Source organism: Myodes glareolus, chromosome 12 (assembly GCF_982192425.1).
Source record: "Myodes glareolus chromosome 12, mMyoGla1.1, whole genome shotgun sequence".
Taxonomy (NCBI): Eukaryota; Metazoa; Chordata; class Mammalia; order Rodentia; family Cricetidae; genus Myodes; species Myodes glareolus.
Genome location: NC_142037.1, coordinates 35911132 through 36022712, shown reverse-complemented (window position 1 = coordinate 36022712; position 111581 = coordinate 35911132). Strand labels below are relative to the sequence as shown.

Below are 111581 nucleotides of genomic sequence, written 5' to 3'. Positions count from 1 at the left end.
CTCTCCTATGGTGCGCTGGCTTTTAATCTTGTCAAGGGGGAGGTTATTGTGTCTGGGACCCTCCTCTCCTTTCTCCTTTCTGCTCCTGGAATCTTCAGCCTCAGTTTCCCCCTTTAAGAAAATGTTGTGGGGAGGAGTAATTATGAAGAGAAATGGAAAAGATTGAAAGCTAACCTTCTTCCCACTTCTCCCAAGAAATTACTTCAAAAAGTCCCGAACAGAAGTTGTAGGGCCGGGGCCTGGTTTAGTCTGAACCGGAGGTGGGCTGCCGCAGACAGAACCAACTTAGAGCTGGAACAGGGCCTGACCCCCCAACCCCGGGCCATTTAGAAGGTGGAGCCGACAAGAGCCAAGAGGGAGGTCCCGCAGGCCTAGGATTGACATTCTCCTTCCAGTTCGTCATAATTGCTTTTCACCAGGTTGCTTTTTTTCTGTCCCCCTATCACAAAGAGCCTTAATCCCAGTGAAGACCGCCGGACGCGCTGGGGGTAGTTTTCTGGGGTGTGTGTAGGGCGGGTGGTCTGGGGCTGCAGCTGATAACTGGCGAGTTCAATGGGACTTTAAAACTGAGGCAACACCCAGCAATTACTTGAGGACAAAGAGTTGGGGCCCCCAAGGTGTGGAGTATTGGGACTTTGGGGGGCTGGGAGGACTTTGAGAAGGAGGGGGGCTCTGATCTCTCTGATTATCGCAGGAATCTGAGACATTCTTAAGACTCTAGACTGCCTCTCCAGCCGGGCCTTGGCCCACCCCTCACCCTCCCTCTTGGGTTAGAGGCAGCTTCAAAGGTGGACTGGGCCCTTTGTCTGGCCTCGGCTTTCTTCTCAGGCCTTTCTCGGCCCCTCCCTCCCTCTTTGACCTCCCCAGCACAGACAAGCCTCTCGGGGCCAGCTCCAGAAAGCCCTCTCTGTTTCCTTTCTTGCTTTTTGAGGTGAGGCCTGGCAGGCAGGGACAGAGTATGCCAAAGAGAAAGGACAGCTTTGGAGGGCAGGGCTGAACCGGAAGCCAAGGGGCATCTCAGAGAGCCTTCAATCCAGCCGATCTCTGGCTGGGCTCAAAACCCACTCCTCAACACAACTGTTAGTGGGTCTGTCCAGCCGGCAGGCTCCTTACCCTAGGTAGTGTTTCATAAACCAGAGCCTTCTGGACAAGGGTAGCATGGAATCGCTACAATGCCGCAGCCAGAGCCAAGCACGCTGACATGCCCCTGTAATCCTAGCCCTCCCGAAGCTAAGGCAAGAAGATTGAGTTCTTGCCTGGACTACATGAGACCCTGTCGAAAACAAATAAGTAAATAAAACACGTGGGTCAAAAGGAATTGATCTCCGGTGATGACTTGTTGGAGGGGCATAAAGGGTTTGTGATAGGAAAGGGACTCCTCAACAATTTCAGATCCACATAGAGACTTTAACAGCCCTGGCTGCTTCTGACGATTCCTAAGCAGATTCTTGACAATAGCCTCTTGCTAGAGAGGGCAAGATGAACCCATCCAGGGAGAGAAGGTGGAGAGAAGCCACAGGGAGTGGCCTCCAATCCTGTGTGATGTAGTATTATCATACTCTGAGAATATCCTCCACATCAATCTCTTTTGCTCCGTCTTGCCCCTTCCACTAAACTCCAAAGGAGCTGGTGCAAGGAAGTCAGGAATGATGTCCATTCAGTTCAGATACCACATGGCTGCTTCTATTTTAAGTTCCATCGTCCAGCAATGCCCCTTGGATACCAGTGGCCAGTTACCAAGCCAGAATCTTTCTCCAGTCCTCAGCCTTGGCCTATAGTAGGCTAATCTCCCTAGCTTCACTGCCCTGTTCCCATAGAAACCTCTCTAAGGGGGCCTGGAGAGATGGCTCAGCAGTTAAGAACACTGACTGCTCTTCCAGAGGACCCAGGTTCAATTCCCAGGACCTATATGGCAGCTAACAACTGTCTGTAACTCCAAGATCTGACACCCTTACACGGACATACATACAGGCAAAACAACAGTGTACATAAAATAAAAATAATAATAATAAACCTCTCTAAGTCCCTCCATGGGTTTCCCTCCTGAGTATTGTCCTTGGAAGCCATGGGCAGGCACCCATGGTCAGCTAGTGGCTAGCTCTGCCCTCTGACACAAAGCAAGCTTTACTGTCAGAATGCAATCAAAACATCATACAACACTTGCCCCCTCCACACTAATCACACCCCCTCTGTTTTGCTTAGTTTATTGTTGGTGTGTGTACATGGCATATGTGTGACACACTTGCCACGGCATCCATGTAGAGGACAGAGGACAATTGGAGTTGGTTCTCTTCTTCCACCTCTATGTGGGGTCCAGCTACCAAGCTCAGGTCATCAGACTTGGACAGCAAGTGCCTTTGCCTGCCAAACTGTCTCACTGGCCCTGTTGGGGTTTTTTATTTGTTTGGTTTTTTTAATAAAATTTTGTTTTTATTTTATGTGCATGGGTGTTTTGTCTGCATGTATGTCTGTGTACCACATATGTGCCTAGTGACTTCAGAGAATAGAATTGGGGGATAGATACTGTGAAGCTGGAGTCATGGGCAGCTGTGGATCACTCGAGATGGGGGGTGCTGAGAAGTGAACTTGGGTCCTCCAAAAGAACAGCAAGTGCTCCTAGATACTGAGTCATCTGCTCAGCCATCTTTCCAGTCCCTGGTCTGTGTGTGTGTGTGTGTATGTGTGTGTGTGTGATATGTGTGTGGTGAGTATGTATAAGAGACCAGAGGTTGACATTGGTCTATTGTCTTCTGTCACTCTCCATACCCACATACATGCATGCATGCATACATACATACATACATGCATACATACATACATACATACATACATAGTCTCATGAGACTCGGTTTGACCCTACAGTCGGTGCACACTGGTCGAGAACTCATTATGTAGCCCAGGCTGACTTCAAACTTGGAGCAGCCATCTGTACTAACTCAGCCTCCCAGGAGCTGGGATTCCAGGTGTGAGCCACCACCACCATCCTGTTCCCACCTCGCAGCTCTGAAAGCTGTGCCACTGGTGTGCTCTCTTCTGGCTCCTCCCCAGCACTGTGTTGCCTGGCCCTCATGATGCAGGCAGGATGGGAAGCCAGAGCCCTCAGGTGTCCTCAGGGAAGAAGGGGTCCTGAGCAGTCACTTTGAATTAAGCATTCATTTCCTCCCTTCGGTACTGAAGCACCATACCGATCCTCCAGTTAATTAAAATGTTGGAGAAGATGGAGCTTTGGGGCACTTGAATTTTAATTGGAGGGATTAACCCATAAAAGCATGGCTCTTTCATTGAGATTTTTTTTTTTTTGAAATTCTCTCTCCTTCTTAAAATGAAGATAAGAAGGCATCCAGGTGTGGTGGCTCAGGCCTGTAATCCTATCACTTGGGAACCAGGGAATTGAGGCAGGAAGATTTCAAGTTCTAGGCCATCCTGGGCTACTTATATAATGAAAGTCTTTTTTTTTTTTAATTTTTTTAAAGAGGAAAAAAAGATATCCCAAAAGAGTAGATAAGAAGTTTTGAAAATAAAGCTGGGACAATCCTCATGTCTGTAACACCAGCACTTAGGAAGCTTAAGAAGGGCTGCTGTAGCCTTTGAAGCTGGGCAACGAAGTCTCAGAAGGATAAAAGTTTTGGAAATCAGGAACTGAAATGTACTAAGCCCTAGAGATATGCCTGGCGATGTGCAGGTAGACTGAAAATCATCCTCACTTGTCACCCCGCTGAGTCCTGCAGCCTGGATCCCTGCTTTCTGCAGGGCCTCAGTACAAGGTCCCTTCCTTGCCCAGGTCCAGTGTGATTGGAGCTGCGAGCATACATGGAGAATTAGCGAGAATGTTCGGTCAAAGTATGGAAACTGGTTTTGGTGCTATGGTGAGGAAGAGACCACAACGGGCTTTGAGAAGGGAGTGACAGGTCCGGGAGACTGGTGGCTGAGGCTCTGAGGTCGTAGAGGTTAAGAGTCTGGTTTCTAGTAGGAAGGGGTAGTGGCTTCTAGTCTCTGCTGAAAAAGAGCGACCGCGGCGGGTGGGAGACAGAAAGATAGATATGCCATGCAAAGAGAACTGGGGTATAGAGTTGTTGTTGCTTTTGAAACAGGGTTTCTCTGTGTAGCGCTAGCTGTCCTGGAACTCACTCTCTAGACCAGGCTGGCCTTGAAGTCACAGAGATCTGCCTGCCTCTGCCTTTGGCATGCTGGGGTTAAAGGCACTACCCAGCAACAGTCACTTTATAATATTTGTTTCTGTCATTCATATATATATATATATATATATATATATATATATATATATACATATATATATATATATTTAATAATGCTGTGTAGCCTGGGCTGGCCTCAAATTCACAGCAGTTCCATCTCAGCCTCCAAGATAGCAAACTCATCCTAAAATAGCTACTTTTGGCTTTCATACTCTGGACTGGGTCTTTGTCCTCTCTCCTTCCTCTCCATGTGTCCAGGTGCCCTGGCTCAACATTTCTAGGAGTTAATATTTAGACAGCATAGGGCACCCTATGTGTTACCCGCCCCCCAACAGGTCAGTGCACGGGGTGGGGCCTGGGCACTGGAGTGAGACATGAGCAGAGAAGCCTGCTGCTTCGGCCACAGTCCTCTCAGGAAGTCTGGCACCAGTGACCTTTCTGGAGAAAGTAGCCCAGAAGTAGCTCTTTGGGCCTGGAACCTTCTTTCTAAGAGAGGCAAGGGCCTCCACCCTCTACTGGGATTGTGGATGCCCTACTCGCAAGGCCTGAGAGCTTCAGGAGGTACGTTGGCCCTGTCTGAGGGAGGCCTCCTCGCCTGTTGGATTGGTTGAGGGTATGGGAGAAGCCCACCTAGGACCAGAGTCAACTGGCACATGGGGTCAGCGCTGCCCGCTCACAGGGAAGAGAATTTACATGTTACGGAGGGAAGAGGGTGGAGGAGGAACCTGGGATCAACTGGGCCTTCCCAGGCCCAGGCTGGAGGGAATACTGTTCTCCACAGATGGGGCAGGACAGAGATAAACAGAGTGGAGATAGAGACTGGCAAGGGAGAGGAGGTCTCTTGGCCTGGCTAACCCCCACCACCAGCATGCACTCATCCCCCCACCACACTAACACACACACACACACACACACACACACACACACACACACACACACACACCAAGATCCCTCCTAGCAAGAGGTGACCTTGACAACCTCAGGTCGACAGAGGGAGCCCTAACTCTGTGGACCCTTTGGCTCCAGGGCTGATTGGACCCTAGACTATTTCTGCCTAAGGTGTCTGGTGGATGGGGGGGGACGTTCCCAAGAACCATGTGACTGATGTGTTGTGGGAGTGGATTTGGGCCTTGAGGGACTAGAAGAGGCTGTCTGGGATTCTGACTTTTGTCTAGGTCATGGGGAGAGAGGGAGGGTTTGAGACTTGAAAGAGGTACCCAGGTAAACGGAAGAGACAGAGCCCATGGCCACAGGACCAGTCCAACCAGTGACCTTCTTGGTGTGATCGATCCCTCAGCACCAAGGCTGTTGAATCCCTTGTCCTTGTTACCTTTCCCCACCTACTCCATTGGCTGCCTGGAACAGGGCCGTCATCCTTCCAACCAGCCTGTTGTCTGGCCCTGAATTATGGTTCCCTCCAGACCAATTCTGGAACCAATCCTGGCTTACAGAGGGTGGAGGGGGGATGAGGGGAGAGCACACTTGCTAGGGTACGGCTGGGGGCACAGCCCCAGCATTATAGGCTCTGCAGGCCCCCTCCCTCTCTCCCTGAGGAAGAAGCAATAGGAGTCAGTATTTCTCCTCCCCCTCCCAACGCTGCTGAGCTGGGCCTGGGCTGCCAGGAGGTTGTCTTGGCAACGGGAGGCGGAGAGGAGATGCGCTAAGGGATGGAGGTGTATGTCACCGCAGAGGCTGCCGTGTTCCTGCCCCACGCCCCAGGCCCTTGAAGGTACTGAGAACCCTCCCCTCATGTTCCCCTCCTCCTGGCCTTTTCCCTGGACTCTTCCCCCATTTTTCCCTACCTCATAGGCTGGCTTCCATCAGAAAGGGACTCCTCTTTTTCTGGATCTTTGACTCCTACCCAGGGCTCCTAGCCTACCTCATTCTAGGCTCCTGTTTACACCTCTCCTTTCTGACAACGTACCTCTGGAGACCCTTGTACTGGAAGATGTGTCTCCTGGGGTGGGGTCTGGAAGGGGCTGGTAATCGAGGGAGAAGGAAGCTAGGCAGGAGCAGAGTCAGGAGTCTAAAGGGCCGAGTGTCAGAGTCCTGGGCACCTGGTCTCCTAGAGGGATGGAGAATGCTTAGGAGGAGGGCCTCCCCTCCCTCCCACTCTTTCAGACCTAGACTCTGGGCTACAAGGGTGGGGTTGAAGGGACAAACCATGAGAGGCGAGGCGGAGGCCCGGACTATCTATGAAAAAGCCTGGTAGCTCCTCCTCCAAGGCTGTGCCCCCCTTCCTGCACATTAAAGGTATACCCCATGCAGCTCTCCTGGCCTCCCTCCCTGCTTCTGTGGATTGGATGTCCCTCCCGACCCCAGGGTTTGTTGGGTTTTATTTGTTTGTTTGGTTGACTAGTTTTGGTTTTCCTCTACCTTCCACAGGACCCACCCTGACTGCACCCAGGCAGCTAAGCCAGGGTTCCCTGCCCTCCTTTCCCCTTTCTCAGCCACACAGCTACTTGCCTCCATCATTTCTCCTTCCGTCCGAGCCACCCTCGGGTTACAGTCCTCTTGTCTTCTGCTAATCCAATACACCCCTCCCTTTCTGTCCCCTCCAGTCCTCGTCTCTTTGAGAAAAGGATGCTGGGGCCATATTCTTACCTGTCTCCTTCACGCCCCTCCCCCTGAGATTTTTCCATTCAGAAACCCCAGAGTCCCCTCTCCAGATCCTAGCTTTGCCCCGGTAGCTGCTGATACCATCAGCTGACCGGCTGTGGGCAGCAGTTACCAGGGCAACGCAAGGCTGCCTAGGTAGGCAAGTCTGCTGCCGACATGGAGGTGGGGGATGAGGCCCGTCAATGCTAGTAGGGGTCAGTGTCGAGGTTTCCGATGTACCCCAAAGCCTGGAGTGGCTGACGTTTTGCCAGTGAGGGAAGGCATACCTCTGTGCTGGAATGGGTACCATCTGTTAGGAAGCTTCCTCTTCAAAAACATAGTCCCTGGGGAGAAGCCAGGTCCTTCATTCTATCCACTGGTCCCTACTGCAATTCTCAGGAGATAAAGGTTACTGAAAATCCAATCTCAATCTTATGTATTCATAACCTGGTTCCTTACATCCTTCCATTCATCCCCCCTCAGGAGAGGGTTAATCATTGGATGATCAATTCTGGTACCCCTGTTGTTTCCCCATCCCAGAGGTGGGGACCCTCACAGAGCCTCAGCTGCTTCTGGAAGGTGGTGTGGAGCACTACGAATGGGGTTTGAGGTGCAGATGCCTGGAGAGCTCCCCTCAGTTGTCAGTAGCGGCCTCTAACCCCCAGCAACATAAACTCTGTTGGAGCGGCTGTGGGGTGTGGATATGGCAGAGCCCGGGTGTGGGAAAGGTGGAAAAGGCAGCGCAGCCAATTCTGCTTCGTCATGATGCCGGCTAGTGCGCCCCTTGTTTCAAATGGATCGGCTGCAGAAGCAGCTGAGGAGGACTGGACCAGCAACACACCCAAACACACACACACACACCCTGGGGCTGGTCACTATCAGTTGTTGGTGGGGAAGGGCCCGCCCGCCCAGCGACCGCCCGTCCTGCCCGCCCACTAGACACCAGACGCCGGCTCCCCAGCGTTGGGAACCCAAGCTGGTGGCTTGCGAGAGGGTGAAGCGGGCGGGGGTTCAGAAGGGAGATCAGACCACTGAGCTGAGACCAGCTCCCCTCCTTCGCCAACTCCCACCCCACCCACCCTAAGCCGGCTTTCTTCCTGTTATTTGTGCTTCACTAAAGCGCGGCTGGGTTCCTGAAAGAGCCGCCTCCTACCTAGATTCCGGAGAAAAACGCGGCAACCCGTGGACCAGGGCCTAGGCCTTTTGCCTCTTGGGGCTTCTGGAGAGCCTGGGCCCCACTGTCTGGGAGGAGGTAGGTGGCAGGGTCCCCTGCCTCTCTTTCTTTCTGGCTTTGGGTAGTAGCAAGGATGCTAGCAGAGGGTCAGCTTTGGACTCTTGATCAGTGGGAGAATGGGTCTCAGTGGCTAGACAGCTTGGCTGTGTTTGACCTGATCAAACCCCATCCTTTATTTGGGGAGAAGGATTTAAGGTATTGCCAGGCAAGAGTGCTTGCGACCCCCCAATATCTGTTTCCTGAGTCCCCCCCACCCTTTCTACCTAGCTTATCTGGCCAGAATTTCAAGGGGTGAGGTCGTGGGGGCACAGTCAATGGAGGGCGCTATTATTTATCTCTTTGCTCATGATGCAAGGAATTCTTGCCAGCCTCCCTCCCACCGGGTCAGGTGCCCTCCCGAGTGCCAAGCGAACAGTGAGGGGCCCAACGCTGCCGGTTTACAGCCTGGAGCCCCTCCTACCTGAGGCTGGCCAGGTTGGGGTGGGGACTCGCTGAAGAATGAGACTGTGAGGCGGGGTGTGACTGCGGTCCTCACCTGGCTCTCCTCCTGCTATCAGCTAGTGTACTGGGGGTAGGGGTGGACGGAGACTGGGTGCTGAACAGACCCAGCGGGCGTTCGGGTCCTAAGGGCTTTTCCTTTCCCGGCACCAGACACACCAAACTCCTTTGCCGGGCAGGCGCACCTGTGTGTCTCCTCCCAGGGGACTGGTTGCCAGGTTGTTGCGGGCCCAAGAGAAGAAAGGCAGTGGTGGTGCCCTGGGAGTGGAAGATGTGGGGAAGCCCCCAGGGGGTGGGTCAGGTGAGGGCATTGTGAGTCTTGGGGTGCACGCGCTCAGCACAGCGATGGGCTCCGCAAACCACGCCAGGGGGCTGCGAACACAGATTACTGGTGCCAAGTGGAGGATCAGTGGGCGGGTGCAGGTAGGTGTCTTCAGCACCATGTGTCATTGTGCGGGGTGGGGGGGGGTCCTGGCAGGGAGAGTGGGCGAGTGCTCTGGCAAGGAGGGCTGCAGAGTCCCTGTGTGCACCCATGTGCAGGAGCTCTCTCGACAACCGCGTGTTGGGCGCGGAGCTCTTCTGTCTGTGTGCTGCTGTGGGTCTGTCTGTATGCTCCTGTGGGTCTTGTCTCAGCACAGCTGACCTTTCTGAGGTTGGGACCACATGGGTCCGCCGGTGAGCAATGTCTACGGGAGTCTTTCAGCACTCATGTGTCGGGAGAGTGGAACAGGGACCTCTCCTGAATTCTGAAAGCTGGATTTAGGGTGGGTGTCTCTCCCCCCACCCAGATCTGTTGAATCAGCCGTACCCCAGGTACTCAGGTCTGGAAGGCCAGAGCAGAAACATGTTGGAACCATACCTGAGCGCCTGAGGGACCTAGGACGGAGGAACTTACCTCTTCTGAAGGAAGTGTACAGAAATGGCCTGCCGACCCAGGCAAGAGAGAACCTAAGGAAAGTCGAGGGAATCCAGACATAGTTGTGGGGTCAAAGGGAGAGCGGGCACTGCAACCCAGGGCAGTTGTTACTGAGAGTGGGTGGGGCAGGCCCTGGAACCAATAGACTTTGTAATCTACTCCTTGTGGCTGACTGATCTTGTTCAGTGTGACATGTGTCACACAGTGCGGGTAATAGGAGCAGCCCGTCCAAAGCCATAGGAAACGGTTAAGAAAAAATTGCATGAGAGAAGAGGAAGTAACAACAGAGCTTTGCCCGCTTGAGAAAAGGTCAGGGGTAAGCTCGGCCTAAGGCCGGCCTTTGGTGAGCCACTGGCCTAAGCAGGCCCCAACCCTGCTGTCCTGTATCTCCACCCCGCCCTACAATACACACATTCATTGTAGTGCGCCTGGTGCCTGCCCTGCTGGCTACACCGCCCTTCTCCCACCCTAGGATGCTGTTTTGGGAACTGGTGACCTAGCTGGAGCCTGTCTTTATTTCTGGCATTGAGTTGTTACCACAGCAACTGTGGAGGTGGGGCTGCGAAGGGGGAGAGGGAGAGGGTGAGAAGCAAAGAGAGAGAAGGAGAAAAGATGAAGAAGGAAAAGGAAAGACAGGAAGAGAGACAGAGACACTGACTGAAACAGAGGCCTCCCACCCGCCTGACCTAGCCCACGTGGCTGACTTGGTTTACTTGTTCCTTCCTGTCTGTGGTCTTTGCCAACACGGCTCAAGGATGCCAAATGCTCCAGGGCCAGATCCTATAATCTCATCCAATCCTTGATTCCCAGCTCCTGCTCTACAGGTGAGGTGAGAGGCAGAGAGGCCCAAGTTCATATCAAAACAGGATTTTTGGGGATGCATTGGAAAGAACAGGAACTTCCCTTTGGCTTAAATACAGCCCTGGTGGAATTCCAGCTTCCTTTGGGTGGCCTTGGGGGAGTTCATCTCTCAGCTCTTTTTGTCCTTATCTCAAAGTGAGCAGAATACCGATGTGTCAAGTCCAGCAGGGCTATATGAATACCCCCAGCATAGGCATCCACACAGAGAAAGTAGTAACTGGATTAGGATGAAAGCAAAGGCTGGACCTGAGCCCACCTTTGATGGTGGACCTGTCTGCCTGTGAACCTTCATTTCTACAAGTCCGGGGGTCTTAATCTTGACTCCTCCCTGCCTGAGACAAAAGCCCTGGGATAGATGAGTGAAAATTTGGGCAAGTCTTATCACCCACATCCTGGGGAGCTGCAAAGCTCTGGTTGCCGTGGAGATGAGAGGGTGGGTGGTTTAAGGTGGAGCCTGGCTGGTGGCTCAGATAAGGCTGGGGCGCCAGGCTGAAGGTGGGTGGGGCTGAGATGGGAGGATGGGGAGCCTGCTGGCTATTGACCTGAGCCTGGGAGGTTGCAGGGTGTCTTCCTGACACCTGGACTAGCTTCCTCCGGTGCTCTACCTCCCTTCCCTTCCCTCCTCCCTCCTTTCCTGCTGCAGCCTGCCCTTTCTGTCTGTGCCCACGGAGGTTACAGGAATGTACTGAAGAGAACAGGACTGTGCCTAAGGATGGGAAAGGGATCAGGCCCAGAGGAGGCAAAGTGAGGCATTAGCTTGGGTGAGGGGACTCCACGTGGGTTCTGTAGGCAGATGCCTGTGCAGTGCGACTTGGCAGAAGCTGAAAAATCAGTCACCACCCTCCACTCACACACCTCCTCCCCTCCCACTCCTATTTTCTTTATTTTCTCATCTTCCACTTAAAACGTTTTCCCCCTGCTGGCCTTCTGACAGCCTAAAATGTCCCCAGTAAGAACCTTATAGTCTGGGATTGGATGGCGCTTAGCAGAGTGCCTAGCATGCATGATGACTCTGGATTGATCTCCAGAATCCTGTTGAGCCAGGCCGTGCAGTGCCCCTGGTTCCATCGTCTTGAGGCGGAGAAGTTCAAGGTCATCCCTGAGATAGTTATACAGCCAGGAGCTCTTGCCTAAAAAAAAAAAAAAAAAAAAAAAGCCTATGAAACACCCACCACCAAAACCTTCATTCAAATGCAAATGTCCCCACAGAGGTAAAGCTCTGCCATTAGCATGTCCCCAAAAGTTGCTGGTCTTGGTGCTCTGGCACCAAGGGATGCAGGACCCTGATGGAACAGGGAAGGCACCCGGGAGGGGGAAGGGACAGAGGAGCTCAGAAACCCAAGCTGAAGTTTTGCAGGCAGTGGTCTTGAGTGGGTTTAAGTGTGTCCTTAATCCAGTGCTTGTTGAGCTCTGTTTCTTCTTCCATGAACCTGAGGTCATAGTCAGTTCACAGGGCTAGGATGTCAGGGTGAGGATGAAATGCAGGGCCCAGAGCCACACATAACACAGTCTGTAAACACCCACTAGTATGACTCTGTCCATCAGCGTTCAAAGTCATGCTCCTGAGTATCGGGCGGTGTGTGTGTGGGGGGGGTTATGGTGTTTGTACACACGTGACTGTGGGTCTCCTGTCTGCCCACATCCCCTGGGACCCCTTGCTTTCCAACTCTCAGCACTCTGATGGGCAGCCCACACGTGGTGTTGGGGGCGCTAGGATGTCATTCTTCCCATCTGTGCTTAGTCGTGTGTGTTCTCCAGAGGGTCCCCTCCTGGCGCCCCTGCAGGTGACTCCCCTTACTTCCCTGGTAAAATAGGAGCCTCTGACTGACTCCCTCCAAATGCCCTGGTCTCTTATTACCCAACTTCTTGCCCTTTTCCCTTCATTCTGAGAAGCGTGTGCTTTCTCCAGAGCCTGTCCTCTGCCCGCCACTCTCCCATCCTCCCACTCAGACCCCCCCCCACTTCTCTATCGCAGCCACAAGCCCCTTCCCTAGAGCCCTGCACAGACTCCACCCCTGTGCATACAGCCTTCTGCCACTTCCCTGGGAGCCTCCTGCTTCCTCCCCAGTGATGGCTTCAGACTTCCCTAGCATTCCCACTCTTTGCTCTCCTTCCCCACCCTTAAACTTCCTGTGGAGTGTGAGACCCTCTGCTTTCACAGAGGGCCAGGGCCCTCTCCAGGGGCCAGATCCTATAATCTCATCCAATCCTTGATTCCCAGCTCCTGCTCTACAGGTGAGGTGAGAGGCAGAGAGGCCCAAGTTCATATCAAAACAGAGTGGGCCCTGGGATGCTGTTTTGACTTTTTCCCTACTTTTTCATGTTCAGACACCTACCTCTAAGCTGGTGGTTCTCAACCTGTGGGTCACGACCCCCTTGTGGTTGAACGACCCTTTCATGGGGGTCACCTACAACCATCAGAAAGCACATTACGACTCATAACAGTAGTAAAATCAGTTATGAAGTAGCAGTAGTGGGGAGGGGGTCACCACAACAGGAGGAACTGTATTAAAGGGTCACAGCATTAGGAAGACTGAGAACCACTGCTCTAAGCTAACAGTCCCCTGGCCACTCTTTCCAGCCTGGGACCTCCAGAGGCTCCTTCGCTCTGCACATGCTCGCCCGTCCACCAGTACCTGATCTGCCTGGAGGACCCTGTCCTGCACCCGCTGCTTTGAGCATTTGTCCCCATTGCTTGCTCCTGTTCTGGGCCCCATGTCTAAGTCCGGCCCTCGCCCATCTCATGTCTGTAGCCTCCTCTGTCTGTAGCCTGATTCATTTGTCCCAAGCACTGTGGCGATCGTGTCACGTCTTGGCTTCAAAGTTCTTAACCCTCTGTGATAAGGTTGTCAGTCACAGAGAATCAGACTCCCGTCTCCAATGGCCCTCATCCCTGAGTGCTATAATCCAGTCCTATTTACTGACCCAGTGTGTCCCCATAGCCCCACCTTTGCTCATGCCTTTTTTTAAAAGATTTATTATGGATACAATATTCTGCCTGCATGTATGCCCATACGCCAGAAGAGGGCGCCAGAGCTCATTACAGATAGTTGTGAACCACCATATGGTTGCTGGGAATTGAACTCAGGACCTCTAGAAGAGCAGCCAGTGCTCTTAACCACTGAGTCATCTCTCCAGCCCCCTGCTCATGCCTTTTTATCTTAAGAATCCTCTTTTTCGCCGAGGTGGTGGTACCCACCTTTAATCCTAGTGCTCAGGAGACAAAGGCAGGCAGATTCTTTGTCTCACAACAAAACACCTTTATTTTTAAAGCTGGGATTGGTGGCAGTGGCCCACTCTTGTAATCTCGGCATTTGGGAGACTAAAGCAGGAAGGTTTACAGAGTTAGAGGCCATCCTAGACCACATCCTGGACTCTGAGGTCCAGGCCAACCTGGGCTACAGGGTGAAACCCTGTCTGTAAACAACCATCAAACAAACAAACTCCTCTTTCTAATTTTTGTATGACCTCAAAGTGACCGCCTTTAAGGCGGAAGTTCCAACCTGTGTGGGTTGTGAGTCCTTTGGGGGGTCAAACGACCCTTTCACAGGGGCTGCCTAAGACCATCCTACATATCAGGTATTTGCATTACAATTCGTAACAGTAGCAAATTACAGTTACTAAGTAGCAATGAAAGTAACTTCATGGCTGAGGGTCATCACAACGTGAGGGACTGTATTAAGGGGTTATGGCATTGCGAAGATTGAGAAGCATTTCTCTCAGGGCTCCAAGAGGACCTCTTCTGGGAAAGTTCTCCATTCTCCCACAGACATCTCTCTTTTGACTTCCTGCAGCCCACTGCCTTATCTGAGGTGTGTGACTCTCCACTTCGTGTAGAAATTATCTGTGGACATGTCCTCTCCCTGGAGGAGCCTACATCAGGTCCTTTTCATCTTCCTGTTCTCCATGAGGCTCAGCACAGAGCTTGGGACCGTGTTCAGTGGGGAAGATAAGATGCCCCAAAGTGGGTGGGTAGGTGGATTAGTCAGTAGCAGACCTACCACTAGGTGTAGATGGGCGGGTGGATGGACAATCACTCACCTCTAGGGCTGAGCCAGGTACAGACCTTAAGACAATAGCTACTGACAAAGTAAAAACCAGAGCCAAGCGAGAGAGAGTTGATATCTCTGTTTTGTTTGTTTTTCCAGATAGGGTTTCTCTGTGGACTGTCCTGGGACTTGTTTTGTAGACCAGGCTGACCTCAAACTCATAGAGATCTGCCTGTCTTTGCCTCCCAAGTATTGGGATTACAGGCATGTGCTACCATTGCCCGGCTTGAGCAGACAGTCCTTAAGTGTGTACCAGAATGCATTTTGCTCATCAGAGACCAGGTTTAAGCATCCCAAAGTCAACACTGAGAAGGCCGGAAGAGGGTGACGCTCTAGAACAAGAATCCAGTCACCACAAACACCAGATTCCTCCTAAGTGCCTGATGGAGATGCCCAGATTCTAGAATTCTTTTTGGTTTGGTTTGGTTTTCAAGACAGGGTTTTTCTGTGTAACCCTGGCTGCCTTGGAACTCATTTTGTTAAGTAGGCTGGTCTCAGGCGCAGAGATCTGCCTGTCTCTGCGTCTTGAGTGCTGAGATTTAAGGCGTGGGTCACCACAACAGCCTCTGGTTCTAGAATTTTTTTTCGTTTTTTGAGACAGGGTTTTTTTTGTGTGTGTGTAAAAGTCCTGGCTGTCCTGGAACTTACACTGTAGACCAGGCTGGCCTCGAACTCACAGAGATTCACCTGCTGAGTGCTGGGATTAAAGGTGCCACCACCACCTGGCATGGTTCTAGAATTCTAAAAAGACTTGCATGAGCTGGGTGGTGGTGTCACACACCTTTAATCTCAGCACTAGGGAGGCAGAAGCAGAAGGATCTCTGTGATTTAGAGGTCAGCCTGGTCTCAGTGAGTTCCAGGACGTCAGGATTGTTACACAGAGAAACCCCACCGTTTCTCTGTCTCCATCGTCCCCTCCCCCCGGCAAAAAAAGACATATCACTGGGTGAGCTTCCTAAATCATGCCATCATGTCCTTAACCTTCCCAAGCCTTGGTTTCCTAGTCTGTGAAATGGATCTACCCTGCAAGGCTGTTGTAAGGTGAATTAGAATAAGCTCTGTGTTACCTGTATCTAGTATATGGTACCCAGCACCGCTACTTGAAAGCTGAAGCAGGAAAAGGCCTTCCTGGATTACAGAGCAGTTCAAAACTAGCCCGAGTAACTGCTTGAGGCCCCGTCTCAAAACAAAGAGTGAAGCAAAGAAGGCAAAGCCTGTGGCGCATACAGTAGGAGAGCACACACAATTCAGTCTCCAGCATCTCAGGCACATGCATAGTATCCTGCAGGTGACATGCAAGCATTCCCAATGACAGCTCTGCTACTGAAGCTGCCCTGTGGCCCTTAGCAACCTGCTCACTTCAGGGAGCAAAGCACCCCACGCTAGGCAGCACGGCAGCCAGTGCTTAAATACCACCTTCCCTGTGACGTCACTGTTCAGAAAGGGGTTAGCACTAGCAGCAGGCACGGAACAGGATGGCAGGGCCTTTTATGTGCACACTCAGGAGGGAGGCAGAGAGGTGGACAGAGGTGAGTAGGTGTGGGGTAAGGGCTGCTGACTGTATTGGTGACATGTGGACAGCAGAATGTTGAGACGAAGCACGGGTGGAAAAGACTGGGACAGCCAGGCGCGATGGTCCAGGCCTCGAATCCCAGCATCTGGGAGCCTGGGCCTAATAAGAAGGACTGAGAGTTTGAGGGTAGCCAGAACTATGCAGGGAAGCCCTGTGAGGAGAGAGAGTTAAGAGGACAGAGCTTCACCCCCAAAGAGAGAGAGAACAAACTAGTGACCTCATTCTTTTATAACTGGCTACAGAAAAGCCCCCTAAATTCACTAATCCCTGGGGAGATAGAAATAATATTAATAGCTGGCCCTCTACGTGGAGCAGACCATGTTCTACACATTATGTGTGCCCTAATTTACCTACTTTTTTGGTCCTGGGGAGATGGTTCGGTGGTTAAGAGCATTGGCCGCCATTTCAGAAAAACCCATGTTTGGTTCCTAACACTCACATGGCCACTGATTTGCAAATCCAGTTCCTGAGGATCTGATACCCTCTTTTGGCCTCCATGGACACCAGGTATGCATGTGGTTCACAGACACACATGCTGGCAAAACACCCATACACACAGAAATAAACAAATCCTAGAAACTTCCCAGAGAAGTCTTCGACAAGGAACTATTACCATCCCTTGCTTTGTTGCTGTTCTAGACAGGGTCCCACACTATAATTCAAGCTGCTTGGAACTCACTGTGTAACCTAGGCACTAGGAACCTGGGCTGGCATGTAATTCAAAGCTATCCTCCTGCCTCAGCCTCCCAAGTGCTAGGATGTAAGCACGTGCAAAGTGCAAATGACTTACCCAAGACCGCACCGAGTAGTAGTTACTTCTTAAGCCAGGGCAGGCGTCCTGGCTTGAAAGGCCCTGCTTGAAGCCACCACATTATCCTCTTCCTTTCCCTCTGTGCCTTTCAGGGCCAGTGTTGGGAGAAGGGGAAAGGCGGAGAGCTGAGGGAGTGACCAAGGAGGAGAGCCCATGGGCTATCGTCACTACCTAGTACACAGACTGGCTTAAGTTCCTAGGAACAGACAGCCCGTGAAAGGGGGTCCAACTTGGCACTCATGGAACAGTGTGGTAGACCCTGAGAATGTTCTGGGCGCCTTGGAGCAGCAAAGATGTGGTCCAGGCCACTGAAGTATTTTATACAGTGTCTGCACGGGAGGGAATCTACCTGGCTGAACGGAGTAGAGAAAGGTCTAAGTGGGCCAGCTTCTGAGGTCCAGCACCAGACCAGGTTAGGCATGGCCATGGCTTCCCCACTCTACCCGATCCCCGTGCATTTTTTTCCTTGGGCCTCTGGCTCCCAATGCTTCCAATCTTAACTAAAGGGTCTGTCTCCTTGATAACCTTCGGGAGGGTGTGTGTGTGTGTGTGTGTGTGTGTGTGTGTGTGTGTGTGTGTGTGTGAAGAGGTGGCTGAGCAAACTGCAGGGAGTGGCACCAGTGGCTGGAGTGGGAGGGGCCAGCTCCGCCTGGGAGCTCGCCCAGGCAAGAGCAGGGCAGGGCAGGGGTGACAGGCTTGGGAATATAGAAGCCAGTCCACCCTGGGATGCCAGCTGACCCCTGCCGTCATTTCCTCTGGAGCCAGAGAACAATGGCTTAAAAAACAAGTGCAGTCGATCCACGTAGCTGCTGCCTGGCCACACGCACACACAATTCTAAGGTGCTGAGCCCAGCTCTACGGAACCTGGCAGCCTAACGTCCTCACGCCCCGCACCTCACTGTCCTTCCAGCCACCCGCGGTCAGCAGCCTGGAGAAGCCCAAGGGATGAGTACACCACAGTGCGCTGCGACGCCCTCACTGCAGGAGCCAGGCCGAGCCTGACGTCTGTCCTCTCCGCGTGCGCGCCGGCCTCCGAGGGAGTGGCTGGCTAGTGGCTGCCGCATGGAACGTCTGCAGAAGGTGAGCGGTCTGCACCCCGGCCCCGGGTGGGGACCGCTGCCCTCCCGAGCCTGCTCGGGAGTCGCCCGCGCCACCTGGTGGCCACCTCCGCACAGCACTCCGGGTTCCCCCACCCCCATCCTGAGGTCTAGGGCAAGACCCACGCCCACACCCTCGCACCCACGCACATGCCCACTCCGCCACCTTCTCGCTCTCTCCAGCAACCTCTTACCTCCCCGGGGAGCGTCAGCTCCTCCAGAGACTCCAGTGTGCCGGGCTCTCCCTCCAGCATCGTGGTGAGTACTTCTGTTGCCCACCTGCACCTCAGCTGGGAGGAGGGAGGGGCGGGACCCACTTAACCCCTGTTTGTTTCCCCTGACCTCCCCCTTACCCCCCCCCCCCCCCGCCGCATGGAGAGAGGTCCTGTGAACTCTTGCAGGTGGAAAGACCCCAAACAACCCTGCTGAAGCTTCCTAGTGCCCAGGAAAGGGCTGGTCTAGTTGTAAAAGGCCTCAAAGGCAAAAAAAAAACAAACAACAACAAAAAAAAAACAACAAAAACTTTTTTTTTAAAGGGATGATCTAGAGCGGAGTGTGGTGAGGCAAGCCTATTAAGCCTATTGTTCCAGAATTTGGGAAGTGAAAAACAAGAGGTTAAGAAAATTCAAGGCCAATTGCAGCTACAGAGAGCCTTGACTAGATGAGATGCTGTCTCCAAATTAAGTGCTCATCCTAGATCCCTAGAGGGAATATCATGGAGTTATTAACTCATGAGAATTGACATGGAAAACGTTTTCTTGATGACCAATGTGAGATCAGCGTCCGTCCTTAGGTGATACTTTGGGAAACTCTGTTCCATTTGGACCATTTCCCTTCAGGCCAAGATGGACAACCAGGTGTTGGGCTACAAAGACCTGGCTGCCATCCCCAAGGACAAGGCCATCCTGGACATTGAGCGACCTGACCTCATGATCTACGAGCCCCACTTTACCTATTCCCTCCTGGAACACGTGGAGCTGCCCAGAAGCCGGGAGGTAAGCAGGGGTCGTTTGAGTGGGGAATGCCCCTGGCAGACCTTGGAGACAGAAGCAGGCTATGCACAGGAATGAGCCCATGTTTTGGGCAAAGTGGGCATCAGACTCAAGACTGGGGTGTGAACCAGCAGGAACAGCCCTAGCTGAACAGTGGAAACATAAAGAGAGGTCTTGGAGGGAAAGGGTGGAGGTGGTAGAAAGAACAACCCACACAGCGGAAGCTCCAGAAATTCTAGCTGAGGGAGTAGAATTGTAGCCTCCCTCGTTTTATCTTTCTGTCATAGCAGTGATAGCTCATCCTGTGCACCCCAGAGGGTAGTGCATGGGACAATATTGGTTAGGTACTTTGCCATTTGTGTCCAAGAAAGAAGTCTCTCAGGTCATGGTGGCACACACCTTTAATCCCAGCAATCGAGAAGCAGACGGCACGTAGAGCTCTAAGAAACAGAAGTCAGCCTGGTTTACGTAGTGAGCTCCAGGCCAGCCAAAAGGCTACATAGTGAGACCCTTTCTCAAAAGGCAACAAGCCAGGCGATGGTGGTGCTGCTGCACGTCTGTAATCCCAGCAGTCTGTAATCCCAGCACTCGGGAGGCAGAGGCAGGTGGATCTCTGTGAGTTCAAGGCCAGTCTGGTCTACAGAGTGAGTTCCAGGACAGATTTCAAAGCTACAGAGAAGCCCTGTCTTGAAAAATGAAAACAAAACAAAACAAAAAACAAAAACAACAAAAAAGAAAAAGAAAGAAAGGAGGGAGGGAGGGAAAGAAGGGAGAGGGAAGGAAGGAAGGGGTCAAGAGCGGCCCAGGTGGCTCAGCAGGTAAAAGGGCTGATGGCCTGACAGTCTGAATGGGTCCCCCAAGACCAATGGTGGAGGGAAAGCCCTGACTCCTGAAAGGTGTCCTCTGACCTCTACACATGTGCTGTGGCGTGTATGTGCCCATACTTGCACAAAGTCGTAATTAAAACAGTAAAATTTGAATTTTAGGAAAAGAAAGAGGTCATATTGGTGTGGGCAGGTTGTCAGGCTGGAAAACTTCAGTACCAAGGAACCAAGGAGAACTGATTTCATCCTGGCTGCTTGTCGGTTGGATTTCACCATTCCTTGCCTGCCAGGCTCTGAAGTCAGGGTCAGACTTACCTCCTGGCTGACCCTTGGGGCATGAAGCATAGTGCTCCCAGGTCTGAGCTTCATATGAAAAGACTGGGGTCTGGGAGAACACAGGGCAGAGGAAGGATGAAGGCCAGGTCGGAGATTGGCAAGGATCAAGAGGGAAGAGAGGCTAGGGGAGCAGGTGAAATTAGGTGAGTGGGGGTGAGTGGCCCCTCTGAGGTTCTAGGGTTTAGTCCCTACCTTGACTCTGATAAATAATCCTCTCCCTTCACAGTGCTCACTGTCACCCAAATCCACATCCCCCCCACCATCCCCAGAGGTAAGTCAGCTCCAGTCCTGCTCTGCTGGGGCCCCCGGCTCCCCTCCCCCCCGACATGCCTTGTCTCAGCTCAGCAAAGTCCAGGGGATGATAGAATCAGCAAATCCTGGCTGGTTGGTCACCGGCCAGCTCATCTGTCCGCCAGTCCCAGGGCGTCATTTAACCCTTTCTTTCTGGGTAGGCACCCTGAGCAGATGGATAAAATCTTTGAATGTTCTTTTTTTTTTTTAATATTTAACTGTATTTTATGTGCATGTGGTATAAAGGTGCCAGGTTCACTGGAACTGGAATTGCAGACAGCTGTGAGCTGCCATGTGGGTGCTGGGAATTGAACCTGGGTCCTCTGGAAGAGCAGCCAGTGCTCTTAACTGCTGAGCCATTCCCTCTACCCCCCTTGAATGTTCTTCTGCTATGACATTGCCCTGGGGTTGGGGTGTGGGCTGCTGGTTGGGAGGACTTGGAAGGTGGTTGGAGGTAAAGCCACGTACATGGGAGCGAGATGAGGTATGGTGGCGGGACCTAGGAGCTGCCTACCTCTCCATAGGTATGGGCGGACAGCCGGACACTTGGACTCATCTCTCAGGCTTCAACACCAAGGACCACAGGGACCCCTAGGACCAGCCTGCCCCATTTCCACCACCCTGGTAGGATTTATTATCAGCCTAGTTGTGTTCTTTCCCCGGGAGTTCATTTTTCCTTCATGACCCCATTCCCCTTCCTCTCGGTCCCTGCTCTTTGGATTTAGACCTAGCTGGACCCTCTGGGACCAGGATGCCAGGCAGAATCAGCAGCGATAGTTGTCTTGTTATGTCTTCCTTCTCACGTACCCAGAGAAAGACAGGAAGTTCTACTTCATGAGGCATGATGACAGCTGTCTTGCTCATGGCCCCATTCTGTTTGTCTCCATTCTGTTCCTGGACCCACCACCCCCTGCCGTCATGTCCCCCTTCTCATCTGCCCCTGTTCCTCCTCTCAGAGACCACCCGCCCGGATTCTAACATCTACAAGAAGCCACCCATCTACAGGCAGAGAGGTGAGGATTCCTCTGACTTCCTGGCTGTTTCTCCTGCCACCTACTGGTAGGGTGGTACTGGGCCATGTGCTGGGAGCTGGGAAGGGATGGAGGATAACTTTACCTGCAAGGGCCCTGTGCTCTCTGCTATCTATGCTGGTCATCTGAGGTCTCATAGGTGGGAAGGGAGAGGTGACGGTGGGCCAGTTGACTGACTGCATGGTTAGATGGAGTGGTGTGTGGACTGACCCTGGGCCCATCTGCAGAATCCACGGGAGGCAGCCCTCAGAGCAAGCATCTCATCGAGGATCTCATCATTGAGTCATCCAAGTTCCCTGCGGCACAGCCCCCTGACCCCAACCAGCCAGCCAAGATAGAGACTGACTACTGGCCATGTCCCCCGTCGCTGGCCGTTGTGGGTAGGAAAGATGGGGGAAAGGGAAGAAAAAGAGGTTGGGACCCCTGTCCGCTGCTGCTTCTTGGTCCCATGAACCCTTTTCTAACCCATCGCCTGGTTATTACTTCCCAGCCTTTGCGCTTTCCTCGTTTGATGGCTCATTGCTTGTCTCACCCCTGCAATTCTTTGTGTTGCTGTGCAGGGCCTGCTTGCTAATAATTCCTTCCCTTCTTGCTCATTATTATTATTGTTATTGTTATTATTATTATTTGGGGGTTTCGAGACAGGATTTCTCTATGTAGCTTTGGAGCCTGTCCTGACATCAGCTCTGTAGACCAGGCTGGTCTCAAATTCACAGAAATCCCCCTGCCTCTGCCTCCCAATCCCAAGTGCTGGGATTAAAGGCATGCACCACCACCACCTAGCTTCTTTTTTAATTAAGTAGAAACAAATAAGAATTTAGCCAGACAGTAGTGACACACCCTTTTAATCCCACTGCTTGGGGAAGCAGAGTCAGGCAGATCTCTGAGTTCAAGGCTACAGAGCGGGATCTAGGACAACCAGGGCTACATAGAGAAACCCCACCTCTAAAAACAAAAGGTAGGGGCTGGAGAGATGGCTCAGCAGTTAAGAGCATTTACCTGCTCTTTCAAAGGTCCTGAATTCAATTCTCAGCAACCACATGGTGGCTCACAACCATCTGTAATGAGGTCTGGTGCCCTCTTCTGGCCTACACACAGACATACATACATACACACAGGCAGGCATACACACAGACAGAATATTATATACATAATAAATAAATAAATAAATAAATAAATATAAAAAATAAAAACAAAAATAAATAAAATAAAAAAGAATTTATAGTGTTCTTTTCAGCCCTGTTTCACAAACTGGAGAAGTGAGTGGCTGAGTGGCCCCATTGATTCTTGGACCTCTCTCTTCTAGAGACAGAATGGAGGAAACGGAAGGCGTCTCGAAAGGGGGCAGAGGAAGAGGAGGAGGAAGATGATGACTCTGAAGAGGAGCTCAGGGCCATCAGGGAGCGGCAGAAGGAGGAGCTCAGCAAGGTAGCATCTTGGGGCCCCCAACCCGCCCACCATGTCGTCTAGGTGACACATGTTCTGGCCCCATAGCCAGTCTAAAAGACTCTTGCCACAAAAGCATCTGCGTTTGAACAAGTGCCTCTCCTTTCCCAGGATCCCAGGTACACCTGGGCATTAGGCTGCTTTTCGAGACGTGCGGCTGGACATTCAGATCCTAAGCCCAGGAATGGGAGGGTCCACCAGGGCCAGGTTCCAGTAGGCTGACCTAGGAGAGGAGAGAGAACTAGGAATCATAGAAAAGCCATTGGTTGTGCCCTTGGCATGGTGACCTGGGACAGAGAAGCCGCTGTGGAAGGGTACCACTGAGCATCTCCGACAAACTTAATGTGGTTGCATGAACGTGGACTTCAGGTGTAGGCTAGCTACTTGGGAAAACTGTTGCTAGTCTTCTTGGATTGTATCCCAACTCTGCGCTTTTCAGAGGTGGCAAGCTGGTGTCTCAGGCTTGGTGCCATTCTCCTTCCTCCCTGAACAGGTTACCTCCAACTTGGGGAAGATGATCTTGAAAGAAGAGATGGAGAAGTCATTGCCCATTCGGAGGAAAACACGCTCTCTGCCGGACCGGACACCCTTCCATACCTGTGAGTGCTGTGTAGTGGGCTCAGGATCACCTGGCCAGAGGTGGGAGTGGAGTGGAGGGATGCATGTATAGCTCTTGAAGAGTCCTGGTGTGAAGCCCACATGTGTGCTCCCTGAGGGCAAGCATGGGAGCTGGTAGCCAGAACAGATGAAGAACAGCAGTACAAGCAGGTCGGGTTTCATTCAATGAACACCTACCGTGGGTCAGGACATGCTAAGCACTGGGGATGTCATGAGGGAGAAAAACAGTTATTTCCTCCAGCAAGGGGGAAATTGGCATGTAACTCAACCTGGCCTTTGCAGCAGTGTGACAGGTGAGGGAACAGAGTATCAGTGGGTACTTTGAGAGGCCAGTGAGAAGCCCTGGTAAGCTCCACTATGTCTAAGAGGGAGACACAGACATGACAAGAAGATCCTTAAAAACATCAAGCACAGCATGGGAGCAAAGGCAGGGAGTTTGAACCTGTGTCGCAGCTCAGAGAGCCTGGGCACAGAAGATCGAGAAGTGAGGCAGAGAAATGGGTAAAGAGGGCTTTGAATGGGTAAAGAGGGCATCTGGGCACCCCTGTGTAGCCTGGACTTCTTGAGAGTCTGGTAGCTGGAGAGGCGAGGCACAGAGCTACCTGCCCCTAAAGAGCTATGAGAACTCTTAAAACCTGATTTTGGTGCCGGGCGGTGGTGACGCACGCCTTTAATCCCAGCACTCGGGAGGCAGAGGCAGATGGATCTCTGTGAGTTCGAGGCCAGCCTGGTCTACAAGAGCTAGTAGTTCAGGACAGGCTCCAAAGTTATAGAGAAACCCTGTCTCAAAAAACAAACAAACAAACAAATCAAAAAACCTGATTTTGGAAGCCATGCTACCTCACTTTCTTGTATTCTGTTGGTCAAAGCAAAACACCAAAACTGCCATTGTGGCATGACACAAGTCTAATACCTGAACTGGGAATCTAGCCTGGGCTGGAAAAAAAAATACCCTGTTCTATTGCTATGAAGAGACACCATGATCAAGGCAAGTCTTATAAAGAAAGCATTTGATTGTGGGCATGCGTACTATTTCAGAGGCTAAGTCCATTATCGTCACAGCAGAGAACACGGTAGAACACAGACACTGATGTGGTAGCTGAGAACCACACGCTGATCCACAGACACAGGAAGAGAGAGCATAGGCCTGGCATGGGCTTTTGAAACCTCAAAGCTCACCCCCAGTGACACACTTCCTCCAACAAGACCACACCTCCCAATCCTTCTAATCCTTTCCAGCAGTTCCACTCCCCGGTGACGAAGAGCTGAAATATATCAGCCTGTGGGGGGTGGGCAGCCATTCTTACTCACACTACCACAGAGCCTGTCTTCCTAAAAAAAAAAATTGTAGGCTTTCTAGACACTAGACTCAAGGTGGAAATAAGTTCTGCCCCTGTTTCAAGGAACTACAAGGTCTCATTTCAGAAAGCAAGCAAGATGGATGGAGCAGAGTTGAAGGTCATCTTTGGAAACAACATGCCACACTTGCTTGTAGCTGAACATGTTAGCCAACCTCAGTCACCGTATCGATGTGGAGCAGGCCTGTAACCTGCGTTGCTCAGGAGGCTGAGGCAAGAAAATTGAGCAGTTAAGGCTTCAGGGGAGAGTGGCGCACACCGTTAGTCCCAGCACTTGGTAGGCAGAGGCAGGTGGATCACGGTGGGTTCAAGGCCAGTCTGATCTACATAGAGGGTTCCAGGACAGCCAGGGATATATAGACCCTGTCTCGGTTAAAAAAAAAAAAAAACCAACAAAAAAGAAAGTTTAAAGCCTACTGTATTAGTTAAGATTTCTGTTGCAAGCTGGGCAGTGATGGCGCACGCCTTTATTCCCAGCAGTTGGGAGGCAGAGGCATGTTGCCTGCACTTTTCTGTGAATACCCAGACCTTGGAACAGGCACCAAGCCCAGGAGAATGGATGAATATCCTAAGGGTTGAAACACAGAGACCAAGAGACCTTGCTCATTCACCAAAGAGTAAATGGCCACTTTATTAAACTCAAGTCGGGTATATATACTAGGGGGCTAGGGGGCAAAAGGGCAAGGCCCCCTCCCATCAGGAGCAGTGGAAGAGGATGACAGGTGCCCCGCACCCAAGGCCAGAAGTAGCTGCGGTGGCAGGCGCCTGAGGCCGCCCCCCAACCTTGTTTACAGGTGGAATTACCATAACAAAAGAGGGCCAAGTTCTTTCTAAGCTAAACCCTCAGGCCGGTGCAAGAGCAGAAGAGCCAGGGACCAACAAAAGGGGAAGAAACCTGGGTACCTACAGAGGCAGACAGATCTCAGTGAGTTCAAGGACAGTCTGGTCTATAAGAGCTGGTTCCAGGACAGGCTGCAAAGCCACAGAGAAACTCTGTCTTGAAAAACTAAAAAAAAAAAAAAAAAAAGATTTCTGTTGCAGTGAAAAGATGTCATGACCATAGTAGCTCTTTTTATTATTATTATTTTTTTTAATTTACTTTTCATTTTATATACCAACCCCAGTTCCAGTTCTCCCTCCCTCCCCTTCTTCCACCCTCCCACCAACCACTGTAACTCTTATAAGGAAAAGGGCTGGTTTACAGTTCAGAGGTTTAGTCCATTGTCATGGCAGGACATGGCAGACATGGTGCTGGAGAAGGAGCTGAGAGTTCTACATCTAGATCTGCAGGCAGCAGAAGCAACTGTGTCACTTGGGTATAGCTTGAGTATAGGAGACCTCAAAGCCCACCCCACAGTGATACACTTCCTCCAACAAGGCCATAACCACTCCAATATGGGGGTCACTTCCTTTCAAACCACCATACCTACCAAGGCTCCAGATTGAATCCAAAGCTAGCCTGGACAATTGTTTCAAAGTAAAAGCCTATTAAAAGTTGTTTGGTAGTGCATACCTTTAATCCCAGTGCTCAAAAGCAAAGACTGGTAGATCTTGGTGAGTTTGAAGGGACCATGATCTAGATTTTGAGTTTCAAGTCAGCCAGAGTGACACCGTGAGACCCTGTTAAAGAGTTACTTATAAGTATATGTATGGATGTTTTATCTGCATGTATGTCTGTTACTGCGTTCATGCCTGGTGTCCACAGAGGTCAGAATAAAGGTATCAGATTCCCGTAGGGCTAGATAGATGGTTGTGAGTGGCTATGTAGGTGCTGGAAACTGAACTGGGGTCCTCTAGAAGAGCAGCCACTGCTCTTAATCGCAGAGCCCGCTCTCTAGTCCTAAGTTCCTACCTTTTAGGAAAGGTTTTATGGAGCTGGAGAGGTGGCTCAGAGGTTAAGAGCACTGGCTACTCTTCCAGAGGACACGCATGGCAGCTCACAACTGTCTGTAACTCCGGTCCCAGAGGATCTGACGCCCTCACACAGACATACATACAGGTAAAACACCAATTCACGTGAAATAAAAACAAATTAAAAATAAATAAAGGTTTTATTTTGTGTGTGTGTGTGTGTGTGTACATTAGTGTAGGGTCTGTGGAAACCAGAGGCATTGGTCCTCTGGAGCTGGAATTACAGGTTGTTGTGAGCCACTGTGTTTAGGTACTGAGAACCAAATTGAAGTCCTCTGTAAGACTTCAATTATGTGGTTCTTGTTTTGTTTTGTTTTGTTTTTTGTTTTCCCCAAGACAGGGTATCTCTAGGAATCCCTGACTGTCCTGGAACTCGCTCTGTAGATCAGGCTGGCCTCGCACTCAGAGAGATCCTCCTGCCTCTGCCTCCTGAGTGCTGGGATTAATGACGTATGCTCCCACCACCCAGTGCATTATGTGCTCTAACCGCTGAGCCGTCTCTCCATCCTTCCTTTAAAAGGTTTATTTAGTTACTTATATTGTGCGTGCATGCAGGACGCTTATGTGTTTGGTCAGACACTGGAGAACAGCTTTGTGGAGTCAGTTCTTTTTTTTTCTACGTCTGTGTAGGTTCAAGGGATCGAATTTACATCGTCAGGGTCACAAGGCATTTGCCTTTGCTCCTTGAGCCATCTCCTAGCCCTGTACCTACTCTCTTTGCATCTCATGTTTTGAAGCCTTGGCGGTATGCTCAAACCGTATCCTAAGGAGAACACATCTTTTTGGGTTCAGAGAAGAGGGAACAGATCTAAGAAATGTACAGATGGAATCCACTGAAGTGAATCCTATAACTATACCTCATAACCCTTGCATGGGTGGGGATGGGGATATGGATGGATAAGGAAGAGAGAAAACCTTCAGGGCTTTATCCTGGGTGCTAGTGAGTAACAATTTACAATTAGATAAGAAAGGTGGGACGGGGGAGGAGACTGTTTCAGATGTGTGGAGCCCATGGGTGAGCACTGAGTTTGGCAAGCCAGAAGCGGGAGGGTCTGCAGCTAATATGTGTAGGAATGGGAAGACAAAGTAATATTATTCATGGAGAAAGGAAAAGAAAACCAGGTGCCCAGGCCTGCAGAACATACATGCCCCAGGTAGCATGCTCAGTAATGATCTGTGTGTCCTAAGGGCTACATAGCAAGACCCTGGATCTAGCGTGAGGGGTGGTGGCGAGGAACATGGGAGGAAATGGAGCCCCATGTTTTGGGAGACAACTATGAAAGACCTCCTCTGTGGAAGAAAGGACTGGGGCTACTGTGGGGCTACTGAGCCAGAGGATGCAAGCCCAGCTTGCTTGTTGGGAAATATCTCAAGATCTTACTTTTGTGATGACGCTAACCCATAGCTGTGGGGGTAGGAGAGGAGATGTGGACTGATGCAGGGCTAGTGTTTGGTAAGGAGCATGCTGAGGGATTGCAGTTCCAGCAATGGGCTGTAGGGCATGGCTCTTTGGCTGGGTATAGAAGATGTGGAGCCAAGAGACACACCCAGGACTGGGCATTATTTTATTTATTTGCTTTGGGTTTTTTTTTTTTGCTCTTCTTTCTTTGTTTTTCTTTTTCTTTTCTATGTTTGTATGTATTTATGTTTTAAAGTCTGTAGTTGAAGCGTGGAGAATGAGAATGAGATTTATGACCATCTCTAGGGATGGATTCAGTCTTAGTGTTTCAGATTCTTCTGTCTTTTAAAATTTATTCATTTATGTATGTTTTTAATGTATGAGTTCTCTGTCCTCATGTATGCATGCATGATGAAAGAGGTCATGCCATTATAGACGGCTGTGAGCCACCATGTGGGTGCTGGGAATTGAATTCAGGACCTCTGGAAGAGCAGCTGGTGCTTTTAATCTCTGAACCATCTCTCTAGCTCCCCAGATTCTTCTTTTTGGCCAAAAAGATGAGCACTGTGACTTCCATTATGGCTTTATAAAGTGAAATATATAAATATAAAGTCGGGGCTGAGAGATGGCTCTTTCAAAGGTCCTGAGTTCAACTCCCAGCAACCACATGGTGGCTCACAACCATCTGTAATGAGATCTGGTGCCCTCTTCTGGCCTGCAGGGATATGTTAAGGCAGATGCTATATACATAATGTATAATAAATTAAAAAAAATAAAGTGAAATAGTCAAGTGCCTCCTTCACCTTCCCCCTTAGAACAGTTCCCAGATGGGGGCATAATGCAGTCATGTAGGTTCTCAACAGATCTAATGAGGTTTAGCAGCTCAGAGTCACAAACAGCCATTATCTTGGGACCGTAGTTTTCAAACACAAATATTCTGACAAATATTCAGCTAAACGTTTCTGTTGCTGTGATAAAACACCGTGATGACAGCAGCTTGGCGAGGACAGGGTTTATTTCATCTTGCAGCTTGTAGTCCCTCATCCAGGGACGTCAGGGCAGAACTCAGGCGGGGCAGGAACCTGGAGGGAGGAGCAGCTGCACACCCTGGAGGAGTGCTGCTAATCACTGCTTGCCCTCCGCGGCTTGCCTGGTTTGTGTTCTTACACTCTCCAGGACCACCTACCCAGGGGTGGCACCTCCCACAGTGGCCTGGACTCAATGCCCCCACAGGCTTCCCCACAGGCCAATCTGGTAGGGGCATTTTCCCAGTTGATTCTAGGTAGTGTTCAAGTTGACATAAAAAACAGCCAGCAGGCAGAAAGTGATTGGGAGTGAAAAAAATTTTATATGTACTTGATATATTGGAATTCTGTCAATCAAAATATAAATGTTCCTTCTTATTGCAAGGACATGGCAGACTTCAGCAATGAACGGTGACTGTGAGAACTGATGGCTTTCTCTTTGCCTCCCCCCATCCCTTTACTGGGTTCTGGGAACCCAGACTCAGGTCCTCGGTGCTTCTGCAGCAAGCAGTTAAACCCAAGCCATTTCCCGGCCCTTAGAGCAGATGATTCTCTATGTAGGCCTATTATCCCTTCTCCAAAATGCTTAGGATCTGAAGAGTTTCAGGCTTAAGGACGGTTTTGTTTTATTTCCCGGATTTTAGAATATTTGGATAAACTTTGCCAAATTGGAGACCCCCTAATCCAAAAATCTGAAACAAACAGTTCCAAATCTAATACTGAGAACTGTATCAACAAGACTAAAGAAGTTTGGAACCCGAAGCAGACTGAATTTCAGATTTTGAACTTTCAGTTTAGAGATGCTAAACGTATTCAAAAGTAAGCGGTAGATTTCCAGAACCTATTTTGTTCCCACCCCCTAAACTTCCAATGGACTTAAGAGGATGCTTGTGGTGTTGACCGTGACTAGGCCCTAGGCTAGACATTTAACAAAACGCCTGTCAAAGCGACTGCAATAGAATGCGATCATTTTTGTTTGTTTGTGTTTTTGTTTTTCAAGACAGGGTTTCTCTGTAGCTTTGGTGCCTGTCCTGGAACTCACTCTGTAGACCAGGCTGGCCTCGAACTCAGAGATCTGCCTGCCTCTGCCTCCCAAGGGCTGGGATTAAAGGCGCCTCCACCTTGCAGTGTGTGTGTAGTTTAAACACACAGCTGTGTAGGTATGAGAATGTATGGAGGCCAGAAGAGGACACTGGGTGTCCTGCACTATTTCTCTGTGTTACTCACTTGAATAGAAGCTAGATTGACATTGATACCCCTGTCTCCACTCCATACAGTGCTGGGGTACACACAGCCATGCCCTGATTTTTATGTATGTGCTAGGATCCAAACTCAGGTTCAGAGCCACTGAGCTAGCTCTGTAGCCTCAAATGGGAACTATCTTGGCTACATTCATTGTGCCAGGTCATAAATGTATCCGAACTGTTTTTGTTTTTTTTTTTTTGAGACGGGGTTTCTCTGTAGCTTTGGAGCCTGTCCTGTAAGTAGCTCTTGTAGACCAGGCTGGCCTTATACTCACAGAGATCCACTTGCCTCAGCCTCTCGAGTGCTGGGGTTAAAGGCGTGTGCCACTGCCGCCCGACCTTAACTCAGTGATTTCATAGAGAGCCTGCACTTATTTGTAAACCTAGAGCTTACTTCTTGGTGGCTCCTAGGACTCATTTCATGATGGAGAGCCTCAGCTTTGCCTGGGATTCATGCTAGGTCTTTGGGCTTACTTCTAGTTAGAGAGAAGAGGGAAGATGTAGCTTCATCAAAATCCACAGCACACTCGCTGGAAGTCCATGGAAGCCTACTGGCTTCTTCTGGTCAGGGAAGGCTAAGGAGGCAGCCCTCTCAGGAAGGACTGTCGCGATCAAGGAACTGAACTCAGGCCTTCCTGTTCTCTTTCAGCCTTGCATTCGGGAACATCTAAGTCCTCCTCTCTTCCTTCCTATGGCAGGACCGCCCTGAGCCGGGTAAGGTTACAACCAAGCTAGGGCTGCCTGGGAGAGGTGTGTGTACAGTGTTTCTAAGTGGACAAACACTTGAAGGCCCCATGGAGTGGGGAGGCCTCAGAGTAAAGGAGACTGTTGACGGTTGCCCTCCGCTCTCTCTGATGTCTTTGTGTCATTTCCTAGCTACAATCCACAGAATTCAGCCCATCGGGGAGTGAGGCTAGCAGCCCAGGTGAGCAGTGGGGCCACGTGTCGCTGGGAAGGGGATCTCCACAGACGTCATAGGCAGCCTATGTCCAGTGTGGGTCGTGGTTTATTTGTTTAAGGTCAGGTGAGGGTGCAGCTTCTGGAGCTGCCTCTAAACCATGGCTCTTGTCTCCTTAGGCCTGCAGGTGAGTGCCCCCTGGAGGGGAGCAGGAAAAACCCAGGAAGCCAGGGCCAGGCATGGGCACTGGTGGGGGCGGGGGGTATGGGCCAAGAAGTTGCCTGGCGAAGACTGAAGACGCCTAGGGTAAGGCTGGGAAGGTCTCCCTGACCCACTCTGGCTCACTGCGGCTTTGGTCTCCCCAGAACGGAGAGGGCCAGAGGGGGAGGATGGATCGGGGGAACTCCCTGCCCTGTGTGCTGGAGCAGAAGGTGAGGGCAGGGGACCTGACCGGCACAGTGGGGTGTGCTTCAGGGGGGTGGTGAAGCCCACCAAGCTGAATGCGCTCGGGGTGCTCCTGGAGATGACAAGGGGGAGGTAGCTGGGAAGCTGAGGGAGATGAATGGCAAGATGGCATGAATCCCAGTGGCCTCTGCAGGTTGACAAGGGGACCTGGGGAGTCCAGAGGGTCCTGAGAGAGCTCTCTCTGACTCTCCAGATCTATCCCTATGAAATGCTGATAGTGACCAACAAGGGGCGAACTAAGCTGCCTCCTGGTGTGGATCGCATGAGACTTGAGGTATGCAAGGATGCAGGGGGTGGTTGAGGGGTCACCCAGTGGGGTTGCCTTAGATTTTGACGCTGTAAAGGCCACCTGCCTCCTCAGTCACTCAGATGCCATGTGTCCCCGCAGAGGCATCTATCAGCAGAGGACTTCTCTAGGGTATTTGCCATGTCTCCTGAGGAGTTTGGCAAGCTGGCCCTGTGGAAGAGGAATGAACTCAAGAAGAAGGCTTCCCTCTTCTGACATCCCAGCCAGCTCACCCTGTCCGCGACAGCACCTTCCCTCTGCTGCTTCAAGGCCCTGAAGCTGGGGCTGTGAGACCCCACAGCATCCTCTTCCTCTGCAGGCTGGGAGCAGCAGGAGGCAGGGCAGAAGCGTTGGGCTCCATTCCTCAGGGAGAGAGAGAGCCAAGCTGTGCACAGTCCCAGAGTCGTGAGGCATGGACTTCCTTATCCACATGGGCCAGGGGGCCTTATCTTTTCCCTGGGCTCCACTGCCTTGCCAAACCCAGCCTGGACTCCAGCACACTGTCAGATGTTTGCAACTTTTTCCCGTCTGTCTCCCCATACGAAGGTCCCCAGAAGACGATGAGGAGAAATGAAGGGGTACTTAGTGGTGAGGTCTGTCTGCTATCCCATTACAGGGAGGTAGACCTGGCCAGGCAGTGGCAGCTTTGGGACCCTGTGCCTGTCCACCCAAAGGCTCCAGCCCACTGCACTCCTGACAGCACGCTGCACCCGATGCTTCTCTGATTGGCAGAAGCAGGCTCTACCTGGGCCCTCAGCTGGGAAGTCATCCTCCTGCCAGCTTGTCTGTCCTGTATTCTGCAACCCCTAAGCTTCAAGCCTCTTGCTCAACACCCAGGGCCTATTCAAAGCTGTGGCTAAGAGCAGAGGCGCTGTTCACACGACGCCTCACCACCAGCCTCCAGGCAAAACCAGCTAGCACCTTCTAGCACCTGTCCGGGGACCACGGAACCCAGGCCTCAGCCTCCCTTACGTGGAATCGGGAGGCCTAGCTTGGGGCATCTCTGAGAGTCCAGGCTCCCAGGTCCCCCCTCATTGCCATGCATCCCCTATTGTGCTCTCTACAGAATGTAATTTATTGGGGCACCCTCTGCTGCTTTTCTCCCCGACTCCCTGCCCTACCTAATTGCACTCCCAGTCCCTGTCTCTCCACATATGTACGTGTATATAATTATATATATATATATATATATTTTGCCCAGGTCTGGGTTTTGTTTTTGCCCAGGTCCTGGCATTCCCTGTCCACTGTGTGTGTGAATCATGCTGGGAGGGGTAACTGCTTGGAATTAAAAGGTTGCGTTGGGTCCCTAAATCTGTTTGTTTCCATCCTCCCTTTTGGAGCCAAATTCATGTCCTTACATATGCTAGACAAGCACACACCATAACGGATATTTTTTGTTTGTTTGTTTTTGTTTTTCTAGACAGGGTTTCTCTGTGTAGTACTGGCTGTCCTCGAACTCTCTCTGTGGACCAGGCCGGCCTCAGACTCACAGAGATCCGCCTGCCTCTTCCTCCTAAGTGCTGCGATTAAAAACATGCAACCACCACTGCCCTGCTCACAACGAATATTCTTACCCCTTTAAGAAATTTTTAATTTTGAAGCTGGGCGGTGGAGGCGCACTGTAGCACAATTAATAAAAAAACCCAGTGACAGATATTGGGATTCAACCTGAAGATCAGAAAAGCAATACAGCCAGCCACTGGCTCTTACCTCTACCTCAGTCTGAAAATGGCGATCCTGCCTCTAGGAATGAGACTGAGAGCTGTCTCCTCCTGTTTTATAGTCTTCTCTAGTGCTGGGATTAAAGTCACTACCACTACCGCCCGGTTTCTATGGCAACTAGTGTGGCTACTGGGATTAAAGGTGTGTGCCACCACTGCCCGGTCTGTAAGGCTGACCGATGGGGCTGTTTTACTAATTGGTCTTCAGGCAAGCTTTATTTATTAAAATACAAGTGAAATGTCACTACAGTGCACACCTTTAATCCCAGCACTCAGGAGGCAGAGACAGGCTGATATCTGTGAGTTCAAGGCCATCCTGCTCTACGGAGTGAGTTCCAGGACAGACTCCAAAGTTACGGAGAAATCCTGTCTCAAAAAAACAAAACAAAGCAAAAAGGAAATTATAAATTTTGAGACAGGCTGGACCTGACCTGTCGCTCCATAGCCCAGGAAGGTTTGATCTTCTTGCTTCAGTACCAAGTAGCTGGGAGGATAGGCCTGGGGCACTAACCCAGACCACTCACTTATTTTGTTTTGTTGTTTTGTTTGAGATAAAGTATCCTATAGCAAAGGCTGGCCTTGAACTTGCCTCACAACCAAGCCCGGCTTTTCGCCTTTCTAAGTGCTGGGAACACAGGCATATATCACATATTTGTAGGTTTTATTTATTTGCTTGTGTGAGGGCCTTATGTAGCTTAAGCTGGCCTCAAACTTACCTTGTATCTGAGGTTGAACTTCTGGTCCTTCTTGCCTCTGCCTCCCAAGTGCTGGAATTGCAGGCATGTACCAACAGGTATGATTTATTTAGTGCTGAGGATCAAACCCAGGGCTTCTTGCTTGCTGTGTGTGAACTCTACCTACTGAGCAACATCTGTGGTTCATGTTTGTTTCTTTATAGGCAGCAGGCCCTGAGTCAGAGGGACAGGTGACATCAGGTTGAGAAAGTCATGGGAAAGGGGTTTCACAAAGGCTAGAAGGGGTGGAGACAGTGCTCACAGTAACTAGGACACAAAAGTAAAGGCTAGCCTAGATAGGGTGTTATTTGCCACTTCTCCAGGGCCTCTGTGAGACAGAAACCTGTGTTTCATGCTTGGTGGAAACTTGAGGGGGAGCCTCAGAAGACTGCCTCAGATACCCTGCTCTCCCCAGGACCCAGGGCGCTTATGCAGCAGGGAAGAAGAATAGCAAAAGGTTAGTGTGTGGTGAGCTGACTGGCAAGCACCAGGCAGAGGAAACAGAAGTGGAGAGTGAGTGACTGAAGACCACAAGTGAGGGGCAGGTGGAGCCAGGAAAGGAGGTGGTGACTCCCCTGCCTCCACAAGGCCTTCCACCTACAACCGCCACGGAGATGCATGCCTGAGGGAGCTGTGTGTGCAGTTCGATTCGAGGATCAAAAAGGAGATGAGATGTGGGTGCATGCGGGAAGGGGACTAGCCGGCCAAAAAAGCAAATAGATCAGAATCACTCAAAATTAAACAGCGATTTTATTACTATTCGAACCGGATGTATAGCGGAAGACTGCCTTGAATCGCTCATTCCCCTTCTACTTCCTAAGTGTTGAGATGGCAGGCACAGGTCGTCACACCTGGTTTCTTCGGTGCTGGGGAGCCAACCCAGGCTTTGTGTATGCTAGGTAGACAGGCACACTGCCTATGAGCTACATTCCCAGCCCCTGAACAATGATCTTAAGTTGTCCTACGTCTACAGCATTGTTTTATCCTTGAAACAAACCTGTAAGACCCATAGTCTGACTCCTTCCAGTAAATGAGAGAACATTTTATCTGAAACCCAAAGCTACATAAAACCAAGGAGTAGCTAATAGGGAAGGGGGGGATTCAGGGGAAGTGGTCGCTGCTGGAGATCAAACTCAGGATCTTGGGTGTGCTAGGCAAGTACGCTACCACCTGGCTACACCCCCAGCTGCCCAGCACTGGTGATATATAGCTATTTCTTCAGGGGAAGCAGGACTGGGCTCCCCATGTGCTACCAATCCATTGACTGTGTGGAGATATTCCTTGTGCTGGGGCCTGTGCAGTTCCTGTCCACTTGGAACTCACAGGCCACTGCAGAAAATGCGAGTTTCACTGGTTACCAAAGGATGCTCGAAACAACTGGTCAGATGGACGGGAAATGTGTGTGATGGGACTCCTTTTGACACTAAGCCCCAGAGGATTTGAAACTCCTGAGAATTTAGAATCCTTCAAAGTGAGGCTCTTGGCCCCTAGAGCAAAGTGTTAGGGAAGGACTCCATGCTTCCTTCCCCTGACACACAGACTATAGCCTGGGAAACTTGATGCCAGTGGCAAAGCTTTGGTTTTGGTTTTATCCCATCTCCCCATTTAGAATCATGGGGAGGTGAGGGATTAGAATGTAGCTCAGCTGGAAGAACGCTCACCTACCATGCCTGCGGTCCTGGGCTCTCTCCTTAGCAGTGCAGATGTTAGGCACATGCTGAATTCCACACTAGGAAAGGGAGATCAGAAGTTTAAGGTCATCCTCAGCTACACAGTGAGTTCAGGCCAGTCTGGTTCACATCAGACCCTGTCTCAAGAAAAGAAAATAGGAGTTGACTTTACAGTTAATTATGAAATCAATGGGCAATAAAGATGTCATTTAAAAAAATACATCAACTCTACTCTTTGGGAGTTTTTGAGTTTTGTTTTGCTTTGCCATTTTTGTTTGTTTGTTTGCTTTTGTTTTTGAGACAAGGTTTCTCTATGTAGCCCTGGCTGTCCTGAAACTATGCTGCCGTGCCCAGCATTACTTTTTGGTTTTTTATTTTATTTTTTTAATTTATTTAGATTAATTTTATGTGCATTGGTGAGAAGGTGTCAGATCCCTTGAAACTGGAGTGACAGACAGTTGTGAGCTGCCATGTAGGTGCTGGGAATTGAACCCAGGTCCTCCGGAAGAGCAGTCAGTGCTCTTAACCACTGAGCCATCTCTCCAGCCCACTTTTTGGTTTTTTAAATGTGATGCCGAAGCCTGAACCCAAGGCCTCGAACATATTAGCCAAGCCCTCTTACCACTGAGCTATACTTCCACCCCTCCACCCCTCCACTACCCCACCCTTCGGTCCCCCCATCCGCAACTCCCACCCCTCCACCCCTGCTACAGGGTTTCTCCATCTACCAGCCCTGGCTATCCTGAAGCTTTTTGTAGACCCAGCTGGCCTAGAAATCAGAGACCATCTGTTTCTGCCTTCTGAGTGCTGGGTGCCTTAGCTACCACACCCTCCTTTTATGTATGTATGTATGTATTTATTTATTTATTTATTTTGAGTCAGGGTCTCACTATGTAGCCTTGACTTGCCATGTAGACCAGACTGGTTTTGAACTCAGAGATCCGCCTGCCTTTGCCTCTTGAGTGTTGGGATCAAAGACATATGACACCAAACCCAATTTACATGTCCAATTCTTTGTTTTTGAGGTCTCACTAGGTTTCCAAGACTGGCCTGGAATTTACTGTGCAGCCCAGGCTATCCTAAAGCTCACTAAGGGCTAAAATTATGCTTACATTATTATGTCTGGCATTTATTTATTTGTTTGCTTATTTATTTGGTACTGGGGATTGAACCAAGGGCCCTTTTTTTTTTAAGATTTTTTAAAAATTGTGTATAGTGTTCTGCCAGCGGGTATCCCTGCAGCCCGGAAGAGGGAACCAGATCTCATTCCAGGTGGTTGTGAGCCACCACCTGGTTGCTGGGAATTGAACTCAGGACCTCTGAAGAGTAGCCAGTGCTCTTAACTCCTGAGCCATCTCTCCAGTCCCAGCCCTTGGTTGTTTTTTTTGTTGTTGTTGTTGTTGTTGTTTTGTTTGGTTGTTGTTGTTGTTGTGTGTGTGTGTGTGTGTGTGTGTGTGTGTGTGTGGTTTTATGTGTTTTAAACTTTTTCCCATCTTCAATCTCTCCCTCCCTCGGCTTTAAGAGTTGGATTCGCTTGGGACTCAATCGGACTGCATACTTCACAGAACGTCTTTTACAATAACTACTTTTTAAAAAGAACTAAACAACAGGTGAAATTAGTATTAACCATAAATTAGCCCAATATAACCAATATCCTAACTGATATCATTTAAACCCACCCCCCCCACCCCCGTACGTCTTCACTTCAGGAGTGCCCCTGACAATTTAAAAGCTTCTCAGCCAAGTGTGGCCAGGGCTGTTGTATTAGGCACGGCTGTGGGGACGCAGGAGAAATTAGAAGTCTGGGTGTCACTCCAAGGGACGTCGAAAGGCCAAGTCACTGGCAGTCATCAGCTCCCCAGGGCGCCCCCCAGGGCTCCTTTACGACCCAGCCAGCCCCGTGCTTGGAGCGCCCCCAGGCCTCCGGCAGGGGCGGGGTTCCAGGGCCGGGTCCCGCCTCCCGCCCGCTGGGCCACCTCCTCCGCCACCGCCGCACCGCCACCCGGAGCCGGGCCGCGAGCCGGGCCGGGCCGCCATCATGCTGAGCCGGCTCGGGGCACTGCTGCAGGAGGCCGTGGGGGCGGTGAGCCCGGGCCCGGGGCGGGCCGGAGGGGAGGGCGCGGGCCGGGGGCCGGGTGGGTGCGGGCCCCTTGGGCAGGGCCCCTCCCCGGGCCCGACGCTGCTTCCGGGGCCTCTGTCTCCGGGTCGCGTCCCTAGTCCCCGCCGCCCAGGATCGCCTAGCTCCGGGATTCTCTCCAGGCTGACCGCCCAGCTCCCTCGATCTTGCTCCCCCACTTCTGATCCTGAGCCACGCACGCTCCCCTGGTTCTGAGTCCGGATCCCTTGATCCTGCCTCCGCACTGCTTCCTGTTAGGCTCCCTGCGCCCCACTCCCCTGATCCTGCGCGCCGCAGTGCTTCTGGTTACGTTTCCTGCGCCCGAGAGCTTCTGCTAGCCTTCTAACTCTTCTCTACCCATATGCTCCCTTGTCACCAGAGCATTCCTCCGGGATCTGCCCCTCGCCTCCTCCTCAGCCCCTGGCAGCCTTCCTTCCTCATTCCTGTCTCTCCTCCATTCTTCTTCACCTGGGACTGAAAACAGCCTTCCCCTTCCCCTCTTCGGTGCTGGAGTTCTTGCACCGAGTTCCCTTTCTCAGCCAGGGCACGAGAGTTGCGGCCCTGAGTGACTAAGTCGGCAGGAAGGTGATAGAGAGCCTAGCAGGGGTGGGTGGTCTCGGGATCCGGGAAACAGTCTTCTGCAGGTCACCGGTCTGCTGAACGGGTACTGACCTTGAGTTAGGGAGGGCCAGCCTGCCAGAGGGGTTTGCAGGGAAGAGTGTTTTTGTTTTTGTTTTACAACCGTCAGCTTGGGTTTGGGCCTTTTTCTTGGAGTGCAGGTCCTTGGCAGCCTGCTGTGTGCAGGTCACTTTATTCAGCTGCTTTGCAAGAAGCTATTTGGAAAGTTATTATTATTTCTCATTGTATAAGAACACCCACTAATTGATATGTTTAGTCTATCAAATTGTCTCTGGAGAAACAGTTTTGAGTTTGACTCCCCTTCTTTCCTCGCGCCCTCTTCCCAGTCGGAGCATTTATTACTATTTTTGTAATTACTGTATTTGTTTGAGACAGGGTTTCTCTGTGTAGCCCTGGCTGTCCTGGAACTGCTCTGTAGACCGGACTGGCCTCGAACTCACAGAGATCCGCCTGCCTCTGCTTCCCAAGTGCTCAGATTAAAGGCGAGCATCACCACCACCCACCTATTACTATTATTATTAAAAACTGCCTCAGCCTTAGAAAAACTAGTAGAGGAGAAGGAGACACTTCTGTAATCTTCCTTTTCCCAGCACCCCTTCCTGCTCTGCCCTGAGACCAGAGACTAAGGTACCCCAAGAGGGAGAGTTTCCAAAATGACCCTTTCTTCTCCCTCATGTTCCAAATAAAAACAACGTTATTAAGGGATCTACGTTAGAAAGGAATCTACTAAGCTATTTCTTGCTACTGGACTCAGATCCATCACAAAGAAGGTTTGAAGGGTGGGCAGGCCTAAGCTTCCTTGGCCCTCACACTGTGAGTGCAGATGGCTCAGGCACCAGGATCTTAAGATGCAGAGTGGAGGGACATACTTTTAGGCAGGTGACCTGCACCGTGAAACACCCAGACCATGTCCTGGAAGTGTGGTTTATGACACGCAAGAGTCCCTCTTTTTAGCTCCACCCATTGTTTGTCTTCCTTCAGATGGGACCAAGTCATTATGACCCATTCAGAATGCTTCTTTCTGCTCCTTCTTGACAAAATAGAATAGAAATCCCCGTGGCTCTTTCTAAAAATACTGCTATCTTTTAGAGGAAATTGCCCTGTAGTTTCTTTGGTCTGGTATCTGGCAGTAGAGTCAGGTAGCGAGTTCAGTCCTGTTCTGTCCACCAGGTTTTGATGGCTGTCCTGCCTTCCTATGTGAATAGCCACAAGGACTGTGGAACTCATAGATGAAATCTGAGGCTAGAGGAGACCCTATCACAGAAACTCTGAGGTCATTGTGGTGTTAGCCAAGGCTCCAAGGACTATTCAGTACAAGAAAGCATGGCAGGAGGGTCTTCAGGAGCTTCCTAAGACTTGGTATAAAGCCCTTCTGGGGTTGCCGGGTAAAAACCACAGCCCTGGCCCCTGGCAAGCGCTCAGTCTATTGGACCCTGAATCACAGTGTACTATGGCGGTGAGCCAGGTCACTCCTTGTGGACGTGGTATCTTATTATGATGTTTCTTTAGTATATGTGTGTTTGGGGGTTATGTCACAAGCACGCATGTGGAGGTCAAAGATCCTGGGATTCAGACTCAGCATCAAGGTCTTTACCATGAGCCATCTTACTGTCTGGGGTAGGCTATCTTGAAGGACTGGGTCATGCCTTGCTGGAAGAGTCACTGACCCTGCGTCTCATTTATTCTAGTATTTTTTCCTGGAAATCGCTTTGTAGTCCAGGCTGGCCTTGAAGTCACTGAGATCCTGCCTGCCTCCTGAGTGCCATCACACCCAGCAACTACTTTGAAAGAAGAGTCTGCTGCCTGCATGGCGGGTGGGGCTTACTTCGAAGTCTCAGTCTGATTTTGTCATGTGTGTTGGCTTGCCCTCATCTCCTGTTTGCCCTGGCCAGCTAAACATCTTCCATCTTCCTGCCTTTTTTTGTCTCCTCTTTTGCCTGACACGGCCAGATAGATCTTTCCACAACATTCCTCTGAAGGTGGCACTGACCTTACTGACTTGAACAGGCTTCTTGACTTGGCCTTAGACCCACATGCTCCGTATGCCCTTTGCCCTAATACACTCTGCCTGTTTTTTTTTGTTTTTTTGTTTTTTTGTTTTTCTGCTGGGAACATCTTCCTTGCCCTGCTAAAATTTGATCCAGTTGGAATTTTTATTCTTTGTCCAGATCTTGAAAGGAACCTGTTAGTGGCCCCTCTTAAGATTTATTATTTTTTTTCCTGGTGGTGGTGGTGGCAGCAACGGCGGTACACACCTTTTATCCCAGCACTCAGGAGGCAGAGGCAGGCCTCTGAGTCTTAGGGCAGCCTGGTCTACAGAGCAAGTGCCCATACAGCCAACGCTACACAGAGAAATACTGTCCTGAAACTGTCCCCAGAAACAGATCTATTAATTTTACTTTATATGTATACATGTGTATCTATATCACATGTGTGTGGGGTTCCTGTGGAACCCAGAAGAGGGTGTTGGATCCCCTGGTGCTGGGGTTGGAGCTATGAAGCATCTAACATGGGTTAGATGGGTTAGATTAATTTTTAAATTTATTTATTTATTTATTTATTATGTATACAGTATTCTGTCTGTATGTCTGCAGGCCAGAAGAGGGCACCAGACATCATTACAGATGGTTGTGAGCCACCATGTGGTTGCGGGAATTGAACTCAGGACCTTTGGAAGAGCAGGCAATGCTCTTAACCACTGAGCCATCTCTCCAGCCCACTCGTTCTCTTGAAAAGCCGCAAATGCTCTTTGCTGAGCCATCGCTCTAGCCCTTAGAGGTGATGCCTTTTCAGAAGTCCCTTTCCACTCCTGCTGCTCCCTCACAGATTAGTGTTTGGCAATTTCATATTCTTTTCTCGGTGGCGGCACGTTGACTGGGGGCTCAGTTATCATTAGATGGCTTATGGCCTGTAGCGTGGCATCTGCACTGAGCAGGCTCTCACAAGATGTGTACCAGATGCGTGGTTCTAGAGGATGCCCTGCTCTGGAGATGCCTGATCCTTCCCTGACCTCACTGTGGAGTCGCAGGACCTAGACAAGTGTAAAGGAATGATGGACCCAGGAAATTGTGACCTGAGCAGAGAGGAAATAAACACCCGTGGTAGGGGCTGGCAATACATTTCTGTCTTGTTAACAATTTTTTCCTTTTTTTGAAAAAATAATTTTTTCAGAATCTCTTTTTTATATTTTTGGGTTTTTTGTTTGTTTGCTTGTATTGGTCGAAATAGGGTTTTCCAGTAGCTATTGGAGCTTGTCCTGGAACTCGCTTTGTAGATCAAGCTGGCCTTGAACTCACAGAGATCCACCAGTTTCTGTCTCCTGAGTGCTGGAATTAAAGGCTTTTTTCCCCCAATTTCATATAAATACTGTATTTAGATCATTTCTACCCCTTACCCTCCCCCCATCAACCTTTCCTATGTCCCCACTCCCTCTCACATTTATGACTTTTTCTTTAGTTATTATTGTTACACACACACACACACACACACACACACACATACAGCAGCCATTAACTGTTGCTCTTCATGTAGGGATGGAGCCTTTTGAACTTTCCCCATCCGTGTTGGCATGCCAGCTAATGTTGTCATTGTTTGAGTCTTGATTAGGTGACCATATTGTTGAGATTTCATGGGTGCAACTTCTCTGTCATGTAGAAGACACTATCTTGCATCAGACAGGATGTCTGGTCCTCTGGTTCTTGCAATCTTTCCACTCCCTCTTCTTCGGTGTTCCCTGAGCCTTAGGTGTAGGTTATGTTGTGGTTTTGTCGATTAGGACTGGGAATCCCACTGTCCCTTGTTCTCTGTCTCTGTGAACATTTACTTTACAAGGAAAGAGGATGTGTTCTCAGGGCTGTTGGTCACTCTCAGTTCAAGGCCAGTTCAACTAGAGTGCCTGGATAGAGAGGATGCTTTTGGGAAGGGGGAGTCAGGGCTTGCAGAGAGCAGCGTCCGGAGCCTCCAGGGTGATGGGAGGAGGTAAGCAGGAGTTAGGGGTGCAGACTGTGGCCTGGGATAAAAGATGGAAGCACTCTATGAGTAAGGCATTTCCTTTATCGAAGTGTTAACCATGTCACTGAATAGAGCCTGCCATGACCTTGAACATGGCTTTCCTAGACTCCAGCAGAGTCCGGAAGCTTTTCCCCTGTGTATCATTCTTATCGCCTTCTCGGGTGCCTCTGTATTGTTGGCAATCTCTCTGTTGTGCTTGTGTAGCTTTTAGGTTGAGCAGAAATACTGTGTCTATTCCTCCTGCAGCATGCTTACTACCTGGGGACAGAGCCCGTGGGATGGGGACATGTGGGGGAGAGAGTCCCCTGGGGAGACTACGATGTTGTGTCCTGGAGAGATGAATCGCTCTTCCCTTTGGAAAACTGGTCACCTAGAAGTCACCCCACTGGGCTCTGAACAGGCACTTGGGCTTCTGTTCCCTCGAGTGCTGGTGCCAGCGGGATCATAGTTGGCACTCCCACGGAGACCGTGTCTCCTCTCTCTCTGCAGCGGGAGCCCAGCATTGACCTGCTGCAGGCCTTCGTGGAGCACTGGAAGGGCATCACCCACTACTATATCGAGAGCACAGGTAAGCCTGCCGCTCCCGGGCCTGGGACCCAAGGAGGGAGCTGGGGCGAGAGGGCAGAGATTGGCCACAGGTGTCTTGGGAAGGTGACATCAGGTGCTGGACCACAGGACATCTCTGGGCTGAGCCAGGGAGACAGACAGATGGGAGCAAGACCAGCCATTGCCCGTCACTCTGACTTTTGGGAGCTGAGTTGTCTGAGTAACGAGTAGGGTCAAGAAGGTTGGGGACCTAACTGATCCAACTGCATGAATAAAGGTGACTCCACTTGGCTGTAGTTTACCTGGGTACAGTCCCCAGGCTTTCAGTCCCAAGTGCTTGTCACTAGGACTGTTGACTGAAGGACCTGTGACAGGGCTTGGGTATAGCTTAGCTGATAGAATGGTTGCCTGGCATTTGCAGACACCTGCGTTCAGTCCTCAGCGCATAAGCCAGGTGATGGATGGTGCATGCCTGTAGTCAAGTGTTTAGGAGATGGGAGCAAGAGGATCAGAAGTTCAAGGTCACCCTGGGATACCTGAGACCTTGTCTTAGAGGTTCTGTCGGGGAGAGGAGAAAGATGTCCAATAAATTATTTTTGCCTTGGCCACCCTCAGAAGTACAGTAGGAAAGTTAAGGCGTGGAACATGCCTGGGTCCCTTTTCTCCTAGCTGACATCTCAAAGGACCAAAGCTTTCATGCATTAACCCACTATAATGATTTAGTGAGGCTCAGAATCTGATTGGCTGCTTTGTAGTCAATAAGCCTGGTTGCCAAGTAACAAAGTCCTGTATCCCTAGCTTTCCATCTCCCGGAGTTCAGACTATGTCTGGGCCTAAGACCTTTCTAGAGGCTCTCTTTCCAGCCTGAGCCAGCCCCATGAAATTAAAATGGCCTTTGAGCAGTTTGTGGGGACTTAGAAAATTCTGTTAGAGCAGGGTCCTTCGGTCTTGGCACAGTGGCTGCTGAGACTGGACTGTGTGGAAGGGGAATGACTGCTGTCTGTTGAGCCCGTCCCCACGAGGTCCTGCTCTCACCTCTCAACTGTGACAGCCATGAATGTCTCTAGACACTGACAGATGTTTCGGGGTCAGAAAAGAATCTCTTCCCAGTTGGGAGCTACTCTTTTAGACTAAATCATATGCTATATGTCTCCCTCTGTATTGGGGATTGGTTGAACCCAGCACAGTCCTCCCCACCCCCGGACCCCACTGAGCTATATCCCTCAGCCTTTTTTACTTTTTAGTTTGAAACGAGAGCTCCCTAAGTTGTCTAGGCTGGCCTTGAACTCACTCTGTAGCCCAGACAAGGCTTGAATTTTCAATACTCGTGCCTCACCAGCCTCGTGAGAAGATGGGATTAGCTAACCCATGTCACCAAACCCAGCCTCAAGCTATTCTAAGAATCTTCCAAGTTCCCTGGGTCTTTCTGTACATCTGGGCCTTTAATTTCCAGAGCTGTCTCTAGATCAGAGTTACAGGGACGGGGTGAGGCAAGCTCCTTGCTTATGCCTTAAAGGAAAGCTAGGGGGTGCTCCAGGGCCAGTTGGAAACCTCTCTCTACAGAAGTACTACAAATTCCTGCCAGGTTGTCTGTGTTTGCCTCTGACTGCCCTGCATGGAAAAGGGACAAGAGCAGGCCTTAGGAGATGCTAGCAAGGAAGCCGCTAAAATACAGCCTGGGCAGTCTCAGGACAGACTCCATAGCGGCTCACTTAAGCCTGGAATGGATAGACTGCTCTCAAAACATCTCCTGTTGGCCTATGTCCTCCTTTGGGCCCGCGAGGGATCCCTGTTCTCACTTTGGTAGGGAGTGTTGCTACACACTGGGGCAAGCACACACTCAGCCAGCAGGCTGTATCCTGGGCTTTGTCCCCTACCACTTTTGTCTTTTTAAATGTACAAGTGTCAGCTGTAAACTTCCATTTTCCTGGTGGCCCTCAGCCCACCTCAGGCGTGACTTCCTTCTGGGCTTGACATGCGAGGGTCCTGGTGCTCTTCATGTTACCTTGTGTCTTGAACCTCGATTAGATGAAAACACCCCAGCCAAGAAGACAGACATTCCCTGGCGACTGAAGCAGATGCTGGACATCCTGGTGTATGAAGAGAGGCAGCAGGTGTCCTCTGGTGAGGCCGGACCCTGTCTGGAATACTTGCTACAACACAAGATCCTGGAGACCCTGTGCACTCTGGGCAAAGCGGAGGTGGGCATGCTCCCGGGGCATCTGGAAATTTCTACCCCAGGCAAACCCTTATTCCATGATTTTCTATCTGTGCTTCTCTACCTTATGGGACAATTACTGTGACTGTGTTACTTGGAGTAGCGTGCCCCGTCACTCAGCAGAGAGGAACCTGCTACTTTCTGGACTCTATTCTAGGTGCTGGGTGCTGGGAATTGAGGGATAGGATTAGTCACATACAATGAGCCCTGGTTTTTCCAGAAGTTGGTCCTGGGATCCTGTTACTCCTCCTCTCAGATCCAAAATCTGTGACTGTTCAAGTCCTTTATATAAAATGGGATCTGTGGGCCAGCAAGATGGTTCAGTGGGTAAAGGCAGTTGCTGCCAAGCCTAACGACTTGAATTCAGTTATTGGGATCCATATGGTAGGAGACAGCTGCGAGTTGTCCTTTGACCTCTATGTGTGCAGTGTGGCACATGTGTATGAGTGCACACACACATAAGTAAGTAAATGAAATAAAATTTTAAATAGGGTTCAGAAAGAAAGAGAGAGAGATAGAAATGATGGATAGGTTGGTAGAAAATAGATTCCCAGAACCAATCTCATATGAATACCTAGGGGTGGTGTACACACGCTTCTGTACCTTTAAATCATCGCTAGAGTACTTATAATTAATAAATGTAAGTACTACGAAACTCCTGATGCTACAGTAGTTAGGTAATAAAAAGAAGGTCTGTACATGTTTTGAATATTTTTAATGTGAGGTTGAGTGAACCCATAGATACAAAACCAGTAGCTATGGATGCCGGACCAGCTGTACTGTGTTGAGGAACGGCCCAGTCGTGAAAGGCATGAATTCCGGAAAGGGGGTTGGTGGGTCAAGGGAAGAGCTGCTTTATATACTGTGTAAAAGAGGCCTCCCTGAGAAGATCTCTGAGCCGTCACTCAGAGACACGGAGGAGTGTTTCAGGTCGGTGGCAGAAGCCTGGCCTCTGACGGGATGCTCGGTCTCAGTACCCCCCAGGCATGCGACAGCAGGTGTTCCAGTTCTTCAGCAAGGTCCTGACCCAGGTGCAGCACCCGCTGCTGCACTATCTGAGTGTGCACAGGCCTGTGCAGGTAAGGACCAAGCAGACATAGGGTGTCTGGGCCTAGGGCCTCCTTTCCCCAGCACCCAACTCTTCCGGGTTTCTGCACTGTTCCTCTTTCAGAAACTTCTCCGACTTGGTGGGGCGGTCCCTGGATCCCTCACGGAAAAGGAGGAAGTTCAGTTCACCACTGTCCTCTGCTCCAAGATCCAGCAGGATCCAGAGCTGCTGGCGTATATTCTCGAGGTGAGTGTTTTTGCGGGGACCAGGGGATGGTGCATAGGTGAGCCCTCTTGACCCTGCTGAGGAGGCAGAAGAGGGTGGTACCCATAAGCACTCAAGGATGAGGCTCTATTTTTTTTTAAACCCACTCTGCATTTTTTGTTGGATTTTGAATTTTTTTTTAGTAGAGGGGAAGGAGTCTCATATAGCCCAGGCTGGCTTCAGATTCACTGTGTAGTCAAGGATGACCTTGAACTTCTGAGCCCCCCCATCCCCGCCTCTATCTCACTACATTGTTATAGGCATGTGCCACTATGTCTAGTTTATGGGGTGGTGAGGATAGAACCTAGGGCTTCGCATGTTCTAAGCAAGTACCGTACCAACTGAGCTGTATCCCCAACTCTTTTAACTTTTTTTACGTGTGCATGCCCATGCGCATGTGTTTAGGTCAGAGTGAAACTCTGTAGGTCAGTTCTACTTTTGCAGGGGCTCTGGGGTTTGTACTCGGGTCTCTAAGCCTCTTGTAGCAAATGCCTTTACTTGGTGAAGCATTGCCTTTTTTTTTTTTTTTTTTTTTTTTTGAGACAGGCTCTTTCTCTATATATCCCAGGGTTGGCCCAATTTTACAATCCTCCTGCCTCAGCCTCCCAAGTTCTGGAATTATAGAATGTACTACAGTGCCTGGAAAGACACACAACAGACTGTGTAGCCCAGGCTGGCCTTGACCCTGGGATCTTCCTCCCTCTGCTCCACCACAGCTCCTTACCCTGCACTCCCGGGGAAGCACTCTGTGGTGTCTCTGACCTTGACCTCACCCTCCCCTTCTTTGCAGGGTAAAAAGATGATAAGCAGCAAGAAGCCGCCCAGAGAACCTACAGCTCCGTCCACAGACATAGCTGGCTACAGGGACAACGACTGTCCCCACAGTGCCGCTCCCGGCAGGGGTCCTGGACTGGATAGTGAGCACTGTGGTGTCCCAGCCTTGAGCAGCCACCTGCCTGCACAGACTGAGGGGCCAGAAAACGGGCCGGGGGAGAGCAATCTCATCACCTCCCTGCTCGGACTGTGCAAAAGCAAGGTCTGGCCGCAGAGATGGCAGGGGTAGGGAGGGGTGAAGAGAACTCTTGTCTCAGACATCATCTCCCCATCCCCTAGAAGAGTCGGGTGGCCCTGAAGGCCCGGGAGAATGTATTGCTGCTGGTTAGCGTGGCCTCGCCAGCAGCTGCCACCTACCTGACCCAAAGCACCTCCTGCTGTGCGGTGATAGCTGAGCACCTCTGCCAACTGTACCGGTCCATGCCTGCCTTCCTTGACCCGGCAGACATTGCCGCGTTAGAGGGCATCAGCTGGAGGTGGGTCCCTGACCTGGGGAGACTGGGAAATACCTTCAGGAGCTGGTAGTACACAGGATAGGCAGCCTTGGGCTGGAGAGATGGCTCAGCCGTTAAAGGCTAGGCTCACAATCAAAAATATAACAATAGACAGCCTTGCTTGCTACCTTCTGGGCGGGAGAGCTAGTCCCCAGGGCCCTTCCCAACCTCCCAGAAGCCTCACTTCTGCTATCTGAGCATCACAGACGTTCTAGATAGAGGGGAGACCAGCTCCCGGATGTCTTTCCAGGAAGGCCTGGAAACAGTGTTCATCCTCCAAGCTCCTGCTTCCCTTTCTCTTAGGTTACCCAGTGCCCCATCTGATGAGGCCTCTTTCCCCGGCAAGGAGGCTCTGGCTGCCTTCCTGGGCTGGTTTGATTACTGCGACCACCTTATCACAGAGGCGCACCCGGTGAGCAGGGGCAGGTGTGACCAGGGCTCTGTCCTAGCTTCCCTGGGTATCTCATCTCAGGGATGGAATGGAGCTGATACCTGGTGACTTGGGGCCAGATGCCAGCTTGGCCCTGGTGAGCAAGGCCCCTCTGACATATCTGGGGCTGTGTGAGGACACCATGATTTTTTAGGAATGAATGTGAGGGGGTGTGAATATGGAAGACGTGTTTTTTTTTGGATCCTAGGTGGTTGCAGATGCCTTGGCAAAGGCTGTGGCCGAGAAGCTCTTTGTAGAGACCCTGCAGCCCCAGCTCCTGCACGTGTAAGTGTCTGTCCAGACCCTTGTCCATGGCTCTGTGTCTCTTCCCATAACAAAGGCCAGGGACTACCTGTTATTACTTGCCGGGTCTCACATGCACTGGGCGCTAAGCCCCATGGGGTGGAGCACAGCCTCCCGCCCCTAACTCTAGGACCTCATGAGAGATGGGGAGGTAGCTCGAGATATGTCAGGCAACAATGGAAGGAGAACAGGAGAAGTTTTGCCCCGCTACCCCCATTCACCCCCTGGCCCTCTGCTCTGCCCCTCGCCCCACAGGTCCGAGCAGACCATCCTGACCTCCACCGCCCTGTTGACAGCCTTGCTGCGACAGCTGCGCTCCCCTACGCTGCTGCAGGAGGCCATGACCTTCCTCCTGGGCACTGAGCAGCAGCCCGCAGCCACAGAGGACAGCCCCCATACTCTGGGCACACACCTCATCATGCACTGTGACCATCTCTCTGACGAGGTAAGGCGGAAGGGCCTTCATCTCAGCTTGCTCCACAACCATCACCGGGCTTCCAGGGGGATTCCTCCTGCTTTTCTCAGCTGGCCCAGGTAGCTCAGCCTCAGGCCCCAAATCAAACCAGTCACAACACATGATTGACAGCCGTGCTGTCTCAGTGATGGTTTTCTGTATATTTCCCAAACTGCTTTTCTATTCATTCAGCTTTTTGGAAACTTGAGCACTCCGAAGTAGTTCCATTTTCTTTATTTCTTTTTTTCTAATATGGAAATGGAGACACAGAGAAGCTCATGGGTCTGCCTGAGACGGCACATCAAATGAGGAATGGAATACTTCCTCTGGCCCCTGACCAACAAAGGAGGTGACTCCCTACCTTAGAGGATTTTATCTGGCATTGGTTCTCGGACATTGAGAAGCCAGGAGGAGCTGGCAGGTGACACATGCCTAAAGGTGCATCCCGGCACTTGCAAGGCAGAGGGACAGGGATCTCTGAGGCCAGCCTGGTCTACAGAGCGAGTTCCAGGATAGCCAGGGCTATACAGAGAAACTCAGCAGAGAGAGAGAGGCGCCAGCAGGGTGACGGGAGGGTCCCCTGCTGCCCTCTCCCACTCTAGATCAGCATTGCCACTTTGCGGCTATTTGAAGAGCTGCTCCAGAAGCCTCACGAGCGAGTCATCCGGAGTCTGGTCCTGCAAAACCTCGAGGGTCGCCTGTATGTGGCCCGGGGCTCACCGGAGCCCGAGAGCTATGAGGACACCCTGTAAGTGGAACAGAGAGGGAGGCAGGGTGCCACCCAGGACTCAACACACACAGCCGTGCACGCCCCTCATCCATCTGTTCGTTGGTACATGCCGGTCTCCCTGTCCGCAGAGATCTGGAGGAAGACCCCTACTTCACCGATGGCTTCCTTGATTCTGGCCTTCAGCCCTCCACAAAGCCTCCCCCAGCTCCTGCCACCAATTCAGATGGCAAAACAGCAGTGACGGAAATCGTCAACAGGTGGGGAGGTTAGGCCATTGGAGTCACCTGAATTTTATCCTGTCCTTGGGGTCCCGTGAACAGCAGAGAGTGGGGGAGCTGGGGGAGGCGCCTCCACACCTAGGCCCCTGTCTCTTAGCTTCCTTTGCCTGGTCCCTGAGGAAGCCAAGACATCAGCCTTCCTGGAGGAGAACGGGTACGACACGTACGTGCACGATGCCTATGGCCTGGTAAGTGAAGGGCCCACGGCCCCCTCTCCTCTCCTAGGCCCTTCTGGGCTGACTCCTTCAACTCTTCCTCCCCTCTGCTTCAGTTCCAGGAGTGCAGCTCCCGTGTAGCCCCCTGGGGCTGGCCCCTGGGCCCAGCGCCACTGGACGCTCATGAACCTGAAAGGCCTTTCTTTGAGGGCCACTTCCTCCAAGTGCTCTTTGATCGCATGACCCGGATTTTGGATCAGGTAGCCCAAAGACTGTGCCTAGAAGCGCTCCAAGCTGAGCCTTGTGTCTTTCAGGAGAGGTGGGGTTGGTGACCAGGGTGGACCCCTCTTTGGGTCCTCGGCTCCACAGGCCCCTTTACCTTCCCCAGGTGGGAAGCTCTGTCTCGCCTGTTCCCCACACGCCCTAACATGCTCTGGCCCTCAGCCCCAGGGAATCCATGACATACACACATCACGTGAGCCTCCCACCCCCGCACACATTCACACCAGCCAGGCGCCTTGCTTGGGGAGTGCAAAAATGCTCGCTACCTTATGCCAACACTCAGTGTTGTCCATCTTGTTCCCTACAGCCATACAGCCTGAACCTACAAGTGACCTCAGTCCTGTCCCGGCTTGCCCTGTTCCCCCACCCCCATATCCATGAGTATCTCCTGGATCCCTACATCAGCCTGGCCCCTGGCTGCAGGAGTCTGTTCTCTGTGCTTGTCAGGGTAAGGATGAGGGTGTGACGGGAGGAACGGAGCAGGGCTAGGGGTGGGAATGGAGAAGTAGGCACCCGTACCCGTGCCAGGAAGAGCCCAGGCTTCCCAATCCCGTCTCTCACCTCCTGTGGGATGGTAGAGCCAGGGGCAGCTGTGGGACATGGTCCGTTCTCATCTTTGTCCTTTCTGGACTCTAGGTGATCGGGGACTTAATGCAGAGAATTCAGAGGGTACCCCAGTTTCCGGGCAAACTGCTCCTGGTGCGTAAGCAACTGATGGGCCAGATTCCCGGAGAACAGTAAGTGAACAAGGGAAGTGTGTGTCCAGGGTTAGGACGGGAGCATTGAGGAGACTCCTGGGTCAAGCCTTGTGGACGTGGGCTGTCATGCCATTGGCACACCTGCTGACTCCCTGCTATGCCATCTCCCCCCCACTGTCTCTCCTCAGCCTGGACCATCAGACTCTACTCCAGGGCGTGGTAGTACTTGAGGAATTCTGCAAGGAGCTGGCTGCCATTGCATTTGTCAAGTTTCCCCCACATGGTCCTTACCTGAACTTCTCTCCTCCCCCGGAAGGGCAAGTCTGAGCCAGGAGCGTGATGGGCGGGGGAAGACTCCTGTCTGTACTTCTGCCCATGGGCGGCTTCCTGCCTGGCCATGCTGCCGCTCTGTCCTCCAGACTGGGGGCTTCAGCTGCAGGAGACCTCACCTGTTGACCACGTGAGCTGAGGTTTCAGGGTGGTGTCGCACGGCAAAGAGCTGGCTTCTAAGGCGGTGGTGTTCTTAGGGCCTTCTTGGGGCAGCTGGAGGATGGCCAGCGAGCATCGAGACCCTGCCCTGCATGTGTTGTGCGACTATCCTGCTATACTGTGACCAGGGCCACAACATGAGACAACTCTAGGGGCAAGGGAAATGAACCGTTGCCTTTGAGGCTTGCTAGACATCCAGTCTGGAGAAACAGGGGCCAAGAGCCCTGTCTGTCACATTAGGTATCATGGAAGCTGCTGAAGACTCGGTAGGTTTCTTCATGGCTTCCGTGGTGTGAACAGCAGTGAAGAAGACAAGGGGACTGAGGGGAAGCCCCCTCTTCCAGCTCTGCCCTCCTGGAGACTGTTGCAAAATACCCAACTGCCTCATGGCAGATGCCCAAAGCGTGCTCCGCGCCCAGGCGGGGGCAGCTGCTAACAAGAGCCTTGGCACAGCTGCAGCCAGGGCAGGCGAGGGCCTGGGAGCTAGGTGCCAGGCTCCAGCTCCAGCTGGTTCCTCTCTGGCGCCTTCTGAACCCGTCTTAGCAAGTCCGCAACACCTGGGCAGAGAGGTTATTGACCAGGGGTGGTGGGCCTTGTCCTCCGAATCCTGCCCAGGACCCAGGGATCCCAGCGAAATGCATTCCTGGGGGAGCACAGGCACTCAAGGTACAGATAGGATAGGGCACCCCAACTGCAGACCCCTGAGGCCTAGTGAGAAGAGACCGAGACACAAGCAGATAGCTCTGCTATTGTTCTTCGTGTGTCCTCCATGGCTGGAGCTGCCACCCCACCCGGCCTGAATCTGTCTCAACCTGCAAGAACACACGGGCGGCGCCAGGCATTACCTCACAACAGGCCTGCAGTTGTTGGCTTCACTCCTGGGCAAGGAGGAGCAAGCCAGAGCCCCTTTTGCTTCCTTTTCCTGCCCATGCCGCCTCTCGAAGCCGGGCACAGGTTGCCAGGAGGTGACATGAAAGAGGAGGAAACTCAATGACCTCTACCTCTCCCGAATTCCTCCCAGCGGGGGAGGACTTGTCTGCTGCTCGGAAGAACATCATGTGCTCCTGTGTGTTCAAGCTGTGTGTGTATGTCAGGGTACATGGGTGCTGGTGTGGGAGTAGATCTTGGTGGAGTGGGTCTGTGCTCTGAGATTCTTACCGTTCAAGGGTCTGGGCAGTAATGCACTTTGGCATTTGCATGGTGTCTTCACAACAGCGCAGCAATAAACAGTGTGATTGTGTGGACACGATGACCTTTCCTCAGTCTGCTTGTCTTTTCTGCCCCTTTCACCCCAACCAAGACAAACTCAATTCCTTTTCCAGCCCTGGAGGTGGGAGGTAGTGAGTTCTGACATTGCAAATTTGATACTCCTCAGACACCAGCCCGGAACTGACTCTTGGCTGAGTAACATTGTTTCAATTCGCTTCACCTCCAACTGAGCCTTCCGGCAAGAGTCGTCAGGCGGTGGGAGTGCATGGACGCAAGTCTCATCTTGTGTGTTGCTGTGTGCTGTTTGACCACGTCAGTCAGGATTGGGATTGATTAAAACTTGGTTTGGAGAGAGGATTTGAAGGTATAGGTCAGAGACAAGATTGCTTAATTAGCTGGGAAGTGGTGGTGCATGCCTTTAATCCCAGTACTCGGGAGGCAGAGACAGGCGGATCTCTGAGGCCAACCTGGTCTACAGAGCGTTCCAGGACAGCCAGGGCTCCACAGAGAAACTCTGTCTCAACAACACAGAGTGCTTATTTATCATGCCTAAAACCCGTGGGTTCACAATCCTTAACACGGCTTTTTATGTTAGTTTGGTGGGTTGGAGTTTTTGAGAAAGGGCCATGGTCCCAGACAGGCTTTGAACAGGATGGTAATTCTCTGTCTCATCCTCCTGAGTGCTGAAGTTACAAATGTGTACCATGATGTCCAACTCCCAGCTTCGTCTTAAGGGGAAAAGTGGTATGGAAATGGGTTTTCTGAGTCATCGGGAGTACTAGAGGTCAGGCAATCAGACTGGAGAAGCAGGCTGCAGCAGGGCTCCAGTGGTACGTGGGAGAATCACCAGGAGAGGTGGGAACTGGTTAAGAACACACACACTGCTCTTGCAGAGGTCCTGGGTTTGGTTCCCAGCACCAGCGTTAGTTAGGCAGCCTTTAGCTGCCTTTGACTCCAGCTCCAGGGGATCTGATGGCTCAGGCCTCAGAGGGCACTATACTGACGTGCACATACGCATAGAGACATACACACATAATTAAAACAAAATCTTAAAACAGTCTTTCAAGAATAAATCTAGGCCAGCGGTTTTCAACTGGTGGGTCAAGATCCCTTTGGAGGCCCAGCAACCCTTCCACAGGGGTCACCTCAGACCACTGGAAAGCAGGTATTTACCTTATAATTCCCAACAGTAGTGGAATTACACTTACGAAGTAGCAATGAAGTAACTCTATGGTTGGGGGTCAGCACAACATGAGGAACTGGATTGCAGCATTAGAAAGGTTGGGAACCAGTTCTAGGTTTCTTTTTGCGATATTGGTGCCAGGCTGGGGAGATGGTTCAGTGGGTGAGAGAAACCGTTCACAAAGACATGAGTTTGAGTTCTCAGCATTCCTGTAAAAAAAAAAAAGTGAGGTCCGTCTATATACACATTAGAGCCCTAGCACTGTGGGAAAAGACAGGATCGCTGGGGCTTGCTGGGTGCCAGCCTAGCTCCAGTTTCAATGAGAGACCTGTCTCAAGGGAATAAAGTGGAAATTGACAGAGTAGGACTCCCCAGCATCCTCCTCTGGCTTCTGCACATGAGCACGCATGTGTGCACACACACAAATACAAATAAAAAGGCCAGCGCTCAGCTGCCTTCAGCAGCTTAGTCAGTATAGTGGGTGGACAGCATTGTCTGAGAGCTCTCTGGGTGACGGTGATGTGTACCCAGGATTGAAAATTACCAGGCTAATTAGCCCTTCTCTGTGCAGGAACTGGAGGAGGGGCACTGAGCTGAATAAAAGGGTTTTGGCGCTAGTTGGGACCATTAGGTAACCTGCTTACCTAGCACGTGTGAGACCCTGGACTCAACTTGCAGCACCACAAAAATGAAAAAAATAGAAACAACTTTTATCATTTTTCTTGTTCTACTCTTTTGAAACAGAGTCTTTCTTTGTAGTCCTGGCTGTCCTGGAAGTTGCTATATATATGTAGATATATATATAAACCAGGCTGGCCTCGAACTCATAGAGATCCTCTTGCCTCTGCCTCCTGAATATTAGGATTAAAGGCGTGCCCTACCAGCAGGGTGGTGGTGGTGCACCCAGTAGATGCAGAGGCAAGTGGGTCTCCAATGATTAGCAACACATGATGGCATTTCCTTTGCCCCACTGCTTTTGGCTTTTATTCAGTATTTTTATTTTTAATTGTGTGTCTATAGAGGGGTATGTGCACATGGAGTTACAGTGTCCACAAAGGTCAGAGAGGGGGTTGGATCACCTGGAGCTGGAGTTATAGGTGGTTATGAGCCACTTAGTGTGAAAGCTGGGAACTGAACTCAGGTCCTCTGCAAGAACAGTACGTGCTTTTCAGGGCTGAGCCATCTCTCCAGCCTCTAAGTTTTCATCAAATATAGTAGTAAAATAGCAATAATAATATACTATGACACTTGGCATGCTGAAGCACATCTGTATTCCTAGGACTCAAGAATCAGAGGTGGGCATATCACAACAAATTTGAGGATAGCCTGGTCTATATGAGTGGATTCCTTTTCAAGAAAACAAAATCCTGCTAAGGACTGGGAATGCAAACCAGTTGGTAAAGTGCTTAAGTTCTGCAGACATAGGATGATCAAAATTCAGTGGCAACCCCAGCTACATTATAAGAGTTCATGGTCAGTCTGGGCTACATGAACTGTGGAAAGGGCCTGAACAAAACTACAAAGTCACCGGGCAGCTGGGCGGTGGTGGTGCACACCTTTAATCCCAGCCCTCAGGAGGCAGAGGCAGGAGGATCTCTCTGAGTTCAAGGCCAGCCAGGTCTACACAGTGAGTTCCAGGACAGCCAAAGATACACAGGGAAACCCTGTCTCGAAAAACCAAAACCAACCAAACCAAACCAACAAAAAATAGAGTCCTGAAGCTCAAAGAGAAGGAAGCTTGGGCTGAGAGGCCAAGGTGTCATTCTCAGTTCTTTCTTGTCCCCACACGCAATTTCACCAGACCAAACTGTTCCAACACTTGGACAGGTCTGAGCTGTGTTTTTATTAGGGGCGTGGTCACTTCAAAGTGACCCACACCTACCCCAGCAGGACAGAAAGGCTAAAGAGAGCCTGGGTGGGTTGAGGCTTCAGTCAACAGCACTGCCTAACCTAGGAGCCCTACACCCCTGCATAACAACAGTGTGCATATCAGGAGGAAAGACCTGGATGACTGGGGGTGGGACAGTGGCCCCACATCTTCTCCCTCCACACATTTAGGCAAGGAGGCAAGTTAAACAACACCTTTTTACTCAGCAGTGAGGGCTCTGCCCTGAAGGACGAGTCCGCCATGTCCCAGCCCCTTCTACATTCCTAAGGGCTTGGATGGATCAACATGCGACTTTTACCAAAGTGGACAAAGAAATAAGATGATGCCGTTTGGGGTTCAAAAAGCTCCTCACCATCTTGAGAGAAGCATTCTGTACCCTAAGAACAATGGTAACCCTCAAGGCACTCTCCCCTTGGGCTCCATGTGGGGTCCCTGCACACAGTGCAGTGAGATCTCTATCTCTGATTGCCAGCCTCTTTCCAGCCCACAGAGGGAGGGTGGTTGCTCAGCTGTCACTGCCGGTGCCTCTCTATCTGCTCAGGGGGATGACGGAAGATTCCTGGAGTCTGTGTAGAAGCTGTTTTTGTAAGTCTTCCTCTAAAACTTTCCACCAAAAGTAGTTCTCACCCCGAATCTTTGGGGGCTCATCTTGGATTCCTGGGTTCCGAAAAGCCACTGCCACTAGCACATTCAGGCAGATTCCATCCGCGTGGTCTCTGCCCAGGTGCTGCAATCCAAGCAACCCCTTGGTCTCCACGGCCAGATTGTGGAGAGTCAGGCACTCCTGTAGCAGCCGCAGGATGGCCACCTTGACGCCACCCCTTTGCTCCATAGGGGTGAAGCCACAGGCAGTGATGGGCAAGTGAGGTGTCCCCACTGAGCCCACCAACACCCACACTGACTGGACTGTTGTAAAGGTGGCCACCAGCCGCTGGCAGACCACACTGCAGGGAAGCTCTTGAGGCAGAGTGTGAGGGTGCATGGCTTGTTGGCAGAATTTGGCACCCAGCTCTACCAGGTGCAGAACATCATGGGCTCTAAGTGGAGTGGGCAGGGAAACCCGTGGGTACCAGCCAGCCTGTAGGGACTCAGCATCTGCATCCTTGGAAGTCTTGAGAACTCCACCTAGGGGAGATTTGGGGGGATGAGGAGAGAGCCAGCATGAGAAGTGTTTAGTCTGAGAAAGAAAAGGGACCACCCAAACATTCCAGGTGGAGGACCCCTTCCTCCCCAAGCTCTCAGCCTGTAATGGGTCAATGGCAATTTACAGAAGCCACAGTATGGCTGGCTTGGGAGAACAAACAGAGGAAGTGCCCGAATGTCACCAGGTGGGTTGTACCTGTGGGTCGGGCAAGGAATACAAAGCGGATCCAGGCGGCACCCCGCTCCTCCACAGACAGCAGGGTCACCGGCTCACACAGCAGCCCAGCCTCCTCCTTCACCTCCCGTTGCATCGCCTCCACGATGGTCTCCCCGACTTCCATTCTCCCGGCAGGGAGGTACCATGCTCCCCGGCACTCTCTTTTGGCCTCCTGGATCATCAGCACCTCATCCTGAGAGAAAAGCGAGAGACGATCTTCACTCCTACCCAGCCAGTCTGGGGGCTTTAGAAAGAGCAGCCCCTAGCTGGATGGATGGTGGCCCAAAGCTTCCTTCTTGGTAGACACCTTCAGGGTTGCTGGGTCCTCGGGACTCAAGAATCTGGTGTGGTTCAGTGCTGTGGCGGCCTTCTCTATGCTGTAACACAACTTTGGATTCAGAAGGATTTCTTTTTGTAGGAAAGTGCTAAGGTCTCTGGGCGTTGCTTCAAGGAGGCCCTATGTTGAAGGTTGCCACCACTCCAATACTGACTCATATCTACGCCCCCGTGTTGCTCTCTTATTCCCCATAGGACTTAAAATCAGCTTGTGTCAGGTCCTCACTTTAGGGTCTGAGCTTTGAAACTCAGCTCTTCCCCCATACTACCTATCCCTATTTAGCCAGATGTTTTCACATCGACTTGTACAGAGGGGTTCATAGATAGATAGACAGACAGACAGACAGACAGACAGATGATAGATAGATCATAGATGATAAATAGATAGATGATACATAGATAGATAGATAGATAGATAGATAGATAGATAGATAGATAGATAGATAGATACTCCCAGAGATAGATAGATACTCCCAGAGGGTCAGAGACCTACGTGTAAGCTCCCCATTACTAACGGTGGGGCCGGGAGGGTCTAGGAAACCCCTTCAGTAAGCCAGACATGGTGCCAGACTCCTGGTAAGGAAGGAGGTATACTGCAGACCTCTCCTAGAGGAGGCGAGGGGGAGGGAGGATGACACAATCCGCCCCGGGGCCTCGGCTTCTTCCTCTGTTTTATAGTCTATAAGGACGACCTCAGCTTAGCGGCTAGTGTGAGAGTGCTTTGCAACACTGGGAAGCGCCACGCACAGGCAGCGGCCGTTGGCTCGCCTGTTCCCACCGGGGCTGACGGCGCGCTCCCGAGACCAGCTGAAGGCCGGCGGCCGGACGCTCACCTGCTCGTTGAGGAACACGGCCAGCACCACGTAGCAGACATTCTTCCGCAGCCGCACGGGCGACAGCGGCTTGCCAGCCGGCTCCGAGTCACAGCTCTGCACCAGCAACCCCTTACCCCCAAGCACGGTGGCCAGCGCCCCCGCCAGGCCTTCCGAGGCCATCAAGTCTCCAGGGAGGTGGCAAGCCGGGACCCACCAGACCCCCGGAGGCAGGCGGCGGGGACCTGGGAGGCGGTGGGTCGCTAAGCCCAAAGCCCCCTCCCCTGCCTGGAGAGCTAAACCTAACGCGGAACCTCCAGGAGAGGCCGGGCTGCTGATAGGCTGCGCGTCACTACGGCCTGCCCAGATTGGCCAGCTCACGGCGGTTACCGAGGGGGCGGGGCTCCGAGGACCCTCCCTCTGCTCCCCCCACCCCCGTTCCCCCTCCCCGTGCCTTTCTGGGGTTTCAGCGGCTGGTCGCTCACTCCTTATTTTCCCCTGCTCTTAGCTAATTCACCCAGCACGCACTTGTCCGCGCGGGTTCCGACGATGATGTCATCCTGCCTGTAGGGTGCTGAACACCACCGCGACCAGGGTCGGTGGCGTCACTCGTCTGATGACATTACGGAAGCCTAGGCTCCGCAGTTAGTTCCCACTGTCCTGCTTTTTATTATAAACAAACTAGAGAAGTACTGGAGAGGAATAGGTCCCAAATAACTTCTGACTTTGTTAAAATGTTCTGAACTTCCAAGTGGCCGGGGTACATAACGTTGCCTTGGAGATTCTGATCTGAATGGATCGGTGGGCCCAGCCATTTGAAAAGTCAGCTGCAGGACTGGTTTCGGCAAATTATGTGATTGACAAGGTTCAGAGGAGAGATGGGACAGGGCTGGTATGGTCAAGGTGAGATAGGACTGGGGGTGAAGGAAAGGGATTGAGGGGGGGGGATGAGAAAGAGCTTGGAGACCGCAGTGCAACCTTTATCAAACTCCCCCTGCTCAAACCATTTGCCGTGTATAGTTTCACGGCTTGTGCAGCAGACGGCATCCTCAGAGGGCAGGGGTGGTGCCCTCCTACCCAGCATGCAGGGCCTAGCCATGGGGAACAGGGTGTGGGTTGTTTTGGCCAGCTCTGTCCTCTCTCCCAGCCTGACCTTTCCTCCTCTGAGCTTCTTTAACCTCGGCTCAGGACAGGAAGGCAGGGCCAGCTGGAAGGAATCCACAAAGCAGGCCAAGTCTGGGCTCCTCACCCCATCCTAGCCCTTTCCTCCTCCCTCCTGCTGGCTCTGTGTACCTCCTTTGGGGGACAGTGGCTTGGTGGTGCTGACAAAGCCCTGGAGTTTAAGCCAGACATCCAGCCACTGCTGGCTGGCTTTCTCTGTGCCTGGGTGGCCTCGATTTCCTCATCTGTAGACTAGGTCTATAACAACTGGCCTTCTCCCCGGTTGTTGAGAAGCCAAGATGGATTGGGAAGAGCTGCGGGACTATCTGAGCACGGCGGCCAGGCCACCTATTCTCCAGTTAGGATGTCAAAGCCATCGCATTTGTTGCTACACAAAAGACAGCCTATAGAGCTATGTGAAACCGGGAGATAGGAGGGTGCGGGGGATAGGAGGGTGTAGCTCAGCCGAAGAGAATTTGCCTAGCACGCGGAAGGGCCTGGGTTCAATCCTCAGCACCACAAAACAAACAAGCAGCTTCTATGCTCCTTGGACTTCACTCCCAGGATCTCAGCCCCATAGGATGCGTCATCTAGCCTTTCTCCTGATGCTGATGCTGACTGAGTGCAAACTCCCTGGAGATGAGACTGTCTGAGGTGGGACCCACCTAGTGGCCCACAGTATTTTGAGACGCTTGAACACTGCTTGCTTGAGGCCATTGAAAACCTGCCACCTCCAAATAACTGCAGTCACTGGCAGAGAGGCAAGATCAGGCCCCAGGGTGCAGATGTGCCTGTTAAAGCTCTTTCTTCCTTTTCCTTCCCTTCCCCTCTTCTCCCTCTTCTCTTCTCTCCTCCCTTCTCTTCTCCTCTCCTCTCTCCTCCCTCCCTCACCTCCACCTTCTCTTATTCTCCTCCCCTCCTCTTCTCTATTGTCCTTCCCTTCCCTTCCCTTCCCTTCCCTTCCTATCCCATCCCTTTCCTCTACTCTCCTTTCCTCTCTTCTTCTCTCCTCAACACTCTTGTTTGGATCTTTCAGTTCCTCAGTTTTCCCATCTGTGAAGTGGAGGCAGCACTGGTCATAGACTCCATTCTACCTCCCAGGGATGATTTGGGAGAGGGTGAGGTCATGTCTGGGCAGGCTGGGAGAGCTGCAGAGGCGTCCTAAGATAAACAGCAGACAGCCTAACTGCCTGGAAGAGCAAAGGCTGCCACAACCGCAGTTCCATTCCTCCATTATCGTGGGGGAAGGGGAAAACACTCGTCTGTTGTGGAGGGCCTAATTGCCTCGTCATAAGCCACACTGAAGCAATAGAACACCGAAAGCCCCTTGTAAACTCAGAAGGCATTTGAAAGAGGGTACAGTCCTTCCCAGAGTGCCTGGGGAAGGCAACAAGAAAGGCTAGCTTTCTCAAGGCCCTGGGGAAAAGAGCAGTGGTCAGAGACAGGTGAGGGAGTTCTGGATAGAAAGGGGATGGTGAGACAGGGAAGGAAACCGAGACAGAGCCGCTCTAAGTATGTCTTCTATCCTCTGAGAGGGAAAACACACCTGGAGCGGGCGGCCGTGGACAAGCATAGTCTGCCTAGTTATGGCTCTCCCAGCACCCATGGGAGCAGGCCATCTTAGGGTGCATGCATGCGCATGTGTAAATGACCTCGTGAGCGGAGGGATCTGAGGTAGGCAGAGTCAGGCCCCCTGGGACAGGGCTGGGCAGGCAGGATGAGGCAAGGGTGTCTGGGATGCTAGAGTACTTTACAAGGTGGCAAATCCTGTCTCTTTGACAAAGAAGAGATCCGGGAGAAGAGCAGCAGGAGGCGGGCCCTTGGGCTCTACTGCCAGCTCCTTGAAAGACTTTGGAGTCACAGATAAGACGCAGGCATTTCTAAACCTTGGGACACAAAGGGGGTATTAGTGGGAACACTGGGGAAATTCCTGTGAAGCCGAGGCTTCCCAGATAGGATTATAGTAATGTTATGGCCCTGGTAATGATAAAAGCACCAAGCTTGTATAAGATATTCCCACTAGGGGACACAAAGTAAAAGAAATGAAAGGTTTTGTTTGGCTTTTCAAGGCAGGGTTTCTCCCTGTAACAGCTCTGCTATCCTGGAAGTCACTTTGTAGACCAGGCTGGCCTCAAACTCACCGAGATCCATCTGCCTCTGCCTCTCAAGTGCTGGGATTAAAGGCATGTGCCGCCACCACCACCCAGCCAAAAGCTTTATGTACTATATCTGTTTTGGTTTTTGAGGGTTTTGTTTATTTTTTAGAGGCAGGGTCTCACTATTCAACCCTGGCTGGCCTTGAACTCACAGCGTTACCTCTCAAGTGCTGAGATTAAAGGGATGTGCTTTCCACACCATGCTGTGTGCTAGTTATATTTGCAACTTGATTGTAAACTTGTAATTATTTCAAGATAAAATGTAAGGAAATTTTATAAGAAAAAGGGACAAGCAGCCAATGGATGGAGACACACCCCTGAGCTCACTTCCAACTTTTTAGCTGGTGTCCCGGTGGGTCTCAGACAAGTACCAGAGCTGAAGACTGACAAGGAGCCATGGACCCCGACATAAGCAGAAGCCCCAGGACCTCTGCTGGGAGCAGTGTCAACCAAGGGCCCGGGCCTCTGTCTCAGGGTCAGATACTGCTTGGGCTAGCTCTATTCTTGGTCCAATCCTAGAATAAATGAGGGCTGGCTGGTCCAGCTGCTGTTTTTAAGGGCCAGACCAATCCGCCCTCCAGGGAGCTGCGATGGTGGGGGAAGGGTGCCTCTGCCATTTCACCCCAATACACAAAGCTCAGGGCTACACCTTTCCCAGGAATCCTGTAGTTTGGGCTTAGGGTGACATCAGGACAAGGCTAGCGAAGGTAAAGCGTTAAGTAAGAACATGTCACTCGGTGCCACTTGGAACGCGATCAGCGCTGGAGTCATGAGGATGGAGGAGCAGAAAAGCCTGTCTTTAAACTCCATGAAGCGCTAAAACTAGAACGTAAGCAAGGTGTCTTGAGTCAGCAAACTTGGTTCAAATCCCATTCTGGCACTAAAATGGCTGGGTAACCTTGGGTGACTTATTTAGCCCCAAACTGCCTGTTTCTTCTCTAAGATGGAAATAGACTGTCTGCACCTCAAAATAGCATCAGGGATTAAATGAGATGGTCTAAATGAAATAAAAAGGACACAGTAAAACACGGCTGTTCTCTAGACTCCCCCACTCCTTTGAATCAAGAAAAAAATAGTGAAAATGGAAAAAGCATAACTTTTTTTTTTTTTGATGGGATCTCATGAATCACAATGTAGCCAAGGCTGGCCTTGAACTTCTGATCCTCTTGCATCTCCGTCTCCCCTAGTATTGGATTTACGGGTGTGTTCCATCATACCCAGCTATAGCACAGCTTTAAAAGAAAGAAAGCAAGATTCCCTGAAGAAAATGCTAGAAGGAAATACAGCAAAATCTAGCATCGCTTGGGTCAGGCAAGAGAGGATTGTGGGTAACTTGTTGTTTTCTAAATTCTCCGAACAGATGTTATATTTATAATAAAAATGTTTATTTAATTAAAAAAAATCCCCAAACCACAGCAGGAACAGTTAAGTATAACAAGAGCTGGCGCATTTGTGCGGTTGAGATACACAAGGGAAAGAGGTAGAGAGCAAAGCGTTACCAAAAGGGCCATGGGGTTGGGGGTCAGCTGTCTGAGGCAGTGAAGCTCTGTCTCAGGGGGACCTGGACATCAATAGTAGTTGGGCTGAGCAAGGGCTCTCCTGTCTCTCCAGGTCAGAGCACACAGGACAGGTGGGACAGAGGCAGGGGGATTATGAATTCTCCACAGGCTGATGCCATCCAGGGAGGCCTTCTCAGTGCTGTACCCTAGAACTCTGACTTTCCGGGTGTCAGTCAGGAACATCATCAGTCCCCAGAGAGCTCCAGGGGTCCAGACCTCCCAAAGATCTGGCAGTGGTATTTGAGGTCTCTATCACTAGGTCCCCTGTCCCTATTCACTCTGTCCACTGGCCTCTGCTCCAGAGCAGATTTCTGGCTTTGCCTTCTCTCCCCAGCCCTTGTGGCCGGCAGAGTCAGGTCAGTCTACACTGGGTAGCAGTCACCAAACGATGGATTTTTAATACAGACTGGGAAGCCGAGAGGTAGAAGCAGGGCCACAGTGGCCCTGCCCATGTCATTGCCTCCAGCCAGCCTGGGCCATTAAAGGAGGCCATCTCCTTACCAGCTCCACAGCTCTTGTTCTGTGGCTCCCCTTCTAGCAGACCTAGAGTCAGAAGGGCTGTCCAGGAGCTTCATGTGGATGAAGGCAAGCTCTAGCATAGCTGGGGGCCCAGGGACAACACAGGACGAGGCAACAGAAGGAAGTGTTGATTAAGCCGAAATAATTCCCGAGCTTCTCCCAAGGAAGGGTGTTCATCCCCTGGGGTGGAGTCAGGGGTTGGAAGGAGTCATTTACCCCCCGTATGAACCTAATACCAAGGAGAGGCAGGCCACGGCGGCGCAGGTGCACACTCAATGGCACTACAGCTGATCCCTTTAGGGCCAGGGCCAAGGTGAGGAACAAGGTTCCCTGTTTATGACTAAAGTGATATCGGTGGAGTGAACCACACCCTCTAAGTTCCCCCATACCATTCCTTGTTGACATTATGCATAGGCTGAGCACTCAGCGACCTGCCCACCACCCCTCCAGGTACCAGTATCCCCTATTTAGCTTCCTGTAATGTCCCCACAGCCACCTTCACTGCTTGGAACACAGCCCGATCCATCTAGAAAAAAAGAAGAAGAAAATGACACAGAATTTTCAATCGTATTCCAGCTCCTACCCTCCTGTTCCACTCCCTGCACTCAAGGACACCTTTATCTGACACTGAGAGGCTGGCAGCCCTATCAGTTCAGATAGATCTGTCCTGCTTACCGAGGCTGTGCCTCGGGGAGACCAGGACAGCGGCACACTCACCTGGGCATAAAGCATACGGTGATCAGGGGGCAGGCTGGTTCCCTGGTGGCAGAGCTGAGCAGAGAGGGCAGAGGTCTCAGGAGACAGAAAATGCTGGGTGACGCTGATTGTGCTCACCAGGCCTTGCACCTGTACCATGGGGGACAAGGCCAAGAGGGTAAACTGAGGCTCAAGCCATACTCCCCCTATTCCTCGGATCACAGAAGTCTACTTCACCTTTCACCACCCAACTTTCAGGAAGCAGTAACCATGGTTACAGGACAAGGCATCTCCCCAATGGCTTGGCCAGAATAAGACCTGAGGGATGCTGGAGTACCAAGTGAGTTGGCTTAGATCAGATCTTTGGAAAGAGTTCCAACATGGCTTTCAAGATCCTCAGCTTTGCCATCTCCTTGGCTTCCTGTGTTGCCTAGCTTTCCGTCAGGTAGAGAATGCTGTGTGATCATGACTCTGGTATGGTGCTCTCGCTACTTCTAATCTTCTGCTAAGTCCCACCCACCAGGGTGTAGTAGCACCAGGGAAGCACCTGATGGGGTGCCCCAGCAGGCACAAGCACCGCCTCTCCGGGGGCTTGCAGCAGAGTCCAGCAGCTCACACCCCACTCCTCTCTCAGACGACGACGCAGCCCTGCATCCAAGTAGCAGCTGCCTGGGGCCCCGGGTTCCAAGGTCCCTGCTCCAGCTGGGCACACCTTAAAGAAGAGGAATGGATGTGAATACCCACGGGAATGAAGGCAGGGATTCAAGAGAGGAAGGGGTGTGGTTTCTCTGGGGGACCAAGAGCAATAGGATTGCTGAAGCTGTCATAAAGGGCAAGCACAAGACGAAAGAGGTAGGAGAGAGTGCGGTTGGTAGTAAAGGATGGGGTAGGTCCAGGTTAGGCTGGAAGGAGCTTAAGACACTCAATCCCTGCTTTTCCTGGGATGTGTCTTTCATAGCCTTTGTGACTCTGGCCTGACCACCCGTTCTCTCAGTGGTCCCCTTTCTCCGAAACCCAGGAAGATGTCCTGTGCAAGCCTCATTCATAACTGTATCGACAAGGAATTCTTAAGTTTTTGTAAACAGCCTGCATTAGAAACCAAATTCTGGAGAAACTGTAGCTTCCCCGGGGAGATGGTCTAGGATCCAGGAAAGGCAGGGCCACACAGAAGTCCCGACTTGCAGTGGGTGGACAGGCTGAGGCCCCCGCAGCAGGCACAGCCCAGGCGGAGTCAGAGCTCCGTGGGCAGGCAAAAACAAGCGGAGGCCGGAAGAGGTGCCCAGAGAACACTTGCAGAAGTGAGCACCGGCATCATGCTCCAACTGGCCACCGGCTAAACCCACCCTCTCCAGCTAGGACCTCAGCCGTTGTCCCTGGATTGAGAAGGTGATGGCAGGGGTTGGATGGGGTTGCGAGGCTTGTGAACCACATCCCCTAGAGGAATCCCCGGGGGATGCCAAGGTTCCTTGGTTCCAAAGACTCAAGTCCATCCTGGGGCTATGGTAGTAACAGACTACCCGATGAGAAAGTGCCCCTCAGACCTCCCCATGAGTCACCCCACCGGACCATACGGGACTGGCAAGCGCCAGCCACACCCAGAGCAGACAAAGTCATCTGTTCATGATGGTGTTCTTGTCAGCTCCCCTCTGTGTGTCACAACATCTGGGTGTGCATCTGCAGATGTGTGTGCGCCTGTGGACAGCGCATGGTGGACAACACCAATCGACCCCTGCATGTCTGTGTTTATCTTAGCAGGGTGGCACTTGGGACTCAGCTAGACTTCAAAACCACCAGGTCCACCTTAATCATTCACTTATTTTACTAAGTATTATTGTTTTTGCCGGTGGTTAGTCAGGGGAAGTTTCAGTCAGGGGTCTCATGTAGCCCAGGCTGGCTTCAGACTAACCTCATGGACCTCTCAAGTATTGGAATTATAGACATATACCACCATGCCTGGCTCATTAATTTTGAGACAGGATTTCATTATATAGATTAGACTGGTCTCAAACTCATGATCCTCTGTCTCAGAACTACCATATCCTACCTGCTATATCCTTATTAACCCTGGCCTCCCACCGCCCCTGTTCTGGAGTTTTCTGCCCTTTTCTCTCCCTACCTCAACCACCAGGTACCTACCCTGGTAGACATGTGTGCCCACCTTCCTCCCTCAGCCCTCTTCATGACTAGTGCTTCCCTTAGAGGTCTCAGTATGAACTATAGGAAAGGGAGAAGCCGCTTGCCAGTCTCTTAGCCCTGGAGCCCAGGTAGGGGAGAGGAACTTCCTGCTCCCAGGAGGAAGACAGGGTAGTAACCTAGAGTTGGAATAAATATAAGTTCAGACCCCAGGGTTACCACTAAGTCTCAGTTTTCTCACCCATAAAATGGGAAAGTAGCTGTCCCTGCCTAGCTCAGGAGTGAGGAAAAGAAGAATACCCATTAATCAAAACAATGGCCCAAGGCCCTTAAAGTAAAGCCCATTCTACAGTTATTGTCTCATCTCCCCCATGAGATTCTGACTCCCCTGCTAGATCCTCTCCTTTCTCTTGGCCCCACCAGAAAATCAGACTTCCGGCCTGCTCTCTCTGTGCCTGGCTCCCTAACTCCCCTTCAGGACTAGGGTAAGCTGGCGAGATCACAGGAGATGGGCGCGAACCTATCAGTTATGCAGGGACAAGGGGGAGGCCCTGGGACCCCTTCCCTCCTCACCATCTGGAGAAAGCGACGGATGCGCTGGGCATCCTGGGCCCGGAACACGTGCCACACGGTGCTGGTCTGGCTACCTGGAGACCAGACTCCCTCCCCTTCCAGGCCTGAGAGGAAATCTGTAGGAGAAAGAAAGCCCAGGGTCGGCAGAGGCACACATTACAGCGGACAGTTTGACTCGCTGGGGTCTCCAGCCCAAACACTTGCCTTTCTGTGCTCGGTGCCAGGCAGGCAGCTGTGCCTCGGCGTGTACCAGGATACTGATTAGGTCAGACACCTCTACACATAGGTTCTTGGTCCCCAGGTGTCCACGGTGTGGGCTCACACCTGTGTGGAGGCAGAGTGAGGAGAGTTGGGAATTAAATGAGAGACATTTCTCAGCCTCCAAACCTGGGCACTGGTTCTCACGTGCCCTAAGACGTTAGATAAGGCAGAGGTAAGGAGTGGAAGGGCACTCACCATAGGCTGCCCAGAGCTGGGGCTCCAGTGGATGCAGGGTGAGGCCCAGGGGGAGGTAGGAAGCTAGGTTGAGTTTCCCTTGGTGTGCACAGTACTCTGGGAGAGGAAGGCTGGAAGCAAGGTTCTCCACCCTGGGGATAGGAGTCGGGAGGGGGAATCATGTATAGTAAGTCCAATTTAGATACCTGAGACCCATAATACCTTCCCATGGCTAGGATAACATTCAGAGGGCAAAATCCATCCCTCCAGGAATTTCTATCACTCCCCCTCAAAGAGAGTCCCTCCATCCCCTGCTCTCGCTAGACTTCCATTCAGAGGGCCTGGACATGAAGGGTGGGGTTAGGTAAGGAGACAGGGCTAGTCTTTGGTACTGGACATACCTGCTAGCGTCCTTGTCCCCCAGGGTTCGGTGTAACAGGAGGACAGAGCCCTCGTCTAACTTTGGACGTGCTAAGAGAAGAGAGATATATGTCAGGCACCCAAGGTGGAAACTTTTGGCCCAGAGACTCCTTCCTGTCCCCATGGCTTCCATACCTAAATTCAGTTTCCACCACTATCTAACCCAGCTCCCAGCTGCCTGCCTCCAGAACCACTATAGGGCTCTCTTGATACCTGACCCCCCCCCCCCAGGACATGCTCCCAGCTCCCTCCATCCCATATCAGGAATACTTACTCTCAGGGTGAGAAAACCCCTCCCAGAATGCTGTGCTGTCCAGGCTTGTGGGCTGGGGAGGCCCGAGGGCAGTCAGTGTCTGCACCTGGCCACCGAGTGTCCCAAGAGCTTCCATTCCCCACAGACTACCTCTCAGTGTCTTCTGGATGCCCGACACTAACACGGGCTGCAGGGAAGAAAAAAGAAGTACACACGAGATTGTTGGGGGCAATCGGGCCGGGGTGTGTTGTGACAGCACCAGAACCGTGGGGAAAGGGCTGGGGCAAGACCAACCTTGCTGCTCCCTCTGAACACCAGGACACCCTGAGCCCGAGAACCAGGACCCTGCGAAGCAGGTGAGGCCATAGCACTGGGAAGGGAGAGGCAGGCCAGCTTACCTGGCCCTGCCGCCAGTGTTCCTGGAAGAGGTGAAAGCCATGCCGAGGCCTGGGCTCCTGCAGCCACAGCAAAGCCCCAGGAGGAGACAGCCGGGTTCGGACCGGTGACAGGGGCAGACTCAGGCCCTTGCGTAAGCCTGGTCCTGCTCGAAGGCCCGGCCCTAGGGCTTTCTCTTGGATCTTCCGTTCTACTACCTGCGCAATAATGCTGTCCAGGATGTTGGTGATGCGGTCATCCTGTGGGGAGGTAGGGATGGAGGGGCAGGAAGGCTCAGGACCTATTCAGTCACATAGGGATGGCCACCCAGCCTCTGGTCCTCAGGCTCTCAGACCTCCCTCTGAGCCCTGGCTCACACTGGGCAGAGCTGGGGTGACGGGGGCAAAGGCCATGTGAATCCGCTCATGCCCCAGGCAGAGTTTGACAGCCGTAGATGCCAGCAGTTCACAGAGAGAGGGACAAGGAAGGGGTGATCGGCTAGCACGGTCCTCTGCTGGGGTCTCAGTGGAGTCTGGGGTCTCTGTGGAAGAAGAAAATGGTGAGCGACTTTCTGTTTGGCCTTTAGTCTTCAAAAAGATTCCTCTCACCCCCTGGCCAAGCCTGCTCTCTCCTCAGTAGCACCCCAACTTTACTCGGTTCTGTCTGGGTATCATCCCACCACTGCCTTCCTAAAAGAAGTTACAGAGCCTCTAAGAGAGTGGTATAGAATGGAAGTCTTGGCCTGGGAGACAGCGCAGCAGGTAAGCACACAGCATTTGTGTGTAAGCGTAAGAATCTCTGTTCAAGGGCTGGAGAGATGGCCCAGAGGTTAAGAGCAGGGGCTGTTCTTCCAGAGATCCTGAGTTCAGTTCCCAGAAAACACGTGGCGGCTCACAACCGTCTGTAATGGGATCTGATTCCTTCTTCTAGTGTGCCTGAAGACAGGTCACTCATATACATAAAATAAATAAATATTTTTTTAAAAAAAGAATCTAAGTTCAACTCCCCAACACCCATGGCAAAACAAACAAAAAACAAAAATGGGTGTGGTCCTGCCTGCCTCCGCAGTTCTTGGGTGAGAGAGGGGTTGGCTCAGAGACAGGGGAGAACTGCTGAGGCTTGTTGGCCACCAACCTAGCTTCAGGTTCAGAGAGAGACCCTGTCTCAAGGGAGTGAGAGAGAAAGCGACAGATCAGGACACTCGACATCATCACACACACACAATAAATAAACCAGTGCGTAAATAAGTAATAGGAGGTCTTGCTGAAGGAGTCTGTGAGAGATGGAGATTCTTGATCACGGGGAGGGGAGCCGATTGCAAAAGTATTGCCAAGTTTCTTCTGGAGACTTTTCTTTCCCCCACTACCCTCCTACACTCCTCACCCAAGGGGTATGCGGACCCAGCCACTCACCCTCCTTGATGTCCTTGGTCCTATTGGAATCTCCATTGCAGGAAGGTTGTGGAGCTGGGGGAGTTTTCTCTGTTGGTTCTTTCTGTTGAACCCATCAACCACCACCCCAAACCCAAACAGAGGTTTTAAAACTGGCAGACACAACTGAATTCAATGTTCAAGAATTAACAGTGCATTCTTACAAGTCCTAAAGTTGTCTGCAGCTACATGTTACAGTGTGTAGCGCTAATAGAAATGTTATAGTATGTAGCGCTAATAGAGAAAAGAAAACTGGGATGTACTTTTCCATAGGTTATGGTCTAAAAAGTGTGTTAAAACAGGCACCAATAAATACAAAGACAAATAACTGGGAAAAGTCAAAATAGTAATGGCAACTTAAGAAGTCAGCATTATTTCCTTATACTTATTTATATTTTCCGACTTTTATATGATGGATATATGGCAGTGTCTGGCATATAAAATGTACTCCTCAGCCAGGTGTAATGGCATACATCTGTAATCTTTGTACTCTGGCGGTCAAGGCAAAGCTCAGCTAACCTGGGATGAAAGACCTTACCTTTCAAAAAATAAACTCTGCACAGCACAAAATGTACCTTTTGTTTTTCCATGCTCAGGATGGAACCCAGGGCCTTAAGCATGCCAGGGAAGCCCTCTGGCACCTGGCTACATTCAACTCTTGGTTTTTACGAGACAGTCTCCCTGTGTTAGCTAGGCTAGTCTCACGCTCCTATTTCTTCTGCTTCTACCCCTAAGACACGCACAATTGTGCCCAGTTCATAAAATACTTCTATAGGGTCAGCAAGATGGCTCAGCAGGGCAGGGCACCTGCCAAGCCTGAGTTCAAACACCAGAATTCGCACAGGAGAAAGGAGAGAGCCAGCTCTCACAGTTTGTCCTCTGACCTCCATGTGTGCTTGGCATGCACTGTGCCCCCGCCCCCTGGATAAATAAATAAATAAACAAACAAACAAATAAATGTTAAAAGCATAAATGACCATAATTAACTCTTTCTCAAGTGAGTAACTTTTATCACAGAATCAGGAAGTTCAAAAAGATTTTTTTTCTCAGTGCACATAAAGTGGCTGCCCCGAGTAGGCTGACACTGAACCTGAAAGCACGCACGACTAGGGTGGTGATGGTAAGGTAAAGTAACAAGGGCTGACCGAGAAGGCAAACCAGGTGAGGCGGGACTCTAGGAAGCAGGGAGAAGACTTGCAGTAGGGGATGGAGGGAAAAGATGCAGGCTGAAGTCAGCGTCAGGATCCTGCTTCCTCGAAAGGTAGGAAATAGTTTATTACACCAGCTTCTATGTCCTTCTTCATCCCCACCAACAGAGGAAGGTAACTCCCCACCCCAAGGTCAGGCAGGTACATGTACACTGCTCAGTATTGCGACCCACCAACTGGCGGTTGGCCCTTGGTCCATGCCCTGTCTCTTACCTGCTGACCCCCATCCCCTGGGGCCCACACACGGGCATCAACTTGGCAGAAGCAGTGCCCCCGGATGTCAAACTTGGCCCAGACTTGGTGCATCACAGTGCTCAGTTCTGCCAGCGCTGAGTGTGTAGAAGAAGGATAGAGATGGAGCGGCCTGGTCTCACCAACCAGGAGGCCATGTCACCAGGGTCAGGAACAACAGACAGGATGACTATCTCCCTGGGGACCCACCCACTGCATGCCCCACCCCTCCACAATGGCTCACCCTGGCTGGAGACAAACTGGGTCAGAATCAGGGAACAGGCAGCATGCCCAGCCTCCTGGGCACACTCCTGTGTGTGCTGCTCCCGAGAGCCTGTGGGGTAGGAAGAGAGGAGCTGCAGGTCCAGAAAGCAAGGTAACCACAGGTTAAGGTCAAGGAAGAAGGCCAAGTACATGATATTTAAATCAGGAGTTCAGCAAGCCACACAAGTGCTTGCTGGGAAGCTTGGGCATATGGAGCAACATAGGATTGTTTGCTTTTGGAATGCAGAGGTTTTGGAATGCCTATGCTGGGCTGCTTTGCAGGATCCTAAGGTGGGGGCCTGTGAGATGGCTCAGCAGGTAGAGGCACGTGCAGCCAAGTCTAAGGACCTGAGTTTGAGTCCCAAGACTTCCACGTGGTGGAAGGAGAGAACAGATTCTCAAAAGATGTCCTCTGACTGTCACACACATGCTGTGGCACATGTGTGTATGTGTGTGTGCATCACACACACACAAATAAATAAATAGGTCAATAAATAAATAAATAAATATCTTTAATCGAAGATCACAGAATGGTTATATAATAATGTATCTGGTTCTAAAACTCTTTTCACCATGTCTACCGGAGCATTGGGAAACTCCAAGACCGGAGGTGGTCAAGTTGAGCCAACGGAGTGAAAACTGAAAGGCTAGAACTAAATCAGAAGACCCGAGTCTAAAATCCTGGCTATAACACTGACTTACTCTGGGACCTCAGACAGGTCATTGATCCTCTCTGAGTCATTCTTATGTGGAAAATGAAAATAATCACACCCATGTCACTGTGCTAACGCGGCAGCTGATCCAAGTGAGTTGTATCGAGTAGGTGCCTGACTTCTGTGTGCATGCGCATGTGTGTGCGTGCATACACATGCATGCACGTATGTGTCCGCCTTATCCTTTGAGGCTAGATGCCTTACTGTACCTGGAGTTCATTAATTCATCCAGTCTGGCTGGCCAATGAGCTCCGGGAATCTATCTGCCTTCCTCCGATCACCCAGTGCTAGGCCACCATGCTCAGACTGAATTCAGGATCTGAACTTAGGTCCTCCTGTTTGCTTGGTCAGAACTGACTGACTTCATCCCTCCCGGTGCCCAGGTACTCGACTTCTTTAAAGAATTGGTAAGAGCTGGGCGGTGGTGGCACACGCCTTTAATCCCAGCACTTGGGAGGCAGAGGCAGGTGGATCTTTGTGAGTTTGAGACCAGTCTGGTCTACAAGAGCTAGTTCCAGGACAGGCTCCAAAGCTACAGAGAAACCCTGTCTCGAAAAAACAAAAGAAAACAAAACAGAAAAAAAAGAGAGAGAAAAAAAAAAGAAAAAAGAAGAAGAAAGGAGCTGGAGGGTAGGCAGTGGTGGCGCATGCCTTTAATCCCAGCACTTGGGAGGCAGAGGCAGGTGGATCTCTGTGAGTTCGAGGCCAGCCTGTTCTATAAAGCAAGTTCCAAGACAGCCAGGGCTGTTACACAGAGAAATCCTGTCTCAAAAAATAAAAATATAAAAGGGAGGATGTTCAGTGGTTAGGAGCACTTGGCCCAGGTCCAGATCCTATCACATACGTGGCTCTTCACAACTGTCTGTAACTCTGGTTTCAGGGACTCTGACCCCCCATCTTCTGACCTCCACAGGCAGCAGATACACACATGCAGACAAAACACTCATACGTATAAAATAAATCTAAAAAATCCAACCTGTTTTTCCTCACCTGCTTTCTCCTTGGTTTTCCCAGCTCCGGCTATGCGACCACAGGCTACACACAGCCGGTGGCTGCAGCGGGGACATCTCCAGTGGGTGTTGAAGAGCCCATGGTTGCAACGGCTGCAGCAGTGTGGATTGCCTGGGCTGTCCTCTGTCATGGCTGGCCCCTGGCCTGTTGACCACAGAACAGGGTCAGAGGGCTCAAGTACACTGTCCTCTTGGGACGACCACATACAGCCGTGTGTGTCAACCTGTGTGTCTGTCACCTCTCTGGTGGCCAAACAACCCTTTCACAGGGGTCATCTGAGACCATGTGCATATCAGATATTTACATTACGATTCATAACAGTAGCAAAACCACAGTTATGATGTAGCAACCAAAATAAGTGTATGGTTAGGGGTCCCCACAACGTGAAGAACCGCATCACAGGGTCTCAGCATTAGGAAGACTGAGCTGTGGCCCTGGCATACAGGAAGTAACACAAGAGAAGCACCATGCAATTCCTACCGAAGCCACTAGAAGAAGGGAGCTGGGCTCTGTGACCATTCCTCATACTTTACTCAACACACTTGTCTGGCAGTAGACATTCTCTCCAGCACACTCCCAGGACAGTCGTGGCCTTAGCTTCCCAGGCCAGCCCCACCTCCAGTCTTGCCCCAGGGATTTCCCCCAATGTGCCTGTATTACTAATCCACAACAGCACATTTTTCCATCCACCCCGCCGCAGCCCCACTGCTATCAGAAATGGAAAGGCATAGCAACTACTCAGGTGGTCTTTCCTCTAGGGGACTGTGTGGATTAAAAGAAGAAACCTTGAGAAGCCATGCCTACCCTTACCCAAAGGAATGGATTTTTTTTTTTTTAAGAGCCAAGGTTCGGACTTGATAGGTGGAAAAGGCCCCAGAGAGCGCGCATTCAAGGCGTCCCAAATGGGCCCAGGAGACTTTCTCAGGAATAGGTCAGAGTTTCTCAGGAATAGGTCTTGCCCTCCCAGAGTTCACATCCCACTCAGGGAGAGACAACCCACAGGCAGTGATGACTACAGGGCTCCTGGCTGAAAAGACCATGGAAAGATGGGGGTGACGTGGCAGGGGAACTTCACAAGTGGCCCCAAAGGGTGAGTAAGTCCTTATCCACCAGGTTGGAAGGGATGATCAGGGCATTCCAGATTGAGGGAAGAGCTAGTGCCAAGGCCCCAGGGGACAGACAAGCTTGGTGATCCGGGAAGGGAAGGATGGGTGGCATGAATGTCAGGAATCCAGGTTGGGAGTGGCAGGATCCTAGAGGAGCTGGCCTATGACTGAACAAACTAGGGGCTGCCCTCTCTGGAGTAAGATGGGGACACTGGAGATCTCCAAGCAAGGAGTAACTTGTGGGTCCAGGGCTGTGGTTTACAAAGATCATACTATTGCTAGAAAAGCTACAGAGGGGTGCCCTGCATCTGAGGACCCAGCTGAATGCTGAGTCTCTACCCTCAGCCTGAACCCCATCAGCTCTCTAGGCCCATGAGCCTCATCCCTCTGGAGGCTTGCCCTGCCCTTCACCTCTCTGGAGCACCATCACCTTCCAGGCTCTTAAGACACTTATACTGGCTGTTTCCCTACAAGCCCATTGTTGTCAGAGAACTGGACTGAACCAAGTTTCCAGACTTCTCAGGAGGCTCCCCACCCAGGCCCAGAAACCTCAGAGTTGACTAAGAGTCCAAGTTAGGAATAAGGATAAAGAAGGATGGCGCTCTCCTGAGTAGGCCTGGGAACCCTGAAGCTCTGGTAAACATGGGTTGGGAGGGACATGCAGGAGCAGGCCCACAAGGGAGGTCAGCTCACCTTCACGCTGTGCCCAGGCAAGGGCCTCCCGCTCCCTCCGCAGCAGACGACAGAGTCGGTCACCCAAACCACTCAGCAGGTGCTTGGCCAGGCCCTTGTTGAGGGGAGCTTCTGGGTCTGACCCTCCTCCATCCTCGGAGCTGGCAGAGGAGCCCTCCTCCTCCAACTGCTTCTCTTCCAGAGGCAGCCTGGAGGGGAGATGGGGGGAAAGGGCTTGGGGGTGGAGTCCCTGCGGGGGGAGTGAGAGCGGAGTGTCCCTGGATGTGAGAGACAGGAGCAGCACTCACCTCTGTGATTTCTGGGAGTGGCTGGTCAGAACTCCTGCCTCTCCAGCTACCTGGGCACAGCTTTGGCACTGAGTGATACCTGCTAAGTGAGCCTGGCAAGATGTATCCTGAAGCCTCGATTCCTGGAGGCTAATCCTGCCATCTTGGGGTCCTGAGGGGACAATACAGCTGCTTTAGGGAGTCTGGTTTCTGAGGCTTGTGCTAGCCAAAGCCCTGAATTAGTACCCACCCTGCCCACATGCAGCCAGGTCAGCCCCTGCTCCCCAGATCTGTGAGGACTAATTCAGAACCCGAAAGAGAACCAGGCAGGTATAAGTTTCATACACACAGGGCCGAACAGTAGCTGGAGATAGCCCTGGCAGGAATGGAGGCTGAGAGGTTGCTGGGCATGTTCAAGTCAAAGCTTTGGGCAGCCTGAGCCATGGTCCTGGTACACGTGCAGAATCCAGTCAGTATAGACTCTGGATAGGTTGCCTAAAGGCTCAGTGGCCATGAGACACCCTGAGAAGACGATTCCAATGCAGACGAATGAGCAGATGGAGGGCACCGGAAAATGAGAAGGCCAGAGTTTCAACACAGAACACAGGTGCTGTAACCCAAGACGGCAGAGGGGCCAACAACATCCCAGTCCAGACTGAGGCCTGCGAGGGTGCAGACAGACCCACACCAGGTGCAGGGGCCTTAGGGTCAGGCCACAGAGACAATTCTCTGAGTCCAGTAGTCCTGGAGGCTGTAAATGAGGTGAGCCTGCAGAAACCAATCTGGCTCAAGGATTGCTGGAACCTTCTGTGAAGGACACAGTGCAGCAGGAGTCCATGATGTACCCAGAAGGTTGTCATGCTGGAAAGTCCAAACTGAGTCTCCATGAGCAGCTGGCCAAGAGAGGCTGACAGTGGTCCTTCAGGAGAGGTAATGCCCAAACTAGGATTTGTGGCACGAATAACCACAGCATTGATGAGGCATTTGTTGACTAGATGCCATGAGATCTTCAGTGTCCTGATGAGCCATTTAATCCTTTCTGTGGGCTTGATAAGGTGGGGACCGTCTTTACTCCCACTATGGATGAAGGAACTAAGGCTTTCAGGCGGAAGTAACTTTCTTCAGGTCACAGGTACTGATTGGCATATCAGGAAGCAGATCTTGTTTTGGAATCCTTGCTCCAGACCATGCCATAGAATTGCCAACAACAACTCACCAAGAGGCAGGGATGGAAACCACCGGCTAGAAAGCTGTGGTGGCCAACACTAGGAACTAAGAGGTTCAGGAAGGCACCCTGCCATCTTAGTAAGACCCATCACAAAGGCTTATGAACTCTAGTCCCTTGCAAAGGCCCAGCCCTGTAGCCCCTTCTTCAGCAGGACCCCTGCAGCCGGTCACCCTCTTACCTCTCTGCTCCTCTTGTTGCTCAGCCTCCGCCTTGCTTCCTGAGGATGTATCTGGTACCTCCTGCCAAGCCCTGGCCCCCTGCCTCCCAGTGCCTGGGAAAGGGTGGGATGGGCGTTTGGGAGCTGGGCCCCTTGCTGCTCCCTGAACTTCTGGACTGCCTGCCCTCTTGAGTGCCCGGATCCTAGTAGCTGGACTCTCTTCTTTCCCTGGACAGCCACCTGGGCACTCAAACTGCTCTGAGTGGCGTGTGAGCCAGGTCTTTTTGAGCTTGGTGTGATGGCTTGGGGGATAGGCCCTGGAGTCAGCCTTGTTCCTTTCTTCACTAGATTCACCTGGCCCACTGGTACCTCCCTCTGGGCTATCCTGGCATTTCCTACAAGGGCCAAGATCCCCTTCTCTGGCAGGTAGGTGGGATGAGCAACAGTCCCCCAGAGGAGTGGGAGCTCCAGGAGATGGGCATCTTGGTGTGACTGGTGGTTCCAGCTGACACCCAAGGCTATTGCTCCCTGGACCAGACCAAATGTTGCCAAGAGTGTGAACTAGGCCTGGAGGACAAGAGGGCCAGGGGGTTCGAGGAATACTATCTGGGTACCCCAAGAAAAGTGGGCAAAGGTTCTGCTGCCTGCCAATGCCTGTCTCCCCATCCCTCTGGTGACGTGAGGGACCTTCTGCCTCACAGGCTCGCTGGAGATGCCCACCAGGGGCCAAGCCCAACAACCCAGGCTCTGAGGCTGCCAAGGGCTCCTTTGCTGGCCTGAGGATGTTCGGATCCTTGTGGTAAAAGCCCTGAAAAAGGCAAAAGGGTTAAGTTAATGCTAATGTAGGTCCTCAGCATTGGATAGGACAAGAAGGACTGGCAGCAGCCATTACTAAAGATAAACTACAGCTATGGGGAGGTAATGGAGAACTTACGGACTGATAGGTAAGTGGCACCTCCCCCACGTGGCTCCCTACCACCCTGAGTTCCCCTTTGATCTTCCCCCGAGTTTTCTTAGATTCCTCCAGTATTCAGAGGCTGAAGGGTAAATGCTTGGCATGGCAAAAGGACATCAGGATCTACTAGAGAATTATGTTTTGATCCACATGGGCTTTTGTTTGTTCTGGTTTTGGAGACAGGATCTTTCTCTGTAGTCCAGACTAGCCTGGAACTCACAATCTTTCTTCCTCATAGACATGCACTAAGATGCCCATCTTTGACCTCCAAACATTTAAAAGACTCATTCTAGGCATGCGGGCTAGCCTGTCAGGAAGAAGTCCCAGAAACAGGCCATGAGGACTGCACATCTTACCCACTCTTTGCCCTAGGGATAAGGGCATGCATTCCATGGGCAGTTTCTGCAGCCTGATCCTGGGTGAACTATGGGTGAGTCAATGGCTATGGAGGCCCAAGGGCAGGGCAGGGACGGGCCAAGGAACTGGAGCTGCCCAGTGTTTGGGTTTGTCTTCACAGCTAGGGACAACTGAACTCCATGCACCCATTCCAGTCCATCACTCACCTTGCTGCCTAGGTTGAAGGCAGAGGGTACTTTTGGCTGACCCCCAGAGTACACCCAGGGGTGAGAGGCCAAAGGCCAGTCATACGGACGCTCTGGGGGCAGGCTGGACATTAGGTAGGGCGGCAAGCAGGTGGGAACCCAGAAAGGAGCTCTCTCTAGAATCTTGGTCTCCAGCAAGAAAGGGCAGTGCAAGGGCCGGAAGGCCACAGGGTCACTCTTGGGGTGGCTACCACTATGCTCAGGTACCAGGGGGCCATAGCGAGGTGGGCACGCTGGTCCACAGAACGCCAGTGGATGGGCCAGCATCGCTTCCTTCCAGAGCAGTCCTTCCTTGCTGCCCAGCCAGCTGGCCTTCCTTTCCCCATTCCGAGGACCCTCGCCCTCCACCAGTGAGAGCGTGTCCTTGGGGCCTCGGGGGAAGCCAGGAGGGAGCCAGGAGTCCGGAGTGCTCAGGACACCCCTCCAGAAGGGAGCAGGTTCTCCTAGACACAGTGCCCCATGGCGCAAGCCATCCTGTGGTGGGGTACCGGGCTCCTGTCCCACAATGCCGTTCTCAGGGGCTGTCTTCTCCCAGGCTGGGGAGTCCTTCAGGAAGCTGGGCATACTCTCCATCACTCTCCTGCCCTCATGGGGCTCTCCCAGGGGGGATCCTGAAGTATAAGGACAAAGCACGAACTCTTTAGGCACATGCCCCACGTACCTTACCATGGGCACCACCCTGGGAATATCAAAGTGGCTCAAACCAGTAAAGCAAGTGCCAGGCCACAGCACAGCAGGGTACAGTGCAGCCTTCCACATGTGGCCAAAGGATTTTGCTTCATGGCAGGAAATTGAGACCTTTTCCTAAGTTCTGACCGCTATCTGAATTTGGGGGTACAAATTCAACAGAAGGTTGTCACTTCTGGGGTGAATGGTGAATGGTTCTACCCTATGGAGCTAGGAATCTGGTTACAAGTCTTGGAAATGGACAGGAAGTATGACCGCAAAAGGTTAGCTTAGTAGGACTCAAGTGGAGGCCAGTGAGGCTGAATCCTGGCTCCGACCCCGTCACCTGCTATGTGGACGTTCAGCGGATCATTTTCTCCTCTGGGCTTCAGTGTACCCGTGCGTAAAAGTGGACTTTGGGGCACAGAAAGCTCTTTCTAAACTTCAGTCTGTGTTTTTGGGGGTGCTGTTTTCCCACCCCCCATCTCCAGCTCCACCAGGCTTGCAAGACGAGGATGTTCAGGCCTGGCAGGCTGGAGTCACTGGGCAGGGCAGCTAGCCAGGGCTGCTGGCTGGTGTCTCTCCCTACACCTGGGCTGCCTGACTCTGCCCCTTCGTGGGCTCTAGTTTCTTGGCATCTCCAACAGAGGACCAGGACAACTGCTGGGGGCTAGGATTTCGGCTTCCAAGAGGAAGAGTAAACTAGCATGTGAGACGGTTTCAGACTAGGGTGGGTCGAGCTGACCAAACCCAACTATAATGCAGGGCACCGCAGCTAACTGCAGCCCGGAGGGGGGAGGGAAGGAGGCGGGGAAAGCAGGCTGGGCCCCAGAGATACGCAAGCGAGGGAAAATTGAACACGCATGCGAGGGACCAGGATGACAGGTGGCACCAGATCGGCTGCACTCTCCAGGAGCAGTCCCCTTGGCCGGCCCGAGAAAGCCCCAAGAAGGATGGATATACGGGAGCCATGGTGGAGGCTCCAGAAATTTTTGGAGCTGTAGCCCGTGTGCGGTCCAGCCCCCTTAGTTGGGCATCCTAACTTTTTGATGTTAAGAAGTGAGGTCCAGCCCAGAGTGGCACCGGCACTTCACTCCCGCCTGCACCTTGGGATGGGCTCATAATTTCCCCATTCAAGTACCCCAGAAGGCGCCCCCTCTCGACGCTTACCTGGGCTTCACAGGCCGGGCGCGGTGTGGGCGGCGGTCGTGCTGGCCGGAGCTGGGCACTCGCTCCCCATGGGCCGGCTTCGGGGCGTTCTCCCTCTTTCTGCTCAGCGCGCTCGCGCTCTCTTTTCCCCCGGGCGTCGGGGGCGCTCTAGGGCCGCAGGTTGGAGGGGTCGGACTCCGGGATTTGCAGGATGCGGCACACGGCACGGATGGGCCGCACCAGCTTCTGGGCCAAGGCTGTGGGTTGCGCCATGGGACGCCGAGACTCCGTGCTGCGCTTTGGGGAGGGTCGAACCGGGGCTAGGGAGCGGGTGTCCCCGGAGGGAGAGAAGGAACCGGGCCGGGGGGAACGCGCGCCCCGGGTCGGAGATGGCTGAGTGGGGGGAAAGGCCGAGGGGCCGGGGAAGGGGGTCGTGCCTGGAAGTGGGGGGCCGATCCCGTGAGCCAGGAGCGAGGCACCAGCGAGGGCGCAGCACCGCGCAGCGCGGCTAATGGAGGGAGAGCGCAGCGGAGAGCGCAGCAGGACCTCTGATCGCCATCGCCAGACGCGCAACTGAGAGTGGGGAAGCTGCTCCGCCGGTTTCCTCCTCCAGCACCCTGCGGGAAACAGGAGCCCGTGATTCGGCGGCCCCGCCTGGGCCTGCCCCCTTCTGAGCCCCGGGGGCTTCCGCCAACGCCCCGGCGATGCCACCGGCTGCGCACGGGGAGAATGAGCCCTTTGTTCCCCCCTCCCCCCCGCGGCACCCGGGCGCCTGCCGAGAGAGGCTCCCCTGGGGCAGTGTGCCAGCTTCCCAGCCGCCCCACCCTCCCGTGGGCCCGGCCCGGAGCCTGGCAGGCGGGCAGCACCCCCACTATAGGTGCCAAGCCCGGGAACTGGAGCAAAGGGCGGGAGGGGCCGGACCAGGCCACTGTGAGGCGGGGTGCCCCCCGGGGTGCTAGGGCGGGGCGGCAGGGAGGGGTCAGTGCCAGAGCTGGCAGGGGCAGTCGGGTTCTCACGGGTCAGTGATGGGTGCTGCGACCCACGCCAGCAGGCCCGTGCCTGCTGGACCACTCTCTCCTTGTCCTTTTCAGCTCTGGGCACACCCCAGTGGTTGGTGTCTTCCCTACCTCATTCTTCCTCTTCACCTGCCCAAGCCCCTCTTCCTAGCATCCCTCTCAGGGCACAAGGTTACACCAAGCTTTGGAATCTGGGAGGGCCTGCCGTCTGTCTGGTCTATTCCTTGGTCTAAGGGCCTTGATTTCTACCAAGTGTCTAGAGAGATGATGGGGCCAGAAGCACACAACCATCTGAAGCTCCAGTCGGGGTTGCCTGCTGGGCTGCCCCATCCTCAATGTTCCTGGTGCTCCCAGGCCCAGCCTGGAGAGGAGCCCATGGGAGTGGCTCCTGGGAGGGAACAGCGAGTAGGAGAGGAAATGGGCAAACAGGGCACCCTCCACCCGAGGAAGCATCCCTGCTCTTCTGCGGGGGTGGTTCCAGAGCACACACAAACAGACAGATTCAGACAGACACACACAGAAACCCACACGCCCAACGGGTGCTTCCCTTCCCTAAAGGCACCCACCTCCTGTCCCTCTACTCCCCTGCCTCTCTGAGCCCAGTCCCAGTCCGAAACAGAAGCAATATCACCTACTTCCCCATCTTTGCAGAAGGGATAAATTTTGGTGGCCACAACCGGGCCCTAAGTTACACCACCATCTCTGAAGGGGGAGGGGTACCATGAAGAACCCAAGGTCTTTCTTTCTCTCAAGGGACAAGAGTGAAGGCAAGGAGCTTTTCAGCAGCTGTTGAGGACAGGATGGGTACTTGGGAGAGGAGGTCCGAACAGCCGAACTGAACAGATTTGGTTCTTGTTGACATAGGTCTTTTTAGCCCCTCACCTTCACAAAGGCCAACTCTGGTCAGGCAGGCTGGCAAGAATTGTTTACTTGACTGAGTTTTTCATACCCCTTTTCTTATTCACTTTTTTTGGGGTGGCCTGACCCTAGCGTGTTATGGGAGATGAATGAGAAGGGTCTAAAAGGGACTGGAGCCCAAGGCTCCAGCCTGGCCTCTAGCTCCCAACCTGGTTCCTGGGCAAGGTGGTGGGCTGGGACGTGCCTGTGGTCCCAGTCTAAGCCCTCTGGCCTACCTTAACGGAGGCCTGTGGGAGAGTCGTTGTTTTGGGGAAAGTCCTGTGGCTTGAGGCCTGGAAGAGGCCAGAGTAGAAGCTTGGGTTGTCCTGAATCCCAAGGGCCTGTGGCTGTCTTCCCCTAAGGTAATCGGGACTGTCTCAGGGCAACTGAATAGATACCCACCCCTACACCTCCAGCTGCCATATCTGCCTGTCAGATTATATTGCCTGGACTAGACCAGAGCTCTCAGGGCTGTCTTTTGGAATGTTTAGGGGTAACTGGAGATAGAGGTGGGGAGAAGTATCACCCGTACCCCACCACACTCCCTGTCTTTGCATTAGAGCCTATGCCACAGGCCAGAGTCCTTGTAGCTGACTGTGCTGTGCCTGAGGATGGAGCAGAGCTGAGGACACACATAAAAGACACAAACACGGGGGGAACGCCACCCACTCAGTGGTCACAAAACCAGACCGTGGACCTAGCAAGCTGACTAGCACCCCCAGACTCACGTGGGTCCAGCCCTAGCCCGCCACGACCCCTCCACGCACTGACACACATGCTGACACACACACTCGGGCTGATAGGCATAGCCTCTCTCACAGCCAGCTGCCCTTTCTCCACCCCAGAGCCCCTTACCTGGGCAAGCACAGTGCCCCTCAGGCAGAGTAGCCCCCTGCCCAGGGGTGGGCAGCAGGCAGGGCGGGGGAAGGAGCCCCGGAGAGTCAGGCCAAGCTGCCACTAATCCGGGCGGGGAGAGGGGGGGCACACACGTCAGAGCGGGGACTGCCGGGTGGAGGGCATCTGAGGACATCCCCTCCCACACACGCGGCCGTCTGGGCACCTAGCCCTGCTTCCCCAGCCCCTCCATCCTTCAGACAGCTGAGGCTGGCCTCCCCCCCATCCCACCCCCACCCCTGTGGCCATGCCTGAGGTGGGGGACAAGGAGGGGGTTTAATACCGGCGAAATCTCCCAGGACCAGGGGGAGGGGACAGGGAAGGGAAGTGTGGAGATGCTGCTGGAGCCAGGAGGAAGCTCCGTGGTAGTTGCTATCCTCTCCTCTGGCCCACCCACCCACATCATTGACCTAATTCCTCTTCTGGAGCCCTCCTCTCTAGCCCTCCCCCACTGCCATCTAGCTTCCACTGTGTTCCAGGCTGAGCTCCGGACTTGTGTACCCAGCAATGTCAGCTCTGCCCCCAGGATCACCCAGCCCTAGGCACTAGCCTTCTGCAATGAAGATCACCTGTTAGTGCGGCCCAATCCCAGATGCTGGATGAAAAATGGGGGTGAGGACCTAAGCAGTTACCCCCTGAATCCCCTCTTAGTGGAGGACAGTGTCTGCCAGGACCCCTAACTCAGTCTGGGCTAGGGGTTATGTGAGATCTAGAGGCTTAGCGTACTGAGAGTGGCAGCTAAAACTACCGCCTTGGGTTCCTGCGTGTTGTGACCTAGAAGACAGAGAAGGGGAAAGTGACTTGGATAATGAAAGGTCACAGGTCACAGGTCAGAGGGACAGTGATGGAGCCAGAGGCAGAAGGCTAAAAGGATGGCAAGAGGTGAGGCGGAGGGAGAAAGGAAGATGAGAGAGAAGCAGGTAACAGGCCAGGATGGGGAACGGGGGAGGGGGGAGCCTGAGGAAAGGAAGGGGACCAAGGACCACAGAAAGTATGCTCTAGGGACTGGCCTTCATGGGGTCAGGTCCTTTCCGGCCTTGATCCTACCTGAGACCAGGCACCCTGGTATCAAGTTGGTGACCCTTGGAAGGCAAGAACATGGCTTAACCCCCACCCTTCTTTAGAGGCCAGGCCAGAGGATCAGTGGTGGACCAGGGGCCCTGTTGAGGTGGATAGTGCTGGGGAGGGTGTGTGCCTGGGTGGCTCTCAGAGAGGCGGAGCGGCTCTGAGGGATGTCCAGGTGATACTCAGTGCCCCAAGTCGTGGGCTCACATTTACGCTTGCCCAGAAATATCTACACTTAGACATCTACTCATTTCTTCCTGTGTGGCCTCAGGATGCCTTGGTAGCTGTAGATTTCAGCCAGCCATTCATCACTAGAGACTCTGGTGGTTTGAGAGCTGTGTGGTGGAACTGAGGTGACACAGGGCACAGACACCAAAGCACAAGTTCCCTCCCACCCCGAAGAGGGTTAAGACATTGATGTATGTGTTGCTTCAGTAGCAGCCTTCCTTCAGGCCTCTGAGGTGTCGGGCCTTGGGCTGAGGCTAGGAGCCAGTCTTGGAGATATGAACACGATGACAAATGACTCCATGACTTCTAATTCTGTGCTGGGAAGTTCGAGAGGCTTCCCAGAGGAAGGGGTGACGCTTGAGCTCAGAAGTCAGACAACTACTACCAGATCCCACAGTTATAAAAATACCTCAGCCACTTGTTCTGGGCTGAGATACAACAGTAAAATAAGGCTGGTTCTGAAGTCACGACTGAGGAGGGATAAAAACATGTGACGTACTCAAGATGAAGACAGAATGCCTCCACGAACAACGATCCTATCCGATCATAAGAACAGCAGGTGAGAAGGCAAGGCAGAGGCACGCCTGCAGCGGGCTTAGGTATCTGAGCTGGGGTAGGAGTATAAAGCTGAACAGGACCAGGCGGGGTGGGGAAGAAAGGGCAGAAACCATGGCATACTGGCATGGGCTTTGCAGAGCCTGCAGACACTGGCCTCAGTTCTTTTGCCCACCTCCCAGGCAGTACCGTTGGAGAGGAGAAAGCTCTTTCGCTCGGAAAATGGCCATGCGCCCGTTTGAGAGAATCCAAAGAAACCATCTCTGTGAAATGCCCAGCACAAGGTCAGGCATGTAACAAATATTCCATACATGCCAGGCTCCTTCTCCCTGCCTCCCAGGCAAGGAACAGCTCATTGACTGAACGGTGATTAAGTACATCAACTCTGGAGCCAGACTGCCTGGTCCAAAGCCCAATCCTGCCACTTACTAGTTAGGCCACCTTGGGCAAATCATTTGCCCTTTATGTGCCTATTTGGGAAATGGGGATTATAATAATAGTGCCTACTTCCTTGTCTTCTCACTCCTATAGTATCTAGTGATACATCTTTTGAGTGAATTAATGAGGTGGTAAATCAGCATCACAATGAGAGGGAATGTCATAGAGGAAGCCACTGAATCCCAATCCCAGAGAGGCTAAATCAGCCACACAGATTAAGTGCCTTCCCTCCAATAAAACCCAGATAATCCCCACACCAAGAGTTAATCCTCACAGGCAACTCCAATTTAGCAGCTCATATCTGCCCTCCGTCCAGCACTCTCTGCCACCTCTTTAGCCTAGAGAGGGAAAGAAGGGCAGATGAGGTGCGGGAAAGGAGCACCCCGGGGCGCTATGTCACTCCAACATCAGGGGCAGATGACCCAGGCATCAGAGAAAATGGATTAGAGTCAGTTCAGGGCAAAAGCCTGGGTCTCCGTGGATGGAGCAGGCCACAGAGCAGCAACTAGCAGCAGAGAATGGCTATCATTGGCCCTGTTGAGCTCGGCATCATTCCTTTGGCCTGCCCCATCTTCAGCCAGGCCCCAGCAGGGCGAGGCTTTGGCTAGTTTCCGAGCTCCGCCCACCTTGACCTGGAAGGTGGGGGCAGCTTGGCCCCAGGCAGCTGCTGCCCTCTCGTGGCTTCACCAGCAAATTCACCCTGATTATACCTGAAGTTCACAGGAAGGTTTACAGAACTGAGACCCTCCAGTTCACTGAAGACCTAGCCTGCCTCCTCAGGTTTGCTCTGTGCGGTTTCCACACCCTCTCCATCCCTTCCTCTTCCTGTGAGAGCCAGTACTGACTCCTTACTCTGAGTCCTCTTCAAGAGTCTGATTCTTTTTTGTTTTTTTGAGACAGGGGTTCTTTGTGTTGCTTTGAAGCCTATCCTGGAACTCGCTCTGTACACCAGGCTGGCCTTGAACTCACAGAGATCCTGCCTCTGCCTCCCGAGTGCTGGGATTAAAGGCATGTGCCACCACCGCCCTGTGAGAATCTGACTTTTGGTTTTGTTTTGTTTGTTTTTGAGACACGGTCCCCCTAGTCCTGGAACTTGTTATGTTGACCATGCTGAACTTGAACTCACAAAAATCCTCCTGCCCCCCCCCACCAGAACAATGTTGGGATCAAAGGCTTGTGCCATCACTCCTGGCTCCAGCCTGACTCCACAGGGGTCCCGAGGAGCTCAATCAGGACACTTGCTGTTGTGACAGTTGGTCGCCTCCCCTTTTCGGCACAGAGATCTTCCGGCAGTCTTCCCACCCTTTTGCCGGAGCCTGCAGGGTGCTGCTAGTTACAGTATGAAATGTGAGGAGCGAAGAGACAACCAGGGAAGGCAGACACCATAGGTGTTTATTTATAAAAACATTCACAAGCCTGACCTCACTCACCGACACAAGTCACACAGGTAGGACACACGCACACCAGGCCTTGGGAAAGGCTGTCAAGTACTTTGAAGGACAAGAAGGAATGAACACAACTGGTTGGACTTTTGATTTCATCTCTAGGGACTAGTGGGGCTCTGGTCCCATGTCTGGATAGGGAAAAGGTTGAGGAAGGCAATAAATAGGCCCCTGGGTCTGGCCTGCTTTGGTATACTGTAGGTGCATCCCCATGCCGGGAACCACACCATGTGCCCCTTAGGCAGCTGCAGAAGTCAGAAAGGGCGGAGCCCAGGCAGCTGGTGTAGCAGCAAAAGGTCCCCTGCTGGCTGGAGAGGTAAGATGGACAGACTCTGCAGAATCTAGCTGTCCATGTCTGAGGGCATCGTCTTTTTCCGGGTTCTGACCTTCACGGAGCGAGAGGTTCCCTTGGGGAGAGAAAGCCAACATACCATGAGTGGTGTGGGCATGGTAGCTCAGCTGCCATCCGTCACCCTGTCCTTCCAACGCACTGACCTCTCGCACCAATGGCTTCCTCCTGACCACCCGAAGGCTCTGGCTGCGGCTCAGAGGTTTCTCTCGGGGCCGGACAGGTGGCTGGGGGGCTACCTCATTGTCTGACCAACACTCACCCTCTGTGTCACTATCTTGCAGGCCGCCCGCCCGGTACCCTGTGGAAAAGAGGCCAGGGAGGGCAAAGCTGAACGTTCCTGCAAGCCTGGAGCCCCTCCCTGCTTCCCTCTAGCCCTCAGAGAGGCAGACCTTCCCAGGTCAGCCGTGGGTTCCTTTTCCACTTACCAATCGGGGGTCTGCGTCGGGGTACCTGGTCTTCCAGGTAGAGGGGATCTTGGTAGGTGGGGGCAGCGGTGTCAGGGATAGAGCGGAGGTCTTGCATGGAGAAGCTCCGCAGCCTTCCAGCTAGAGCGCCCTGACTCTAGGAGGTGAGGGACGGGAGGCACTGTGTTAATGGCAGAAGAGGGCTACGGGGGAAGGGCTTTAGCGGGGAAGCTGGTCTTCAGCTCATCACTGGGGCGCAAGATTCAGAACTGAACTGGCACATAGCTACGGGGAGTGGGGCTGAGACTGCAAGCACCGGGGCCCAGAGCACCTTGGTAGCAGCCTGCACAGCAGCCGAGGCAGCAATGTTGAGGCCCCGCTTCCCGAAACTCAGCATGGTCTCGTAGCTGCGCTCCTTTGCCTGCACAATGCACGCATCAATCTCCTGCAGACCCAGAGTGGAGAGCTCAGATCAACAAAGGAGCCACTTCTCTGCGGGCCCCGAGAAGTCACTGGTTGTCACTGTCCCTAGCTCACTCCTACCTAGGACCCAGGAGTCAGACAGAGGCTCAGAACAAAAACTAAGAGCGGGGTTCCCCATTCATACACCCACTCCACACCTCAATGAGTGTCCCTTCCATTTTTCCATGCCCACATCAACTTCCTGCTGGCACGTCACACCCCTAAAGTCCATTCATGTGTATCACCCAGGTAGACGAGGAGAGTCAACCCCTTTCGCAGTCCCACAGCAAATCTGAAGTGGGCAGGAAATTAGACCCAGGCATCTCCGGCTCCCTGAACCTGAGATACAGGGCTCTCTCTGACACACCCTCTCCCTGACACAACCTTCAGTGTTCTTCCTCTCTCTCCCCCTCGGGTACCTTCTCATGGCGGGATAGGGACGGATGGACAAACTTTCGGTAAAGTAGGCTGGCCCCCTTGGTGTAAGGCGAGAGCAGCCACAGGACAAAGGCCATCTTGATCTCATAGTAAAAAGGGAACCTGTGGGAGCAAGGGGAGGAGTGTGTGTGAGCCAGGTGCCAGGTGGTGGGTAGGCCTTCCTAACCCATGTCCTGCCAATCCTTGTGCCAGACCAGGAAATGAAGACGTCCGTGAAGGTCTCTGCTGCCATAAAGATCGCAAAGACGATCCAGTACATCATCCACCGGACCTGTGGGTCAGAGTGCACAGAGCTCAGCTTGGGAGCCTGAGGTGCCAACGCCCGCCCCCGGCTGCCCAACCCAGAGATTCCTGAGAGCCAGTCCCACGGCATTGCTGCATTTCCCCACGTCTGCTCAGATGGGAGCCTCTGAGAAACCGCCTTTCTCAGTGCGCACCCCAGCAGGCTTCTTCACCCACAAGATCCTCCATGGGCCTGCTAATGGCTGGCCCTCCTTCCACGCTCACTTGACTGCTCTATCCAAGATCTGCCACACCATCAAGCCCCTGGAGTTTGAGAGGCCCATTCAGGCCTTCCATATCACCAAGTCCTACCACCTGCCTTCCTGACTACTCCTCAAAGGTAACCGCATTAGTTAAGCTTTCCCGCCAACCCTTTGCACTCACATATTCTCGAATGTTCTTGCTCTTCACAGCCTTGTAGGAAGCATATGCAGGATACAGCATCCCAAATATGAGCCTGGAACAGCAGCCATAGGAAGTGTGAGGGGCACCATGCCCCACCCTCTCCCCGCCAGGTGGCTGATTCCCCCAACTTGGGTGCGAGGTGGCAGTGCCTGCCCTGTTTTTCCCGCTTGGCTTGCACAACCCAAGGTGCCTGAGTCAGTGCCCTGGAGGCTGCCTCCCCACCCGGCTGTTTACAAACATCCCAAGCCTGCTCAGGCCTGCACTGGTGGCCCATGGGTACAGGATAGCCAGAGAACACACAACAAGGTGGGTGAGGGCACCAGGCTGTCCCCTCCCACCAACGCAATCAGGCTCAGGGCCACCAGGATGCAGAGGAAGACATCTGAGCCAGGTGTTGGAATATCCAAAAGTGAGGGGGTAGATTTGGGGGGCAAAAACTAGGGTGGTGGGTCATGTGGCTGCTCAGAGAGGAAGGAGGCACCTGGGTACTCCGCCCACTGCTGAGTCTACCGCTGCCTCACCGGGCTGTGGGTGGCAAAGCCTGAGTCCTGCCTGCACCTGTCTGCAGTGTGCGCGCGTGTAAGGGTCCCAATCAGTGTACAAGGATGAGGGTTGGGAACAAGGCACTCAGTGACCAAGGTCCCTCTTTCAGACCTCGAGACCGTTAAGCGAGTGTTGGGAAAGGCGGACGGAGCTCAGGAAACTCTCTTCTTTACCAAACGTTCCCAGTTTCCACCCCAAAGGCAGGCTGACACTGGGGATCAGAGGGAGGTCTCATAGGGGCCATACTCACACCACCAGGCGACAGATCATCCAGGACACCATCCTGACAGTCTTTGGGATGGCCCCCAAGAGACAACCGGAGGGACGCTCACTCAGGAACTGGAGAAGGAGTCGAGTGGTGCTGCGGTACACCTGTCCCTCGGTGTAGGCAGAGACCACCAGCCCTGACTCTGACCCCGCAGTGCGAGGAGTCTGGAGAACCCGGAACCAGTGGACTTAGGGCCTTGAAGAGGAAGCCGACTTGGGAGCTGGGAGGGCGGACGCGTTCCTCCGCCCCGCGCCGCGGAATTCTGGCGGCTCAGTCCAACGATTCCTGTCGCGGAGAACCGCGAGTTCGCCCGTTGAGGGTGCCGCTACTAGTCCCGAGTCGGGAAGGCGTGTCCCGATCTCCGCTCTCCCGGGCCGCCAGGGTCCCGGGGCGGCCGACCACCTGCACCAGTGTCCGGGGCGGAGTTTGTAACTCACTTGAAAGTTGCACGGAACCTGGTTCTGCCCAACCCCAGTGCTCAAGCTCGAGGCGCAGGCGCAACGGAGCCTTCAGAGGGGCGGGGCGAGGTCATGGAAACAAAAGGCCGGTCCCTTAAAGCGGCGACACCACGCGCATCTCCGAGCTGGGGCCACAGGTCGAATAGTGTTCCAGATCTGAAAGGTCAGCAGGTGGAAAGTCACAACGGAAAGACAGGAACAAAACAACCCGGACTCCTAGTAGCGTACATATGAACTCCAGAGGCTGAGGCAGGAGAATTACCGGTTCAGGCTGGGCAACAGATATCTCAAGACACTGCCACAGATAAACAAAAGGAAAGAAGTTCAGAATGAAAGAAAAATTGCATTGGAATCTCCCCGTGTCCTTGTCATTTTCTTGTCATTTCTCCCTCTCTTGAAAATGAGAGAGAGCATGAAATGAGCGCGTCCAGCTGGGGATTCAGGCTCGGCTGGCTGATCCCACCGTCCTAGTGGTCAAGAGTGGGGTCCGGGGTCATCTTTCCAACAGTGGGTTTCAGGGGTCCACTTCTCTCTAAAGCAGTTTTCCAAGATCCATATATCTGGGCAGTCTGACCCCAGTGTCTTGAGAGGCTGATCCGGGCTCACCCAGGTCTTCCTTACCAGAGGTTTGAAATTTCACCTGTTTCCAAATCAAGTATACAGATACCATAAAAATTTACAAAACCAACGCTTGCCGTTTTGTGCAGTGTTTTTGTGCTCATGTATTTATTGCTGTGTGAAATGATGGGGTTATTAAAGATTCTTCTTATGAGGTTGGCCATACTGGAGAGGTATAACATTTGATGAAACTTGGGTAATTTATCATTAGCGTCATTATTATTTTGGTTTTCGTGATTTTTTTTTTCCTAGACAGGTTTTCTCTGTGTAACAGAACAGCTCTGACTGTCTTGGAACTCACTCTGTAGACCTCAAACTTAGTGATCCACCTACCTGTGCCTCTCAAGTGCTGGGATTAAAGACTTGTGTCACCACCACCCAACATTAAATGTTTTTATTTATTCTTTGAGAATATATTTTGATAATATTCTTTTTTGTTTTTTGGTTTTTTGAGACAGGCTTTCTCTGTAGCTTTGGAGCCTATCCCAGAACTAGCTCTTGTAGACCAGGCTGTCCTCGAACTCACTGAAATCTGCTTGTTTCTGCCTCCCAAGTGCTGGGATTAAAGGCGTGTGCCACCACTGCCCAGCTTTATAATGTTTTTATTTATTGTTTGAGAATTTCATACAATATATTTTTTATCATATTCTTTGCCATCCCCCACCCCAGATGCCATCTCTCTGCTTCTTGTCCCTTTCTCTCTCTGAAAACACACAAACATGACTTCGGGGAGAAGCTTCCTCCCGCAGCAGATGGGAATAAACACAGAGACCCACAGTCAGACATATGCAGAGAATGAGAAACTTTGGAGCTCTCAGCCCTAAAGGAGAGGTCTCCACCAAATCTCTTTCCCTCGGGTCAGGGAGCCCCATGGAAGAGGAGGCTGAAAGATTGTAAGAGTTCTAGGGGCTAGAGGACACCAAGAAAAGCAAGACCCTCTAAATCAATATGGTCGATACTCATATGAACCCACAGAGACGGCCACAGCTTGCACAGGGCCTGCATGCACCATGAATCTGCACCAAGTCCTCTGCATAAATATTGTGGCTTCCAGTTTAGTGTTTTTGTGGAATTCCTGAGCGTGTGCACCAGTGGGTCTCTGTTTCTTGTGCCCTCTCTTTGCCTGTTTCCCTTCTGTTTGTTTTGTCCAATTCCAGTGTGTTAGTTTTTGTTCTATCTTATTGTATTACATTTTATTATCAATTTGAAGCAAAATTATCTGTTTGTTTTCAGATGGGAGAGGGAAAGGGAGTGGATCCAGATGGGAGCGGAGGTGAAGAGTGACTGAGAGAAATAGAGGGATATATTATGTAATCAGGATATATTATGTGAGAAAAAATCCCCTCCCCCACCACCGCCAATGGAAGTTTCTCTGTGTAACAAACAGCCCCGGCTGTCGTGGAACTCACTTTGTAGATCAGACTAGCCTCAGAGTCACAGAGATCCACCTGCCTCTGCCTCCTGAATACTGGAATTAAAGGTGTGCATCACCACTGCCTGGCCAAACAAAAACAAAAACAAACCTATTGAAAATAGATTTTCTTTTCTATTTTCAATACAATCTACACACACACACACACACACACACACACACACACACACACACACAACCATGGCATTTGATTTGTGTTGGTCAACTGCTCCTGAGCACAGACCCTGCCCTGGAATGGTTGATTTACGCAGCCGCACTCCACTGGATTTCCCTCTCCCAGCAGGTATCAATTTCCAATAGCTTCTTGGCTAGGGGCAGGACTTGGTGCCCGTGTCCCCTTCTCTGTGCTGATATGTTGTCTGGCTCGAGCTTGTGTAGGTCTTATGCATGCTGCCACAACAGCCTCTTGAGTTCATACGTGCACCTGCCCCCTCATGTCTGAAGAACACTGTTTCCTTGAAGGCATCCACCACCTCCTGTCCTTCCACCCTTCCTGTCCCTGCTTTTGCAGAGATCCTGGAGCCTTAGAGAGCTTAGAGAGTGACATAGACATCCTTTTTAGGACTGATTACTCCGGAGTCCCTCACCCTCGGCACGTTGTGCAACTGTGGGTCTCTGTCAACTATCTACTGTAAGAAGAAGCTTTTCTCGTTTTACTCGTGGTCTTAACCTTTGCAAAGCTCTTTTTTTTTTTTTAACATTTAAGAAATGTTCTCAGTGAAGTAAATGGCCCAATGTTATCCAGTGGTATTTAGTGCTGGCTAAATGTGTGGCAAGACCAGTTTTCTTAGGAATCGGCAGCGGCGGGTGAAGAGGGGCTCTGGGAGGAGACATGGGCCTGAAGAAGTTACCCTGATGGGGTGAGTACCCCTGCAAGAAGGGACTAAGCTACGCAGAAGAGAGACCGTGGGTTTTTTACATAGGGATTGTCTTCCTTTGTGACACCTGCCTCCCGTGTCAGTTGTTGCTTCTGAAAATAGGGAGATCAGTGTGTTGTTGTCCCCCCAACCCCCCCCACCTCTGCTGCCTTGAGGTAAGGGTGTAAGCCAAGCTACCCCAGGGCGTGGGGGTGGAAACACAAGCAGTTACTGCTTTTTATTAGAGCACAGTTAACACCCACCAACTATGAGGATGGAATTGGTAATGATGGGAGTCAGGGAAAGGAGGCTTCCTGGGAATAAACAAACACATGGTGATTATACAGTCTTAATTATTATCATCAATTTTATTGGTATTGCTGGATGTGGGAGCCGGTAATGAAACCTGCCCACAGGAGAAACTCCTACATGCCTTCAGTCTCCCTTGTTCTGTTAGGGAGAAACAAAAAACACCAAGGCCGGAGAAGGTTACAGACACCATCCATCTTGTGAGGCATTTTTTTTTTCAGACAGGGTCCTGTGTAGTTTAGGTATGGCCTTGAACTTCTGATCTTCTCACTTCTTCTTCCTAAGTGCTGATATTGCAGGCATGTGTCACCATGTGTATTCATACGGTGCTAGGGCTCAAACCCAGGGCTTCATGTATGCTAGGAAAGCACGAGACTGAGCCACATGCCCAGTATTCCAAATCACATATATATTTTAATGTGGATGAGTGTTTTGCTTGCATGTATGTTTGCAAACATGTATGCAGTGCCTGCGGATGTAAGAAGAGGGAGCTGGATCCCCCTGGAACTGGAGTTGCAGGTGACTGTGGGCCTCCATGTGGATGCTGGAAGGGCAACCAGTGCTCTTAACTGCTGAGCCATTTCTCTGGCCCTTTAGATCTGATTGTTTAAAGCCAACTATGGTAGCACAGTTCTTTAATCCCAGCACTTAGGAGGCTGAGACAGTGAGATCTCTGTGAGTTTGAAGCCAGCCTTGTCTACATATCATTTCAGGACAGTCAGGGCTACCTAATGAGACCCTGTCTCAAAAACATCAAATAAACAAACAAACAAAAAAGTATTGTGTATCTCCTTGAAGGCAGAAAGATACAGCTGACAGAACCGACTTAGGAAGTGTACAGAGCTATAACAGAAGGAAGAAACACCCATCCATCACGTTAGAAACCCATGTGCATACAAATCCTTTGGTATGTTCATTCACTGGGTGACTTCTAGAACATCCTCCCTGACTCTGGCATCACAACCTCTTTGGTGGTATAGACATGGGTGGGCATGTGCATGTGCCTGCAGAGAGGCATGTGTGGGCGTGTGTGTGTGTGTGTGTGTGTGTGTGTGTGTGCAGAGGCATGTGTGGGTATGTGTGTGTGTGCAGAAGGATAGGAGTGGTGTGCGTGCAGAGGCATGGGCAGTCATGTGTGTGCAGAAGGATAGGAGTGGGTGTGCATGCAGAGGTATGCGTGGGCATGTGTGTGTGTGTGCAGAAGGATAGGAGTGGGTGTGCATGCAGAGGTATGCGTGGGCGTGTGTACACGTGTGTGTGTGTGTGCACATGCGCGCACACACACGCAAAGGGGCATGTATGTGTGCAGAGACATGGGTGAGCATATGCATGTGTGTGCAGAAGAATAGGTGTGTGTTTAGGCATTGGTGGGCATGTGTGTGTAGAGAGGCATGGATGGGCATGTGTGTGTGTGCAGAAGAATAGGTGTGTGTGTGTGTGTGTAGGTAGTGGTAGGTATCTGTGCATGTATGTATGCAGAGGCATGGGTGGGCATGTGTGTGTACAGACAGGGGCCTTGGAGAGGGCAGCAGGATGTCTTCCCCAATTATTTCTCTTCATTTTTTTGTTTAAGATAAGGCCTTACTATGTAGGCCTGACTGGCCTAAAACTTAGAGAGATCCCCCTAACTCTGCCTCATGAATGCGGGATTAACCCAGCTTCCACCCTTTCTTGTTTGCTTTTTTTCAAGACAGGGTTTCTCTACGTAGTCTTGGCTGTCCTGGAGCTTGTTCTGTAGACAGGATGGCCTGGAACTCAGAGATCTGCCCGTCTCCGCCTCCTGAGTGCTGGAATTAAAGGTGTGCCTCAACACTGCCTGGCATATTTTTTGAGGTAAGGCCTCTCGCTGTTCCTGGAGCCCACTATTTCAGCCAGACTGGTTGGCCCATAAGTCCCGGAGAACATGGACACCCCATGATCTGTCTCCACTCCTCCAGTGCTGGGATTGCCCTGATGGGCCTCCATGCCTGGCTTTTTGCATAGGTTTTAGGGACCCGGACTCAGATCTCCGTGTCTGTGCGACAGGCACTTTACCCACTCACTAACCCATCTCCTCAGGCCAACCCAAGCCTGTTTTGTGCTAGGCATGGTGACCCCTGCCTGTAAATCCACGCATTTATGGGACCAAGACTAATTTTAAGGGTTCTCTAGACTACCTAGTGAAAGCCTATTTTAGAAGAAAGAAAAGAAAACCAGCTTCCCCCGGCTTGCATTGGCTGGAAAGAGCTTGCCTGGGCCCACTCTGAGCTCTCCCAGCTGGGACGGCCTCTCCCCCATGGAGACTCCTGGCCATGATGCCCGTGCTTGGGAGAGCTAAAGGGCAAGGAGTCAGAGGTCTGATGTTAGAGAGTGGAGCTTCTCACAGAGGAGGGTGAGGCTGGCAGCCAACTGTCACCCTCCTTGGCTTTGACACAGTTAAGTGGCCTCTCGCTCTTATAGCCTTTGGTCCTGAGTTGTTGACACAGCCATCCAGTTACCCTGAGTTGCTAAGCAGCTCCATGGACTCAGGGCTGACCCCCCAGGCAGGTGACCAGGCAGCCATGCCACAGAAAGCTGGGCATTCAAGGTTTGCTGGAGAGAATGTCTCTCTCCACTGAAGGGAGTGGCTTGTTAGGAGCGGTGTTTATCTTGCAGCTGGGCAACAGAAGGCCAAGGTGTCTGGGAGACTGAAACCATTTCCCTTGGCAACCTCAGTGGGCATGGGTAAGGGTGCATTTGTTTCCCGTTTGAAAAAGGAGGACAGCGGCTGGGGAGGTAGCTGAGTTGGTATAGTCCTTGCCTGGTATACATAGAGTCCTGGGTTCAATATCCAAAACTATATAAAAAATGCCAGGGTCATATACAGCTGTAATCTCAGCATTTGGGAAGTGAAGACAAGAGTCAGAATTCAGTTACCCTTGGCTACACAGTGAGTTTAAGGCCAGCCTTGGCTATATGAGACCATCAAAGGAAAGAAGGGAGGGAGGGAGGGAAGGAAAAAGGGAGGGAGGGAGGGAGGCAATCCCAGGATGGGATAGAGAGGATTCAAGGGTCCCCACTCTGCTAAGAGCACAGGAATGTGATTTGAGCAGATAGAAATCTAAACCTGTCCTGTCAAGCTGTGGCCAAGGATAGTGAAGAGGGCTGGGTGCCTGAAACCACAGATGGGAGGTAGTGTGCATGGGTTCTGAGAGTGCAGCTAGGGGAGGAACCCCCACTCTCAGAGAGCACCTGTCACCAAGGATTGCCTTTCTTTCACTCCCGTGAACCCCGCTTCTTGGAGCCACTCCATTGCAAATACAATCCTACGGACCAAATAGCTCATAATTATGTGCCGGGTACATTCTTCAAAGGGACCAACAAGCATCAATCTGTATTTAATGCATGTAAATCTCACGAAAGGTAAGCTGGGCCTCACAGACACTCGTCTATCCCATGATAGTTGACCCTGTCGGCTAGGCATCATCAGACCCACTCTGAAGATGAGGAAACTGAGGCACACAGAGGCAAAGTGACCGAACGCCATTCGCCCCATTCACCACTCTTCCTCAGGAAGTGAATGGAACCAGGGCGCTACAGAGTAGGTTTGCTGATCTGCTTTGCAGGATTTGAGGTTCAGGGAAATTAGCTGACACCAAGCAAAGGGACAGAGCCCATGTCTGCGCATGTGTGGTCCAGACTGTGGCGTTCAGGCATGCTCTCAGACATGGTCTCCTCATCTTGTGACAGATCAGTGACATAGGATACACATGGGCATAGAGTGGTTTGAACAGGAATGGCCCTGGCCCCCAGAGGCTCATACATTCGAATGTTTAGTCATCAGGGAACCTAATGGCACTACTTGAGCAGGACTAAGGGGTGTGGCCTTGTTGGAGGAAATGTGTCACTAGGGGTGGGCTTTGAGGTTTCAGAAGCCCAAGCCAGGCCCAGTGTCTCTTCCTTCCCCACTGCCTGCGGGTCTTTGCTCTTTCTCCAGCATCTTGTCTGCCTGCCTGGCACCACACTTCCCACCATGCTGATAATGGACTAAACCTCTGCACTTCAAGCCAGCCCCAGTTAAGTGGGTTTTTTGTTTTGTTTTGTTTGTTTGTTTGTTTGTTTTAATAAGATTTGCCATGGTGTCCAGGCAGTGGTGGCACACACCTTTAATCCCAGCACTCAGAAGGCAGAGCATGTGGATCTCTGAGTTTGAGGCTAGCCTGGTCTACAGAGCGAGTTCCAGGAAAGACTCCAAAGCTACACAAAGATACTCTCTGTGTCTCGAAAAAAACAAAAAAACAAAAAACAACATCCCAAACAAACAAACAAACAAACAAAAGGATTTGCCATGGTGTCATGGTGCCTCTTCACAGCAACAGATACCCTAAGACAGACATATATGTGACAGGTGAGAGCTGAAAGGGGCCATGGAAAAACAGGTGAGAAGCAGGAGAAGGGAAGGGCGTGTGTGTGGGGGGGGGTCACACACTCCAGCACCCCACTGCTGGGGTTATTGCCATATCTACCATTTCTGTCCATTTCCCTGTTCCTTTTCACAAAAGATTCAAGGCTGGGTGGCGAGGAATGACAGAGGGAAGTCCCGCAATGGAGCACAGCAGCTTGCAGCACAGAGCTATGTGCCTTCCCCAAGATGCTCCACATTCCCCAGTGAGCCTGGTCATTACTTTCGCCCTAGTCCCTGCCTAATGCTCTCTTCCCCTCCTCCCTTCACGGCAGGTTCTTACTGTAGTCTCGAAAATAGACAGAACGGCAGCAGGCAGGAGAGAGACCAAGGCCGCCGCATCTGCTGGCACCGAGACCGGAGGAGCTCGATGTCAGGCACAAAGCCATGGGTTTGTTTTCAGAAGAGCAGGGAGCCAAAGCAGGCTCCTGGGTAGCAGATGACATAACGGAGAGATGTTTCAGGAAGGCCAGACCAGAAGGATCTAAGAAATAGGCTGGGGAGAGGGACCTGGAGACAACAGTTATGAGAACAGAACTGGGTAAAGGTTGTAGCGGGGTAAGGGGAAAAAAGAATGTTCACTTGGAAACCCTCAGAGATGGAGAATCGGAGAATTGGTAGCTGGTTAAAAGTGGGAAGAAGGACCAAGATGTTACCTAGGACTCCAGGGTGCCTCAGCTTGGTGGGGGAGGGGTGTGACGATGGCAGATATTTGCCCAGTGGGGAGTTCAGGGAGGAGATGGTAGAAGATGGGGTTGCTGAGGGCTGATCACATCTTCGCCTTGTTGCTTAACGTCATCCTGACAAAGGGACAGACCTAGGTCTTAGCAGGTGGCAGGCCTGTGCTGCATTGTGCTGTGAGTCAGACCCAGGTGGAGGAGACTCATCACACAGCCCAACACCTAAATGGCATCGTGAACTCCTGACCCTAGTGTCAGCTGACCTTGTGAATGCCCATTGCTTCGAGGGAAAGGAGCCAAGAGGAAGAGGACCTGGAAGCTGGTGTGGTCCCTACGTGTAGCCGGCACAGGTGACACAACCCTGACTCTGCTCCTAACAAAACACCCCGAGGACACCTGAGAACTAGCGGTAGGGTGGAACTTTTTATTTGAAGCAAGGGAATAGCATTGCCCCCAGGTGCCTCAAGGCATCGGGCCCCAAGAAATCCTCTCAATCCGGCCATTTCCTGCTTCTGGGCCGCTGTTTCCAGTGGACAGCAGAGGGCAGCAGAAGCCTGATTCCCAGGTGCTCTTCTTGCCACCCTCCTCCAGCCTCCACCGAGTCACGCTTCCAGGGGCACCTCCATGGGATGAAGAGGTGCCAGGGGCCCCAACATGTGCCTGGCACTCATACAGGTGGCTCAGGCGTCCTCAGGCTTCTTGCCTTGGCCAGTCATTCTATCCACCCAAGGAGCAGTTCAGGGTCCACATCCCCAAGGTGGGGCCAGAGAGAAGGTGGCCCGATCTTGAAAAAGCAATAGCTACCCAGGGAAAGCCTTCCCACCTCTGTCCAGGCGAGCTGGGATTGAGTCAGGGAAGAAAACTCTAGTGAGAAGCAAGGTATCCTGCACCACAAAGAACCCAGTTGCTGTTGCCTCTGTTGCTGTTATTGCTTCAGGTTGAAGGCGCTTTGTCCCCAGGAGGCCACGGCCATGCTTACTGTAATTACCCTCATTAGCCACATGGGGGGCACACTGGAGTGAGCGGAGGAGGTGTTGGCGCTGTAGGCACCCTCCAAAAAGAGCAGCTAGGCGACAGCAGGAAAGCTCGTTTGCTTAGCACCCAGTCTGCATGTGTGCGCACTCCCAGACATGTGCATATACGGAAAGAGGGGTGTATGCACAGGTATGTAACCGAGGATGTCCAACAGTGTCCACGGGTGCATGCAGAAGGGCAGGCACAATTCGAAGTGTGGGCACACCTGGAGAGAGGCTGCAACTGTGGATGCCAAAGAGGCACACAGACACCTCGACCATCCACAGGAAAGGCCAGGAGGCAGAAGGCTAAGCCGAGAAGAAAAGCCCATGGCTCACCCGTTCCTGCACCTGTTGCGTGGCTCAGACACACTTAGCGAGGGAGCAGAGCATGGGGGCACTGTAGATAAGGGTGTACGCATCTACAGGAGAACCTGAACTCTGGGTGCCTGGTGCATACATAGGTGCTGATTACAGTAATGGAAATGGCTTCTCTGGTCTGTGCCCAGGTCCACTTCTGTGTGTATGTGTGTGGGGGCACAGATATAGGTCAGCCACGTGTGACTTCGCTTGGAGCCACAAGTTGCCCACAGAGGTTTCCACCCAGCATACATACAGCGCCACCCTGAGGAACCCAAAGGACTTAACTTCCTTCTAGGCACTGAGATCTACCACAACATGTCGGTACACCAGTGTTTGTCCCTTAAAACTGGGGGCCAGGAGCAGCTGGGCATCTCCAGCAGGCATATAGCAGAAGGCCCGAGGGGCCTGTACAGCCAGCTCCTGGAACCGTACAAACTTCTGTCGCCCCTCGTCCCACTGGTAAATCTGCGTGAAGGAGAAGTCACTGCCCAGTGCCAGGTAGCGGTGGCCACCCACCAGGAAGGGCTGGAGGGCCAGCGAACCCCGGGAGGGGAGGGCCTGCACCTCAGAGAAACGGGTACCCTCCCAGCGCAGGATCTTGGAGTCACCGATGTAGCGACTAAGACACAGGTAGCTGTCGCGGCCAGCACGAAAGTGTTTCACAGCCTGGGCGTCAGGCACCTGAGTCACCTCTCCCTGGGCCACAAACTGCTTCTGAGACCGACTCCACTGATAGATGACCGGGGCCTGAGAACTGCTAGACACAATCAGCCGCGGCTTGCCCTCACCGTCAACAAACTCGAGGTCAGTGTCGCGGTGCCAGGCGTGCAGGGCCTGGTGGGAATAGAAGCCATTCTGGTGCCAGCGGTAGAGGCTAGTGGCGCCTGCCTTGGAGCTATCAGCCACGGCAAAGTACCAGTCACCATCAATGCGGAAGGCTTCCAGGTCATTGGGCTTACGCACGCGCTGGGGGTCGATGTCCTGCAGCTTGGTGAAACGGGTGGTATTGGGGTCCCAGTGGTAAATGTACGAGCCACCAAAGAGCTGGGCCACAATAACATAGAGCTGGCTGTCCACCACCATCGGCTTGCAGTGCACAGCTGAGGGGGCTGCCGGGACAGAGGCGTATGGAATCAGGCAGCGTCAAATAGCTCCCCCCTTTCCCACTCAAATGAAAGATCAACACCCAAACGTGCCCCACAACTGAGATCTGCTACAGAATCCCACTCCCAGCACAGTCCCACCTAGGACTCAAGGGCCATAATTGGTTTTGTTTATTTGTGGAGACAGGGCAGCCCTGGCTGACCTGGACCTTATGATACAGACCAGGCTGGTCTTGAACTTGCAGTGATTTTCTTTCTCTACCTCCCAAGTGCTGGGATTACAAGTGTGAGCCACCATACCCAGCAAGCTTTGCTTTGTTTTGTTTGTATTTTCCCTCTGAGACAGGTAGTCAAGTCTGGTTTTGAATTCTTCGTATTTCCCCTTCACCTCTCAAACGCTGGGATTATAGATGTGAACCATCATTAGTCCGGGACTTTGTATGTGCTAGGCAAGCATTCTACCCACTGAGCTTCATTCCTAGTTCTCAATATTGAATTTATTTATTTTTTGACAGGGAGTCTCTCTACTAAGTTGCCCTGGCTGACCTTGAACTCACAGATACCCACCTTCTTTGCTTCCCAAGCACTGGGATTAAATGCATGCATTCTATGGATACTATTTTGTAGCTACTGGCCTTCCTCAAACCCAGTAAAATCTTTAGGGGCAGAAAAAAAGTTCTCATCCATCCTTCCTCCTTTGGGAATTGACAACAGAGCCTTCTGCCACCTTCCCCTGGATTGGCCCAGCATAGGCAGGTCACAGGCGGCTACCTGGAATTCGATCATAGTCTCGAAGCTGCCGTTCCACATAGTCCCATTTCAGGATGGTGCAGGCGCTGGCACCCGGCTGGGCCAGCGCCAGATAGAGGTCGCTGGAGTAAAGGAAGGGTTCCGCTGACACTGCTGGGAAGGACAGAGTCTGGTAGAGGACGAAATCTGCAGGGACAAGAGACACAGGTGGGTGGGACCCATAGGAAGGAAAAAGGCACTAGCCCGCTGGGCGGCAGCTGGGACCTGGCTACAGAAGCTGGGCATGCCAGAGACCAGGCCCACCCTACCAGTCGTGATGCAGTCGAACTCCCGAAGGGGCAAGTCTTGCACCTTGTGCTCCTGGAAGCGGGGCGGGCTGGCACAGTAGATGGGGGCCACCGTGGTGTTGGTGTGTGCCAGCCACTCCACCAGCCACTTCACCTTGCAGTCACAGTTAAGGGCATTGCCCCGGAGGTCTCTGGATTAGGAGGGAGGGACACAGAGGGGGAGAGCCTCAGCTGCTCTGCCCAGCAGCCTCCCTGGCCTTCAGAAGCTGCTGGGAACTGCTCACAGTCCCCACAGCACAGGCGTGGTCAAAGGCGTGCTGGCTGAGCCTAAGCCCTGTTTGCTTACCACCTGACCAGGTGCCTTTGTTGTTGTTGTTTTTAACTTGTAATTTAAATATTTGTGACTCTGGGGATTGGAGCCAGGGCCTTGCACACTCTAGGCAAGTGTCCCAAATCACCAGTAGTACTACTTTTACTTTTTAATCATAAGGCAAAATTTTACTGCTTGTGATCCTCCTGCTGGACCTCCTAAGTGTCTAAGATTACAGGCTTGTAAAGTTGGTCCTGATGATCAGGCACCTTTTGCAGTGGCCAACCTATCCCATTCCATGTTGTCTCTCTATTCCTCCAACCTTGACAGAATTCAGGAACTTCTCTCTCTCTCTCTCTCTCTCTCTCTCTCTCTCTCTCATATATATATATATATAGATAGATAGATAGATAGATAGATAGATAGATAGATAGATATAGATATAGATAGATAGAAGTTCCTCTCTCTCTGCCATACATATATATATATGGCAAATGACTGCAGATATGCTAGAATTCTTTACTGTTAAATCAACCATACATTAAAAACAACACGAAGTTTTCCATACATATCTAATATACATTTGAGGAGGACTATGGAGACTTGAAGAATCCCAACTTGGAAGGCTCTCAGCTATAGCTAACTACCTCATCTTCTCAAAGTCCCCAAACCTAACCCCCTCCCAGTCTCTGATCACCCTACTTCTGACTCCCACTCTACTCCCTCCAGGGGTATGTCCTCTGTGGCATTGTGGGAAGAGGCAGAATTCAGGCCTTACAAGTCACTCAGGATGTCCAGGGGCCGAAAGATGTCTCTGGGCAGTGTCTGCAGGTTATTGTTGGCCAGTGAGCTGCAAGAAAGACCCCAGGGTCACCTAAAAAAACATGACCAAGATCCAGGGAAATCCAGGGGACACATGGGTCCCAGGCCCACGTGGGCACAGGTATCAGGTACTCACAGGTGGGTCAAGGACTTGAGTCCTCTGAAGGTAAACTTGGAAAGTGCCCAGATGTCATTGTTCTCGATGAAGCTGGAGAAAATAAGAATCTGCCTCAGTTGCCATTCAGGATCAAAGACCCCCGGCACTGATTTCCTTACATCTGAGGCCAGAGTCCAGCTCAGGAGCCTGAGACAGGCTTCTATAGTGTGCAGTAACATCACAGCAGTAGTGACAGGGTGTTAGGCAAAATGACAGGGGCATGGGTGAAATGACCTTCTGCTCCATCCTGCTGACGGGAGCCTCAGGGGCTCTTCCCTCCCATCCCACTCCTAGCTAGCCTTCTCATTCACTGTACTTCCCCTCAGCCCACTCAGGCAAGGGCTCCCTCCTTCTACCCTGCCGTTGACCCTTCCCTCCCACACACAGGTACTGCAGGTGCGACAGTCCTATGAAGGCATTGTCTCCAATGAGCGTGAACTTGTTGGAGTTGAGTAACCTGGGGAGACAAAGGTGGAATTAGAACTTGCAAGGGTGTGCCTGCTGCCCATGCCCACTGCCCCACCCTTGAGCTTCCTCAAGATCTGCCTGCCCTTCCTCCAAACCTCAGGACCCCCTGGACAGCAAGACCAGGTGTGAACTTGCTTTCCATGTCACAAGCTCCCTGTTTGCTCCTAAATATGGTGGGAGGCGATGTTTCCCTGGCAACTTGGCTCCTAGCCCACCTCCATAGCATCTCCTCTTCCTGTCTTCTCACCCTCCCTGCAACCCACTCTAGCCCTGAGCAGACAGCTGTCCACCATGCCTCCCAAACACTGATCCCTGGAGTTATCTGTATCGAAGAGGACCCCCTCCCCTGAAGCACCCAGTCTTTGGCACTGGCCCAAGCCCTTACACCCAATTCCCTAGGGTCTCCAGAGCAGCCAGATCTATGTTCTACATCCCACATTCTTGGCTTCTGTGTGCAGTTTCCCTGCTGCCTGGCATCCTGACCCCAGGCCACTCCACCTTCTGCAGCATTTCCTCGCAGGGCATCTGCACTTTCAGACACTACTTCCACCTACTCTCCCACAAGCTCCGCATCTATCTGGCGCTAGCATGCTCCCACCCGCCCTTCCACAAGGCCGTCCATACAAGAACTGTAACAGTGGCAGGTGGGAGAAGGCTCCGTCTTGGATCTCTGAGAACGCAGCATTCACCAGGGTCCTGCAAAGGAACATAGGAGTCAATCCTGGGTAAGCATCTGAAGGACCTGTACTGGGCACAGAGGTAGACAGGGCAGCCAGTGGCTTCTGTTCTCAGCAGCCCTAGGCCCCACCTGCATCTGCCCTTTACTTCCCAAACTCAATGGCCTCCTTCACCATTGTCCCCTGATGCTTCCAGGAGCACCAGTGGCCCCAGGCTCCCCTTTGCTATCAGTCAACAGCAGGTTCCATTACCATCACCATGGCCATTACCCAACACCCACAAGGTGCTGGTGCTGCTGAGGGATGGGGCAGCAAGATGTGGGACCTGGCAGCCTCTCCAGTCTCACAGGCAAGGGGCGGGGGCCGTGGGCCAGTTGCTGCAAGTGAGGCTGGCCCAGCTGTGTGCAGAACAGCAGACCCAGGGGCAGGAGTATGGCCCGTGCCAAGATACCACGAGGACCATCTCACTTGTCACCCCTCCCCCTGATGCCACCAGTCCTCCTGCTTTCTGCCCTTGGTGTGACCTCACAGGGGGGGGGCCAGCATGCTCTCGTAGTCACTCCCTATAACCCACACTTAGTAGGTCTCATTACGCTACTGGTGATGATGATTCATTCTTGGCCATGAACTCTGGTTTCCCCGAGCTATGGCTGCTGTAAGATTGCAGAGCTCTCTGCAGACTGGGGCCTGAAAGTCCCCAGTTCTGAAGAACCCCGGGGAGTGCTCCAGGTTTGTATCCTCTGAAAAGAGGAACAGGGTTTCTCTCTTCCAGAGCCCTCGGTGCCCTCCTTCCCTTCCCCCGCCCCCAAGGCTATGTACACACTCACAGGGAGATGACCTCTGAAGGCAGGTTCTTGGGTACTGCCTTAGAGTCCACGCAGAAGGCGGTGTCCCTGGTGCAGGAGCAGCTGGGTGGGCAGGGGGGCGTCTTAGGAGGCTTCTTGGCACTGGCTTGCAGCATTAGGCAAAAACCCAACGTAGATAGCACCAGTAGCCTGCGCCCAGGGCCCAGCCTGGCTCGTAGCCCGGCCATGCCTCCTACAGGGTCTCCCCTACACCACCGGCCTGCCTGCGCCCCACTGCTCCCTGCAGGCTGCTCTGCTCCTCTCGGGAGCTTCCACCTCCGGGTTGCCGCAGCTCTGGGCGACCCGCACTCTAGGCGCCTCCTATTCCTCCTGACCTCAGGCGCTGGCTGCAGTCCTTTCAGCTCGGAAGCGCTGCGCCGAACTGGGACCGCAACTACCGGCTGCCGGGGCTGGTGGACGCGGACTGCGGCGCGGGCGGCGGGGGCGCGCGCGGGGGCGGAGCGGGGAGGCCCAGGCCGGGCGCCCGCGGGAGAGCAGCCAAAGGATGGAGTGGTTGCACCCGTCCGCAGCGTGCCCTATCAAGCCACCAGCCTCTGTGTGTGATCTCCAGGGCCGTGTGCGTAGCGAGTGCATTTGTATGAGAATATGCATGTGCACCGGTGCATATGGATCTGTAGACCTACAAGCACCTGTGTGTATGTGTATGTCTTGACTGTGAGGGGGCGTAGAATTCAGGGGTATGTCGCAAGTGACTCACACGTACAGCCAGCTTGGCATGAGAGATTGGGAGCTTGAGGGTGCGAGCGTGTTTGCATCAGCTGAGGAACAGAGTGTGCCCTTGTGCCTGTGAGCTGAAAAGGGAAAGGTAGCCACTGAGGCTGGAGTGGGAAGTGTGGAATCCGGGAACGTTTCACACTGCACGACCGCAGTCCGATGGAGCTGGTAGTACCTTGGATGTGCTCCAGCCCAGGTCTTTGCTTTATCAACAAGGAAGCTGAGGCCGCGAGAAAGGGAAAAGAAGCCAAACTCCGTATCTCTACCGGGTACTTGACATGATTAATTGGCTGGTCCTTTGATGGGAAGGGACTTTAATTCCCTTCTACAGATAAGGAAAGTGTAGCCTTAGGTCCAGAACTCCAACTTCAAGTTCACAGCAACCCTTCTCCACCAGTGCCCTTCAAAGGGAAACTTTAGAAGTCCAAAGCTCCTTGAGAACCTTCCACGGAGTCTTGAGGTCAACACACTCTACCTAAGAAGGACATTATTTGTCTTTTCCACTTCCATGCTGTCATAAAAACACTCTGGAATTTTCCAGAGCTATATGGCAAGTGTTTTACGAAACCTCAGACTAAAGAGATTTGCAAAAATATAACAGCAACACTTCTTTCTACAGCTATTTTTGTTTAAAAAGGAAAAGGCATACAGGCTGGCAAGACAGCCCAGCAAGCTGTCACCAAGCCCAATGACCTGAGTTCGATCCCAAGGACCCCTGCAGGGAAAGGAGATAACTAAATTGTGAAAGTTGTCCTCTGATCTCCACATGCATGCCAAGGCATGATAATAAATAAATAATAAAAGCAATAAGTAAATCCCTAAATAAATAATAAATGCAATAAATTTTGTTAAAGATGTAGATATCTGGGAATATGTTTCAGTGATAGCATGTACAAGACCCTGGGTTCGAGCCCCCGGCATGGGGTTGGGGCTGTAGTTCAGTTGTTAGTGTTTGGCGTTAATGGGGTTCGATCTCCAGCCCCACATTTTTTTTTAAAGGTATAAAGATGTATGGCTATAATTCCAGCACTTGGCAGGTAGGAAAAACAGAAGTTCAAGGTTATCCTCAGCTGTATATCATGTTTGAGCCTAGCCTGGGATACTCGGGCTTTGTCTCAAAAACAAAACAAAGAGGTATGTGAGCAGATCATGTGTAGTAGTGCATGCCTGTATCAAACACGCTAGAGCAGTGGTTCTCAATCTACCTAATGCTGCGACCCTTTAATACAGTTCCTCATGTTGTGGTGACCCCCTCAACCATAGAATTATTTTTGTTGTTACCTCATTGCTATAATTTTGCTACTGTGTTTGAATCATAATGCAAATATCTGATATGCAGGATATCTGATATGTGACCCCTGTGAAAGTGTCCTTAGATCCCCAAGGAGGTCTCAACCCACAGGTTGAGAACAGTTGCTCTAGAGGGAGGCAAAGGCAAGAGGATCAAGAGTTCAAGGCCGGCATGGCCATGTAGTGAGACCTCATCTAAGAAAACAAAAAGGCATCTTCTCAAGCTGGCCTGCTTCCACCACCCGGGGAAATCCCTGCTCTGAGTTAAAGTCCCCCAGACTGCTCCTCCAGACTGAGATACTCCTGCCTTTTGTCTCTCTCTGGCCTCTGCTGGTCCAGTTGCCCATCTGCCTTGTGCACGCCAGCTTGAGGGAAAGGAGGAGAAGGGGGGATGGCTGGGGCAGCTGGACAGCCATCCCCACTCGTCCCTGGCACGGCTTTGCCCAGCACACAAAGGCCAGAGTGAATCTTGTCCTGGATCGTGCAGCTGAGGGGCTGGGAGCGGGAAAGGGATAGTGGCCACTGTGAGGCTTTCCACCACCCGCAGTTGTTACCGAGGGCAACCCAGAGACAAGGGGGAGGAGTCCGGATCATTGGCTTTGTCAGTGAGAGGCGCTCTGTGGATGAAGTAGATGACAGTGATGACGACCGGCCTTTTATATCCATGAAGTCACTGGCATGTCAGGACAGCTTAGTGGGGGGGACAAGACAGGTGGCAGTAGTCCCATTTTAAAGATGAACACAGTAAAGTCTAGAAAAGCCGTACTTCCTGTGGGTTCCAGAGCTTCTAGGGGGAACACAGACCTCATGTACCACAGGACTTACAGAAGGAACCTGCTTGTGTTTTTGTTTTTTTGAGATAGGGTTTCTAGGGTTTCTCTGTAGCTTTGGGACCTGTCCTGGAACTAGCTCTTGTAGACCAGGCTGGCCTCAAACTCACAGAGATCCCCCTGCCTCTGCCTCCCGAATGCTGGAATTAAAGGCGTGTGCCACCACCGCCCAGCATTGCCTAACAGTCTTATGGTTGCATATGATCACAGACGGGCTGTGTGCTTGCTCCTTGCCCTGTGACAGGTTCACAGAAACACAAAACATATTCATTTCTTTCCGTTTGGGAAGACAGCCTTCCTCCCAGCTTTTATAGCTGACTCCAGTTAACATTGTGTGTGCTGAATGGCAGGTAAGTTGTGTGTGTGTGTTGCAATGAAAGGATTTCAGAGTCTGGGGTGAGGATGGAGGGGGTCACAGAGCCGGTGCCATTGACTTTTTGGCCTTTTAGGAAGAGTGGTATTCACCGCAAGAACTAGCATCAGTGAACGGAAATAAAGAAGACTGTACAGGCTGTACCACAGGGCTGGTCTGGGGAGCAAGGTTGAAGGCTGTGTCTGCCTAGCTGAAGAGACAGCTTCCCTCCTTCCTCAGTTCCTCTCTCTCCATCTTCCTCCCTTCTTTCCAGGGAACCTGAGCCCCCTACTAGGTGTTGAAAAACATCTGTCCTTCACTCAGGGAACTTCGCAGCAGCTTTCCACAGACCCCAAACTGGCAAAACCAAGTTGTTACTCTTGTTTTAAAGTCATAAAGCTGTGAGAACCCAGCCTAAGGGCAGCCTGCCGGGGAGACTGAGGACCTGAGAGAGAACAGAGCTGTTCTCTCCACACTTAGTGATGACAGCAAGCCCCAACTGTAGCTCCTGTTCAGAATAAGTACCACAACTGGACACTGCGCCCTGCCCCCAGATTCCCACAGGGACCCCGAGATGCTCACAGGGACCCCAAGATGCCCGCAGTTCTTTTTGATTCTCCTGCTGCCCTGCTACCCACCTGGCTCAGGCTCAGTGTGTGTGAGTCAGGCATCAATCTCAAGGTTTCCAGGACGACCCAGGGTAGGAGTAGGAGCCTGGGGGATGGGCAGGGAGGTTGGTAGTGCAGGCAGGTGTCTTTTACATCTGTCACCTGCACACAACCAAGGGGAGAGGACACTGGCTTTCCCCTTCTTTCCTTCCCTCAGCCCTCCCCTTCTACTTACTCTAAGACACTTTGCTGAGCCCTGGGAGGCTTAGGCAAATATTGAAGGGGGCAGTTAGAGGGGTGTGGAAGATGGTGGGAGCAAACATTTCCTTCCTTTTCCTCTCCACTAAATGTCTCAGGAGCTCTCATTTCAGATGCCACAGGGTTGTACAACCTTGAGACGGAGGTCCTCCAGCTGGAGAGGGAATCCTTGGGGGACAGAGGAGGTTGCAGGGCTGGAGAGAAGGGGGCCAACTCATGATCAAAGGGAAGGGCAAGGTGCTAAGGAGCCTGGGGCCTGGGCTAGGAAGCTGGCTGACCTTTCAAAGTTCAATACAGCTGGCTCTCTGCATCTATAGGTTTGGTCTTCACCAATTCGACGGTAGATGGAGCTGAGCATGGTGGCACATGGCTGTAATCTTGCTCTCAAGAAGCGAAGCCAAGAGGATCGCCACCAGTTCCCGGCCAACCTGGGCAGAAAATAAGGCCGTCTCAAAATAAAAACAAGGGACTGGAGAGATGGCTCTTGCAGAAGATCAGAGTTCAATTCCCCACACCCAAGTAAGGCAGTTTACAAAGGTCCGTGACTCCACCTCCACGGAATCCGACTCCTTTTATGGCCCCCACAGGCCCTGCATGCACACGGTGCACAGATACACATGTGAGCAAAACATAAATCTCAAAAACAATTTCTTTGGAAAGATTTAATTTTTTTTCACATTTGTAGTTTTGATACTGTATGTATGTTTTCAAGGCTGACCATTTGACACTGGAGAAGGCCATCTCTCTGACACCCTCTCCCCTCAGCTTTCCTCAGTTGCCTGTAGTTCTTTGTGTAGGGTTTAGGCCTTGTGAGCTTTCTCCATCCCGGCTGATACATTTGTTGGTGTCATCCTTGTTTAGCTCACGTTTGGGTGGTGATGTTGGTGAGACTTGATGTGTGTAGCCTTTGGCATTATTGGGAAACGACGGCAAAGTCTCACAGCAAACTCCCTGCTCCTGATTCTCCAGTTCTTATAATCTCTCTGTCCCCTCTTCTGCAGTAGTCCTTGAGTCCTATGTGTGAGGTGTTTTTGTAGATGTATCCATTGAGACCAGGCTCCACAACTATGTACTTTGATTGGTTGTGGTTCTCCGCAGTGGTCTCTGTCTGTTGCAAAGAGAAGTTTCCCTGATGAGGGGTGGAGACTACAGCTATCAACGGGTGTAAAGAACAAATGTTTATAAATTGTTGTTGGGGAACATGCTAACTTAGCAAGTTAGTGATTGTAGATTCTCCTCCAATAACCATGACTTCACTAGCACTGAGTAGTTAACTAGGCTTTCAGCACCAGGTATGATTCTTTCTTATGGGGGGCGGGTCTAAAGTCAAATTAGAGAGTTGTTGGTTATTCAAAGGCATTTTTTTAAAAGCACACACGAGAGTGTGCAAGTGTGTGTAACTTCCTTAGTCTATTTTGTACAAGGGACTTGC

The 111581-nt window shown here is 52.0% G+C and overlaps 7 protein-coding genes across 12 annotated transcripts; 2 read left to right on the top strand and 5 right to left on the bottom strand.

The window, feature by feature from the left end:
• The first annotated feature begins 4589 nt into the window (after positions 1–4589).
• Dmtn (dematin actin binding protein) lies at positions 4590–33268 on the top strand. 3 transcript variants are annotated; one of them, XM_048421750.3, is made up of 16 exons: positions 7915–8046; positions 17647–17816; positions 18017–18091; positions 18673–18828; positions 20212–20256; positions 20801–20900; positions 21233–21289; positions 21535–21687; positions 22614–22735; positions 23247–23352; positions 30958–31022; positions 31185–31233; positions 31386–31393; positions 31572–31637; positions 31865–31945; positions 32060–33268. In XM_048421750.3, the coding sequence occupies exons 2-16, from the start codon at positions 17799–17801 to the stop codon at positions 32171–32173; spliced, it is 1215 nt and encodes a 404-aa protein (XP_048277707.1). In that variant the 5' UTR covers positions 7915–8046; positions 17647–17798; the 3' UTR covers positions 32174–33268. The 3 variants fall into 3 exon arrangements, with proteins under 3 accessions (XP_085554829.1, XP_085554830.1, XP_048277707.1); XM_085698703.2 differs by lacking the exons at positions 7915–8046; positions 31865–31945; positions 32060–33268 and adding an exon at positions 4590–4757 and having other exon boundaries at positions 31386–31626; XM_085698704.2 differs by lacking the exons at positions 7915–8046; positions 31865–31945; positions 32060–33268 and adding an exon at positions 5778–5925 and having other exon boundaries at positions 31386–31626.
• Positions 33269–38035: 4767 nt separating this feature from the next.
• Fhip2b (FHF complex subunit HOOK interacting protein 2B) lies at positions 38036–53320 on the top strand. 3 transcript variants are annotated; one of them, XM_085698702.2, is made up of 17 exons: positions 38036–38165; positions 43338–43416; positions 45423–45595; positions 46587–46691; positions 46784–46906; positions 47715–47960; positions 48041–48234; positions 48556–48664; positions 48891–48967; positions 49241–49430; positions 50042–50187; positions 50298–50426; positions 50545–50635; positions 50719–50862; positions 51192–51332; positions 51521–51621; positions 51771–53320. In XM_085698702.2, exons 1-17 carry the CDS (start codon positions 38121–38123, stop codon positions 51907–51909), a joined length of 2232 nt encoding a protein of 743 aa, XP_085554828.2. In that variant the 5' UTR covers positions 38036–38120; the 3' UTR covers positions 51910–53320. The 3 variants fall into 3 exon arrangements, with proteins under 3 accessions (XP_085554828.2, XP_085554827.2, XP_048277812.3); XM_085698701.2 differs by having other exon boundaries at positions 48038–48234; XM_048421855.3 differs by lacking the exons at positions 38036–38165; positions 43338–43416 and having other exon boundaries at positions 45454–45595; positions 46597–46691; positions 48038–48234.
• Positions 53321–56287: 2967 nt separating this feature from the next.
• Nudt18 (nudix hydrolase 18) lies at positions 56288–59202 on the bottom strand. The gene is made up of 3 exons (XM_048422041.3): positions 58881–59202; positions 57691–57904; positions 56288–57476 (listed from the first exon to the last, which is right to left on the bottom strand). Exons 1-3 carry the CDS (start codon positions 59040–59042, stop codon positions 56881–56883), a joined length of 972 nt encoding a protein of 323 aa, XP_048277998.1. The 5' UTR covers positions 59043–59202; the 3' UTR covers positions 56288–56880.
• A 4337-nt stretch (positions 59203–63539) lies between these two features.
• On the bottom strand, positions 63540–80985 carry Hr (HR lysine demethylase and nuclear receptor corepressor). The gene is made up of 19 exons (XM_048421929.3): positions 80840–80985; positions 78965–79614; positions 77468–78254; positions 76083–76233; positions 75796–75983; positions 73976–74140; positions 72253–72342; positions 71991–72106; positions 70552–70633; positions 69517–69680; positions 69163–69399; positions 68786–68951; positions 68493–68562; positions 68113–68243; positions 67861–67980; positions 67657–67772; positions 65498–65662; positions 64972–65100; positions 63540–64780 (listed from the first exon to the last, which is right to left on the bottom strand). Exons 2-19 carry the CDS (start codon positions 79574–79576, stop codon positions 64718–64720), a joined length of 3552 nt encoding a protein of 1183 aa, XP_048277886.3. The 5' UTR covers positions 79577–79614; positions 80840–80985; the 3' UTR covers positions 63540–64717.
• A 1-nt stretch (position 80986) lies between these two features.
• Positions 80987–83761, bottom strand: Hrurf (HR upstream open reading frame). The gene is made up of 2 exons (XM_048421930.2): positions 83587–83761; positions 80987–81435 (listed from the first exon to the last, which is right to left on the bottom strand). Exons 1-2 carry the CDS (start codon positions 83759–83761, stop codon positions 80987–80989), a joined length of 624 nt encoding a protein of 207 aa, XP_048277887.2.
• Positions 83762–87282: 3521 nt separating this feature from the next.
• Reep4 (receptor accessory protein 4) lies at positions 87283–90989 on the bottom strand. 2 transcript variants are annotated; one of them, XM_085698700.2, is made up of 8 exons: positions 90490–90989; positions 89676–89748; positions 89204–89280; positions 88991–89111; positions 88441–88554; positions 88131–88266; positions 87965–88003; positions 87283–87760 (listed from the first exon to the last, which is right to left on the bottom strand). In XM_085698700.2, exons 1-8 carry the CDS (start codon positions 90519–90521, stop codon positions 87591–87593), a joined length of 762 nt encoding a protein of 253 aa, XP_085554826.1. In that variant the 5' UTR covers positions 90522–90989; the 3' UTR covers positions 87283–87590. The 2 variants fall into 2 exon arrangements, with proteins under 2 accessions (XP_085554826.1, XP_048277934.1); XM_048421977.3 differs by having other exon boundaries at positions 87849–88003; positions 90490–90985.
• An 8696-nt stretch (positions 90990–99685) lies between these two features.
• Positions 99686–106509, bottom strand: Lgi3 (leucine rich repeat LGI family member 3). The gene is made up of 8 exons (XM_048422105.3): positions 106059–106509; positions 105179–105250; positions 104472–104543; positions 104066–104137; positions 103886–103957; positions 102819–102988; positions 102532–102696; positions 99686–101766 (listed from the first exon to the last, which is right to left on the bottom strand). The coding sequence occupies exons 1-8, from the start codon at positions 106262–106264 to the stop codon at positions 100949–100951; spliced, it is 1647 nt and encodes a 548-aa protein (XP_048278062.2). The 5' UTR covers positions 106265–106509; the 3' UTR covers positions 99686–100948.
• Positions 106510–111581: the final 5072 nt, after the last annotated feature.

Coding starts and splice junctions, on each gene's coding strand:
- Dmtn (XM_048421750.3), top strand. Junction 21,688..22,613: donor CCCGTCGCTGGCCGTTGTGG/GTAGGAAAGATG, acceptor TCTCTCTTCTAG/AGACAGAATGGAGGAAACGG. Junction 31,638..31,864: donor CCTGTGTGCTGGAGCAGAAG/GTGAGGGCAGGG, acceptor CTGACTCTCCAG/ATCTATCCCTATGAAATGCT.
- Fhip2b (XM_085698701.2), top strand. CDS start 38,121: ATGCTGAGCCGGCTCGGGGCACTGCTGCAGGAGGCCGTGGGGGCG. Junction 50,427..50,544: donor GTGACGGAAATCGTCAACAG/GTGGGGAGGTTA, acceptor CCTGTCTCTTAG/CTTCCTTTGCCTGGTCCCTG. Junction 50,863..51,191: donor TGACCCGGATTTTGGATCAG/GTAGCCCAAAGA, acceptor TGTTCCCTACAG/CCATACAGCCTGAACCTACA.
- Nudt18 (XM_048422041.3), bottom strand. CDS start 59,042: ATGGCCTCGGAAGGCCTGGCGGGGGCGCTGGCCACCGTGCTTGGGGGT. Junction 57,905..58,880: donor CCGTGTTCCTCAACGAGCAG/GTGAGCGTCCGG, acceptor CTTTTCTCTCAG/GATGAGGTGCTGATGATCCA. Junction 57,477..57,690: donor ATTCCTTGCCCGACCCACAG/GTACAACCCACC, acceptor AATCTCCCCTAG/GTGGAGTTCTCAAGACTTCC.
- Hr (XM_048421929.3), bottom strand. CDS start 79,576: ATGGAGAGTATGCCCAGCTTCCTGAAGGACTCCCCAGCCTGGGAGAAG. Junction 68,244..68,492: donor GGGGACAAGGACGCTAGCAG/GTATGTCCAGTA, acceptor TCCTATCCCCAG/GGTGGAGAACCTTGCTTCCA. Junction 65,663..67,656: donor TCCGTCGCTTTCTCCAGATG/GTGAGGAGGGAA, acceptor CTCTTCTTTAAG/GTGTGCCCAGCTGGAGCAGG.
- Hrurf (XM_048421930.2), bottom strand. CDS start 83,761: ATGTCCTCAGATGCCCTCCACCCGGCAGTCCCCGCTCTGACGTGTGTG. Junction 81,436..83,586: donor GGGGCACTGTGCTTGCCCAG/GTAAGGGGCTCT, acceptor TGTTTCCCGCAG/GGTGCTGGAGGAGGAAACCG.
- Reep4 (XM_048421977.3), bottom strand. CDS start 90,521: ATGGTGTCCTGGATGATCTGTCGCCTGGTGGT. Junction 89,281..89,675: donor GCAAGAACATTCGAGAATAT/GTGAGTGCAAAG, acceptor TCTGACCCACAG/GTCCGGTGGATGATGTACTG. Junction 88,555..88,990: donor CCCTATCCCGCCATGAGAAG/GTACCCGAGGGG, acceptor CTGGGTCTGCAG/GAGATTGATGCGTGCATTGT.
- Lgi3 (XM_048422105.3), bottom strand. CDS start 106,264: ATGGCCGGGCTACGAGCCAGGCTGGGCCCTGGGCGCAGGCTACTGGTG. Junction 102,989..103,885: donor CTGGACATCCTGAGTGACTT/GTAAGGCCTGAA, acceptor CTCCTAATCCAG/AGACCTCCGGGGCAATGCCC. Junction 102,697..102,818: donor GTTCGACTGCATCACGACTG/GTAGGGTGGGCC, acceptor TTGTCCCTGCAG/ATTTCGTCCTCTACCAGACT.